Below are 144,179 nucleotides of genomic sequence, written 5' to 3'. Positions count from 1 at the left end.
GGTCACCTTTCCTTCCAAATTGCACCTTCTGTCTCCTGCCCATAGCTCCAGGTCATGCTACTACTTCCTTACTTGCTGTCAACTTTACCCTTTCCTTCCCACTCGCAAAGCACCAAGACTGTTAAAGTCACAGGCTTTCCTAAAACCTTGAAAATGTCACAGTGCGCACAACGCAAAAAGGCAAACTTTCATCTCAACTCAGTCTGTGAGCCTCATTTGGTCACCTGTCTGGCTTGTTCCCTGGCCTAGCTCCCTGGTGCTCTTCAAGCTCTTTCCTCTCAGATCGCAGCCTCCTTTCAATGTCCCCTCCTCTGTCCAGGCCCAGGGACCTCCAAACTCCCTGCATCTCGGGTGTCCACAGAGGAAGCCCCAAATCAGTGAGCACCCAGGCAAGCCAAGGCAGGCACAGTGACCCTGGGCTCTGCAGGACGGTGGGGCTCTTCCTTCAAAAATGCAGATGTCCAGGCCAGGCCCTGGCGTGAGCCCTGGAGAGGTTCTCCTCCACCTAAAGCAGCCCCTCCATCGTGCCGTCTCCAGGATGACTTCTGTGGGCCACTTGTTCCTGGAGGGCTTGCAACTTCACAGAACCTGTTAAAATGCAGAACCCCAGGCCCCATCCCAGACACTGCAGCTCAGGAGATGGAGGGCCAGGAGTCTGCATTTCGAGAAAATATCCCAAGTGATTCTGATGCTGGTAATTCTCAAATCATACTTGGAGAGACTCTGCCCTCAGCAAAGGGCAAAAATTAAGACGCTTTTTCCTTTTTGGGTACGTGGCATGAGTGATCTTAGTTCCCAGACCAGGGATCAAACCCATGACCCCTGCAGTGGAAGCATGGATTCTTAACCACTGGGCTGCCAGGGAAGTCCCAAGATGCTTTTTCATACAGTTTGTCAAGCCTTCTCTTTTTCTCTCCCTGTCTCCCTCCCTCCCTTCTTCCTTCCTTCCTTCCTTTCTCCCTCCCTCCCTTCCTTCCTTCTTTTCCTTCCTTCCTTCCTCCCTTCCTTCCTCCCTCCCTCCCTCCCTCCCTCCCTCCCTTCCTTCCTTTCTTCCTTCCTTCCTTCCTTCCTTCCTCCCTCCCTCCCTTCCTTCCTTCTTTTCCTTCCTTCCTTCCTTCCTTCCTCCTTCTCCTTTTTCCTACACTCACAGAAACGCTAACAGTCATTTCTGGGTTGTAAGAGACATTTATAAAGAAAATTATATATATTATATATTTATTTATAGTTATATATATTCATTATATATGAATATATAAGAAAACAGAAATGCTTGTATTTATATTTTTTGGCCTTTTCCCAATTTTTTGAACTTATTTGGTCACTAGGAAAAATATATAATAAAGAAAAGAAAAACTTGAATGACTCTTAGGAAGTGTGTCAACTGGGAAACTGGATTTGACCCTGGAGTCTCTCCTTGCTCAAGAACAAGTCTTCATCTCCTAATATCTAAGTAACCAGGGGGTTGTCCCTGGGACTCCAAAGAAACCTCCCAAGTGACTGTGTGTACTGCCAGGGCAGGAAGTTCCTGTGGCTTGGGCCTGCTGACCTCTAAGCCTGGAAAGGAAAAATGTGCTGGGGGTTAAATATCACCTGCCTCAGGTCTGCAGGGTACCACCCCTCTCCACCTCCCACCCTCCCGCCTCATGAGACTGTCCCCTGCAGCTCTGAGGCAGCTTGGTGAGTTTGATCCCACTCTGCCCCTCTCTTAGCTTGAAGGCAAGACTCTGATCATCAGTACTCTCTCCTGTGAAGCCAGCAAAGGGAGCAATCACCTTTTCTTTGCGAGAGGGTTGGGAGAATTAAATGCAAATGCTTGTGAAAATGCTTTGCGCATGGTGCCCAGCAGTCACTCCTGCAGCCCTCGGTGCTTTCCACAGAACCTTAGTAACTTCTGCTGTGCATCGGGATGCCCTGGACGTGGGCCTTATACACAGTGAAGGCACATTCCTGCTTTCAAGGCACTTCAGCTGCCCAGGGAGAGAAACTGACACTTAGACAAAGCCAGCATGTGAGTTTTGCTAGGACAGGAGGAATCAAGCCAATCTCAGAGCAAATTCTAACCTTCCTTAAGACCTGTGACCCGAGGCAAGTTATTTGGCCTCCCGTGGGCTGCTATCTCAGAAATTTGAAGACATCTGTTTCACAGGGTGGTTCTAAGGATTAAAATGCAATCGATCGCTGCAAGCCTCAGGAATTAGCATCTCTCCTTTAGAACAATTGCTCCATCTCCCTGCAACTTCTACATTGATTTCATTAACGTTGCCACCCACTCTTTCTTCCTAAGCATCAATATTTGTGAAATCATGGTTTTGATGTATGAGTCCTGTTTTTTCTTCTTATGAACATTAAAACAAATGCATAGCTGTAAAAATCCAAGTCCACCTAGCAAATTTTCATGTGCCTGCTGGGGCATAAATACCACACTTAGGTAGGGAAATACAGATATTCTTGGATATTCTTAATTATGTTGCTTCTCGAGAGGCTTAAATACACGCAATTTTGTTGATTTGGAGAAGCATAGAGTAGGTGAGAGGACCCGATGCCTTAGGGCTGGGGCAGGGGGAGGCAGAAGGCTCCCCAGAGGGGTGACATCTGAACACTGCAAGGAAGCTGGAGCTACCTGACATCAGACAGTTGAAAGGACTTGAGGAAGGGAGGAGGAGCTAAAGGAGGTGCTTTCTTAGAAAAGGGAGACAAAGGCTAGGAGCAGAACAGGACATTAGAACATTTTCGAGGAATTGCCTGCAGGGTAGCAGGTTGGGCTATAAGTGGAAGCGTGTGAGAGATGAGCTTGGAAGCGTAGATAAGCTGGCTCAGATAAAGATAAAGAAGGGCATGCGTGCTCTCTGAGGAATTTGGACTTGATCCTGGTGGATAGGGTGAAACCCTGAGGAGTCACATGTTTCCATTTACAGCCTAAGAAGATCTCAGAATTATTTAGAGTAGCTCAAGATGGAAGGTCCAAGAGGCTGCCTGACAAATCTGTAGAAACACCTCTCACACCTCCCGTTTCTCATCCCTTCATTCGCTAACTGGGGCTTTCACATAAATCATATGGGACTATTTATTTCAGCAGAAATGAGCACTTTGTTTCTGAGGTCAGCTTCTACTGTCCCCAAAAGCCGTGGCTGTTAGAATTGTCATGCACCCACCTAGTTGTGAAAGCCACAAACCTGGGAGCTGTCTTCAGTTCCCTCCTCTGCTTCGCCTTCCACAGCCAGGCTCAGCAGCCTGACAATTTCCCCTTTGCGATACGGATCAAATCCTGTGCCCCCTCTGCCTTCCACTGCCCCTGAAGTTCATACCTTCTTCATCTCTCACTTCAATGCTTTGTAATGGTCTCCAAACCATCTCACTGCTGGTTACATCTGGATTCCTCCATGTAGGTAGCGACAAGATCCTAAGCAAATTCCTTAATCTTATAGGTCTCTGTTTCTTCATCTGTCACATGGGGATGATGTATTCATATACCGATCTGTCTCACAGGGTTGCTGTGAGGATTATGTAAGCTACCGAGTGTCAAGCATTTCCTATACTACATGGTACCTAGAAGTTCAATAAGGATTTGGCATTATTCTTATATCCCTCTCCCATTCTGTAATCTATGGCTGCCTTAAAAACCCAAACTCTAGGGCTTCCCTGGTGGCACAGTGGTTGAGAGTCTGCCTGCCGATGCAGGGGACACGGGTTCGTGCCCCGTTCCGGGAAGATCCCACATGCCGCGGAGCGGCTGGGCCCGTGAGCCATGGCCGCTGAGCCTGCGCGTCCGGAGCCTGTGCTCCGCAGCGGGAGAGGCCACAGCAGGGAGAGGCCTGCGTACCGCAAAAAAAAAAAAAAAAAAAAAAAACCCAAACTCTATACATGAATAAATTGGCCTTCTGGTGTTAGTCACCAGCCTCCTGGACAGGGTTCATGGAGTCCCTGAGACTCATAGCTGCTCTCTGTGTGAGATGACCAAGCCCTGCAGGGATCAACTGGGACGAGGCTGGGGTGAGGCGAGAGAAGCACCTGGGGTGCAAAATTGAAGGAGGCGCTAACTCTCAGCGTCGTGCAAGTGCTCCCTTAAATTCTGTGCCCTAGTTCCAAAGGGGGGTTCACAACTTGCTTTGTTTTCCTCTAGTTGAGTGATCCTCTACAGAGAACCACACTCTCCAGCCGTGGGTACCACGCAAGCAAGCTCCAGTGCAGCCTTCCAGGTACTCTGAGACCCGACGGGGAAGAAGGAAGAGGGAGAGCCCAGGGGAGGCTTAGGGCTACAGTGACATCGGTGAGGGCAGTGCCAGGACGAGATGAGGGTCTGTGTCCCAGGCACCCAGACTGCCCAGGGATAGGGATTTGCCATCAACCCTGAGCAGCCACAGGCTGCCTAGCAGGCTGGTACGTTTCATTATTAAAGTGTGATCTGTAGTTTCTTCCACCCCCAGCTCAGCGAGGGAGCAATGCCCCTGCCTCCCTCTTGGTTGGTCCTGGCCCTAAGCAACTAAAGCGGGTGCTGATTAGCTGAGGTCAGCTTTATGTTGCCGATTATCCAGGCAACTCTGGATCCATTGGGGTGTTGGTGCGGAGGAGGAGGAGGGCGGGGCTGAGGGCAGGAACGAGACATCATCCTATGAAGAGGTGATCCGGGCAGACACATCTGTCTTGACTCCGCACACTCAGCACGAGCAGAAGCCGCCAGGTGTTGCGGTGGGCGTGGGGCAGGGGCGAGGTGGAAGTAGAGGACAGGGAGAGGTCTCAGATTTCCCATGCATCTGTCCTGCCCAATATTTTAGAACTCCTTTCAAATCAGCAAGTGAACGTAGCTAAGTGAGACCACATCACGCTGGTCCCAGTCTGGTGCTTGCAAATTAATGCATCGTGAAAGGAATCAAGGATGTTGCCAAGGCCAATTAGAAAGTCAGCGGTGCTGGGAATACCAGTCGGCAGGGTGTGCATCCCACTGCCCCTCCCCCCGCCCCACACCCCAAGAGGGTTTTCCCTTTGCCCCGTGGTTCTTTCTTCCTCTTCCTCCTTCACCCGGGTCCCCCTCCAACCGGCTTGGCTCAGAAGGAAGCTTATACATTTGGGTAAATGCCAGACTGGGTTTGAATTCTGGATCTACCACTGACCATCGGTGAGGTATTGGTCAAGTTGTTTAATCTCTTTGAGCCTCAGTTTCCCCAGCTGCTGTATACCCACCCAGAAGATGGAAGGATGAATGTGGTAGTGTCTGCAAAGTACCTGACAGTAGTTTCCACTGATGCTAGTTAACACTCAGGTTAGTTCTCTCCCACCTTTTTTTCAAATGCAGAGTTGTTGATTTTTTATAATCTTAACAGGAAGAAATTTTTGTGTTAGGACTTTTGAGGAAGCTTTCTAGTGGGTTCCTTAAGCAAGAATTATTAATAATGATGATAGAAAACATGTATGGAGTATTTCCCATGCTCACGGCTCTGTCCTCAGTACTCTACAAGGACTAACTCATTTATTCCCCCACCAGCTCTGTGAAGCAGGAACTACTGTCATCCTTATTTTATAGACCAAGAGAAATACCCTCGTCCCCTAGAGAGTGGGCTCACCTATCTACTCCTGCTGGATTGTTTGTTTGTTGAAGAATGGCTTTGGACCTCTCATGATTTTAAAAAATAATAATTTATTGAGGCAAAATTCCTATAACACAAAATTAACCATTTTAAGATGAACAAATCAGTGGCATTTAGTACATTCAGAATGTTGTGCACCCACCACCTCTGTCTAGTTCCAAAGCATTTCCATCACTCCAAAGTAAAACGCCTTATCCCTCCCCCAGTCCCTGGCTACCACCCATCTGTGTTCTGTCTCTGTAGATTTATCTATTCTGGATTATTTCATATCAATGGATCATATAATATGGGACTTCGTTGTTTCTGACTTTTTTTCACAAAGCATAATGCTTTCATAGTTCATCCTCATTGTAGCATGTATCAGTACCTTGTTATGGCTGAATAATTCTCCATTTTATATGCCACATTTTATATACCACAATTTGCTTATCCACTCATTTCTTTTTTATATATATATAAATTTATTTATTTATTTATTTATTTTTGGCTGTGTTGGGTCTTCGTTTCTGCACACGGGCTTTCTCCAGTTGCGGCGAGCGGGGGTCACTCGTCATCGCGGTGCACGGGCCTCTCACTGTCGTGGCCTCTCCCGTAGCAGAGCACAGGCTCCAGACTCGCAGGCTCAGTAGTTGTGGCTCACGGACCCAGCCGCTCCGCAGCATGTGGGATCCTCCAGGACCGGGGTACGAACCCATGTCCCCTGTATCGGCAGGCAGACTCCCATCAACTGCGCCACCAGGGAAGCCCCCTCCACTCATTTCTTGATGTACATTTGGACTGGTTCTACCTATTGATTATTGTAAGTCCTGCTGCTACGAACATGCTTGTACATTTACTCATTTGAGTCCCTGCTTTCAATTTTTCAGGATATATACTAATGGGTGGAATTGTGGGATCATACGTTGATTCTATGTTTAAATTTTGAGGAACTATGAAACTGCTCTCTACAGCAGCTGAACTATTTTACATTCCCACCAACAATGTGTGAGGGTTCCAATTCTTCCCACATCCTCATCTACATGTGTTATTTTCCATTTTTTTAAAATTCTAGTGGGTGTAAAGTGGTAATTCATTGTGGCTTCAATCTGCATTTCCCTAACGACCAAGCACATCTTTTCATGTGCTTTGTGGGCTCTTTGTATATCTTCTTTGGAAAAATGTCTGTTCAAGTCCTTTGCCCATTTTTTATTTTTATTTATTTATTTATTTTTCGCCCATTTTAAAAATTGAGCTGTTTGTCTTTTTGTTGAGTTGTAAGGGTTCTTTATATAATCTGGATACAAAATCTTATCAGATGTATGATTTGCAAATATTTTCTCCCATTCATAGCCTGTCTTTTCACTTTCCTGACGATGGCCTCGGATGCACAAAAGTTTTTAATTTTGATAAAATCCAATTTATCTGTTTTCGTTGTTTTTGCTCTTGGCCTGGCATCACATCTAAAAATCTATTGCCAAATCTAAATTTATGAAGATTTACTCCAGTTTTCTACTCAGAGTTTTACAGTTTTAGCTGTTACATTTAGGTCATGTATCCATTTTGAGTTAGATTTTCCATATAATGTGAGGTAGGAGTTGAGCTTAATTCCTTTGCGTGTGGAAATTCAGTTGTTCCAGTACCAACTGTTGAAGAGACTATTCTTTCCCCATCGAATGGTTTTCCCCTTGTGATTTTAATCTCTGTGGAACAGGCATGAAGACAGTTAAAGAAGAGCAGGCATCTCAAGCCCTGGTCTGGGAACAAGGGGAGCTATCGGGACAGGTTAGCTTAGCATGTCAAACAAAGGATTGGGAAGAACATTCCTAGAACTATAGCCCTGCCTGTAAGTGGGGGAACTTCTCGCTGTTTATGATTTCATCAAATATGAGTTGACTGACTTTTCAAATTGATTTGATTTATCCAATGCAATGGAAAGAAAAAATGATGCAAACCATTGAGGTTACATCCAAATCCCCAATTCAGAACTCAGTGCAGCTGACATACCAACACGCCAGGCTAACCTTTGTACGGGGAGGCCATGTGATTTCCATCACTTGAGTAATTTACCTCCTCCGCTCGCTTTTCTCATACTCCTGAATGTGAAGAACATTATCCTGGTAATGTTCAGGATAAAAGCTGGTAATTACAGTACAGTATTTTACAGTTTTCAAAATGTATTCATATTCTATTGCAGTGAATTATTAACTGAAATAAGATCTCACTGTAATCTGAGAGAGTCAGTGAACTTGAAATTGTAAATAAAACACTTAGGAAGGACTCCACATTTATAATACAGAAACCACAACAGACTTGCTGTTGAACTAAGAGAACGGGAAAAGAGGATTAACGTCTTCTAAGTTTTTACTATATGTTAGATACTCAGACAGATGCACAATCTTTGTTTTCTCATTTAATCCTTGCCACAGCCTGAGAAGCAGATATTCTGATTCTCATTTTACAGATGTAAAAACTGAGACACAAAGAAGTTAATTCTCTTGCCCCAGGCAGATCTCTGAGAAGCGTAAAAGCCAGGATTTTAGCTCAGATCACATGGTCTCAACGTCCACCCACTCTCTTTTAAAGACTGAAAAATCATTGGGAACAAAGTTTAGTTCAATTGTAATAAAAAAATAAAAAGCCAAAAAAGACCCAAGTAATCCAACTGAAGCTTCTCTTGTTCACTTAAGATGATCGAACTGGGATATCATGTTGGCCTCCCATACACTTGACCAGAAGTTTCTAGGAAGCCAGCACCTGTTTGAGAATCATTTGACTCCTTTATTTAAAATTGACAATTTCAAGAGGCAGTTTCATCTTTCTCTTTCCCTCAAACAGTTCCCCAAGAGATCTTCTGAGCTGGTTCTAACCTGGACTTGTCAGTTCTTCCTGAGGGTTCTAGCAATTCCAGATTTTAGTTAGTTCTGGGTTCTGAACCTCTAGAGGTCACAGGGCAAGAGAAACATGGACAGGAGTGTCTGGTTACCTAGAGTTACAGAACCGCAGGCCAGCAGGGCAAGCCAGCTGCTGAGCCCTCAAATGTAGCTTTGCTCCTGGAGGCCACAGTTGCTGAGAACCCTCCTGGAAACCCAAGCACCTTAAGCTAAATGGTCAAGCCAGCCCCAACCTGAGGTGCCGAAAACAGCCAGCCACATACAAGTCTTAAACTGTAATTCTTCTGGATCCAACAACTCCACTTCTGTTGATTTATCCCAAGGGAATTAATATGAAAACTACAGATTTGGCGACAAGGTTTTTTTTTTTCCCCCTCAGCATTTATTATAATAAGTCAAATATAATATAAATATCTTGCATGTGGAGATTGGATAAACCAAACAAATACATCCATTTAATGCAATACAGTTCAGCTATTTAAAGTCTGGCAAAGAAAAACTGATTTTTTGACATAGAAAGTTGTTAAGTGAAATCAAGAGCTAAGTCAAAAAGATTACAAAGCAGTATTGTCTGTCGATCTATTATCTCTAGCTCCAAAACCTGAAAATGTAAACCCTACTAGCAACAGGAGAACTCAGCTATAGGAATTATGGACATTTTTGTGCTTTTCCATATTCTCCAGATTTTTCTGTAATTTACTTGTTACTTTTGTAATTGGTAAAAAATATTATTTAGGCAAAAATTAAAACAGAGCCAGAATCTTGTAGCTCTGTTTGGAGAAGAACATAAAATTTCAGCACTTCAATAGAATTTGCTTCCCAGAGGATGAGATTTGCAATTTTAAACACATATTTAGTCCATCTCACTGACCAACCTGGATAGCTGAGAGCAGATTATGTCATGGTTGTGATAGTCTGGGGATTCTCTTTCCCTTTTACCTAGGACCACTGACTCCTGTGGGATCAGGCCCCTGTGATTGGCATGTCCCTGAGTAGCTACAGAGCAGGTACTAACCAGCCTAAGAAGTGTGGGAAGGACCTAGTGCCTTGCACACTATTCCTATTCGTTACGTGTTTGTTAGTTGATTGACAGAGCTCCTTGACTCCCTTCAGAGGTCCCTCCAAGAGCCAGGAGGGAGTTCTAACTATAATCTCCACACTCTTTATTAACTTCTTCAAATAATGCATTGCAATAGGTGCAGGAAAAGCATTTGACAAAATTTGACATCCATTTATGATAAAAAAAAAATCTCAACAAAGTTGGTATGGTGGGAACATACCTCAATATGATAAAGGCAATATATGACAATCCCAGAGCTAGCATTCATACTGAATGGTGAAAAGCTAAAAGCTTTTCCTCTAAGGTCAGAAACAAGACAAAGATGCCCACTCTTGCCATTTTAATTCAACATAGTATTGGAAAGCCTAGCCACAGCAGTCAGACAAGAAAAAAGAAATAAAAGGCATGCAAATTGGAAATGAAGAAGTAAAACTGTCACTATTTGCAAGTGACATGATATTATATATAGAAAACCCTAATGACTTCATCAAAAAACTCTTAGAACTAATAAACATTCCGTAAAGTTTAAGAATACAAAATCAATATACAAAAATCTGTTTCGTTTCTATACACTAATAATAAACTATTAGAAAGAACAATTAAGAAAATACCATTTACAATTGCATCAAAAAGAATAAAATACCTAGGAGTACATTTAACTGAGGAGGTGAAAGATCTGTACTCTGAAAACTATAAAACATTGGTAAAAGAAATTGAAGACAACACAAATAAGTGGAAAGATATTCCATACTCATGTTAAAATGTTTATACTACCTAAAGCAATCTACAGATTCAGTTCAGTCCCTATCACAATACCCATGCATTTCCACAGAAATAAAGTCTCTTCAATAAATGGTGCTGGAAAAACTGGACAGCCATATGTAAAAGAATGAAACCAGACCACTTTCTTATACCATATACAAAAATAAACTCAAAATAGACTAAAGACTTAAATGTAAGACCTGAAACCAAGAAATGTTTAGTAGGAAACATAGGCAGTAAGCTCTTTGACATTGGTCTCAGCAATATGTTTTTGGATCTGTCTCCTCAGGCAAATACTTTTTCTTGTGAAAACTGTAACACATTGATAAAAGAAATTGAAGATGACACAAAAATAAATGGAAAGATATTCCATGCTCAGTGATTGGAAGAATTAATATTGTTAAAATGTCTATACTACCCAAAGCAATCTACAGAGTCAATGCAATTCCTATCAAAATTCCAATGGCATTTTTCACAGAAATAGAACAAATAGTCCTAAAATGCATATGGAACTGCAGTAGACCCTGAATAGCCAAAGCAATCTTGAGAACAAAGAATAAAGAACAAAGCTGGAGACATCAAACTCCCTGATTTCAATTGATGAAGAGAAGAAATTGTGGTATATATTGATACATACAATGGAATGCTATTCGTCCATAAAAAAGAATGAAATCTGGTCACTTACAACAACATGGATCGACCTTGAGGGCATTGTGCTGAAATAAGTGAAATAAGTCAGGCAGAGAAAGACAAATACCACGCGATCTCACTCATATGTGGGACCTAAGAAACAAACAAAAACCAAGCTCATAGATAAAGAGAACAGATTGATGGTTTCCAGAATCAGGAAATGGGAGTTATGTGAAATGGGTTAAGGAGGTCAAAAAATACATCACAATTGTAAAATAAATAAGTCAAAGGGATGTAATGTGCAGCGTGGTGACGATAGTAAGATTGTACTGTATTTTTGAAAGTTGCTGAGAGAGCAGATCTTAAAAGTTCTTGTCACAAGAAAAAACATTTTGTTTAATTTAGTTTTAATTATGCATGGGGATGATTGTTAATTAGACTCATTGCGGTGATCATTTTGCAATATACACCAATATCAAATCATGAAAAGAATTTAGAAGAGAATTAAGTATAACAGCAGTTAAAAAAAATAAAGATGAGGCATTTTCTTTTTTATGCTATTTGTTTTCATACTTGGCATTCTAGGGCTGGTGGTGTTGGTTTGGGGTTACTAAGCCTCATACTCCTGAAAAGTCATGCAAGACAGTGAGTCTACTAGCTCTGGAGTATGTGAGAACAGCAACCACACAACGCGGGATTTGGAGGTGGGCAGGCACACACTCACATCACACTCCGCATCCAGCCTGCAAAGTAATCTTGGGCAAATTACTCATCTATCCAAGTCTTGGTTTTCTGCATTTTAAAAACAGGAATAATAATCCTCACTTGGCAGGATTGCTGTGAGCCCTAAGTGAGATTGAAAATACGTGACCCAATCTGTGTCACAAATCATCTGTTCTGTAAGTGTCTCCTTCCCTCCTGGCCTTTATTAGAGTTTTCAGCATAAATAAGTGTGTGGTATTTTAAGATTTTTAAAATTCATTCTCCAAAGCTAGACTGATGGGGTGTGAATCCCAGCTCTGCCGTCTACTAACTGGATGACGTTGGGCAAGTTAACTTCTCAGTGCCTCTGTTTCTTTATCTATAAAATGGGAATAGGGACTTCCCCAGCGGTCCAGTGGTTAAGACTTTGCCTTCCAATGCAGGGGCTGCAGGTTTGATCCCCGGTCAGGGAACTAAGATCCCACATGCCTCGCAGCCAAAAAACCAAAATACGAAACAGAAACAATATTGTAACAAATTCAATAAAGACTTTAAAAATAGTCCACATCAAAAAAAAAAAAACCTTAGGAAAAAAATGGGAATAAACCAACCTAATAGGGTTTTTCTGACAATCAAATGAGTTAAAATATGTAACATCCTTAGAACAGAGCTTGGCTATGTAAGTGGTAACTATAAGGTTGGCCAAAAAGTTCATTCGGATTTCTCTGTAAGATAGTACAGAAAAACTGGAACGAACTTTTTGGCCAACCCAATATTATTACATTATCATTACTGTTATTATTATTATTATCATTTATGTTCTCACTCTTTATGCAAGAGAAAAAAGGCACAGTTTACATACAATATCCACAAAACAATAATATGTCAAATAACAGATGTAACAAAAGATTTGTTAAACCTTTAGGATAAAAATGATAAAACTTCATTGAGAGCCTTAAAAGAAGATGATGATGAATACCACGTTCATGGATTGGAAGACTCAATATCATAAATACCTCAAGTCTCCAATAATTAATCTGTACGCAAACCTGACTTTAAAATTCTTTTGGAAGAGCAAAGGGACAAAAAGGAGTTAAGGCAATTTTGAAGAAAAACAAAGAGGAGTGACTTGCCTTACCAGTTAAACACCAAGATTTACTACTGAGTATAGCAATAAAGCAGTTTGGTATTAAAGCAAGTAGACGTGATTCTCTTCCATTGTCTTAAAAAACAAAATGCACTGAGATATTTATCCTGTCAGTTCTTGGGGTGGTTAGGTGAGGCCTGGGGCAGCCTTTTCCAAATACTCCAATGTGCTGTATGAAGATGATCATTTTCTTTGTGTTCATAATGTGAAAAGCTTACAAAGCACTGGAATAGACCAGTGGACTAGAAAAGAGAACTCAAAGAGATTCTCATATACATGGAAATTTTATCATGTCCAAAAGTAGTGTCATTACTAATCTCTTAGGACTGAAAGGATTATTCAAGAAATGGGGGCTTCCCTGGTGGCGCAGTGGTTGAGAGTCGCCTGCCGATGCAGGGGACGCGGTTCGTGCCCCGGTCCAGGAAGATCCCACATGCCGCGGAGCAGCTAGGCCCGTGAGCCATGGCCGCTGAGCCTGCGCATCCGGAGCCTGTGCTCCGCAACGGGAGAGGTCACAACAGTGAGAGGCCCACGTACCGCAAAAAAAAAAAAAAAAAGAAAGAAAAAGAAATGGTACAGCTAGTTATATATATATATTTCATATATATGTATATATATGAAAAAATTTTAATTGTTTTTCTACCTCACACCATAAGCAATAACCAATTTCACATGAATTGAAGATTAAAATATAAAAAAGAAAAATAGTACAAAGTTTTAAAAGAAAATTTAGGAGAATATTTTGATACCATGAGATCAGAGAAGAACTTAGCAAAAGCAGAGAAAGCACAAACTATAAAATAAAGTACTAATAAATTTGACTATAGACATGACCAAAACAACCAGGAGTATAGTCAGATGACCAATGAAGCATCTGGAAAAAAATTTACAACTTACATCACAAAGAGCTAACATCACTAATAAATTAAAAACCCTCTTGCAAATTAATAAACTATAATTTCATATGAACAGACAGATCACAGAAAAGTATACGTAAGTGGTCTTTTAAAAACCTAAAAATATTTTATTTCTGTGCCAGGAGTTCAACTTCACTAATAGTAGCAGAAATGCAAATTAAATCCACATTGAGATACTACTTTTTACCTGTTAGGATGGTAAAAGTCCAGAAGTCTAATTTATGGTAACATCCATGGTGTAGGAAACACACCCTCTTACAACACTGGGGGGTATAAATTTTTACAACCCCTGAGGAGGGAATTTGGCACTATCTATTAATTACAGTCTCATATATCCTTTGATCATGCATTTCCATATCTAGGAATTTGTCCCTTAGACATTTGCACAGATGTGTGTAATGATAAAAGAACAAGGTTACTCAGGGCAACATTGTTTGGAAGAGCAAAAGATGGGAAACAACCCAATATTAATCGGTAAGTGGTTAAATGTAAATTACAGTACATTCATACTACTGAGTATTATGGAGCTGTAGAATGAGAAAAATCTTTAGTGTAGTATTGATACGGAATAATCTCCAAGATATACAGTAAAGGAGAAAAACCCCTCAAGATGTGGAATTGTATATACAGTATGTTAATATTTGGGTTGGGGACTTCCCTGGTGGTCCAGTGGTTAAGACTCCCGGCTTCTACTGCAGGGGGCGTGGGTTTGAGCCCTGGTTGGAGAACCAAGATCCCCACTTGCCACATGGTGCAGCCAAAAAAACCCCAGAAGAACAATATTTGGGTTAAAAGGTAAGAGACAATTTATCTTTTGCTTTTTTATGTGCATAAAATAATTTTGTAAGGATATTGAAGGAAATTGGGTGACTAAGGAAGGAAGAGCCAGAGAAGAGAGACATCACTATATGTTCTTCTGTACCTCTTGGATTTTGAGCAATGTGCATGAAATGAAAGGTTTATTTACTCATTTGTTTGTTTGTTTATTTATTTACTTACTTATTTAGGCCGTACTGAACGACTTGCAAGATCTTAGTTCCCTGACCAGGGCTTGAACCCAGGCTATCGCAGTGAAAGCACTGAGTCCTAACCACTGGACCGCCAGGGAATTCCCATATTTATATTTAGCAATTAACTATTAATACATTGAAATTTAAAAATTTTATACAATTAAAGACATCATAAATATATGAAAGGATAAATCACATACTAGGAGGCTGTCTTTTCAACAGATGTTACTAACAAAAGATTAGTACCCAGAGTTCCAGTTCAATAAGAAAAAGACAAACAAGTCAATATTAAAATGGACAGAAGATAAGATGAAAACATTCACAGAAAAAGAAACATGACTGGTCAATTAACATCTTTAAAAGACATGTATTCTAACAATTAGAAAATTGTAAATTCAAATAAATTGCCATTTACTGCCATGAGGTTGGAAAATATTAAAAATTCCAACCACCCCAAATGTTGGTGAGGATACAGGATATGTAGAACTCTCAGGCCTGCTGGTGGGAGTGTAAATGGCTGTTAACACATTAGACGGCTACACAGCTCTAAAGTAGAAAATATGCATACCGTTTGACACAGTAATTGCACTTTTTCGTACGTATCGTAGAAAACTTCTAGCACTTGTTTATGAAGAGACACATGCAGAAAATAGTCATTGACATACTGTTGGTACTAAAAAAACAACAGGACAATGGCTAACTAATGGTATATTTACAAAGTGAAATATTACATACCAATATTCCAGTTCTAGTATTCCTATATATATGTATATATGTACATATTTAGATATACATACATATATATCAACATGGATAAATCTCAAACACATGAGGTGAAATGAAAAGCCAATTTTAGAAAGATACTATTTAAATAAAATTTTAAAACATTCCAAATGATTCTATATAATGTTTGTCCTTATTTACATATACAGCAAGTCTTAAAAGTACACTGGAATTAGAAATTCTAAATTCAAATAGTGGTTCCCCCTGGGCATAGGGGGAGGGCATAGGGGGAGGGAGGGGTACCTGTGGGATGGTTTCCATGTCTGTCATATTTTGGTTTTTGTTTAAAGTCTCTCATTGAAAGAAAAAAAAGAAAAAGGTAACATTTTATAAAACTGGTTGGTTGTACCTGACTATTATTTTCTGTACATTTTAATGTCTGAAATAGTTCATTAAAATAAAAAAGAACACAGAGATTTAGCATAGAGCACTAAAGAGCACAGATTTTTCTGGTTAGGGTTGATGTCCCATCTCTATCATTTGTAAGCACTGTGACCCTGGAAAGTCTCATAATCTCTTTAAATCTCATTTTCTCCAGCTGCAAAATGGGGATAATTATAACAGTTATAAGATGGGGTAAGATAAAGATTGAACAAGGTTATGAATGAATAATCCTGGTACACAGTAGGTGCTTAGTAAATATTAACCAATATTACCATTGTCTCCATTTGACTAGGGGAAGGGCATTCTTGAGTCACTTTGACTCTTCATTTCTTAACTCTAGAAAGTGAGATTTTGTGCATTAGATCCCAAGAACTTATTCCTCTTCTAACTGCCAGTTTGTACCCTTTGACCCACATCCCCCCAATTCCCATACCTGCAGCCCCTGGTAACCACACCTCTACTCTCTGTTTCTATGAGTTTGGCTTTTTTAGATTCCACATGTGAGATCATACAGTATTTGTTTTTCTCTGTCCGACTTATTTAGCATAATGCCCTCAAGTTTCATCCAATAAAAATGGTCAGGGCTTCCCTGGTGGCGCAGTGGTTGGGAGTCCGCCTGCCGATGCAGGGGACGCAGGTTCGTGCCGCGGTCCGGGAAGATCCCACATGCCGCGGAGCGGCTGGGCCCGTGAGCCATGGCCACTGGGCCTGCGCGTCCGAAGCCTGCGCTCCGCGGCAGAAGAGGCTGCAGCAGTGAGAGGCCCGCATACCGCAAAAAAAAAAAAAAGGTCAGATTTTCTTCTTTCTCATGGCTGAATAATATTCCATGATATATTTATACCATGTCTTCTTTAATTCATCCATTGATGGACACTTAGGTTGCTTCCATATCTTGGCTATTGTAAATAAAGTGACAACAAACATGAGAGTGCAGACATCTTTTCGAGATCTTGCTTTCATTTCCTTTGGATGAATACCCAGAAATGGGATTGCTGGATCACATGGTAGTTCTATTTAAAATTTTTAACAATACTGTATTATACACTTGAAAGTAACTTAAATGTTTGCACACAAAAAAGAAATGATAATTATGTGATGTGATGGAAGTGTTAGCTAACTCTGTGGTAGTAATCATATAGCAACATATAACTATCAAATCAACATGCTGTACACCTTAAACTTCACAATGTTATGTATGTCAATTATAGCTCAACTTAAAAGAAAAAAGGAAGTGAGATTTTGGTCTCCTGTCTCGATGAAACGTAACTGAAAATAAGGAGATAACCTTGGAACAATTTTTTTTTTAAGTCTGCTTTTAACAGAAGCTTAAGTTTTGACAAAAGCTGCTAATTAAGTCTACAAGGAAGATACAGTACTGATTAAATCAGCTGTACCTGCTAGTGGACGATCCTCCGAAATAAATGAAGAGCTATCAAATTCTTCCAGCACTGTGGGGCTGCAGTTAAACACTCAGCTCTTTTGGGCTCGTTCTCATGTAATCTGCCAGGATACCCATAGTGGCACTTACTGCAGACTTCTTGGTAGGAAAATAGGGAAAAAATACCTGAGCAGTCCTTCTATGATTATTCACTGTGCTCCTTCTGAGTACCATCATTGTACAGGGGCTAGGAGTGACCCTGAAGTGCCCCTGCTTTAATAACTGAATCATCCCACTGGGGAAACAAAGCAAATACCAGAGCACAAATGCCTGAACAATGTGACAAAAGTATGTGATTAATTGCTTCATTGAGTGGTAAACACAACAAGCCTGGGGAATTCACACAAGGGGGCAGTGGATGAAGGCTGCAAGAAACAGCTCCAGCTTTGGTGTCAAGACAAATGGAAGTTGAAAGCAAGCCCCCTCCCACCTCCACAGGAGGCGTGCTCTTCCTTACCTTCATGGTTACCCATATGACTTGCATTAGCTAATGGGATGTTAGCGGAGGTGATGTGAATGAAGGCTTCAAAATGCTTGCCCAGTTGGGTTTTGAGCCTCTTGTCATGAGATTGTTGGGGAGGATAAACGTCTCCTCTACGCTCTTCACTTCAGTGTATGGGGGCCTGCAGATTAAAGCAATAAAAGACAAAAAGAGAAAAGGCACACACTTTTTTATTAATATTTTACACACTTGAGAATTTACAGAAAAAGAGAAACACAAAGAAGTGGTTAGACTCAGAAGCTCATATACCATTTTAACAAAGGAAAAGGGGGTTGAGGTTTGATGTTTTGTGGGAAGTAACTAAGAAATATATGGGGAAACTAACGGAACATAAGGGTTATTTTAGAAAGATTTTTTAATGCAGACTCATCTCAGTGCTGACTCTCCATCTCCAGTGAAAAGAGTTGCTCTCCTCTTCCTGGTATGAGAGAGGAGAGGACACCTTCACAAAGGGAAATTTATGCCCTAATTTTGGGCAGAAAACAGAAGGGCAGAAAACTCTTCCTGCATCTTCTGATTCGCAATAACACTTATGTCAAAGTGGTATATTTGGGAGTTGCATATCCTGATCTCATTCAACATGCCCAGTTACCTGCTTACCCCAGATGAATAAAAGACACACGGAGCATGGTTGGACCCACCCTACAGCCTGGAACCAAGCCCAGACTAGATCAGCTGAACCACAGCCAACCTACAGGTGCCTGAACGAGAAATAAATGCTTGTGGCTATGTGCCACTGAGATTTTACAGTTACTCGTTCCTGAGTATGATTGCAACAGTAGTTTATTCATCTGTAAAATGGGAAAAATGTGTATCTTATTTGCAGTGGTATCATGAGAATTAAGTGAAATACGAACCTAATATCTCACCCTGAGGATACAAATGAGGTCATGTTAATATTGATACCCGACCTGCTCATGAGGACATTCCCTTCCTGGAAGTGGGTCCATAAGTAGACCTTATGTTTCTCAATGTTGGGGTGTGCCCCTTCACTCACCAGCCCCTGGTCCCCACAATTCTACCAGGGTACCACTCTAAGCTCAGGTTCTTCATTATTTATTGGCTCGGGCTGGTCATTTGGTGGAACTGCCGTGGACACTCACCAACAGAGGGTTTGAACTTCATGTTGCAGGATGGCTTGGTTCATGTACTTACTTAACAAACGTCTATAGAGTACCGAGCGACATATTTCAGCAGCACACTAAGCCGGATTCATGACTTAGGGTAATGGTGCTGATGAGAAGAGTGAGGATAGAAAATACTCTCTCCCTCATACCGGGATTAACATATATACACTATTGATACTATGCATAAAATAGATAACTCGGGCTTCCCTGGTGGCGCAGTTGTTGAGAGTCCGCCTGCCGATGCAGGGGACACGGGTTCGTGCCCTGGTCCGGGAAGATCCCACATGCCACGGAGCGGCTGGGCCCGTGAGCCATGGCCGCTGAGCCTGCACATCCAGAGCCTGTGCTCCGCAATGGGAGTGGCCACAACAGTGAGAGGCCCACGTACCGCAAAAAAAAAAAAAAAGATAACTCATGATAACCTACGGTATAGCTCAGGGAAGTCTACTGAATGCTCTGTGGTGACCTTAATGGGAAGGAAATCCAAAAAAGAGGGGATATATGTATATGTATAGCTGATTCATCTTGCTGTACAGTAGAAACTAACACAACATTGTAAATCAAGTATATTCCAAAAAAAATTAATTAAAAAAAAAAAAGAAAAGAAAATACTCTCTCCCTCACTTAGTATAAGTCCATTATTGACTCCACAGCCTGCTAGGGCCCCAGAGAGTCAGAACTGAAACAGCTCTTTCAAATGGGAAATATTTCCAGAATGGCAGAGTTGAGAAGAGATTATTTGTAAACCCAATCTAGTTCTCCCCAGTAGCCCTGAGGGCCTGTTGCTCAGTCTGGGTCCCTAGGGTCAATTTCCTCCCTGGCTTCTATAAGGACTTTCCAAGCCATGGCCCTCAATTCTGTTAGGCATGTCTGAGCCCCAGGCATGAACCGCAAATCAAGACATGATCCCAGAAGACATTCTAGGCTCCATGCAAATCTGAGTTTGCAAATGGTTTCTTGAGAGAGTGGGTATCCTTTGACTACTCCCAGTGGATAGATGGGATCCTACTTGGACCCCTGCTTATAGAAATAATGTCTGGAAAGTACTAGGTGAATGGTAGGTAGACAAGAAGTGTTGGTTCTCTTCTACTTCCTGGAAGAGAGGAAATGCGAGCTGGATTATGGAGCAGCTGGAATGAAAAAGAGAGGGGCCAGATCTCCAGGCCCACTGTGAGGAAAAAAGCCCAATCATTGTACATCAGACCCCGAAGATAGCTCAGAGATGACAGCTAGACCAGTAAAGTGGGCCCAATGGCCTGCTGTTTGCTCAGGGCTACATAGCAAGTAGTTCAGGCCAGGTGTCCCTGCTCTGGCCGATTGCAGACCTGTGGACCCAGAAGACATCCTTTTGGGAATGAAACTATTTTAAGGTCTCCCAGAATCCCCAAATTTCCTAAAGTCCTAATGAGTACTATTTTTCTTACATTTGTGACTCTTCTTCAAATGTTAACATTATTCATTTAAAACTATTACTGATCTCTGTTAGCTTTAAAAAAATTATTGAGACTATTTTTTTAGATCAGTTTCAGGTTCACAGCAAAATTGTAGGGAAGATACAGAGATTTCCCATAACTCCCAGCACCCCACACATGCACAGCTTTTCCTATCATCCACATCCCGCACCAGAGTGGTACATTTGTTATAATTGACGAACCTACGTTGACACATCATAATCACCCAAAGTCCGGAGTTTACATTACAGTTTAATCCTAGTGTTGTACATTTGACGAGTTTGGGCAAATGTATAATGACATGTGTCCATCATTATGGTATCATACAGAGGATTTTCACTGCCCTAAAAGCCTCTGTGCTCCCCCTAGTCATCCCTCCCCGCCCCTCTCTCATCTTTTTTACTATCTTCATAGTTTTGCCTTCTCCAGAATGCCATATAGTTGGAATCATACAATACGTAGCCTTTTCAGATTGGCTTCTTTCACTTAGTAATATGCATTTAAGTTTCTTCCACATCTGTTTATGGCTTTCAAGCTTGTTTGTTTTTAGCTCTGAATAATATTCCATTATCTGGATGGACCACAGTTTATACATTCACCTGCTGAGGGGCATCTTGGTTGTTTCCCAGTTTGGGCAGTTATGAAAAAAGTTGCTATAAATATCTGTATGCAAGTTTTTGTATGGACCAAAGTTTTCAGTTCATTTGGGTGAGTACCAAGGAGTGGCATTGCTGGATTATAGGTTAAGAGCATGTTCAATTTTGTAAGAAACCACCACACTGTCTTCCAAAGTGGTGAACCCTTTTGCATTCCCACCAGCAATGAATGAGAGTGCCTGCTTCTCCCGTAGAACCGACACCCTTTCCTGTTCTGTGACCTCTCAGCAAGGAGTTCTGCCTGGCTGAGTGGCTCGGCCACAGGAGGTGGCAAGAAGGGTGAGCCAGACCAGTTAGCACAGATTGACCCAGTACATTTTCTTCCTGGAGTGAACAGAAACTAGAAAATAAGAGCTCTCCTTACAGTGTACCAGCTAGCCTTTGTTCCGAGTCCCCTGTTTCTTTAAGATGACCTACTAGGAGAACGACCCTTGGTGTTTCTAGTGCCTTAGACATACCCTCTAAAAAATCATCTCAGTCTGTCTCAGTGACATGTCAAAGTGTTTGCTACCCTGCAGCTTCTTGGCCTATTGAGGGACCAGCTAACATTCTCTGGCTTTCTTTTTGAAAAGTCTGTAGAAGGCATGTCCAGGTCCGTTCAGAGCCTGCCTTTTCTGAGCTTACTCATTGCTGAATTCCCAGGTTGCGCTCACCAACAGGGGCACCACAGCCCAGCAGGAGCTGTCTGTTCCATGTGCCCACCCTCACTTCCAGGCCCTTGCTCACAAGGTTCTCCTCATCTGACATGTCCCCTTCTATCTGCTTGGCCCCAATTCTTCCCATCCCACAAGAGTCAACCCCACCTCTGAGACTACCTGGCATTTACTGGCTACCACTATTGCCCTTGAGCATCGAATGCCTTGAAACATCCCTTGTCTTATCTTGGTAATGGTTTACAAATTTATTACACTCATGTGTGTTGGAAATATGTTTTTTTATTTTGTCTATAATCTAGCCTTCCTTCTGAGTGTGTGTCCTCTGGGTATTGGTGGGTGGCGGGGTAGAGGAGTAGAATCAGGAAACTGTTTATTCCAATGTAATAAACTAATGTTGTGCCATCAGGTAGTTTAGTTTCTTTAGGTGAAACGCCTGCTCTCTCAGAATCCCCCTCCCCCTACACATAGACACACTATTCCTCTGTAAGATGGTATCAATGTTGGAATTTGTGGTGTCAAAAAAATAACTCAGGAGACTGCAAATAAGAAGAGTTTATTTAGGGTCTTAAGAATTACATTTCAGGAGGCACAGATTTGGGTAACCTGAAACAGTGTTTTGAGGAAGAGAAAGAAGCACTTATAAAAACAAAAAGCCACAAAGTTTTTAAAAGTTGCCTGGTAAGAATCGTGACTGACTCTGACCCTGAATCAGAAAATATTTGTCCTTAAGGAATCACAAAATTGTTTTAGGGTAGAGGTATGAAACATATATAGACTGTCACGAGTTATTTTAGGGTAAAGATTCAATAAGCATCTTGAGTTTCTGGCAGTTTTTCTGGGTCACTTCATCAGGTCAAAAGGTCAGATTCCATCCAGGCTGATATGCGTAAGTCACACTTCCTTAATGACCTCCCAGCTCCATTTTAGAGAGCTCCTTAGCAATACCGACTCCGTTTTGATTTTCCTTTCACAGTGGGATGCTTGTGGTGATGTGTACAATGTCTTCATACTGTCTAGTCATTGCGCCAGCCTCTGAAGCTAATACCTGCTTCAGGAAACTTGTGGTCGCTTCCCTCATCTTGGGCATTGCTTCCAGACATCCTCTCCAGCTTCCTCTTACTGATGGGCTCCACTTCTGGCTCTCACTGGTATTTAAAGATTCCCATAGCTGCAGTCCCTGCTAGAGTTCTGACAGCCAGCACCCTCAGCGACCTTCCACATCTTCCCTCTGGGGCACGTAAAACTTTCTGGACACTTTTTTTTTTTTAATGTTACCTTTTATTTGACAATGCTTCCTGTGTAATATAATATACCAAATATGCATCATTAAGTATCTCTCTTTGAGATGCTTCAGGACAATATCGCTTCATTTTCCCTTAATAAAATCCATTTTCTTTCTTCATAACTTTGTTTAGTAGAAACACAAATCTTAGTTTTCTTCTATACTGAAATGTTTCCCTTATTATTTCTAGTAGTTTAATTACATCCACATAATAATTTTTAACCCTTAGAAACCTTAATCTCTAGCAAAAGCCAAGAAGGAAGTAACGGTGAACTGTTTGTCATATTAGCATTTCCTGATTCGCAAGCTTATAAACATATTCCACAACCTCTACAAATGCACATTTTCTCATTGCATAATTTCTTTTCTCAATGTGGTATAAGGTGTTTGTCTGGACACCTTCTAACCACACAGAAAGCTGGCAAGACTCAGGGAAGCCAAACTCAGGCTCTTCCCCTTGGCTACAGCAAACAGAGGCACTGGTTGAGCCCCAGGTATGGTCAGGGGTCATGGCGCCTTCCAATGGAAGCAGGACAGATCTCTCTATGCTCCAGGATTCCCCTGTGTTTAAGTTTGAGGGTCAGTCCTCCTGGGGACTTGAGAGGATATAAAAAAGGAGAACTATGGCATCTGTCTTCCTCCTCTAGACTCTGTTTTTCTCTTCTTTCTTTTCCCCACCACCCTTCAGGCTGGAAGGAGTGGATCTTTCTCTTACTTCCTTTATTATATTCTTTTAACCATAGTATCTACTTGTCACAAATGGAAGGGATACTGTCTCTACACTACTGATAGAAAAATCTATGAACTAGTCCTCCAAACCTATCCCTTGATATACTAAAGATTGTAGGAAACTGATCTCTAGCAGGCTTAGTTTGCTAGTCAATTATCCTGTTCATCTGAAATCAAACATCTGCTTTCTTCTACCCTCTGGTTGTAAGCTTCAGGGCTCTCTCTGAGGGAGAAGGCTGCAAAGGAACATGAGTTATAGGGGAAATTAAATATACTGGTTCAATATTTGCAAATATTAACTCAAATTTCATCTTGTTTAACACTTGTGCTTTTATTTAACTTTTTATGTTTGTTGGTCTTGTCTCTACAAGTAAGTAAAATGCTTGTTTTATTCACCAGAGTTTCACACACTGTTATATACAAAGTAAAAGAAAATTAGAAATAAAATTTTACAGCTTCGTTGAGATATAGTTGACATATAATATACTGCACACACTTAAAGAATACAACTTGATGAGTTTTGAAATATATATACACAAGTGAAACCATCAACACAATCAAGATAAGGAATATATCTATCACTCTGAGAAGTTCAAAAAGCATCCTTCCGCCTACTTTCATTCCAATCCTTACATGCCCTAGGCAGTCAGTGATCAGCTTTCCGTCACTATAGATTAGTTGGCATTGTCTACAATTTTATTTAAATGGATAATTTTTAAATAATTTGATATGTACTCTTTTTTTTTTTTTTTTGGTCTGGCTTCTTTCACTAAGCATAATTACTATGATATTCATCCATGTTTTTCGTGTACCAATAGTTCATTCCTTTCTATTACTGGGTAGTAAGCCATTTTATGGATATACCATAATTTGTTTACCTATTCTTTTGCTCATGGACATTTGGGTTGTTTCCAGTTTAGGGCTATTACAAAGAAAGCTATTATGAATGTTTGTGTACAAGTGGACATGTATTTTCATTTTATCTTGGGTAAATAACTAGGAATGGAATGGCTGGGTTGTATGGGAAGTGGAGTTGCCAGATTTAGTAAACAAAAATACACAACACCCAAATAAAATTGAATTTTAGATAAACAACAAGTGGGCTTCCCTGGTGATGCAGTGATGATTAAGAATCCACCTGCCAGTTCAGGGGACATGGGTTTGAGCCCTGCTCCAGGAAGATCCCACAAGCCGTGGAGCAACTAAGCCCATGTGTCACAACTACTGAGCTTGCGCACCACAACTACTGGAGCCCAAGTGCGTAGAGCCCATGCTCTGCAACAAGAGAAGCCACTGCAATGAGAAGCCCACACACTGCAAAGAAGAGTAGCCCCCACTCGCCTCAACTAGAGAAAGCCTGTGCGCAGCAATAAAGACCTAATACTGTCAAAAATAAAATAAATAAGTAAAAAAAAATTTTAAAGCCATATAAGTATATACTTAAAAAAAGATGAACAACAAGTAATTTTTTTAGTATACATATGTCCCATGTGATATTTAGGACATACCTATATTAAAATTTTTTCACCGTTTACGTGAAATTCAAATTTAACTTGGTGTCTTTTATTTTATCTGGCAACACTAAATTAGGAAATGTACTACTACTTTTTAAGGAACTCCCAAACTTTGTTTCTGAAGTGATTGTATCATTTTACATTCCCATGAGCAGTAAATGAGAGTTTCATTTGCTTCATGTCCTTGACAACACTTAGGATAATCAGTCTTTTGAATTTTAGCCATTCTAGTGAATATGCAGTCATATTACAATGTGGTTTTAATTTGCCTTTCTATAATGACTAATGATGTTGAGTATATTTTCAGTGTGCTTATTTACCATCCCTATAGCCAGCTTGATGAGGAGGTTATTTTGTTCAGTTTGTTTCCCCTTTTTTTGTATTGCGTTTCTGGTCTTCTCTTATTGAGTTACAAGAGTTCATTACATATGCTATATTCAAGTCCTCTGTCATTACATTTTTTGCAGATATAGTCTCCCAGTTTGTGGCTTGCCTTTTCATTTTTGTAACAGTGTCTTTTGAAGAGCAAGAGTTTCTCATTTTGATCAAGTCCAATTTACTGATATTTTTATTTATAATTCATGTTTTTTGTGTCCTACATAAAAAAATCTTTGCCAAATTCAAGGATATTGGTATTTTCTTCTACAAGTCTTATAATTTTAGTCTGTACATTTGGATCTAGGACCCATTTTGAGCTAATTTTTATATATGGTGTGAGGGAAGGATTAGGTTAATTTTTTATTTTTTTGCTTTTGGCTATCAAGTTGTTTTATGAAAAGATCTTTTTTTCTGTAAGGCAGATACATTTTTTGGCAAATTTGTTGAAAATCAATTGACCGTATATATGTGGGAATTTCTGGAATCTCTATTCTTTCCCATTTATTTGTCTATTTTTATGGCAATACCACACTCACTGTCTTAATAACTGTAGCTTTATAATAAGCCTAAAATCAAGTAGTGTAATTCCTCCAGTTTTGTTCCTTTTTTTAAAACACTGCTTTAGCTATTCTAGGTCCTTTGCATTTCCATATAAATTTTAGAATCAGCTTGACAATTTCTACCAAAACATCCTGCTGAGATTTTGATTGTTATTGCATTAAATCTGTAAGTCAATTTGAAGAGGATCAACATTTTGAAAATATTGTCTTTTGATCCATGAACATAGTATATATCTCCATTTTATTTAGGCTTTGCTTAATTTTTCTCAGTAATGCTCTTAGTTTTCAGAATACAGATCTCATAAATTTTTTGTTAAATTCACCCCTGGGTATTTTATATTATCTGAGACTGTGTGTTGTTTTTCACTCCATCCATCCACCATATCCATTCTCCAACTGATGGACATTCAGGCTGCTCCATCTCCTTGCTCTCTCAAATAATGCTGTGAGAAATATCCTCCCTCATATTGGACCTGTGCAGTTTGTGGAGCCCATACTCAGGAGGGCTTGCTGAGTCATAGATACTTAATTTCACCATTACTGCCATATTACTCACCAGTTCGCCCTGCCAGTGGCTAGTCATGGGAGTAACTATTTCCCCATATCCTCAGGGTATTACGTGTCTTTCTCATTTTTGCAAAAATGATGGATATGAAGTTATAACTTTTGATTTTAATTCATATTTCTTTGACTTCAAGCCAGGTTGAGCAGCTCTTTATCTATTTGTAAGTCATTAAATTTTCTCCATTCATGAACTACCTGATCACAGGTTTCAAATATTTTTACTACTGGGTTTTCTGTTTGTTGTCATGGTTGATTAGCATGCATTCCTAGTACATTTTGGATATTGATCCTTTGTGGTGTTGGATGTTGCAAATGCCTTCTTCCAGTCTGTCACCAATCCACCAAATTTGACTGTGGTAGATTTTTTTGAATAAAAATCCTTCATTTTTGAAGAGGGGAAATCTATATATTGTTTTAAAAAACCTTTTCTCATTCAAAATGTGTAAAATATTCTCCTACTATTTCCCCTACCAGCCTTGCAGTTCTACTTTTCACAGTTAAATCTTTAATTTCTTTGGGATTTTAAAAATAAAGGACATGAGGTACAGTTTCAGTCTTATTTTTCTGCATATGATTGGCCAATTTCCTAATTCTACTTATTTTTTTTTAATTTACTTATTTATTTTTGGCTGCATTGGGTCTTTGTTGCTGCACACGGGCTTTCTCTAGTTGAGGAGAATGGGGGCTAGTCCCCGTTGCAGTACATGGGCTTCTCATTGTGGTGGCTTCTCTGGTTGTGGAGCGTGGGCTCTAAGTGCACGGGCTTCAGTAGTTGTGGCACGCAGGCTCAGTAGTTGTGGCTCACGGGCTCTAAAGTGCAGGCTCAGTAGTTGTGGCACATGGGCTTAGTTGCTCCGTGACATGTGGAATCTGCCAAGACCAGGGTTCGAACCCGTGTCCCCTGCATTGGCAGGCGGATTTTTAACCATTGCGCCACCAGGGAAGTCCTCTACATACTTCAAATTAAAAAATTTTCTTGGTAAAATCAAGTGAATTCATTGTTAGGTTAATTACTAGACTTTTTATAACTGTATTACTATTGTAAATGAAATAATTTAATTTACAAGATTTACTATTTTATTAAATATTTGTTTTTAACAAATATACTTCTTTAATATTTTATCTTTTAGTTACTTGTTGGTGTAGGAAAATACTATTTTTTCCCTTTTTTTTTTGGCTGTGCCACGTGGCTTGCAGGATCCTAGTTCCCTGAACAGGGATCAATCCCGCGCCCTTGGCAGTGAAAGCACAGAGTCCTAACCGCTAAACCACCAGGGAATTCCTGAAAATACTATTTTTTAATTGACATTTTATCCTGCAACATTTTTGGGCACTTTATTGGGACTTCAAATGACTCACAACTTGGCATTTTCCTCTATCAGAGAGTGGAAAGAAAGACTACCATTTCCCCAGTTCCCGGGGGCTTTGCAGTGACTAAGCAGTAGATGAATTTGGGGGTCTCTCTCAAGCTTGCCAAAATAAAGTCATTATGAATGAAGAGAAGCAAGTCCAAAGCATGGATACTAAATTCAAATACCTACGTGGGCTAAGTTTAAACAGCAGGGAATAGTGGAGACTGGGGCAAAGCAGAAAGCACAAGTTCCGTCTAAAAGGAGCCGACCTACTCAGCTTCAGCTAATTCTTACCATGCAGCAATGAAAGCCCAGTTTTTTCACATCTGTAGATTTTTCTAGGAAAAGCCTCAAATCATTGATTTTAAGATAACAACTTAATCAAATTTTTAAAAATCTTGGCTGGACCAAAGAGATCACATCTGTGTGCTAGCTCGTTTCACATCTACAGGGCTGCACCCTCTGGTCTAAGAATGTCCCAAGGGGAGGGGACAATAGGGAAGTAACTGAATATCATCTCTGGACCCCATCCTCCCATTCCTTTTTCCCTCCCCCACCCCTACCCCATTGTCTTCACTGTGCAGGGTTCTATTCCAGCTAGCTTGGACATCAGCCTTCTGGGAACTGAGTTTAGAACTTGAGGAGAGAAGATGGAGGTTGAGGCTGGGCCCACATCATACTGCCTGAGAACTCCCAAGAGAACGGGAGCCTAAGCTGGGACAGGACTCGATAGGTGACCTACCGGCTTCACCTGAAGTGGTTTGGCACTGGAACCACACAGCTCTTTCCAGCATCAGCTGGGGTGAGCTTGTTTGGGCAATTGTCTCAGATCAAAATGGCTCCCACAAGTCCACATTCTGGACCTGAACCAACCTTCCCTGGTGTTTTAGGTTGGTATTATGGGCTGAATTGTGTCCTCCCAAAATGCATATACTTAAGTCCTAACCCCCAGTACCACAGAAGGCAGAATGTGACTGTATTTGGAGGCAGGGCCTTTAAAGAGATCATTAAGGTAAAATGAGGTCACTAGGATGGGCCCTGATCCAACAGGACTGGTGTCATAAGAGGAGGAGATTAGGACCCAGACACACACACAAGGAAAGACTGTATAAAGATACTGGAAGAAGACAGCCATCTACAAGCCAAGGGAGAGGCCTCAGAAGAAACCAGCCTGCTGACACCTTGATCTTGGACTTCCATTCTCCATACTGCAGGAAATGAATTCTGTTGTTTAAGCCACCCGGTCTGTGCTATTTTGATATGGCAGCTCTAGGAGACTAATATAGTTGTGTTCTTGTAGACAGATTCTGAGGGCAGGGCTGTGTGTGAAGGTTTACAGGAGCAATGTCAGGAAATCCCGTGTGAGAACAAGGAAGGCGGAACTGGGCAGAGGGAGAAATTGAGCTATAATGAATGTGCCACCAAGGTGGTGCTCTGGAGCTGGGACGGCCCTTCAAGGACGGTTCCAAATCGAGGAAAGGGGCCTTTGTTCTCCTACATCAGTCATTGTCAAGGTGAAGGAGGGGTGGGTATTTTGCCCCCCAAAGAACATTGGGTAATGTCTGGAGACAGTTTTGGCTATCACACCAGGGGACTGGGTGTGTGCATGGACACTGGGGGAGCGGGTGCATGCACTACTGGCATCTAGTGGGTAGAGACCAGTGATGTTGCTGCCATACAGCCTAATGCCCAAGACAGCGCCCACCCCCCACCCCCGTCACCCCGCAACAAAGAGCCACCTGGCCCTAAATGTCAATAGTGCTGAGATTGAAAAAGCCTCCTGACGTCAGCAAGTGCTGAGCTGCTCTGGCCAGGAGTTAACCTTGGGCAGACCCCTGCTGCTGACGGCAGTTCCCAGTGAGGGGTGCAGCTGTGAACTTTCAGCAACCTCTGCTCCCAGCAGCTGGGGAATGGGTGTGTTTGCCATGAAGAGGATCTAGGCAGACCAAAGGGCACTTGATCTGGCCCCTCAGACTTCTCTCTCTAATAACGGTAACACCCAACCACGTTCAGGGCACTGTCCTGTGAGTTTTACCTATGTTATCCTCTTAAGCCTCACGAAAAGCCCAAGAGGTGGATCTTATGGCCCCTGTTTTGTAAAACAGTAATCCAAGACTCAGAGAGGTTAATCACTCACCCAAGATTACTGAGCTGGTAAGCTACCGAACCAGAATTTGAATCCAGGGCTGTCCGACTCCAAAGTCTGGCTCTTTCGCAAGCAGGAAGGACAACCTTTCCTAAAACAAGAGCAGTACACATAGCATACAGAGGAGAGAGAGGATGGAGAGAAAGAGACTTAACCCAGAACTGATAAAGATCCAGCCTCACAACAGCCAGAACCCTGAAACAATGGCTGATACTGTGCAAACATTTCAGGGGCCAGACCCTGAGCTCGGGCTTCTGGGAGAGAGGCCTCCTGCCACCTCTCTATCCGGAAACGTTAATGGTTACCAGAATTAATCCCTCTGATGAGGGGACATTTTTTGCCTCCTTGAAGAAAATGCATGGACCTTAGGACTTTGTGTGATGACAACAGTAACGATGCAAAACGAAACAGTAATTATGAAAAAGGAAATAAAGACACTTCCCAGGAGACAATGCTATAAAAATAATTTTTATTTGCTACTGTAACTAAAGTAGTGCAAAGAGTAGTTTGGACCCACAGTATTGCAATTTATTTACTACCTTAGCAGCATACAGCGTAGACAGTCTGCTCTTCCCCTTCCTCCCTCTCTATCCGTCCCCCCCAACCCACCCACCCACCCACCCACACACACACACACACACACACACACACACACACACACACATATACACACACACGCCCCTATGGAGACGCAGGCAGGCATAAAGGGCGGGGAATGAGACTATGAGCTAAAGGCTTGTTTCCTGCGTATTCCACTGCTGCCAGTCTATTCTAATGGGCAATTCATGGAAAAGACTAGACCTAAATACTAAGAATTTTCTAAATGTTATTTCATGGATTGCAATTGAAAGGTAAACGATATCCAACAGTGTCATTAAATGATTCGGAAGCACTACAGCCCTAGAAAAATTCAAGAAGAAAAATGTAAACCCAATTTACAAAGCCATCCCCTTCCCTGTATTTCCAGCCTTAACCCATTATTTCAAGGTGCCTTAGAATTGCTGGGTCTTGGATGTCACATGGAAATCTGTCCATGGGACTGCGAGGGGTAGGGCAGTGGCAAACACACACACCAAATATTATCTAACTGGTAGAGAAGTCACAATCTTCTGTTTTTTAATAATAGGGAATGAACAAGGGGCTAAGATTCTTAAAATCCATCTCAGTGTATAAGGATTCGAATACGCCACAAGGCACACTCTGACTCCCTCATACACACAGTCATTAGAAATGGACATCTGCAGTGACCCGCTTAACCTCCCCGACATGTCCCTGTGATCAGGATGCTCCTTGTATTTGTTTGATAACCTTTGGTATAACCACTGTCTGCTCTGGGTATTTCTTTGATTTTAAAAAAAAAAGACACCAAGTGCAAAATTCACATCCAGTTGACAAGACATTTAAGGTGTATAATGCCCCAGCCCCAGCTATCCAATACCAGCTGTTGAAAGGATTCTCTCTCATCTGGAGAGACATGGAGTGCACAGTTCACCCACGTGGCTCCGGGTTGCTGGTGACAGTGGGCTGGTCCTGAGCAGAGGCGCCTGCAGCTGGAGTCACAGCTGGACTTGCAGCAGGGGCAGTAGGGTCTCGGGGAGCCCGGGCTGGTGTCGGATGGGAACCACTGGCTGCAGAGACACATGCACAACAAGTGCTGAATATTCAAAACAGTACGTGCAGTACACACAGCCACACCTAGACCCTTGCAAGCCAGGAGAGACGCTTCTAGACTAGTGGTCCTGGCACTAACTGGATGAGCAACTTTGGACCCATTATCTAGGTTCTTTGGACTTTGGTGTCCCCTCCTGTAAAATGGTAGGTTGAAACAGATGTGCAAAGATTTCTGGGATTCTAAGTCCTGAATTTATTCTGTGACTTTACAGGGGTGTGTAAATATTAAGAAAGAGAGAGAGAAAAAGAAAGAAAGAAAGAAAGAAAGAAAGAAAGAAAGGAAGGAAGGAAGGAAGGAAGGAAGGAAGGAAGGAAGGAAGGAAGGAAGAAAGAAAAGAAAGGCGGGGAGAGGAAGGGAGGGAGGGAGGGAGGGAGGAAGGAAGGAAGGAAAGAAGGAACTCCTTGGTCTATGTTTCCTATGGTCATATCTCTTTTTTTCACTTAGTATTGATGCAATGCAAGCTCTGGATTACACCAATCAATCAGAAAGAGTGTTGGTTTTATTCACATTCTGATTCCATTTGGATGATATGCCAAATTTGATTTAAATTGAATTCTTTAAGTAAATGTGTATACATTTTGGAAAACATAATTACTAGGTTTAATTGTTTTTCAACCTACCTTCAGTAAGGAGGCTGAACCACAATAAAGGTTAGGGAAGCTTACAAAGTTTTATACTTTATGGCAATAGCTTTCAAGTGGGGGTAATTTCGACTCCCGGGGACAGTTGGCAATGTCGGTGGACATTTTTGTTGTCACAGCTGGAGGATGGGGTGCTGCTGGCATTTAGTGGGTAGAAGCCAGGGGTGTTGCTAAGCGTCCTAAAATGCCTGGGCCAGCCCCCCTCCTGAACGAAGAATGACCCAGCTCCAAATATCACTAGTGCTGAGGCCCACACACCTGCTTTATGTACTAAGGCTGTGAAGTATCCTGTCCATAAGACTGTGGGCTCTGGGACCCGGCTGCTCTGCCCTTTATCAGTTATGTGACCTTGGACAAGTTACCTACTCTCCTTCTGCCTCTAACAAATGGAGAAAATAAGAATATCTGTACCTTATTTTGCTCTTATAAGGATTAGATGAGTTAACGTATATAGGGTTTTTAGAACAGTGTCTGGCTTGCCTAGGTACTCAACAGATGTTAGCTCTTACTACTAGTGACCTGGTTTACCATGGAAATGTGCTGATTTATCAATTTCTGGGGCCTCGCTTGCAGGACTGATGAAAAAGTTGGGGTGTTTGTTTCTGGGATGCTTTATAGTCCAGTTTTAGACCCCAGTAGCCTATGAAAATAGCCAAAACTTTGAAGCCAGAAAGCCCAGAGTCACATGGTCCTTACAGTTACCAGCTGAGTGATATTGAGCAAGTTACTTAACCTCTCTGAGCTTCAGTTTCTCTATCTGCAAAGCGGCGGTACCAGCCTGCAGGGGTGTGTGACATACAGCTAGCACAGTGGCCATGGTTTGTGCGAACAATTGCCTTTAATCAGTGCTCTTAAGCTCAGCAGTCCTTGAGTCTCATACCATTTTCAGTAGGTGGGACTATTCTTAAAGGTTCCCAAATGTCCATCCTGAAATGTATCGACCTATAGAAGATGCCATCACTTGTTGACCATCTGACTTCTAGATAAGCTCTTCAAGATTTCCACCTGCAAGAGGCTATACTAGGAAATTCCGGAACGGGCTCCAAAGCCTCTGACCTTTTTGAATATGTAAAGGAATTCTCCAAGGAACCCCTTCCAATAGCTACAGAAAACCTCGTGAATCCAGAGACTGTTCTGAAAGAACAGGATAGTGGTGGCGGTGCGGAGGGGGCCCAGGTGTTGCATAATGATGTGACGCTTCTAGGTCAAAGCCATCACTCTGGCAGGTGATCTAACCGCAGCAGGGACCATGAGACCCAGTGATGCGGCACAAAGACCATTTGCTGGAGTCAGGAGACCCGTTCTGGGCAAGTCTCATTTATCTACCACTAATAGGTGACTTAGGGGTAGATACAGAATGGCAGACATTTGAGTCCTAAAATGCTTGAATCTCACAGGCTTTGGTTTCCTCATCTGTGAATTGAGGGGCTTGGATTAAATGGTGTCCAAGACTTCTTGGGTCCTAACAGTTATCTTTCTGATGATTCTCTGAGGAAGTTAATGAAGTACTAAGGCACGTATTTTTCCTTTTCAAGCTCAGGGAAATGTTTAAATCACCATGGTAACAAGATAAATCAGCAATCAGTTTTCTGATTAAAACAAAAAAAGTGCCACTGTGTAAATGTAGAAGGAATGCATAATTAGCATCTCCACCACTGAAATCTTCTTGTCAGAGCATAACAAAAATGCTCGATGTTTCGGCAGTAAGTTTGTTATTATCCACGTGAGAACTCTCCCATTTCCAGCAGCAGTTTGCAATCACTGGACAAACCCCCCAACAGCCCGTCATAATTTTCAAGTGGCCTCTTTGTCTCTGATCACCTGGAATCTGTCCTAATGTGATTACCGGATTAGAATCAAGGTAATGAGGAAAATCCGTGTGCTGCTTCAAAAATTACAGTCTATTCCTGAGTCAAAAGCGATTTTTGGATTATTTGCTGCTTGAGGGACCATTTTCTGTACATTAGTGAGAATGATAAAGAGCCGGCCCTGAGCTGGCAGACTGCAGCCCACGGGCCTCAGGTGGCTCGCTGCCTGTTTCTGTATGGCTTGCAATCTAAGCATGGTTTTTGCATTTTGAAATGGTTGAATAAAAATCAAGAGAAGAGTACTATTTTGTGACATGTGAGAAACACGTGAGATTCAAATCTTCATGTCCACGATAACGTTTTATTGGAGACCAGCCATATCATTTGTTTTCCTGTATTGTCAATGGCTGCTTTTGCACTCTAATGAAAGTTGAGTAGTTGTGACAGAGATGGCCCTCAAAGCCCCAAATGTCTATTATCTGGCCCTTTACAGAAAAAAATTGGCCAACCTCTGTTGTGGACCACTGCAGGGGAAATATCTGCTTGCCAGTTGACCAGATGGGAGCATAAAAGAAAGACGAATAGGAGAGAATATATTGGGTGAATCCAGAGATAATAGACTATTTACAAAGATGAAGCGGTGGTGGGGGGGTAAGGAGGTGAGGGAGGGAAGCTCTGGAAATCATATACTATGAATAAGATCTAATCTACTTCATTTGGGCCTCTGGATCCAGCAGGGACCAGTCCACGTATAAGATCCATGTCATTTAAACATTTCTTGTGAGTAAAGATACTGGGAGGGCAGCAAGGGTAATGAGATAGGAGAAAAGAAACATCTCACCATTAAATCACTCTGACTTTAAGGCTGCTGCTTTTTGCATGAGTATCACTTTGTGACATTTTACTGTAATTTTAGTACCTCATTAACTGGAAATGTAGAGGACAGGAAAAGAGTAGGAAAAGGTTTAATTGATCTTGTTCATATCATCTTACTCTTTTTAAAAGACCACTTGGCTAACCACTTAGGCAAAAAGGATGAGTTGGCTTAAATTATGAATGTTTTGAATAGGCTGACATTGGTTTAAAAGGTGAGCATGTCATGCCCAGAGCTGGTAGTTCTGCAGATCTTGCTCTATACTGTGTATTCTATTTAGACACAAAGTTTACAATAACACGAGGAAGGCAGGACTCTCTCTGAAGCGGTCTTTTACATTTTCTCCCTCTATTCTTCCCTTTACCTTCCGCCAGGCAGCCAGCCACGCTCCATGTCTTTTCAGTCTCAGGGGAGATATGGTTCTAGACGTACTTTACTTTGGGATTTTTTGTTTTTCCCAAAGCCTGGGTCAATTAAAGCAATTATGCTTGGCATCCTTGACAGGGAGGGGGAGAGGGAAAGTGCTTAAGAGATGAAATGAGGCAGGGAAAGGAGGTTTCTGGAGTGTGGGAAAGTGGCTAAGTCTGGCTGTGGGTGTACCCCAGCAGAGCCCTCACCTTGCCCTTCAGCGACCTGAGAAAGGAAGACCTGGCAGAAAAAAAAAGGCTAAGGTGCTCAGCTTTGGCAAAGACAATGGGACTTGTAGGTGACCCAGAAGCTGCGAAGCCGACGGACCTGGAAGGATGGCGTAGGCCCAGGGCAATGTGTATTCTGCTATCAGACTGGTGACCATCTGAGTAGTTAGTGCTACCAAAAACCCAGGGACCTTTGCACGTCCCTGGGAGGCATCAGCTTCAAGAAAGACTGAGCTGCCTGGTAGTATGCAAGCTAGGAATCAAAATCAAGTTCCCTCAAAGGAAATAAAAGAGACTTTTTTGCATACGTAATACTTTTTGTGGGCTTGTTTTGGTACGCTAGCTAGACTAGTCAGTATTTTTGTTTAGCTGTTTTTTAAAAAAGAGCTTTATGTTTTAGAAAGAGTCTAATAGCATAGAAAAGCATGCTAGTCTCTGGTAGTGGTGTCTGCTACTTACTGAGGTAAACCAAGCTCTTTAAGTGTAGGCGCTACCTGGTGTCAGCGTACTTTAATTGCAAGTAAAATGCCCTAGAGGGCATTACTCCTTAGGAGCTACTGGGCTAACATTTCTTGAGTTTTAAATACTTTACTCAGTGTTCCCTCATTGGGTTCTCTCAACTACAATACGACACAGGTGTACTACTAATTCTGCTGTTTTAGAGAACAGGAAACTAAGGCACAGAGAAGGTCCCTCCCTTGCCCAAGGTCACACAGCTAGTGACAGGCCAGCATCTTAGCGCTCTGTGCTGTTAGCTACTGTCCCACACCGCTAGCCTTCTGAACACAGGACAGTTTACTGTGGCAAGTGTGGTGACGTGTTGATTATATATCACAAAGCGTATAAACTCAGGAGGAAAATGAAGGTAGTTGGAGCTGAACGCAAAATGGATGGACAGCTCAATTTAAAGGTTTGGCCATAAATCATTAGTTTTTAGAAACAACTGACTGGAAAAAGTGCAAATCACAAAATGACAGAGATCCCTAACTTAGAGCCCACTCCTCCTACCCAGCACCTTAAGGGAGGCTCTTAACTCTCAAATCCTGTCCCTCTCTGCTCTGGCAGTCTCCGCTCTAGGCTGCATTCCTGTGCCGGCTTAACCACGGCCAGGGTTACCACCAACATCTACTACATCCGTCACCTTCCCACGGGGTGGCTCATGGACCTCGGGCACCAGCTCCTCGGAGAGACGCCCGCGATAGAAATTCTGCCCGCTGAGAGACCCCTGCAGTGCTTCTCTGCTGCTTTTCTATGCTTCCAGCCCCCTTGCCCCATTGTCCAGTCACTGATGGAGTACCCTCTTACTTCAAAGTCATTGACAAATTTGCACTTATATGGAGGACTTTAAAAATAGGAAAATAATTTACTACATATTTTAATTCAACACTAGTCCTAACAGGGCTGGTATGTACCACTGGAGGGGCACATTTTGGAAATATGTGGAGACTCCTTTTTTTTTTTTAACTTCTATGCCCTTATGACTCTAAGTGTGTGGAACAGCATCGTGAATGTAACCTGAAACCTTGTGAGAAATGCAGGATCTCAGAGGCCACCCACAGACCGACTGACTTAGAATCTGCATTTAACCAGATCCCTGTGTGATTCCTGTGCACACTGAAATTAAGAAGTGCGGGGCTAGAATTTACATATTGAAATACATATTATTTTATTATAATTACTTTCTTTTTATTTCTCCTTTATATTGCTGTTTAGGGCATTATTTTTAAAACTAAGTGTGTAGGCAGATTACTTGTCATTCATTTCAAGGTACCAAAAAAATGTGTTAAAAAATACATCTTATGTAAGGGGACAGTGGGTCAGAGGCAGATGGTAGCCACTGTTTTAGAGTATTATAAGTGTGAAAAAGTTCAGAAGTCTGCTGCCCTACATCCTTTCATGGACTCTATTTTGTGATTTTGGGCAGACCACGGCATTCCTTTAGCCCCATTTCTTCATCTGTAAGATGAAGGGCATAGAATTAAATTATTTTTAAGATCCTATCCAGACTTCTCCAATGCTCACCGAAGGGAAGAGGTATGTACAGGAAGAAGCAAGTGAAAGAGTTTGAAAAAAATGAAAAACAAATGAGTGAAAGAGCAAAGGATACACAGGAAGGGGAAAGTATATCAAAAGGCAGGAGGGACAGGGAGATGGGAATGTGGAAGGACTGATAACGAAGCTATGGAAAAAGGAAAAAACGACGACTTCTGATAAAAGCCATTCCACCAGCCCATGAATTTTCATGGCTACCAGCTGGCATAAAATGAGAAAGACAATTTTCAGCTCCTCTAACAGAATTGCATTTGTAATAATCATAACAATATTTCTACAGAGTAAAAAAGACAAAGATAATTTGAAATGGAAAACACTGACAAGATGCAAAATAAATGCGCTATACCTGGGAACAAATTTAGGGATGGGACAGAATTTGCATGAGGAAAACTTACCAGCTGGCGTGCTACAGGGCATCAAACCTGGAAGGGCTTTTTAAATCTTATTTATTTATTTTGCAGTACGCGGGCCTCTCACTGTTGTGGCCTCTCCCATTGCGGAGCACAGGCTCCGGATGCGCAGGCTCAGTGGCCATGGCTTACAGGCCCAGCCGCTCCGCGGCATGTAGGATCTTCCCGGACCGGGGCACGAACCCGTGTCCCCTGCATCGGCAGGTGGACTCTCAACCACTGCGCCACCAGGGAAGCCCTGGAAGGGCTTTTGGTGGTTCCTTGTTAACCTCCTCAGATAAATGGGGGAAAATGACTCCGTATTAGCCTCTCCGAACAGTGGCTTCTGTCTCACCATCAAATCTGTGCTGAAATGCACTTCTTTTGCTTTTCATTATCTGCTACACAAATAATGGCTGTGCCGATGCTCAAATGCCATGTCCAGCCCTAATGTATCCATTTGTAAATGTCCCTGTTGGTCTTTGTGAGTGATTCTGTCCTTCTGTAGCTTCCAAGATGGTTGGGAATTGGAATTCTCCCCTGAGAGATGTTTGCAAATTTCAGTACCTACTAAGTGTGAGATCATAAATGATGGGACCAAGGCCTTCCTCTGACTCAGCTTATGATCTCATAGGGAAGATAAACATGACAGTTAACATTATTGAGAGGGTTTTATATGCCGAATAAATACAACCGCTAACATTTTGGTGTCATGTGTATTTTTTTCACTGAACTCTCCTAACAACCCTGAGAAGTAGCTACTATTATAACTTCATTTTATTGATGAGAAATTGGGGGATCAGGAAAGTGAAATAACTGGCCATAAGTCACACAGCTAATGAAGAGCTAAGCCTGGACTCTAAACCTAGCTAGAAAGGACTGGGGTGCCTATCTCCTTAACTACTGCCCTACACTAGCTCAGAAAAGAAATAGTGACTAGTAGAATCCACACTAGACTAACTGCTGGCTCTACTGTCCCCCTCGGCCCCTCCCTCTGAATCTCAGTGGCTGGGTATTTTTACTCATCACAAGTGCTTGTTTATTATCTTACACATTTGATTCCTCGACTGGGATAAACAGGAAGACTTCGTGCTAGAGGGGGCCTCAGAACTGGGTTTTAAGACACACAAGGTATCGTTTTGATAGCAGGTGTACTTTGAATTGGAGAAGACATTTTTGTTCAATTTCTTAAGCACCTTATTTTAAAAAATCCTTGCTTACTTTGAAAAATGTAACAATAATTGGAGCCTTCCATCAGCCAGAGATTACGAGACAGCCCTAGGGGTAACCACATGTGAACGATCCTCCTAACGAAAGGAAGCAGAATGGCTAAGGAGGGAGAGTGTCATTTTTCTAGTAAGGAAAAAGAATCCCTATATATTTTTTTTAAGATTTTTTAGAATTAGTTAATTAATTTATTTAGTTTTGGCTGCATTGGGTGTTCGTTGCTGCGTGCAGGCTTTCTGTAGTTATGAAGAGCAGGGGCTACTCTTTTTTGCGGTGTGTGGGCTTCTCATTGTGGTGGCTTCTCTTGCGACAGAGCACGGGCTCTAGGCGCATGGGCTTCAGCAGTTGCAGCATGCGGGCTCAGTAGTTGTGGTGCACAGGCTTAGTTGCTCCGCAGCACGTAGGATCTTCCCGGACCAGGGCTCGAACCCGTATCCCCTGCATTGGCAGGAGGATTCTTAACCACTACGTCACCAGGGAAGTCCCTCCTACATTTTTTATATTGCCCTGGCTTTTTATAAATCTTTACCTGAGACAGACTGGCAATACTGCACGGTCCAGGCGATCAATGCAGACAGCAGGAAGGTTCCCAGAAAGTAGATCTGCAAACATCCAAAGCACATGTCAGATGACTGACCAAGGGTGGGGACCATGAGGACAGGGCTGAGGGGAGACAGTTCCTACCAGGGCAGAGTGCAGGGTGGCACCCCAGATAAGCCGGAGGTTAAGGTAAAGCCAGGCCAGGGAGCAGGGGCTGAAGGACTCCTCGCTGCTGTGGCTCCAGCACCTGCAGACAAAAAGCACAGTGTTGCCAAACGTTGGTAGCGTTACTTACGACCGATATTTGCAGATCCTCAAACCCACATCCTTCTGCTTTGGGTCAAATGAGCACATGTAAAATGAGAGAAAAAAGAAATAAAACCAGTTCTGAGGGGTGTGAGCCTGTGCTGAAATTCTAGGATCCTGGCAAACGTCTCAGAAAAAGGCCAGTCTTGTCCTTCATAAAAAGACAGGTCCAGGAGGCCCTTGTAGCACAGGAGCTGCCAAGGAACACTTTTATGTGAGTGTCTGTGTCCAAAGTCCAGACACTGGGATGCCTCCCTATCTTGCAGAAAAGCATCATCTTATTGGACACTTTATTTTTTCCACTCTCGTGGAAAAACTTAGTCAGCATTTTAACTTCAAATCAAGCACATTCTATATCTTAATCCTCAGATACTAGAAAAGGGAATTAAGTTTGGGTCCAGCTGAGTGTTCTCTAATCAGAACAAATCCTGAGCCCTTTATAACCACTGACATTAGAAAATAAGACCAAGGAGCTTCCCTGGTGGCGCAGTGGTTGAGAGTCCGCCTGCCGATGCAGGGGACACGGGCTCGTGCCCCGGTCCGGGAGGATCCCACGTGCCGCGGAGCGGCTGGGCCTGTGAGCCATGGCCGCTGAGCCTGCGCGTCCGGAGCCTGTGCTCCGCAACGGGAGAGGCCACAACAGTGAGAGGCCCGCGTATCGGGGAAAAATAAGAAGAAGAAGAAGAAAATAAGACCAAGGCTAACTTTAACCAAGAAGCAAACACCACCCACTTGTGTTCCTCCAGCTGCTACAGTATTAAAGAGGCTCTGAACTCACCTTTCGTACAGTTCTTGGAGGATGGAGATGTTATTAGAATGGATAGTCGGGTCAATTTCCAAGAAATCCAAAATATGATGTGGGATTATAGCACCTTCCTCAATTAGCAGGGCCAGGTTAAAAAATCCCTGAAAAGAAGCCACAAACCAAACTCATTCACTCCTTATAATAAAGCCTAGACGGACACTTCATCAGAATGTAAACTTTTACAACCTCTAGATTTTTTTTTTTTCAGTCCCTAGAGCCAGATGGTTTTGTCATCTTCACTGATGAATTGTTTCCCTAAATATATGCATCTGAGGAACTTATTTGCAGAAGAACCAGGAGGCTTTCAGAGGACGCTGTGTCCCATCTGCTCAGAAGCCAGCCACTGGGGGAATCTGTCCTTTCCTGTTCATTCTCTCGAAACAGAACTCGCTGGAAAACGTGCCCTTGTATCATCAACAAACCCAGAATATCGACTCAAAGGCAGTGTCCGTCACTCACAGACTATACCCTGGGTCACCATCGGTATGTCAGAATTCTAACAAATGTGGCTGTGTGTGTCCTCGGGGCTGACATTCTAAGAGGAGAGGACCTCTGATGCGCACAGTAACGTGCAAGTGTTTGTCCGATCTTTCCTAGGGCAGCGAGGAAAACCTCCTCACCTGATTCCTCTTGGTACAGACCCTCCACTCTGGTACGCTTCCCCACCTCCCTCTCATTATATATCTTGTTCTTGACCCACAGAGGTAGGACCTGCCTTACGGGGCTGTGCAGGTCCAGTAAAATAACACAGTTAAGAGCCTGATGGTTGAAGTGCTTCATAGAAGATGGACACTATTATAGGACCTGGAGGAGATGCACTGTCCATCATGAGCTGAGCACGTGGCCAGACCAAGAAATAAACAAAACATGATGTGTCACTTATTATTACGGCTTTACAAATTCCACTGAATTGTTGCCCTTCAAAGAATGCATAGTCACGCTTTAATGACTTATATCCTCCCCTTCCTTTCATTTAGTTGATTCTAAATAAAAATCACCATCCCCCAGGTTGTAAAACTGCAGGAGTCTCACAAGCAGGCTATGTGATGATCATGATAAAAATAACAGCAGCTGGCATTTTCTGAGTGATGCTATATATGAGGGTTTGTTCTGTTTTATATATATATTCACTTAATCCTCACAACAACGAATTGAGATAGATTCTGTTATCCTCTATACTATTATTACTAGGAAGCTGAGGCACAGAGAAGTTAAGGAATTTGCCCTAGGTCATACAGATGGAAAGGGGATTCAAATGTAAGCAGACGGGATTCAGAGCCTCAAATCTTAAGTTCCACCTTGCTGCTAAATAACCTCTAAATAGATACAAGTATTAGGTGTCTTAAAATTTCACACACACACAAGCAGAAAATAGACTGTTTCTCCACTTTTTGAAAGAAAGGCTCTCTTAAAACTCGAGGTATTAGAAGAAAAGAAGAAAATGACTTTATAAAATTTTAAAGTCTCTGAACAATGGAAAAATAACAAGATTAAAATAAATTGGAAAATGGACTAGGGGAATATTTGTATGCATTGTAATAGCTTAAGGTTCATTATCTACTGGGCAAATGTATAAAGAACTAATTATAATTTAAATTAAAAATATCAAAACTCCAATAGATAAGCAGACAAAGAGTAAGAATAGAGAATTCACGTAAGAAAATATAAAGGGTAAATTATCATAGATGAGTATATGTAAAAGTGTCCATCCCCAGTAGTAGTCAAATACATACAATTTGAAACAATAAGCAAGGAGCAACTTATAATCATTCAATTACCAAATTAAGTCACGAAAACATCCAGTGCTGACAAGATTTCAGTGATCCTTTTATACTAAGCACTGCTTGGTGATACATTAACTGGGAAACAGTTTCAGAAAGTAAATCGGCAATATACTATTATTATGTAACCATGAAACCATTTAGACTGTTTGACTTAGCAACGCCATCCCTCAGATTATAAAGAGATTATTCAAACGGAGGTAAAAGATGGAAACATGAGAATGTTCATGGTAGCACTTGCTATAATTGCAACACAATAGGAAATGACCTTCACGTCTTCCTTAACGGACTATAAATCCCATGAAGGCAAAAATATTGTCTATCTTTTAATCTTGCGTCCCCACCACTAAGCGATGTCTAAGACAGGGCAGGACTACATAAACATGTGTCAAATCCATCAATAAATTAGCAAACAAGACAATAGATGTCCATTAAAAGATAAAACAATAAATGACAGTCTATCCGCTCAGCAGGATATGGGGCAGCAGTTAAGAGTAATAATTACAGAGACCATGCAATAGAATGCACCCATTCCTACAATACGTGAGAAGAAGCAGATTTTTCAAGTGGCCCGTGTGCTCTAGTTACCATTAAAGAGACCCACTAGCCTGTGGCTGGGACTAGAAAGGGACATGAAGACTGAAGGAATTAAAAAAAAAGAAAGAAAATCCAAAGGAAGAAAGCCCCTGACATGGAACTGTGGGTGCATTCTTTGATTTGTTTTCTCTTTAAAAATTATTCTTGGGCTTCCCTGGTGGCGCAGTGGTTAAGAATCCGCCTGCCAATGCAGGGGACATGGGTTCGAGCCCTGGTCCGGGAGGATCCCACATGCCGCAGAGCAACTAAGCCTGTGCGTCACAACTACTGAGCCTGTGCTCTAGAGCCCGCGAGCCACAGCTACTGAGCCCGCGTGCTGCAACTATTGAAGCCTGCGTGCCTAGAGCCCGTGCTCCGCAACAAGAGAAGCCACCACAATGAGAAGCCCACACACCACAACGAAGAGTAGCCCCCGCTCGCCTCAGTTAGAGAAAGCTCGTGCACAGCAACAAAGACCCAACACAGTCAAAAATAAATAAATAAAATAAATGTTTATTTAAAAAAAACTATTCTTTAACGTTTTTATAACATCATCTTGTGAAAAAATTAAAAATCAGAACTGAAAAAAAAAAATTAGGTCCAGGCCTAATTTTGAGTAACAACATAAATCATCTAGCGGAGTTTGGCTCACCAGCAAATCCTTTTAGTACCAACTCCTATTTCATTCCAGAAGAAATAATAAAAGGATAGATCATATCCACTAAGCATACTCAGTGCTGGGCTTGGTGCTTTACGTCCAACATCTCATTTAATCCTTGTAACCTATGAGGTGGATGTTATTATTATCCCCAGTTCACACATGAGAAAACAAAGAGTCAGTGATTGAGTGGCTTGCCATATACAAATAGCTGTGAAGGCACAAAGATGTGGGGTAAAAGCAAAAGTAGTACCTCCTTTAAAAAAAAAGACTAAGATAGGGATGAGTTTCCAACTTTTGCTTTGTGATCAGATCACAAATCACACAGGAGATCTGTGGCATAAGAGGGTAACAGCTATTCCAGCTTCCATCACGAAACAGCCCTGAGATCCTCACAAGAGAAGTCCAATTAGCAAATGTAGAAGGAAGGAGAGAAACAGAAAACCATCATTGGCACACTACAGTTAGTTGTTGCAGGCAAGATTTACTGAAGGATACTGAAATCAGTGGGCAGAAGTTGGAGGAGAAATCAAATATTTGCATCATTGCAAATTATCTCCCCAAGATATCTACGAATTAGAAAGAGAAAAATATTAACTTTACATGGGAGAAACCTAGTAGAAACCACCTTCACCGAGTGATTGAGATCAGCTTCACCAATAAAAAGACATAGTGACACTATGTACACCACATATGATACGCTGAGAAGGACATATAACATCTGGGCTATCCTTGCCCCAAATGCATAATCTCAGTCTATTCACGAGAAAACAGAAGACAGGGCCAAACCGAGGGCCATTCTACAAAATATCTGACCAGTATTCTTCAAAGGTATCAACGTCATGAAAGACAAGCAAAGACAGAAACCGTCCCAGATCGAAGAGGACTCAAGAAATATGACAACTAAATGCAATGTGGGATCCTGGAACAGAAAAATAATGTTAGTGGAAAAACTAGTGAAATACAAATAAAGTCTGAAATGTAGTTGATGGTACTGAACCAACACTGATTTCTCAGTTTGATAATGATACTGTGGCTATGCAACTTTTCTATAACTCTACAAATATTCCAAAATAAGAAGTCTCCCCCACCCAAAAAAAAAAAGGTCACTGAGAGCAAAGTCCTATCACTAAACTATTGGCTCAGCTATGCAAGCAAACTACTTCCCATTTTGACCACTTCCAATTGCTTGAGTTCCTTCCTACCTGGTGAGCTAGTTTGATGGAATCTGGTAGAAAGACTCCTGGGTTTGGAGCCAGGAGACCTGGGTTTAGGCTCTGACTGCTTCACCTACTACCTGCTTGTCTGGCCTTGAGCAACTTATCACCTTGTCACAATCTTGATGTTCTTTACTATAAAATAGGTCTAATTATCCCCACTCCCACGAGGTTGCTGTGAGAATGGCAGGGGAAACATAGTAAGTGCTCAATAAAGGTTCGCCATTCTGGCTAGTGTTCTCAGAGAGGTTTTGTGAGGGGCTCGTGAACACGGATGAGAAGTGACTTTGCAACCTCACAAAGAAGCATCACCAGGGGCTCATTTCTGTTGCCGTTTACCTGTGAGTCTCCATCCAGCGCTGCTTGGGCATACATCTGCACAGACAACTCAAGGTCTTGTGATTGGTTTTGGTGACCATAGTAGTAAAGGTCTCCCATTTTCAAATACGCTGCAGGACAAAAAGGACAAGTGGTTTTATTTCAGACCGACCTTTTAAATGATTGGTCCATTTGCATGACTGCGAGTTTTTCCCACCCGAATCTGGATACAGGTACATCTTTAGGCTTCCTTGACGTGGGGAGGGAAAAAAAGATTATTGCACTGAGCACTCCCATTTCTAGACACATTTTCTTGCTTCGCTGGGTAGCTCTCCTAAATGGGTCTGTTTGTGAGAATCATAGTCTGCAACATCACAGCCCCAACAGCCAAGGTTGTTTGGGGCACCGAGATTTTGCTGCCTGGGTTTGATGACTGATGTGTATTTCTTTACTCTGTTTAAGCCATATATGTTATCTTTCCTCTGAGGAAAAAGTTTTGTTTGAGTGTATGTATCACTCAACGTCCAATCAGAATAGAATCTTCTTCAGGTAGTTCAAAAAAGGGATTTTAACACTGGGAACTGGTTACCAGGGTGTTGGAAGAGTTGAAAGGGCAAATGCGGAACAGTAGGCAACCCAGAGATTAGCAATGCAGGAAGCCACTACCTTCCTAGGCCTGGGGGCCAGCTGAGACCACAGAGGATGGACGGCCAGGCAGGAGTTGGAACCATGGAAATGCAGCCATTGCCAGAGACACAGCCCAAAGCAGAGAGAAGGGGAGAAATACTTGGGCTTCTCACCTCCTCCTACCCTGCAATCTCCTGCCAGCGCCTCCCATTGGCTGAAAATAATCAGATGTCACTGGGCAAAGGAGTCTGGGAACTGTAGTTACTGAAGGTCAGCCCTCTATCACACAGGGCAGAGCCAGGAAGACAGGGAATCCATCTGAGGGCAAAAAGGCAAAAGGCTGGCGCAGAGAATCTCTCCCGAATAGCTTTTTCTTTTGAATTCTCGCTGATTCCTTAGAAATGATGGGTCCAAGCATTCGATAGACAATGGATGAAGAGAAATGTATTGCTTGAGATTGAGAGCAGAGTTTAGGGAAGATCTTAATAGCCGAGATTTTTCACTCTGTTTCTTAATTGTTTAGAAATATTACACCACACAAAGCTGTTAGATGTTCCCTGTTACTAAAGATTAAAAGCCTCCAATGCTTCAAGTTAGCACCCATTTCTCTATACATACCAAATGAAGGAGCATCGATTTGAAAAACAGAGAAATTATAGTATCTCCAAACACAATTAACATCCAAGTACCTCTTGGCCAGGTCCTAAGGGGATGAAGGGGGAGAAAAAGTTAACTCATTAATATTTCTGCCAAGTGATTAATTTTGCCTCCATAAAACCCAATTCATTATCCTTAACCTTAGAGCTTCTAGTCTGAGGAGAATACATTTACTTACTGGCCTCTCCTCACAGATGTGAGCTAAATTTGTCTGTGACACTTCAATTCCAGTTTCTGCTGCTAAAACATAATACAGCAAAGCTTCGTGCCTAAAAATAGATGATTAATAATAAATTTCATAGAGTGGCTCTTACTAATACTCACAGAGAGCTTTATATTCACACGTAAGAGGGCACAAAATAAGCAGTTTTTTTAAAACCACAAAATCATGAGGTTTTTTTTTTTTTTTTTAAATAAATACTGTTGTTAAAAATACTGCATGCACTGATTTATTTTCTCTCTTAAAAGGCTGAACTCACAGATAAGGTTGGGGAGCTAGTTGATACAACAGCTACCTCTACTGGCCGAATGGTACGTCGCGTGCTGGCTGGGGCGCTGTCTATTAGCTTTGGGTCCTTGAAATCCTTCCATCTTCCATCCTCGCTTAGAGGAGATAAGTGGTATTAAGAAATAGCTCTGCACTTTTGGGTCCTGTTTTGTGAAGGGCTTTATGGGGCTTACGACTCTGAACAAGCTTAATTAAAGCTGAGCTTCTGTGGTACATCAGAAGTTTGGCAAAGGAGAGGCAGTTTGCAAGGGGCTTGATACCAATGGCCAAAAACACATCTGAAAAAAGTAAATATTCGACACCACTGGTAATTGAATAATTGCGAGACAATGAGACCACTTTTCATTTGTTGAGACTGGCACCTGATTCATAATACAGATGACGGCAAGAGCTTGGGGGAAAATGGACCTATTCCTACAACCACTGTTAGTGGGAAGCCAATTAATGGGATAGTTAGAGGTGAGGACTCTTACGAATGTACATACCACCTGGCCCAACAGTTCTGCCTCATGAGGGTTTATTCTAAGAAAGAATCAGAAACATGTGCAAAGATTCTGGGGCAACAGAGGTCATGGCAGAGCTGTTTCTATGAATTGGGGGAAAAAAAGAAACAAATATCTGAAAATCAGTGACTAGTTCAATTAACCCATGGCTCAGCCACTTTCAGACGAGGCCCTTAAAAATGACGTTGAAGAGTATTCAAAGATGTAGAAAAATGTCTATGCCAAAGTTTCCGCTGTGTAAAAAAAAACAAAAAAACAAAAAAACAGGATAAAACACAGTGCAATTTCATTTTTGTAAAACAAAAATAAAACTGAATCCACACATGTACACACACACGCGAATACATATATGCAGGAAAAAAAAATCTACCAAAATGCTAACGGTACTTATCTCTAGGTGGTGAGAAGGCAAGTGGTTTTTATTTTCTTTTTAATTCTCTGATTTCCTCCATTTTAACCATAAATTGTTGTTTCTAAAGCTTATTTTCATTTTCCGTAGCTAATATTAAGCGCTATTTCTTAATTTTAGCTCCATCTAGGAGACGGTTTAAGAAAGGGTGGGGGGAGGTTGGGTTGGGGGAATAAGTAAGCAGATCCAAACGTCATCTTTTCTACAAGGCTAAAGCATCTCCTGGCAGGCCATCCCGTGGGGACAGAGGGAGGTGACTGGGGGGTCAAATCAGGACAGGCAGACCTTCAATCAGACATACTGCAGGTCACGGCCATGTGGCTGCTGAGTGCGCTGTTTCCTGGCCTCCGAGATACCCAAGGCAGCCGACCAATTAGGCATGACTCATGCTAAAGAGACAAGGCTGGCTAAGCAGCTTCCCCTGCGAGGACAAGTCACATCAGAGAACCACAACTGCAACGGCAACAACACAAAAGACCCCCAGACATTTTCTTACATAGCTTGCAAGTATCGTGTTTGGTGACAAGAAACCTCGGAGCAGACCCCAAATGGGGGAACTAAATTTGAGGGAAGTTCGGCAGAAAGACTCCATCCTTCTACAATTAGGTCCCGTTCCAAAGGTCTTATAATCTCAAACACTCAGGTTTGCCCCAGTGCCTCAGTTTCCCCCACTGGATGGATGAGGGAAGGAGATGGTGTAGACTTGCCGGCCCAAGGTCAGATATCAGGTCGGCTCTCTCTGCTGCCATAACTGGATGAAATGGGGTTCCTATAACTGCAATGTAATAAAATGAGGTTTTCTTAGATAGCAGTTGGGCAGACTGTTAGAATTTTGGAGTGGAGGACACAAGGTTGACACTTCCTGTAAGAACAGTCACTAGGATAAATTTTATAAAGACAATACCTTGCCTCTAAAGTTACTTGGAAGATGGGGGAGAGAAGGGAGGAACACATTTTATAGGAAGACTTCAATTGACCAATTATTGTATAAGCCGGGAGGAAATCTCACAGAATTCTCAAGTATTTCCTTTGAGGAAGCACTGAAATCACCAAAGAGATGTCTAAAAATATTGATGTCAATAGAAACACTGAACAGAAATCCACCTCTGCCTTCCGTCTTGCAGAAGCCGTCAGCAGAGGCCGTAGACTCCAAAACCACCACCATCTGTTTTCATATATTGAAGTGTGAACTCTAGGCAAGGGTCAGAACACTGAAGAACAGACTTTCTCACCTTAAGACTTCGGAGACATGACACTTCTGCAGAAACCCTATCTGCACTTAGCCTCCTAGCACTTTGCTCTTACTTGTGTCTCAACTGAGTCTGCCTGAAAATATTAATTACAGATATTTCTATCCTTATATTCATGGAATAAACATTTGCTCAGTATGGGCTCTGTGCAGGAGGACCAAAGCCACAAAACGGTACTGTTCTTCTGAGAATTTCCTCAAGGTTTAGGAAGCTACCAGAGGTCAGCTTTATTTCCGATGCACTGAAGTGAAATAGTCCCCAGTCAGTCATTCTGATGGGGGGTGGGGGGCTGGGCAGGGATGCAGAGAGGAGGGGATTTAGAGTAAAGGATGTGTGTAGGGGCACACTTGCTACCCTCCCACTTCAGACTCGGCACATCCATTTATAGAACTTTTATAACGATACTTCTTAATAATCAATCCTTTGGCTGCTTTCTGTGAATTGTGAATTTGAGTAACTCTGAGCAGTTTCTCAAACAATTCTATTGTTTTCTCTGGGTTCTTTTCTGCCAATGTCTAAAGCAGCCCAAACTGGAAGGATAAAAAAAGAATCCTGGGGTCTCAGTGGAATTTAGGACCCTGCTCTAAGGCAAAAAGATGAATCTCTTTCAAGTGGAATCTTGCATGCCTGCTTGTCTTGCCTCAAGCTTACTAGAATCTGGCTAACCTCCTGGGTTAATTAAGTATTTGGGGTATATTTAAGACCAAGGACAGTAAAACACTTAGCTCACAGATGAAACACAAAGAGGGGTAAGACAGAGAGAAATGAAACACGACAGGCGACCTCTCCTTATCGGACTTCTCCTGGTGTCCGAGGATAGCCTCGGGCATGATAACATTATCTTCAGTATTTTGCCTAAACAGCAAAATGCCCTTTTTTTTTCATTCACGCTCCTCTTTCAAACTATCCCACATAAATTTGGGAACAACACAGAAAAACACAAGCTCATCAAACTGACACATGTAATTTGAAAATAACGTCCAGAATAAATTCACTCACAGAAAATGAAAAAAGGGGATGGACTTGGGACATTGATGGATGACTTAGTTCTATTATAACAAAATAGATGGGACCCAAAAAATTCCACGTTGCGGTGTGGGGAAGCCAACGCTCATATATTTCCAATTTAACCCCTGAGGCATCTGGAGGCCCCGAGAGAAGGAAGAGAGAAAAGCACTTTTTCTCAAATATATTTTGACAAAGATAGTCCCACTATAATGGATACTAAGTGTTTCTTCCTGTTGATAGAAAATGGTCTCAAGTCCAGATTAAGACATATCTTTAACAATACTTAGCATCAGCATCAAAATTGGCAAGGATATGAAAAAACAGATATTTATATGCGGTTGATAGGACCGTACATTGGTCAAATATTTTGGAAAACAGTTGGCATTATCTTGTAAAGTTGAACATATGGTTAGCCTGTGACCCCACTCCTAAGTTCATATTTTAGAGAAACTTTTCCTATTTGTGGCAGGATATGCATAAAAAATGTTCACGGCCACACTGTCCTTAAAAAAAGATGGGAAACAACCCAAATGCAAGTTATTATGAGAATTGGTAAATAAATTGTGGTATATGACAGCAGTGAAAAGGAATGACCTACAGGTACATGTATCAAAAGATATGAATCTCAGAAACATCAGGTGAAGTAAACAATAACAAAGAAAAGCAGTGAAGAATTATATGTAATAGGATTCTAATGATATGAAGCTCAGAAACAAGTCCAATCTATTGCTTAGATTTGCTATATCCATATATAGCAAAACTATAAAGAAAGCAAGGGGCGGAGCAACCATAAGATTCAGGACAATGGTTAGTTCTGGATATTGGCGCCACAGGTGGGTTTAATATGGGAGGAACATGCAGGGGGCTTCGACAGTTCATTTTCTTAAATAGGGTGGTAGGGCTATAGGTGTTCATTTTATTGTTCGTTTATGCTCTGGAACTTACATACATATCACCTACTATTTGGTATGTATCAATTACCGTGTGATAAAAGAAGGGAAAACAACTTACCTGGCTCAGGTCACAGCTCCAGCTCAAAAGCTCAGCTCCTTTAACCTGGATTCTGAACTAGCTCCCCCTTTCATGTTCTCCCTTCTCTTCACCATCATTCACAGAGGTTTGGTTAGGAATCTCGTAACCCAGCTCTGTCATGTCACTACCCTCTCCCAAAGCCATCAAGGGCTCCCCACTGCTCCAGAAGCTGAGTAAAAAGTATATGACCTGCTATTTAAAGTCCCATAATGCAGCACCTCTTTGGTCTTGTCATATCGCACTCCCTTTTACAAATTTTACCCTCAAGGTAAACTGGTGGCTTAAAAATTTCTAGACATACCCTGAATTTTCCTATTTCTTTGTTTTTGTTCCTGTGATTCCCTTCACTAGAAGTGTTGTTCTCTGCATGACTAAGTGGAAATTCCACCCATCCCCCAAGGCCATATCATCTGTTACCTCCGTTATAAAGGCTGACCTAAGTCCCCCAAACCAGGTAGCATCTTTCCTTCCTCCAAATCCCCGATGCTCTTTATATACTGCTCATGGCTCTGGAGTTACAGTTGTTCTGTCTATTTGCCTTAATTCATTCTCTCAGTAGTTTTTGAGTACTTTCCAGTTGCCATTAAGTGCTGGGCACTGGGATACACATCACAGGGCAATCCACAAGGAAACAGCCATCATGACCCATCCAAGGACAAAAGGGAGTAAGGAGTTAAGCAGGATTTCTGGGCAGAGGGAACAGCAAGTGCAAAGGCCCAGAGGTCAGAGAGAATATGAGGCATCTGAGAAACTGCAGGTAGTTTAGTACCAGGAAGAGATGAGGCAGCAGGCTTCCCCAGCCCTACTTGTGGCATCCCCTGCAGCTACGGCAAGGCACCCTGCCTTTAAATGTACCCACTAAAATCTGCTGAACTCAACCCAAACTCACCAACAGTGTAGACCACGTATAATCCTTAGCTCCCCCTCCCTCCAAATCAATCATGTGATGTGGCTGAATGTTCTAAGAAAGACAGCAGGCCATGAAATCTTAATTCCTCTTGACTTTCACAGCAAATTTTTAAATGCACTCCCTGAAGTGCTTTGTGATTTTAAATTCAAAAGTCGGCAAGAAGGATAAGCTATTAGCAGATACTCTCTTTGTGGGAAAGTGTCAGACATCTTGGGGTGTGTGTGTGTGTGTGTGTGTGTGTGTGTGTGTGTGTTGGGGGGTGTTTACAGATATGCTCTCCCTTTGGGAAAACCCCACATATAAACATTTTGATATCTGAATGCTTAGTTTCCCCTAAGAAGTTGTGGGGAGTAAAGGGTGGGAAATTTGGAGGATGAGAAGTAGAAATGGGCAAAAGTCAAATTTGGGAAACGTTCAAATTTCATGAACTGAAGCTTACTTGGGAAACAAATAAAACAGCCCACAAACTGTAAGGTGTATCAATTGGAAAATGATCATTTCATTAAAAAATAGAACTACCATATGACCCAGCAATCCCACTACTGGGCATATACCCTGAGAAAACCAAAATTCAAAAAGAGTCATGTACCAAAATGTTCATTGCAGCTCTATTTACAATAGCACGGAGATGGAAACAACCTAAGTGCCCATCATCGGATGAATGGATAAAGAAGATGTGGTACATATATACAATGGAATATTACTCAGCCATAAAAAGAAACGAAATTGAGCTAGTTGTAATGAGGTGGATAGACCTAGAGTCTGTCATACAGAGTGAAGTAAGTCAGAAAGAAAAAGACAAATACTGTATGCTAACACATATATATGGAATTTAAGAAGAAAAAAAAATGTCATGAAGAACCTAGGGGTAAGACAGGAATAAAGACACAGACCTACTGGAGAACGGACTTGAGGATATGGGGAGGGGGAAGGGTGAGCTGTGACAGGGCGAGAGAGAGTCATGGACGTATACACACTAACAAACGTAAGGTAGATAGCTAGTGGGAAGCAGCCGCATGGCACAGGGAGATCAGCTCGGTGCTTTGTGACCGCCTGGAGGGGTGGGATAGGGAGGGTGGGAGGGAGGGAGACGCAAGCGGGAAGAGATATGGGAATATATGTATATATATAAGTGATTCATTTTGTTGTGAAGCTGAAACTAACATACCATTGTAAAGCAATTATACTCCAATAAAGATGTTAAAAAAAAAATTTCTTTCTGATTATGCAAAGTAAGGCCACAGATGATAAACTTTTAAAAGATGATAATAATAAACATTGTTATTCAGTGCTGTTTTCCCTGGGCTCATTTTCCCTGAATTTCCTAATTTGAGATTCTCATTCACTGAGGTGCTATCTGCTAATTACGTGGGCACCCATGGACCAGAGAAGAAAATGGCACTCTCTTGGACTTATATTTTAATTATTGATTGAGGTTCGGATCCGAGTAGGATCAGTGATAGGTGTGCTCTAATGTCTTTGAAGCAGTGGACCGATGGGATATGTGCTGATTTGCATATCCTTTTTAGTTATTATGGAAATACCCAGATCATTTAGGCAATAAACGAGCCAAGAAAATATGGCCCAAGGAAAAGTAAGACAGAATTCGAGGGCTTACAGAAGAAAACAGAAAGACGGACTCAGGTAGAGCTTGGAGAAGTGTGCGCTTATTTGTAAAATCAAGTAACTGCAAATAGGGGGCATTTACAAGTCCTCATGTGCAGGGTCTCATCCCATTCAGCACAGGATGAAATTTGCTAACTCCATCAGAAGAAGCTTAGAAAGAGTGAGTCTGTTTGGCTGTGACACTGGAGGTCTGGTGAGTGACTTCCAGAAATCCTAGGGAAGATGCGATAAAATATCTACCGGAAGATGTAGCCTGAGCCCTAAACACACTGCTTTCGCTCCTTCCCACAAACAAGGTGGAAATCCTGGACTTTCTGTGGCCTGCCAGTGAGAGGCAGAGGGTCAGCTAGGATCCCCTGTGCTGTCTCCAGACTCTGAAAGCAAGAAGAGCAAGCTTGAAGGGAAGAGAAGTCAACGTACCCATGTGTCTCTCAATTTGATGAATACGGATGCTCCCTCTAGAGGACTAATTTTTGTGTATAATTAAACATGGAAATGCTGTGTTTTCTAATCAACAGCCAATCAGTCGGTGATACTCTGAATATCATTACCGGGAGGCTGTGATTTCCCTGCAAATTGCTTTTTCGGTTTCATTTTAAGACTCCATCTCATAAGACTACACTGACAGATTGAAAGGTAAGGACTGAGAAAGTTCAATCTAACTTACCACGAGCCCTCCAGGTAGGCGTTGAGGCCTTTGCGAATGACGTGGCCCAAGTAGCCATTTTTCTCGGCTACATGCTTTGTCCATCTGCAAAGGAAACAGAAGAGAACATATCCAAACTATGGCAAATTAAATAATTGCTTTTGACTTCGTATGATTTCAATAAATCCCACTTGGGGAATATTTTGCTTCTTAGAATTTTTATGGAGCAACAAACCAGAACTGAATGTTAAGAAGATAAAGAAAGATACATTTTGAGAGCCTTGCATTCAGTGCCGTTTCTAATGAATGCTTAGGAGTTGTCATTTTGGGGAAAAAAAGATGTGAAAAGTACCTAATGAAAAATGTCTACTAACATGGAAAAAGATAATCTTTATTAAGAGTTCTAGCAAGTTGATTTCAGAAGGACAGCTCTTCCTAAACAAAGACTCCAAAGAGAGACATTGCCAAAAAGATTAAATCAATAGAGTACCTGACGGGTGTAGACATACTGAGAGGAGATTTAGACGATGGAAGGAGAATGTGGAGATCGAGTACATAGAAATGATAAATACACAGAGAGAGCTAAGCAGATAAATAACAATAAAAAATAATTATTATTCCATAGAAAACAAAAAGTTATGCAAGAAAGAAAGAGTAGTCACAGTATACTACATGGCTCAGCTATGAATAGTGTTAAATTGTCATAATAATGTAAACACTGATACCAATCCAACCAAACCAGTGATATATTTATGGGGAAGATGGGAGAGGGCAGGAAGCATGAGCATGCAGGGTAGCAATAGGTGGCAGAGTGAAAAAACTATATCTCTTTATCTTTCCCAGTGAGACATCATTAGACAAGGCCTATAAAGGGTATAACAAGAAATAGTGGTTTAAGCATGTTATTTAGACATAGAGGCAAATAAAAAAGAAATAATTAAAAGATGAAAAGTGATTTATTCCAGGGAGCAGGAAATGGAGTGTGTGGAGGGGAGGCAGAGATTTCCTGTTTTTTCTTGTCAAATTATTACCTTTTTTAATTAAATTTTTGTTTTTAATTTTTGTCTTTTCAAACGACTTGGCTTTTTATGCGCATGTGTAACTGATAAAAATAAAGATGAATTTTTTAAAATGCAAGAAAGGGCTTCCCTGCTGGCGCAGTGGTTAAGAATCCGCCTGCCAATGCAGGGGACACAGGTTCGAGAGCTGGTCAAGGAAGATCCCACATGCCGTGGAGCAACTAAGCCCGTGTGCCACAACTGCTGAGCCCACGTGCCACAACTACTGAAGCTCACCCGCTCTAGGGCCTGCATGCTGCAACTACTGAGCCCGCATGCCACAACTACTGAGCCCACGTGCCACAACTACTAAAGCCCGCACACCTAGAGCCCGTGCTCTGCAACAAGAGAAGCCACCGCAATGAGAAGCCCGCGCACCGCAACGAAGAGTAGCCCCCGCTTGCCGCAAATAGAGAAAGCCCGTGCGCAGCAATGAAAACACAGCGCAGCCTAAAATAAAAAAAAAAAAATTTTTTAATGTGGAAAAAAAGAATAAAAGAAAACTCTATTTTCTCAGGCATGGTGAATATAGTATTGAATATATGGCTTTCCCTTCATACGCAATATCTGGCAGGTTCTTACACAACAGCCTTCTCGGGATCTCGAGGGAATGTCTCCAGGTTGCCTGTGATATAGTAGAGAGAACACCACAAGGTTCCTTCTATGTGTCCGCCTTGTGCAGCCTTATGGAAATATTCACCAGCTAATGTCTGTAAAGAGATGAGCAAACGTCAGTCTCGTTAGTGAGAAGTCCTCCTGGGCTGGTTTCATCAGAACTAAGGTCCTGAGGCACTTAACGCCTGATATCATCACAGGTTTATAACTTCTAACATCTTTAAGAAAACCAAGTCAAGTTCCAGGAAGACAGCCAATCACAGAAGCTGGCCTCTCTACATGATAACCTTGACTGTAGCTATTCTGTTAAGTTTACCCAATAAATAAGATAACAAGACACTACGAATATCATTATCACCTTATCAGATCCTCACATAACCCCTGCCAGCCAGACAGAAGACAGCATCAAAAGTCGCACAAGGTGAAACTTCAGGCATTTGCTTCCCTAACCTTGCTTAATACCTTTTTTCAAACTCAGACACAAAAACTTCATTTCCAGTAGGAAGGTGAGAATTAGAATATGACAATAAAAAACCCATTCTGGCAGATGTGTGGGAGGACTAAAAGACATTTGCAATGCATAAAATACACAGCTTCCTAGGAGTCAGACAGAGGCGGAGGGAGAAAAGAAAACGAACACTTAGACGGGTATACATTCCACTGATTACTATTATTATTCCCAGGCAGTTAACTGCCATTTTTAAGTATGGGCTTTGGAGTCAGACAGACCTGGGTTCAAATCCCAGCTCTGCTCCTTACTAGCTGTGTGACCTTGGGCATGTTAGTTAATCTCTCCAACTAAGAGAATAACTCAATTTCTGCAACTGAAAAATGTGGCTTCTGACAGTAGCTAGCATGAAAGTATGGTGTGAGGATTAAATGAGATAACGTGTGTTCGAGGCTTGGCATGGCGCGTCACAAAAAATAATTTTTTTCTGATGCCCGACCCCCAACTCTGATGCTGATGCTTGCCCATCCCATTAAATGCTACCTTTTCTTCCAATCTCAATAAATGCCAAACACTCAGGGGTCATCCTGACTCCTCTCCCTGCCTCACACCTCACGTCCAATCATCGTCAAGTCCTAATGCCTTGACCTTCAAAATATACCCAGAATGTAGTCACATCTCAGCGCCTCTTCTGATACTGCCCATCCTTTCTCACTTGGATTCAATGCATTAACCCCCTTGCTCTTGCTCTTGTCTCCTCCAAGCCCAGTCTCCACCAGGATCCAGGAGGAACCTGTTAAAACACAGCGTCTCCCCGCCCTGTTCAGAGCTGTCCCATCTTGCTCAGCGTAGCTGCCTCCTTGACATGATTTTCCACCTCCTCGCACCTTCCTTGCTCTCTGGTCCTGCCAGTTCAGCCTCCCTGCTATTCGTCAAGCACACCAAACCTGCTTTCTTCTCTGGGCTTTTGCCCTGGCTGTTCCCTCTTTCTGGGATGTTCTCCCAGACATTCACAAGACTCCTTTAGGAGTTTGTACACTGTCACATTATCAGAGAGACCTTCTCTGATCTCCCTTATAAAATAGCATCCCCCAATCTCTAGTCTCTCGGTCCTCCTTATCCTCCTTTATTTCTCCCTGTAACACTCACTTATCCCACCTGCCCTCATACTATATGTTTGTTTATTATCTTTCTGCTCCACTGCAATGTAAACTTCCCCAAAGCAGGGACTGTTTTGTCTGCTGCTGTATCCCCACTGCCTGGAAGAGTGCCTGGCATAGGGTGGGCATTCAATTAATTTGTTGAATGTACTGGTACTCAGATTATTATTACCATCATCAATATTATTATTAATAACAAGGGGTTTCCATTTCACATGGGGACCAGGTCTTGACGCCACTTAAGTGTATGACTCTAAGTTATGAAACCTTTCAGAGCCTCGGTTGCTAACTCTGTTAAATGGATGTAATAACAGTAACTATCCCAGAGGGTAGTTAGGATGACATGGGATGGCACACAGAAAGTGTCTGTGAGTGTCTGACCTAGAGGAAGTGTTCGGCAAACATTTAAGATTGTTACTGTTATTTACATTATTATTAAATCTGGTCTCATACCAGGCAACCCTATTTGGACCCAGCTTTCTTTGCTTCCAGTAAGATCAGTCATCAATCTCCGCACCATCTCTCTCTCATTGTCACCTTGCATCATCTCCCTCTCCTCTCCCCAGCTTAGGCTTCCTCCTCCATGAAGCCTTCCTGACTGCTTTGGCCTTCACTATTTCCCCTTTCCAGAACAGTTTGGGTCACAGCAATTAGCACACACTTGGCGTTGGGCTAATGCCAGCCTTTGCTCTTCACCATCTTGTCTTCCTAACTGGGCACTTGAGTTCCTCAAGATCACGGTCTGCGTCTTGGGTGGTGTCTGCACCACCCATGGGGCCTTGTCTGGGCTGGGCATACAGTACACCTGCTTCATGACTAAGTGACTGACCAGCTGCACAGCTGGTCTCAAGTCTTACTCACTTGATTCCTTCCAGGAACTCCTGGGAAAATGCCATCCAAGTACAGGACTCCAAGATTGTATGATGCATCTGGGTTCCCCATTTCTTCTGCTTTTAACCAGTACTTAGCCGCTTTGGCATAATTTTTCTTGAATTTGTGGTAATACCATCCCAGGCCATTGACTGCCTGATGCAATCCCTGGATTTTAGAACAACAAGAAAGGAATTCCTTTTTTTTAAAAACAAAAAACAAAAAAACCCCAAACCCAGAGAGAGTCAACTGTTATGAAAGCATTCTGCCTGAGTCTGAGAAAAACCTTTCCTGCCTCTTTTCTGGGGGCAGATGGCATTAAAGAAAAGCTAAGTGTTGGAAAACATGAGGCTGCCTCAGCGTCTTCCCAGGAGGATTTCACCCGGCTGCTGCTGGGATTTCTGCCTTCCAGCTCAGCAGTGATGCTGGCCCCCAAATCATCTCGCAGCCCCTATGGGCTCTTACGCAATGCCCTCGTCTACAGAAGGCCTCTTACTGTCCTGCAGTATCAACAACGCCCTTGAAATTCATGACCACTCAACTGTGACAGGAGGCCAGAAACCCGCCCTGGCTGGGATGATTTCTAGGTGACCTGCCTGCCTATCTTTTGATTACTCTGCCCTGAACACCAACAAACCCTCTGTGGGAAGCAGCCGCAATGGCCTACTTGTAAAGCACAGGTGCTGTGGGACTGCTTGGCATCCCAGCTCCGACAGGTAGGGTCTGGTTGGGGCTGAGGCAGAGGGGAGGGGGGTGGTCTCAGAACTGTGTCTAAATTGGGACGGTACCACAGAAGGCCTGGTTCATGTGAGTCTAGTCTTAGGCTTCCTTGTTCTTGCTGATTCATGCTCTCAGGGGCCTGCCTCTGCTCTTCCCAGATGCTCCCACCTGCTCCAGCCTGGTTGTTAAAGGCTCAGGAGCCCTGCAGGTGTGTAAGTGTGCAAACCTGGGCATTCGGTGCTCCCATTCCTCCTTTCCTACCAGATCCACAAGACCATGGACAAGCAGGGGAGAAAAGGACTGGAGAAGCAAACAGTGAGTGCCCTTGCATCTGTGAGACAGGTTAAGTTAGGGTCCAAGTGTGGAACCAAATCTCTTTTGCCTGCCCTTTCAGAAGTGAAGGACAGGTATCCCTCAGTAATGGATGCCAAGATACCAGCCTGCAGCCTTTTCAGTCTGCAACGACTCCTGAAATGCTCTACCTCCTACTTTTCACGTTGGACTCCAGGTGCCAGGAAGACCAGGAGAAAGAAACTGACAAGGCCCATTAGAACAGATGCTCCATGAGGGCAGGGATCTTTGTTTTGTATTCCAAGCACCTATGTTAGTACTTGGCGTAGAGTAAGTGCTCAATAAATACTTGACAAACGAATGAAAGCCATCCTTTGAACGCTGATGACACACGAAACAGAATCCAAATCCTACACCCTGAGGATCAAGAGTAGGGTTCAGGGCTTCCGTGGTGGCGCAGTGGTTGGGAGTCTGCCTGCTGATGCAGGGGACGCGGGTTCATGCCCCGGTCCCGGAGGATCCCACGTGCCGCGGAGCGGCTGGGCCCGTGAGCCATGGCCGCTGGGCCTGCGCGTCCGGAGCCTGTGCTCTGCAGCGGGAGAGGCCACAACAGTGAGAGGCCCCTGTACCACAAAAAAAAAAAAAAAAAAAGAGTAGGGTTCAGATTCGTAGGCCCTCAAGACAGTCAACACTTGGGATGGTGTCAGTGCCAAGGATCAGTTATAGAGGCATTCTTCTTGAGCTTTGCACAGTACCCGATGCAAGGCAGCCTCCTGAGAATTTGCAGGATGAGTGCATTTCCATGAAGTAATAGACCACGTCATGTATAGTGGCAAGAACCAGCTTTGGGATAAGCTTATGGAATACCTATCAAAATGGCTTGTGCAATGCTCACCTCCAGACACACAGGTTTATTCAAAGGTACCTGTCATCACTCAAAACATTCCCAGAATGTCCTTTAGACATTGTATTTGGACCCAGATCAGGAGTCCCACAAGAAATCTTGTTTTATTTCTTAATGCTCACACCTTATTCCGGACATTTCCAGCTGTATCCAAGTGACTTTTAGCTAATTCCAAAAATCAAACTCTGTGCTTCACAACAGTGCCTGACAAAGAGGAAGGGCTTAGTAACTCCCTGCAGAATGAATGGCTGAGAATCATGTAACACTTTTAAGAATGCGAGTACTCCAGGCTGTAAAACTGCATTTCCTCCAATATTCATCTCAGCTCTGCCAAAACTACATTCAGAATGCAGCACCTTAGACAACAATTCACCAAGAGCATGCTAAAGAGATGCAAATTTCACACCTGCCAGGAAGCCCCATTACTTCCCCATTTTAGGATGCTCTGGGACCATGCCCTCAATGACCACCATTAAGCTGCTTTTCTATTTCTGCCCTATAGTCTGTGTCAGGGTCAGGAGCTGGCGTGCGCTTCAATGGTTCCCTTCTCCTGGGTCATGTGTCCTCTAGAAACCACACAGGTGGAGAAAAAGCCTCTTGGCATTCTTAACTCCATGCTCCAACTTCCTGTTCTACAGGAAGACACTACAAAAAAGACACTCTGAGCTCCCTAAAGAAAGGGAATTGAGGAAGAAACATCGGCATGGTTACTTCAGGAGTCTTTGTTGATAGGGCAAATATTATCAGCCTCGGGGAGGGAGGCACATTCAGGAACCTGAAGGGCTATAAAGGGCCCTGTCAAGGTTGTAAAATTACAAGGTTGTAAAATTACAACGGTTTCTACCAATCCGTTTATTTGCAAATCTGTATGCAAGCACATGTGAGTGTGCACGTGTGGATGTGCATGCATTGGGGGATTGCACGCAGGGATACGTATGCATGCATGCCTGTGTGCATGCGTGTGCGTGCGTGTGTGTGTGTGTCCCCCTCACAGGTGATATCATAACCTCCACTCTGTAGTGCAATATTTAAACTAGTTGGCTTGAGGATAACTTTGAAGAGTAAATAGTGACAAAAGGAAAATAATTCCTAAACTCGGCAATAAACTTGGTAAACAGCCCCTTTGTTAAAGCACGGAGAAGCCAATGAGCATTGGACACAACAGGGTTAACCTTAGAGGATTCAGGCTTTAGGTTTTCCTAATTCAATGGCATTTATACCCATTCAATTTCAAAGAGCCCCCCTGCTGCTGCCTATTATTAGGGCAGCCCTTGATTATAATTTTAGCCTTCAAACAAAATCAGTCTGAATTCTATGACTGGAAAGTGAGTTCAGCTTTCAAATTTTGCCGTCCTCATTGTGCAGGTTTCTGTATATGTTGTAGCTCAAAAATGACTAATCACTGCAAGGTCAGCGACCCCTCCCTCCCCACTGCATTTCTACCTTCTTCAGAAGGCTGGCCATTCACTCTCCTCGACTTGTAAGAGCATGGGTGTGTGTGGCGGAAATGTTTCCCTCTGACAATAGGCACAAGTGTTACCTTGGAAGCTGCTTTCTTCATCAGCTCTAAGGCAAGCCGTCTGTTCTTTTTTACTCCTTGACCCTAAACAATGATAAACAGCAATGATCACGAAGAAAATAAACGCAGAGTTGCATGCAAAGCCATCACACCAATCTGTCAGTGTTCAATAGAAGATACTAAAGCCCAAGCCTTCTCAGTTAAAAGTCTAATCTTGAAGATTTCTATATACAGAGCTGTTACATCATCATCATCATCATTATTTTGCATATATGTGTAGAAGAGAGGCAATAAACCTCACCCTCCCAGCTTAGCATCCATAAAAATTCCCCACTGATGGTCCAGCGAATCACTTTCCCGTCAATCCGCAGGTGCTGTTGGGAGAAGCCATGAATAAGGTTAAATGAGTCTGGTCATCCTGGTTGTGTTTCTCTGGGGATTGCCTAATATGCGAGCAGACAGAGCACTTTATCTATGTCGGACAGTCAAGAGTTATTAGGCTGTCATTTGCAACCTTCCAGCGTCCTCGTGGGAGTCCCCAAGGTGAAGCACTGTGGCTTCAGAAACAGCTCGAGAGCCAGTGGTGAGGGAGACAGGACCCCTTAGAATCTGTTCCCTCAGACGCTGCCAAACTGACAAGCTTCCTCCAGCAAAATCAAGTTTTTCCAGCAGAGGTGGTTTGTGCATCACAGAGAGAGAGAGATGGGGCTTTGGAGTCCTTGTTACAAGAGCAGAACTCCGTGGGACCATGCTGGGGTGTGTCTGCAGGACCACGTGGGAAAATGGTGGGTCTGAGGGTGGAGCGGGGGCGGGGGGGGGGTCCCTGAGGGCTCTCTCAACATAGCCCTGACCATGCACATGGCAGGTGAGAGGAGCCGGATGAAAACCCTGATGCTTCCAAGCTCACTTAGAGTCTGTTATTGACCTACACAGCCCATGGAGTCCTCCTGGTCTCAGACTCAGCGCTTGACAGGGTCACATGTGATATAATGTTAGAGGGCTTTGCAATGAATACAGCTATTAACTCTATTTAAATTCTTAGCTCTACAGTAAATGAAGAGAGCGCTAGCAAATGTTCCTGTGTTAATTAACGTGGGCCAAGAACTCTCCTGCCATATCAAATCCTCCCAACCCCAGCCGGGGTACTGCTATCATTCTCACCAGAGAAACTTGCCCAGAATCACACAGTGAGCAAGGAGTAGAGGCAGGATTTGAATCCAGGCTCCAGAGTCCAAGTTTATAACTGCCATGCTGTATTTTCTCCTATATATTTTAATTCCCATGCTGAGAAAGTATAATGATCCGTAACCTCCTTACAGGATACAGAAAACATGCTGCAGAATCTGTCTTTGTAGTTTTCCAGGACCCAAAATAAAACTGTGAACCCAAATAAAGGTTAAATTACATACAATGAGTTTCTACTCGATTTTAACGTACCTATTTCATTAAACCGATGAGCTGAAGCAAAGTGGAAGATGAAAATATTTTTCAGAAGTGCACCATTACTTCGTTTAATTAGAGAGGGAGAGGAAAGACAAAAGGACATGAAGGCTGTTTGTAGTAACTGGATGGAAGCAATGAGACAAGCTTTTTGAATCTCGGGGAAAGCAACAGAACGACCAGGAAGACGAAATGTCAGAACCTGGTTGCACTCAAAGTTTTTCTCCAACTTCTTTGTTTTCAAGGAGTAAAACTGGGGCCCAGAGGGGTTGACTTACCCCAAACCTCACAGTTAGATCTGCAACCAGAACTCAGATACTCTGAGTTCTAGGCCAGGGATTTTCCAGTGTAATTATATAATGAGAAGTGGGGTGAGTTCTTGCACAAAGACTATATACTATGCACAAGTCTGAGTAGTACTGGAAGTTGTAAAGTGAGAGAAGTGTAAAGTCGTGATGCACAGCAAGTGCTCGATAACTTCATCCACTGAATGAATCCATGGAGGACAGATGCTGCAGTGAAAGCCCAAGCTCCATCCTCATGTGGATGTGAAATGGGATGTAACTGACCGTCTTGGACAAGCTATAGCTGTCATCGTGGCGCCATCTTTGAATACAATGAGCCGGATGTCCACACGAGACAACAAGCCGAGAGCACAGTGCCGTTCTTCATGTTTGGAAAGTTCATTTTTTTGTATGGGTTTTTTTACATTGAAAGTACTTAAAGACACCTTTGGCCAGAGGTAAAAATCTGCCTTGAGATGTAGATAAAGGGCTTCCTTCCTCCCACTCAGAGATAACTTAGAATGCAGGAAAACCAAAAAACCTTTAAGGTTTGGGAAATCAGACCCTGAAGAAACATCCCGTCACCTCCCGTATCATTTATTTATGTCTTTCGCTTTCCCTCTAGATTTCAAGCTCCTGATGGGCAGAAGTAATGTCTGAGTCGTGCCTTTTCTTGTCTGTACTTTGGGCAGTGGCCAGCCCCAATTATGGTGGACTGGTGCCTCTCCTCTGTGCCTGTCTCAGTCTTCTGTCTTGCCCACGAGTATCTGAGACCCCTGAGGTCAGGGATGAGGTTCATGCAACCATATGTCCCTCCATCTAGCACAGAGTCTGGTATTTTGTCAGCCCAGAGTGGGTGTTTATTATATAAATATACGAATGCACTGGCATATAGCTAAGAGTCAAACCATTTCTATGTTGATTTAACGACTACAAAGAAAAGGTCTGGGCTCTAAACTTGGAAACCGTAACAACCAATAGGTTTTAAGACTTGCAGGGCCAGAAAGGTAGCAAGAGTCATGGTTGTGAATCGGCGAGCGGCCACAGCTGTGGTTCCGGAGATGAGCCCAGCCACGTGCATCCACGTCCTTGTTTGAAGACACTCGCTCTTTGTGGGCAGCTGCCTCCTTTGGGTCTGGACATAGGGACCAAGGGTTTCCTTACTAGAGTCAACAGCTCTTCCAAGATGGGTGAATTGATGTCTCTGCATTCAGGGGTGAAGAGCATCCCAGTCCCAGGTCTGAAACACACCACTTGTTCAACCTTGGGCAAGTTACAAACCCTTTCTGAGCCTCTGTCACCACACATATAAACAGCTATCATAATACACCGTGATACCTACCTCGCAAAGTTGTCTCGAGGATTGAATGTGTTAATACATGTACATCAGGTAATAAGCACTGCATCAATCAATGTGAAATATTATTATTCCGTAAAGCATTTTACAGTTCTTGGAGCCCCTTCCTTAGGTTATTTCACTCCATCTGTGGTCATTACCAGTGTCTCATGAGATCGGATAAGTCCAAGGAGGCAGCTAATCGTTGCAGAGGAGAGATTTGAACTCCATCCTCTATCTCCTGGGCTAATGCTCTTCCCATCCGTCCCACTGCTCTCCTGTTGGCTTAAAACCAAGATCTTTGTATCGATCAACGGGACTGTTGGGATCCAGCCCAAACACGCACTTGGTCTTAGCTATAATTCAATGATAACTCTGCCTGATAGAGAACTTGCAGCACCTTTGGGGCTGCTGGCCGTGTACCAATCTGTAAAATATGGGTGCCTCCTCCAGAATGCCAGTTCTTGCAAAAGCAGTGAGAATCCAGGCGTCAAACCTAAGACAAATGATTAAAAACGAGACCAGGGAACTGCGTGTGACTTTGCCTTTTCAGCAAATACCCCTTTCCATCCAGACGGACAGAAGCATGTCCTAAGGTTCTTCAGTTACAGGCTCCCTGATTGCATGCCTACAGGAAACCACTTGGGAAGTCTATAGAAATTGTGCAATTGCAGCACAAATTGAGTGATTCTTACCTTAAATAACACGATGGCATAGTCATATATTAACGCGGGGTCCTCAGTCTCCAGGGCGCCCTTGGCGTACCACTCAACAGCCGCTTCCGGGTTCTTGGCCACGCCTTGCTGGCCCCAGAACAGCATCTGGGCCAACCGTTGCTTCAAGACAATAGCAATTTAGAATAATGACTTTCCTGTGTTATGCTTAACAAACAAGACTTTAAAAGGGGGGGAAGGCAAACCTAGTTTAAAAGGTTTTTATATTGAGAAACAAGATTTAAGTAGACACATGTTATCTTTCTCCTGGGGACAAGAGCCCTGAAGATGAACTGGTGTAAATACAAGTCATTAACACAAGTTGGAAATTGTGCGTGTGTGTGTGGACAGGGTGTGTATGTGGGGTGTGTGTGTGTGGTGTATGTGAGTGGTGTGTGTGTGTGTATGTGGGTGGGGTGGGGTGGGGTGTGTGTGTGAGTGGGGTGTGTGTATGTGTGTGGGGTGTGTGTGTGTGTATGTGGGTGGGGTGTGTGTGTGGGGGTGGCGGTGGGGGTGTGTGGGGTGTGTATGTATGTGCGTGTGGGGTGTGTGTGTTTATGTGGGTGGGATGTGTGTATTGTGTGTGTGTATATGTGTGTGGGGTGTACGTGTGTGTGTGCGTGTATATGTGGGTGGTGTGTGTGTGTGTGTGTATGTGTGTGGGGTGTGTGTGTGTGTATGTGGGTGGTGTGTGTGTGTGTGTTTGTCTGTGAAGGACTCTATTGGGCCCAGGCCAGAGCTGATGGATCAACCACACTGTTTCCTCTCGTGAAATGCCCTCTCCTTGGGAGGTACTGTGCGTCCTCTCGGCCCAGTGACCAGCATGGAGGCCCGTGCACATCCATATCAGGGCATCTCCCTACAGCACTATCCCAGCATCTGTCTACATGGCTGGCTCCACCATTAGACTCAGTCGAAGCTGGGGGTCTTTGGGGGTAGGGATCTCAAGACGTTATTTGTCTGCCCTTGTGCCCCCAGCTCCCACCCAGCAGAACTCAACAGAAACTCATAGAAGCAACGCAACAAAGATCTGCTGAATGAAGGAGGGAAGAAGCGTCTTTGTTAGGAATGTTCACGCAAACCCTGGAGCACCCATGAAATCTGGCAGCCGCATTTCCTGAACTATGCACTGGAATTCCTTCCTGGACTAGAGAGACTGCAGGCTGGGACAGAGCCCAGGACAGAGCCACAGGCAACACTGTTATCATTCTGGTCCCTTGGGGGCCTTGATTTTCTTTCCTTCTTTCTACTTCTCCTCTCATCTCCTTCTCTTCCATCCTCCACCCCCCAAAAGAAAACCTTACAACTTCCAGGAGCGCATCTTCTGAGATGCTAGGAAGACCTCTAAGGAGGGGTGGGAGACCCGTTACTACAGGGTCTCTGAAGTGTTTGTTTGTCAATGCGTTCTTTGGTTTTCTTTCTCTTTCCCATCTCTGGTCTTCTGCCTGCTTAGCAGACCCAGAGCAGAGGCTCTTCCTGACACTGTGCTCACTGGGAACACAAAGCAAAAGCTAAATCCATCCTTAGGGAAGGAGGTTTCCTTCCTCCAGTGCAATCAGCCTTAGCTGGCTCCCATAAGGACTTTTCTTCATAGTGAAATCAGGGCAAGAAGTAGATGGGGTTGGGGGGGGGGTCCTCCCAGCCCTCTGCCCTTTCTTGTACCTCTTACAGGTCTATCCAAAAGACAAAACATGTTCAAGAGACAAGGTCGATCCTTTTGGTCTTACACGCAACACAGATTTTCTATTATTCTCCCAGCTGATTTTGTGGCCTTCTTCTTGACGCCCACCGAATCTCTCCTGCACTCCAAGATGCTTCTTTTTCTTTCTATCTGATGCACTAAAATGTCTGATGGTAACTGATCATAAATATTGTGGCTCTCTCTCCTCTGGGTCTGGTTGGACTACATTTCCGGCTCACTCAGGTCAAGAGTGACCAGCTGACTTCCTTTGGCTGATGAAATGTGAGAAATGACTCGTGCCCCTTCTGAGCAGAAGCGATAAGACTCGGCCTGTGATGTGTCGCGGCGTCATCCTGAGTCAATGGCTTTGGAAGCACGTTTTGGTGAAGCCTCTGTTAGCTTGGGCTCCTAGGGGACTATAAGAGCAGAGCCCATGCCACCCCCATTGGACATGTAGTGAGAACAACAGAGAACAACAGTACACTGGTGTTGTGTTAAGCCACTAGGTTTGGGATACTTCATTATCGTGGTGTAACCTGGTCTGTCGTGGCTGAGAGACTTTCCAAAACTGTGGGACGCATTTTTACCTGAGCTGCCGCATTGCCTCGAGTAGCTTCATGCTTCAGCCACATGAAGACGTCTCCGTCTTCTTTGGTTTGTACCTTGAGAATTTCATCATCTTTTAGTCTAATTGTCTCAACGTATGCCTAAAAGGGAAGGAAGGAAGAAAAGAAGGAGGGAAGGAAGGGAGGGAGGGAGGAAAGGTGGGGAGAAGAAGGGAGAATGAAAATATCCAGATGGTATGGGCATGCAAAAGACATGACATTATTCCTAACGCAGCAACTGCTCAAGTAAAAACTATATGACTAATTGAAATATGAGGTGTGTCCACAGAGCCCTGAGATCAAATTCTTTTTTAAATGAACGGATCACACGTCCTATATCTAGATGGGTATTTTTGTTCCTATCAAAGTGTTTTCCTTGGGAGGACAAAATTGATTCCACTTCCTCTTCCGTCGCTCAAGCTAGTTCAGAAGTCCACCTCTGTGCTGCTGATTGCAGAGCCAGAGTACACGGCATCCCAAAAAGTAAATCAATATTTTCTAAGTATAACCTTATTATTTTTTTATGCGAAAGCATCATTATCCTGCATGACTCAACCCTTTTCATTTAGCAGGCTCAGCCTCCGGTATCTTTCGGCTATTTCAAAATGAAATCTACACTGAAAAGAAGAGGGTATATTAACTCCGAGGATGTGAACGAGAACGTGCCAGAGGCTCTAAAGAGGAACCCAAGGGAAAGTCCACAAAACGCTTTGAATTTGCACACAGCCTCCCAGGTATCTGCCTCCTTTGAAGAAAATAAGACTCATTTTTATGTCTAAATTGTGGCTGTTTATCCAAAAACTGGCCTTGTTGTTTGACAGTCTCCCCTTCTATATGAAGAACGCTATCTAACGGTACCAGGAGCGCCTGGGAAGGGCTTCAAGGCCACAAGCAGATGGTGAAAAAAATGGATCTGGATGTGCTGGGGAAGAAGCCTTAGAGGACAAGGAGCCAGGCCTGATTTCCCTTCTGACCCTTTCTGTTTGTCAGTGAAGAAAATGACTTAGATTCACAAGCACTAGCCTGTAGCCCATTCCTGAGAGGGTCACCCAGCTGCGGCCATGTGGAGCCAAAGGTCCCTCTCAGGGGCAATAGCGGGCAGGCTTGGGGACAGAGCTAGGAACACAGTGGTATCAATTCCTGCTGGAGGTCTAACCTTGAGACGCCTCCCAGCAAACAGCAACAATTGGAATAAGGATGCCCACCACCTTTGACTGAAACCAAGTATGTGCGGGGTGTTTAACAAATGTTTTTCTTACTTAATCCTCACAGCAGGGCTGTGGCCCAAATATCGGTGTCTTCAATTTATTCGTAAAGAAACTGAAACTCAGAAGGTGAGACCATGAACTCAAGGTCACACTGTAGAGCTAGCCCTGGACGCCAGGTTAGTCTGACTCCAAAGACAGGCTCTGATGGGCTCCCCCATGATGTCGCCCTCTAGCGGGAAGGCCCTGGAATCCTGGGCTGAAGCTCAGGCTGCCAGAACAATAGAATTCTCAGCTAGAAGTTTTTCGTTCAACCGGAGAGTTTGGGTGTTTTGATTTGGGGTTAATTTCCTTCTTTTCCTTATTTTGTTTCTTCCTCCTTAACTTTGTCATGGGACTTGAATGAAACACAGAACACATGAAGCCAGAGTTTCTATCCTGCAAGGATTTATACTCTTTGGTGTTTCTCCTACTCTCTGGCCGTGGTAATATCATAATCACCAGCAAGAACTGCGTGTGGTGACCAATTGCTTGGCCCAGAATGACTCACTGAATCTTTGCAATCTTACAAGACAGTCACCATCAATATCCCCATTTCACAGATGTGGAAACTGAGGCCCAGAAAGGTTAAGTAACTTACCTACGTTCTTCAAACTTTGGAATCAAACCCAGGCTGGCTGGCTGTGGGGCCCATAGTCCTCACCTAGCTGCACCACCCTGTGAATGACTCATGCATCTGGGAGAAGCAGATGGGGGCTGTTTCATTGTCTCCCCTTATACATAATGAACTCCATCTAACAGTGTCGTGAGAGGGGTCTTGGCAAAGGCCATGTTTGCAGGGGACCTGGGCAACCATGCATCACTCTGAAGAAGGAACTCTTTTGTCTTTTATATCATTGTCTCCTGACCTAGCCCCTTCCCGCTTCCCTGGGTAGTACCGCTGAGCTTTGCAGTAGAGCAGGGCCATTAAGAGCACAACTTTTCACATCAGACCCAGTGGACATGAATTCTAACTCACCACTAACTATCTGTGGGCCTTGGGCCACTGACTTTATTTATTTGAGCCTTAGTTTCTATATCCATAAAAATGAAGCTTAGAGTGGTATCTGCTACATCAAAAGCACTCCACCTATTAGCCATTATTTTTTATAGTGTGAAGAGTTAGTAACATCCAGGTTCAAATCTAGGCTCCACTACTCATTTGCTGTGTGACTTTGGGCAAGTTCTTTGGCTTCCCTGAGTCTCAGTTGCCCCATCTGTATAATGGGAACAATACTTGTACTGACCTCATAGAGTTGCATGAGAGTTAAATGAGATTGTTTGTGAAGATCTTAGCAGAGCATCTGGCATATGGGAAGCTCTCAGGAATGGTAACTCGTCATTTTTTAGGTCTTTAGTTCATTCTATCATGTAAAGAGCTGATAGCAGTTTAGAATGTTAGCCCTCCTATTGGTATTTGCAGTTTTGTACAGCTCAAAGCCTTACATTGGGGGGATGAAGATCTATCTAAGAGAATTCGGTGCTTTTGAAGATGGAAGGGATTTGAGGAGGGAGTTCTGGGGCTGGAAACATTTGAGAGCGTCCACATTGTGTGCTGAGGTCCACTCAACACACATCATATGATTAATTTATACATGCTATAAACTATGTGAGGTGCAGACAGTCATGGCAGTGTTTACAGGTGAAAAAGCTGTGCAGAGACAGACAAGTGAGTGGGATTATCCAAGATTTTATACCCGGTGAATGCAGACCTGGGACCTGAACCAGGCAAACTGGCCCTGGAGCCACACCACAGCTGCCTGCCACACCTGGGCCGGTGGTTGTGTCTTCACAGCTCTGGGGTCCCCTGAGTGGCATCCAGCACTGGTCAGCGCCACACGTCCCAGGCCTTCCGTGAAAGCCAACCATCTACAAAGACATCTGATGAAGGAACAACCCCTAAAAGGGAGCGGTGTTGGGTTGTTCATCATCAAACATTTTGAGACCAGGGAATGATGCCTCACATGGGAAAGTGACCAATCCCAGAAGAAGCTTTGGTGTGGAGAAGAGACGGTGGGGACCATGGTGGGGGGCAGAGCTGGGGAGAAGCTGACAGGACTCAGAGTCCCAGACTGACCAGTTCTGGAATCTTCTGTGCCTTCCCGGGGAGCTGGATTGTTTTTGTTGCTGTGTTGTAAAATCAACGTCTCTAGAATGAGCAGTTCATAGCCTATATGGTAGGGTTAAAACCGGCTGACCAGGTTAGAGGAGGTCCAATGTCCAGAGACTCTACAGTCCTCAGATGCCCCTGGACCCAGTGTCAGAGAGGGCATCACACTGTCCTACAGACACTGACTCTTCATACGCTTTACTTCCTTTCTCTCCGCTCAGCTTATAGGCTGCAAGGGCAGTGTTCACATCATATCAGCTGTCTGCAATCAATCACAGGAAAGGCAGGATGGAGTGCAGAGCAGGGAGGGAGTAGGGAGAGCGAAGGATGTGGTGGAATTTGGACCTGGAGAGAAAAGGCTGTCAGCAACCCCCCATTTTCTGGAGCGTCTGCATTCTCTGAAGTCGTGAACTATAACACTCCAGCCAGTGTTCCTGGGAACTCAGGAGCAGGGCAGTTTCAGAGCCTACACTTAAACCACTCCTTCCTTCAGGGCCTGTAGACACCACCATGAGGAACCTGCCTCTTAGGGTGTTTAAAATCAGCTATAGGGCTTCCCTGGTGGCGCAGTGGTTGAGAGTCCGCCTGCCAATGCAGGGGACATGGGTTCGTGCCCTGGTCCGGGAGGATCCCACATGCCGCGGAGCGGCTGGGCCCGTGAGCCATGGCCGCTGAGCCTGCGCGTCCGGAGCCTGTGCTCCACAACAGGAGAGGCCACAGCAGTGAGAGGCCCGTGTACCGCAAAAAAAAAAAAAAAAAAAACGTCAGCTACAATGTTTGGCTCCCAGTGCAGGGGTGTAAGTTTTCTTTGTTGAAATTTAACATTTTAGGGATTTTAAAGTAAGAATGGAGGAATATCAGGTGTAATGATGGAGAGACAGGGAAGCAAGTACCCAAGATTCCCCAAACGGGGTGCTCCTCATACAAAGGCGGTGCTGAATGCAAGAGGGGCAGAGTTGAAAGCACTGGTTGCATCAAAAAGCACCAGAGAATCAACGGGACGTGATCGCTTCGTGTTCATCACTGGATACACGGCCCTCTCGTGCTGTCCACCATCCCATCAGTAAACAGTGAGTGCCAACTACATGTCAAGCACAGGGCTGGGCACTGGGGTCACCGACGTGAACAGATAAGGTGCCTGTCTCGGGGAGCTCACGGTCTGCTGGGAGAGCTGTCTCCGAGACCTGTACACAGCACCCGTCATAGAGCAATGGTGGGGATGTGCCCGGGTGCCATGGCGGCGTAGCAAAGGGAAGATCCAAGCAGGTGGTGGTGTCTGAGCCCAGCATCCTAGTAGGAGTGGGGGGTCAGAAGGCAGGAAAAGCGGGGTGGGAGTGGAGAAAGCAAACCAGGCAGAGGAGATTGAGCAGGGCCAGGAACTGTGGACAGCACGGTGTGACCAAAAGCTTGGCATTGCCAGGGTGGGCAGGCCAAACATGGAATCGCTGAGAGCTGAGGTTGGGGAAGCAGAGAGACACCAGATCAAGGAACATCTCCTATGCCAAGTGATGAGCTGGACTCAGTGCTTCCAGGTCAGTACTTCTCAACGCTGACTGCACGTTACGCCCATCTGAGGAGCTATTTAAATATACACATGCACATAGACATATATACGCCTATTATATGCCTGGACCCTCCCTCTGTCACTTCAATAAGACTGTGGGTGGAGCCTGTGCAGAGGTATTTTCTGAGTGCCCACGTGATTCTGATGTGCAGTCAGGTTGAGAACCTCCACTGCTGACAGCCGTCTTTGGCCTCCGTGGGAAGAAAATGGGAAGGGACAAGTCTGGTAACAGAAAGGCCAGTTAGGAGGTGAATTCATTTGCCAGGACTCTGCCGTAACAAAACGCCACGGACTGCAGGGCTTAAACCATAGAAATTAATTTTCTCACACTTCTGGAGGCTGGAAGTCCAAGATCAAGACGCTGGCAGGTTTAGTTTCTTCTGAGGCCCCCCTCCTTAGCTTGTGTCCTCACGTGGCTGTCCCCCTGTTTCATCTACGTCCCAATCTCCTCTTCTTGTAAGAACACCAGTCATACTGGAGTAGGGCCACTAATGACCGCATTTAACTTAATCCTCTCTTCAAAGGTCCTAGCTCCAAATGCAGTGTCCCATTCTGAGGTACTGGGGGTGAGGGCTTCAACATATGAATGTAGGGGTCAATTCATTCCATAACTCAGAGTAGAACAGGAGGCTGTCAGAGTCACTCAGGGGAGAGATGATGGAGAGCTGCATGTAACGCTGTTGGGGATTAGAGCTGGTAGGATGATGGGCAGATCAAAGGTGATTCCTCCGTTGCTGGCATGGACAACGGTGCCATTGGTTGAGGTGTCTGTGGGGAATAGAGAGGAGGAGGTGGTGTGTTCCCTTTGTGGTATGTTACGATTGCAGATGGGGGTTTTAAGAAAGACCTCAGCCTGAGAATAAGATGTGCATGTCATCCGTATGTGGAGGGCAGTTGAAACCAGGGATGTTGATGAGACCCCCTGCCCTCTAGAAGGTGTAGACAGAGAAGGCTGAGGACCAAACCTTTCAGAAGAGCAAACTCTGAGATGCGAAGAGAATGAAAGGAATCCATTTGTGATTCAGCCACAAAAACAAAACAAAAATTTAAAAAAAAACCCCTATCATCTTCTTTCTCTTGAACCTGAAGCAGAGTCCCCCTAAATCATAAAGAAGTGACATGAAGCAAGATTATGAATAAAGAAGATAAAGTTGATGGGAACCACGAGTTACATAAAAGAGAAAATGAAACAAGAATCAAGAAAGAAGTTACTGACGGATCCTTGGTTTGTTAATTAGGGGCCTGGCTTTCCACATCTCCTCATTTGTTATGTGCTGCTGGTGAATTAATAGATCTCTCAACAAAAGGACATTTCAATCAATGTATGACACCTGCTTAAATTCTCAAGAAACCATTAATTACACATTCTTAAGAAAATGAGCTATGACACAACTCTTCTAACTGTATAATTCCTATCTATGATTCTTGATCACACGACTTTCCAGCTGCAGGATGGATCTTCTCTATTCATCTTCTCTGGTTCTGACCAATTAAACATTTTCTTTCATAATCATAACACTTCATGGGCCAAATCTTCAAAAGACAAGGAGCTTGTTAGCAACATACCATCTCCCCTTGCTAAGTTATGCTGAATTAGAATTCCTAAAAGTATAATATATACATACAGGGCTTTATGAACACATTCAGGCTTAGCAGAACAATGGCAATATTATTTTGTGGCTTGATTTTGTTTGAATGTGTTTTCAGAAGAATTCTTTAAAAAAAAAGCCTTTATCAATTAATAAATAAATTCCTGTCAAACTGAGGTCAGATTTTGCACACAGCCTATATATGCTGAGAGAATACAGATGACAATGATAAGAGTGTGTAAGTTTATTCAGAAGAAATCATTATTTTCTAAAAGAATTAGAATGTCTACACAGACAGCCTTTGGGCATTTTATAGCTTGATTCGTGTTTAATGTTCACTGACAACATGTATCTTTGAGTCATTTATTTCATACTGTACAGTGGCCACTGTAGATTTCTTTTCCAGAAACCATTCATTTCCAATGATCAAAGCACAAGTTTCCTCCACTGGGGGTTTCTGACTGCAATACAGGAGCAGCACAGGGAAGAGTGAACGGTCTGGTTCCCAGTTAGCTGCTCTGCCTAAAATTCCACAATCCTGCTATCCATCCAGACTCACCAAGCATAAGGGAGAAAATTAAGGGTTTATGGCCTAAACCAGGGCCAAATCTGACCATGCAGTAACCTCCTGTCTATGGCGGCACAAACCCAGGCACCCCATCGGTTTATATATTGTCTTCGGCAGAGTTGAGCGGTTGCAATAGTGACTGTGAAAGCAGAGCCTAAGATATTTACTGTCTGGTCTTTTGCAGAAAAACATCGCCACCTCCTGGTACCGACTACTTGCACTTAACTCAACTACCTCAACTGCTGTGACCATCAAAACATCTTAAAACCATTCCGAAGAAAGAGATACAGAAAAATACATGCCAAGAAGCCAACCACGTCATAGTCTACTCCTGCTGGATGCAAATTACATCATCTAAAGGCAGCTTTCTTTTTATTCTTACGCTGTCACCTTTATACACCCTTTTATTCATGGTCCCCCAAACAAACCATCAGTTGGTCCAATGTAACACGTTGTTTTCTGGGCAGATGTGAACCACTGATTTCTTTGCCTAGTGAGTCAATAAGACGTGGGAACCTGCAAAATTAGGGGCTGGAGTTAGTGCCCTTCTTCCAGTCCTTAATCCAGGATGGGGCAGAATCTTCAAACATCGCCTGCTGTCCATCACCTGTGAGCACTGAGGCTCATGTGATGGGCAGACGCTTCTCAAGGTGTCCGGCAGTGGGAACACAGCTAGGGATGGAGCGTCTTCGTTATGGAGACCTCGCTTGCTGGTGACGTATTGAGGAGCCCTTGGCTTACTGCCCTCGCTTAATTTGACTAACATCTCCAGACCCCACCACTTCCACGTGGTTTTGGAACAAAGACAAAATGCCTATGTTTCTGGTACACATTTTTTTCAAAATCAAAATCTATCCAGGGCCGTTATCTACCCTCCCCATACCGGTCCTCTCACTCATGAAAAGCTTTTCACGCTTTTCACGCATAGATATAGGATGGTCCTTGCATTCAGCCTGAGAACACACTGAGGAAATATGAATTGGAGAATGCAAGAAAGCTTTTCTCTCCATTGGATTATGCCTGTACTCTACAGGCCAGCGAATAAACCAGCCACAGGTGCAGACGCTTAATAAAACTGTTCAGGAAGCTCTAGTAAGCAGGGCCATAACCGTTTCCACCCACTTCTGCCTCGTACCTGATCTCCTTGTAGCGTGTGCTGGTCAAGGGGTGTCTTGGTGGCAATGTTGCTGTAGTAGGCGTAGGACAACTCCCAGTCCAGGGGGTAGTGATCAATACCCTGGTAGTGTTTGTACCCAAGGTTCATCGAAGACAGCCTCTCACTGCCCTGGCCTCCAACCAAACTATACAACATGCCCTGTTAAGAAGAAATGGACAGTGTTCACAAGATTATAGAAAAGGGTCATAAAATCCTCAACATAGAAAGGTCATCTGGCCTCACCTCTACATATGAGCCTAGCCATTCCAGAAACCAGTTAACATGCCTTTTTTTTTTTTTTTGCAGTACACGGCCCTCTCGCTGTTGTGGCCTCTCCCATTGCGGAGTACAGGCTCCGGACGCGCAGGCCCAGCGGCCATGGCTCACGGGCCCAGCCGCTCCGCGGCATGTGGGATCTTCCCGGACCGGGGCATGAACCTGTGTCCCCTGCATCGGCAGGCGGACTCTTAACCACTGTGCCACCAGGGAAGCCCCTAACTTGCCTTTTTTAAAAACGTTAGAAAAGAAGACCCAAGAGCTTTCTAATGGCTATCTGTCCTTCTCAATGTCTAACAGCTGAAAATTCCTTTGTCCTTTTCTCAGTAAAGATTGGGAGTCCTCCCCTGACTTATCTTACAGCATCTCTTTGTGTATCTGACAACTGTTCTAAGGACCTTGGTCCACCTCAGCTATGTCACCTTCGGTCAGATGATCTGAATAGTGGGCCACGTCCCAACCTCACCTCTCAGAACACTAGTGTTGGGAAGGGTCTTTAGAGATCGCCTGGTCCAACCATCTCATTTCAGAGTTGAGGCAACAGAGGCTCAGCAAGTTGAAGTCATATGTCCTTGGTCAACCAGCTATTTTGTGACAGAGATGGGGCCAGAACCTTCTACCCTCTTCCACCGCGGTGGGGACTGCCTCGGGGACTTGGGAAAGCATGCCATCAACCATGAGCTTCTACAGCCAGAGACACACACAAAGAAGGCAAGTGAAAGGAACACAGAGCCACCTGGGAAGGTCTGAACAGTCTGAGTCTCTTCAGATCCAGGATGAACAATCCCATGAGCACAAACAAAACACTAAAAGTGACCAGGGACCGTTTAGCAGCACTTCTAAAAATGCGATTGCAAATGTTAGGCAAGTTGCATAATAAATTTGGATTCAATACCACAAAACCGTCTAGTATGACATTTATTTTAATGACAGGAGGCTGGATGTGACAATACTTTGCTTAGAGGTCCAAATGATTTCACTTAGCTAAAACGTCGTACGGGATGCTGGACCCACAGCCAGGATAGTTACAAGAATTGGGTAAGAGGCACCTGTTCTTGAATGACTGGGATTCTGGTAAGCCTTGCCCAAACTATTCCTTAGACAGTATACCAATCATATCCCCTGCTGTGTCTAGAAATGGATAAAGTGCCCTTTTTCACTCACTGACGGCGGGAGATCCTGTATTTAACACAGCCTTAGGCTGTTTTTCTTGAGTGTAAAGTTTTTTTTTGTTTGTTTGTTTTTTTTGCGGTACGTGGGCCTCTCACTGTTGTGGCCTCTCCCGTTGCGGAGCACAGGCTCCGGACGTGCAGGCTCAGCGGCCATGGCTCACGGGCCCAGCCGCTCCGCGGCATGTAGGATCTTCCTGGACTGGGGCACAAACCCGTGTCCCCTGCATCAGCAGGCGGACTCTCAACAACTGCACCACCAGGGAAGCCCAGAGTGTAAAGTTTTTAAAGGACCCCAGGGAAAATGAACATGCCCAGTTCCACCCGGGGCATGAGAGCCTTACTCTGCAAATATAAGGCAGGTAACTGACATTCCTGGAGCCTGTGAAATACTCTACCTGCAGCTGATCCCGAGGTACATTTAATCCAGTTTCATAAAAGACTGCGAGGTAGTAGGATGCTTTATGGTATCCACAGCAGCTGGCATCCATCAGAAAGGGGACGACAGAGCTAATTTGGTGAAGACCATCAACAATGGAAAGTCTCTTTACAGCCTTCTCGAATATCCGCCCACCAATTTCTAATACGGATTCACTTTGGTTCCTCAGCACTGTAAATAACACAATTCACAGAACACACAATTAACTACCATGGGGTCGACAAAATAAGTGGGAACAGCCAACTAAATCACCTGAGTTATTAATCTGGTTGGTCCTGCAGTGACTTGATATATACCAGCTTCTGGGGAGGTAAATCAAACCCGTTGCGGGTGTCATTCTGTAAACAGCTTTTCCTTTGGCACTAAATGACAGCCTAGTATCCTGGAGGAAAGAATGTGCCTTCTATAGCTGAGAGAGCGCCTCAAGAGAGTAATTTACCCAGCGTAACTCACCACCAAGTCAGGACCACCGTAACTGCCAGAGAGATTTTTTTTTTTCCCCTCTAAGACTCTGAAGGAGGGTGTGTTTTATCTCAGGAATAGTTCCTAGGTGCTGCTGTAAAAAGTTGAGCACAAGAACCTTTCTTATCATCTTTTGCTTCTGGTTTTCCTGGTGGGTTTCTAAATACAATAAAAAGAATGAGTCAACTTTTACTGAGGGCCTATAAAATGCCAAATACTGGGTTGAGTGTCTTATGCAAATTATGTCATGTAATCCAAACATAGTTTAAGAGGTAAGTACTATTATTGGTGTCCTCGTTTTTCAGATGAGGAGACTGAAGCCTGGATAAGTCGACTAACTTGTCCGAAGTTACCAAAGCTGGCAAACGGCTGAGCCAAGCTTAGAATCCAGCTTGGTAGGTCACAAAAGCAAGATCCCTACTCACTCTGCTCCACCTACCTCCTGATTGACCGGCAGCCAGTTGTCTTAATAGGTACCTTGCCACCATGGGTAGAGACCTCTTTTACGCAACTGCGTTAAGCTATGATACTTCCTTTTACCTAATTCTCCCATAAATTGTTAAACTCCTAAGTCCAAATGGGCAAGTTTTATGGTCCTATAATCTGTTACAGTCTTTTAAAGTCCGTCTACATTATTCATCTCTCGTTTTATTAATTCAGCCAATGAACGTTTACAATTTTATTCTGTGCATCTAGTAGGTCTATGTTACAAACAGCTATATAGGATTGCATAGGTACAATTTCCATTTAAAAGATGTGGTCCATTTATTTAAAACTAAAATTTTCTCCTCCCTAAGAATTATACTCAACATTTTTCTTTGATTTTCTTCATTCCATCCCAAATTAAAATGTTACTAACAACTTCCAGGAGGCAACAAGAGACTCACTCTATCAGCGCTCCATCAGGGAATGAACAGAGATGAGTTTCCAATGCGGGAAAACTCTCAGTGAGAGAATTTGAGATTGAATTTAAGGGCAGTTCCTCAGCAGAGGTTGATGCCTCTTCCGAGGCATCAACGCAGAAGCCAGTGGGATCCACGGATGAAATTGTGAAACCCAGACCATTGGTTATGAGCTAATGCCTATCCCTTTGGGCACACGGGCAGGCTGGCTGCCCCTGGTAGGGGGGCACATGCCTTCACTTGCTGAGCTGTGGCAAAGGAGCCCACCTACCCCCTCGCCCAGAGCTAAGGCAGTCCCATCTCCTGGCTCCTGGAAGCCCACACCTCCGCCCTCTCCAGGCTTCTGAGAGGCAGCAGCTTGGATCTGCTGTTACTTACTCTCCATCCCAAGAGGTAGGTGCTAAAAACAACACCTTAACTAAACACATGGAGTTTGCTCCTCTGTTTTGTTTTTAAGCCCTAAAGAAATACCTGCTTGTTGTAAAAAAAAAAAAAACAAATCAAATAATATAGATTTGTATAAAACAAAAACAGAAGTCCTCTCTCTCCCAAACCTTCTTTAATAGTGAAGATAAACTGTTGAAAGCTTGGTGTATATAATTCCAGACTTTTCCTTGGCATAGACAATAATTCATTACACCTCTATCTGCCTATATACATATACATTTTCTTTCCAAAAAGCCCCTATAGGTTTGGACTCTCAACTTTGTTCCCTTATGAGTGCAATTTTTTATCAAACTATATTTTGATATATATATCAAAAAATATATATATTGATATATTTGATTTACAATATTGTGTTAGTTTCAGGTGTAGAGCAAAATGACTCATATATACATATTCTTTTTCAGATTCTTTTCCTTTATAGGTTATTACAAGATATTGAGTATAGTTCCCTATTCTAGACAGTAAATCGTTGTTGTTTGTCAACTTTCTTTTTTAAATTAACCACATACCACGAATACCTGTCCACAGCAGTCAGAAGCTCATTCTTCCTAAAGTTTCAATAGCATTGCATTCTATAGCAGTGCCGTTCTTCCAACCGGTTCTCTATTTTTAGACTTGGGTTGCTTCCACTGCTTTTGCTATAACCAGCAACACAGCAATGAACATCCTCGAGCACTTCCCTCTGCTCATCTGTTGGGATGTATCTGAATAATCACCCTCTTTTCCACCAGGAGGCCGGGGATCTCCTTTTGGATTCTCCCTTTGCATAGCTGAGAGAAAAATTCCACCTTACCCAACCATTAGACAGGATAAGAACCTTCTCCGCTAGATTTGGTGTGTACTGCAGTACTCAGACGGAGTTGCAAAGTAAATCCTACTCCTACTTATTCATATATTTACTTTTAAATACATACTCATCTCCGATACCCCTCTGTGCACACTCTGAGCAAAGCAACATTAACAGTTTGTTAACGATTCATTCCAGCCTTACCTGCTCTGCCACATTCATCTTGCTGTGCAGTAGAAGCTAACACAACATTGTAAAGCAACTACACTACAATAAAAAATAATTTTAAAAAAAGAGCCATTTCACACAAAAAATAAAATAAAATAGGCATTAAAAAAATATCTAATATGATGAGCTTTGCCTGAGTACCCACAGACATGGGCTTTGGGGGCTCAGAGGAGAAAAGAGCCTCCAAGCCAAATGGAGGTTCAAATGAAACACTTGCCCTGCTGACCTCTGGCACAGAATCCCAGCAATCATTACTGTGATCGCCCAGGTAGGAGGGCGATCCTTTACAAAGTTCAAATCCTTAGCAAACACACAAAAACACTTTGCAGACTGAAACAGAGGCAGGTTGAAAAACCTTCATTATTTCTTTTACCTATTAAAATTCTTAACTCCCCCCAGACATTACCAATCAGTATTTTCTCTGCAAGAGAATCTAGACAATTTTCTGCACTAGTGAGTATAATAATAAAATAATAATGCTTCTAAAGGAAAACCACTCATTTTGCACATTCTTTAAAGTCTGAATTCCAAATGTGGCACAACATCAAAGCTCTGATGTCACTGGTGGTATTGTAAAACTGGCGATTTAAAAATCCATTTAATGAAACTGTTAATTTCACCCAACTGGTTTAGCATATGCATTTTTTTTAGTAGATCTATAACTAAAAAACATGCCTTATTTATGGAGATTAATGGAGTAATGAAAACCAAACAAACAAAATAGAAGTAGGAGCCATTTTCCCATTTTTCTTTCTTCCTACACCAGAAGCTAAGGAAACAAAGGCACCACCACCATTAACTCTTAATCTCCCCGAGTAGCACAGTGTTGTTTATTTTGCTCTTTTCTCCTTTTTCCAGCAATACCACAAGGTCACCATTTGTGCGCTCATCATTGGTTTTTGTTTGTTTGTTTTGTTTTTTTTTAAATTTTTGGCTGCATTGGGTTTTCGTTGCTGAGAGCGGGCTTTCTCTAGTTGCGGCGAGCGGTGGCTACTCTTCGCTGTGGTGTGCGAGCTTCTCATTGTGGTGGCTTCTTTTGTTGTGGAGCACGGGCTCTAGGCGCACAGGCTTCAGTAGTTGTGGCACGCAGGCTCAGTAGTTGTGGTGCACAGGCTTAGTTGCTCTGCCGCATGTGGGATCTTCCCGGACCAGGGCTCGAACCTGTGTGCCCTGCATTGGCAGGCGGATTCTTAACCACTGCGCCACCAGGGAAGCCCACACTCATCATTAAAAGAGGCAAAAAGCAGAAAATGAGAAGGTAGTCACCTACTGAAGGAACCAGAGCTGCCTCTGATGGAGAATTTGGGAGAAGAAAGGCAGACTTATTCCTTATGAGGGGAATGAGACAACAACAGGAAAGTTATTTTTAGTTTCAAGCTTCCAAAAGGTGTAATGCATCCAGGGAAGAAGTTTGAAAAGGGAAAAAAATGTGAAAGGAGAAAATATCATTTACCCAGAAAAGGAAAGATCTTCACCAAGTTTACTGATTTAAAAAAACAGCACATCCTTCATTTGCATTCTCATTTGATGAGCTCCACTGGGTTCCCGAGACTCAAAGAAGTGGCTTATTTCTCTCTCAAAAGTAAACTACTTGTACTTTTCTGTCCTGTGCACATTGTCTGGTTTTATACATGTAACTTCCCTCCCTCCCTCCCCCTCGCCCCCTCCCTCCTTCCCTCTCCCTCTTTCTCTCTCTCTGTGGATTTTTTTTAAAAACTATAAAGATGCTTTCTTGAATTAAAAAAAAAAAGATAAAGGTCCTTTAATGAACAACAGTGAACATAGCTCTTAAAGGACACAGGATCCTGGCGTTACTAAATAACCCCATTGTGTTTCTACCATTTCCATGCTCTGCGTTTTAGTCTCCAAATAAACATGGCAATTGTTGGCAAAAATACGAAGAGTTAGAAATGTGGTATAGACACACAATGGAATATTATTCAACCTTAAAGAGGAAGGAGATTCTGACAGATGCTATAACATGGATGAACCTTGAAGACCTTACACTAAGTGAGATAAGCCAGTCGTGCAAAGACAAATACTGTATGATTGCAGTCCTATCAGGTATCTAGAAGAGTCAAGTTCATAGACACAGAAAGTAGAATGGTGGTCACTAGGGACTGGGGGTGGGGGCAGGGTGGGGAGTTGTGGTTTAATGAGTACAGAGTTTCAGTTTTGCAAGATAAGAAAGTTCTAGAATCTGTTGTGCAACAATGTGAACGTACTTAATGCTACTGAAGGGTACACCTAAAAATGGTGATGATGGAGAATTTTAAATTATATGCATTTTACCACAAATTTTTTTTAAAATTACAGTCCTTAAAGAGGGAGGGTGTAAATATCTGGGGATTCTCTTTTGCAGTAGAAAAATAGAGCTCAGTCTTTTGGGAACAACTAGAAGGTGGTGAGCACTCCTGAACTCACTGGGCAGAATGCAGAGGACACTCCTACTGGTTGTAAGCTTCCGACTCTGCACTCCCTGCACCGTTCTCATGGCTCCTTTGAAGTACGTCGTTGGCTCAGAGGGAGAGCAGATGATCCATCTAAAATCACACAGTGTCAGGGGAAAACGCTGCCGTCTGAAGCGTGCACGTGCAGCAGCCTGGCAGTAGAGTTGGCTGTACATGTGAGGAGAGGCTGCCAAGAAAGGGGTGAGTCTGTCGCAAAGAACCAGAAATTACAGGCCATTGTCTCATGCTGTCATATATATATTTTTTAATGCCAGGAAAAAATAATTCCACCAATTAATTCCCTTTGTGGGAGCTGTGGGAGCTGACGTTTTTCTTTGCATTTAACCTAAGTCACTCTCATTCAAAACATGGCCCCATCTTTGTCCTATCCTGGGCCACTTGGTCAATACTTGTCTAGTGAATGAATGAATGGAAGGTTGTGATACGAGTGACTTAAGTTACTCACACGGTTTCATTCCTTATCTCTGTTACTGCACCTACTCGGTTCCTACAGCAAGAATTCTAAGCAGCCAACATCTGATCCTTGAGTCCGTTCTTGTAGCTTATCTCAGATACAAGAAATGTAACATGATGAGGATGTTCTAGTAAAGTCTACTGGTCAACAGGACCAAACAGCTCAGGCCAGCAGCAGAAAACATGATGCAAACATAGTTCCTATTGACTAGAGTTGCCCAAAGCACTCCAAAGCCAGCTAGACACTCACAGCAGGATAAACTTGGATCAAAAGTTATGTGAGGAACCAGGAATAGATATATAGTCACACCAGTCTGACTACTCTTCTTTTTATAGGAGACCAGAGTAAAGATATGTAAATAATGTAATTTTTTTTTGTCCCTCAATTTACAAAATCAAATTTTCTGCACTTCTCTCAGGATTGTTAGAAACTGGGCACAATGTCTGACACCAATCTCTCTCCAGGGTTAACCACAGAGATTATCTAGTTAACTATGATGGCCCCAAGCAAGGGCAGTGTGCCAGGTAGAGATGAATTTTAATGGGTGTAAGCCCTACCCCTGCAGGAGGCCCCCAGTCCCTATGGATGGGACAACGTGAACTAGAAAAATAGGGGGTGAAGGTAGAATGGGAGCCTGAGGTTGGTACTGGAGATTTGCCTACCCTGCCTACCCTCCCTCCCCACCTGCTTCTGGGCCCCAGGAAATGGCAGGGAGAGGCGGAATGCAGGTGGCTGCATGCCCAGGGAGATAGGGGCCCCTCCGGGTATGCTCCCTGGCGCTGATCTAAGCTGACTTGGCACCAGAAGGACCTGACCGGCTGCTTGGGCACCAGCAGTGGGCCCTAAAGTGGCAAATCCGGCTCTGTGCCCCCTCTCCCCCCAGGCATGGGCCCCGGAAGCCTGACCAAGGGCAGCTGGACGCGTGTCTGTGCTGCAGTGTGACGACTCCCCAGCACTGCGGCCCATCAAGTGTCAAGGTTTGGGGGCTCATGATCTGGGTTAATTAGCTCCCTTTCTAGGCCTCCACAGATAATAAAATCATTCTGCCTTCTTTAAAAGAAACTTCTGAGCAGTAAAAATAACACAAAAACATTCTTTACTGAGAGTATTTGCTTGAAAAAGAATGTTTTGTGAAAATGATTCACTCCTTTTCCTAATCAGTAAAACTATATTTAAATATATCTGAAATCTCATAAAGTCAGTTTTGGGGTGATGTGGTCTTCGCCCGTTTAGCCTACACTTTCCAACATGCATCGCCTGTCTCGGGGCAGTTCCACCACCTCCCAGAAGACCCACGAAAACCCAGCAATTGTAGTAACACTGGTAGTAATAGTGTAACACTACTGCCCGGTAGTAATAGTGTAACACTTACACAGCAGTGATTCTCCACCGGGGGCGATTTGACCTCCCTGGCGACACTTGGCAATATCTGGAGACAATTTTTTTTTTTTTTTTTTTTTGAGGTACACGGGCCTCTCACTGTTGTGGCCTCTCCTGTTGCGGAGCACAGGCTCCGGACGCGCAAGGCTCAGCGGCCACGGCTCACGGGCCCAGCCACTCTGCAGCATGTGGGATCTTCCCGGACCGGGGCACAAACCCGTGTCCCCTGCATCGGCAGGCGGACTCTTAACCACTGTACCACCAGGGAAGCCCTGGAGACATTTTTAGTTGTCACCCTTGGGTGGAGGTTTATGGGAGGGGACAGAGTGCTGCTGGTATCTAGTGGGTAGAGAGCAGAAATGCAGCTAAACATCCTACAATACACAGGACAGATCCTCCACAACAACGAATTATCCAAAATGTCAGTAGTGCCAAGATTGAGAAACGCTGTTTACATAGAGTTTACTAAGTGCCCATACTCTTCTAAGTGTCAATTCCTTAACCCAACACTACAAGAGAGGGACTATTGTCATCCCCGTTTTGCAGATGAGGAAACTGAGGCTCAGTGAAATGAAGTGGCTTGCCCAAGATCACACAGCTAGTAAGTGCTAAGTTAATATCAGAATCAGGTCACTTCACTGCAGAGGCCATGCTGACACCTGACTCCACATGGCCTCCCTTTCCCAGATCCAGGCAGTGATGAAGTCCCTCAGAGTCAGCCCCTTATATCCTTTGGCTCCGTCTACATCACTCTGTCCCATTCAGGCCTCCATCCTCTCCTCCCTGGGCCATGCATTGGCCCCCCTGCTTCCAGCTCCACAGCACTCTAGTCTACCTCCCTCAGTCTCCCACTGCTGACAAGAGTGACCTCAAAAACCCAGATCTGATCACACCTCTAGCCTCTGCTTGAAACCCTTCAACAGGTCCCTGTCACCTACAAGGCAAAGCTCAAACTTGTCAGGATGGAGTCTGAGCTCTAGTAAGGAGCTCTCTCATGTTGTTGGTGGGAATGTAAATTGGTGCAGCCACTATGAGAACAGTATGGAGGGTCCTTAAAAACTAAAAGTAGAACTACCATATGGTCCTGCAACCCCACTCCTGGACATATATCTGGAGAAAACCATAATTCAAAAAGATACATGCACCCCAGTGTTCACTGCAGCACTACTTACAATAGCCAAGACATGGAAGCAACCTAAATGTCCATCGACAGATGAATGGATAAAGAAGATGTGGTATCTATACACGCTGGAATACTACTCAGCTATAAAAAAAGAACAAAATAATGCCGTTTGCAGCAACATGGATGGACCTAGAGATTATCATACTAAGTGAAGTAAGCCAGACAGAGAAAAACAAATATATGATATCACTTATATGTGGAATCTTAAAAAAAAGATACAAATGAACTTATTTACAAAACAGAAATAGACCCACAGACATAGAAAATAAACCTAGGGTTACCAAAGGGGAAAGGAAGGGGGTGGGATAAATTAGGAGTTTGGGATTAACATATACACACTACTATAAGTAAAATAGATAACCAACAAGGACCTACTATATAGCACAGGGAACTATATTCAATATCTTGTAATGAACTATAACAGAAAAGAATCTGAAAATATATATACATATATATAACTGAATCACTGTGCTGTATACCTGAAACTAACACAACATTGTAGATCAATTTTACTTCAATAAACAAATAATTTAAAAAAAAGAATAATCACTCTCCAGGCCTTCTCCAGCTTCCCAAATTCCTTGCACGTCATTAAAAATGACATGCTCTTCCCATCTCTCTGCCTCTACTCTGCCTGCAATACCTACCCCCACCTTGCTTATCTGGCAAACATCAATTGACCCTTCAAGAATCAATCCCAGTGTCACCTTCTCCAGGAAGCCTTCCTGGAGCCCCCTAGACTTCCAAGTAGAACTGACCACTCCCTTCTTTGTGCCTTTGCCAGTTACTCCCATAGCTTTTATTTTTAAAAATGCATTACCATTTTTCTTTGCTTTCAAGTCGGTCCCTCAAGGGCAGAGACCTTGTACTATTTTACTTACCTCTGAAGTCCAGCCAAGTAACTGAGCAGTCACTCAGCAAATATAAAATGAACCAAAGATGAAATATCTTGTATGGTTTGAATTCTTTCAAGATGGGGTGAGGGTGAATCACTATCTGCAAAGAGAGTCTATTCCACTGGACACTGCCATTTTTAGGAAGTTCTTATATGCAGCAGCAGTCAGTTTCTGCATTGCCTTGGTCCAAGGGTTTGGTCATATGCCCAGGAATACCGTGGGCTGCTGCTGACCGTTGAGATAGTTCTCATTACCCTCCTTCTCATTCCCTTCCCCAGGCTGAACACCTCCAGCTTCTCTTCTCTTCCTAACAGACACTGTTTCAAGATTCCTTGTAGTCTTACAGTATGTACTTAATTACTATGCAAACCTAAATCACAATGGACTTAAGCTGGACACATTTGCAAAATATACCCAGATTCCTGAGACGCTGCTTAGAATGTACTTCAAATCAAAGGTCTCAAGCTCAAGGGCCTGAGGGCCCGGGCAGGTAAGATCCATGACTGAAGTTGGCAGGAAGTGCTCAACCAGAGGCAGGAAGGGTTGTGGATGGACAGAGCCTGCCTGTCCCAACCACACACCTCTGGGATTGCTGCCACTCAGGAAAGGAGGCCCGGCGTCGCCAGATCTTTGGATCTTCTGAGAAACGCTAGAAATTTGCATTTTCATAGAAGTTTTTAGATCCCTGGAACTAATTTTTTTTAAATTGAAAACAGTGCGTATGCCAAAGTAGCCACACTTGGGGGCCAGCTCTGGCTGTCAGCTGCCTGTTTGTGGCCTCGGTTTTAAATAAAGAATTGCTCAAGTGATTCCTAAATTTAAGTTTTTGTATTTAGGGTTGAAAAGGTGCACAGATACATTGAGTGGTGGACACATTAAGGGCAGAATTTAAATTTGAAATTAAGCTAGAACACTAGGGTTAAAAATAACTTCAAGGCATAAATCACTAAAGAGGGTGAGGGAAAGCAGAAAAACAGGGACCCTCCTAACCAGCGTCCAAAGGCGAGCGAGGCACAGACTCAATTACCTGTCACCAAACCCATCTCCAGCAAGGCCTGGAACAAGCTTCGGTGCTTGGCTTTCAGCTCCTTCTCCCAGAGGAGGGCTCTGCATGTCGAGGGCCGCCCGTACCTGAGCTTCAGGTCCAGGTAGGAATTCCGGAGGTCGCCTACAGGAAAGGGAAGCACGGGATACCATTAGAGGGAAGCCTTGCCTCTCTAACTCCCTTCCACTATGGGGAACTAGAAATAAGCGGTCAGACTTAGCATTACTGGATGTTGGTTTGGGTGCATCAGGGATTTGAAACTGGCTACGATGCCTCTGCCTCGAGGCCACAGATTCAAAGCCAAGTCCAAGGGAAATGTGCCAAAGTTGCTGACGGCTGTTGAATAATTCTACAGAATGAGCAGGTGGCCTCGGACTGGTCCCCAGGAAGGCAATATCTAGGCCATTTTGTTGGCAGTGTGAGTCAACAAAGCACAGGGACCCCCCAGGGAGGAAAGGCAGTAGAAGATATTAGGAGAATCTTCCCAATGCCGCCAAACAGATCAGCATGTAAGACCGGCCTTCTGACTCTGGGTATCTCTCCTGAAATTACATCAGCTATCAAAATCAGTTTCTTTCCTGTTTGGGATATTACTATTCCTATATATCTTCCCCTCTTCTGACTGCATCATATTTTCTGGATGATTCAGCGGTGAGAGCAGCAGCTGGGAGACTAGTATAGCCTATTCTTAAATTAAATTGCAGAAGTGCTGCCTTTCTACACTTACCTATCACCATCTCTAATCACTTCCTGTGACCATTTTATGTGAACCCTATCAGAATGGGGTATGTTCAACATGTATCCATTCCTCCATGGTCTGAAATGGGAAGCTCGGCTCTGGAGATGTCGAGATTATTTAGGCAGGACTGAAATACTCAATATACTTTTGCTGATGGCAAAGGCCCCACAGGAATTTCTCTTCCAGAAAGAACATATGTGACTAACTCTAGTGCCACCATATCATGCAAGAAGATCTATAGCCAGAGAAATTTATAAGTGCTGGAACATTGGAAGACAAGACGGGATGAGTTTTATAACAGATACAAACTCCGTATGAATGAAAGGATGTCTGCAAATACGGGCAGGCACGGAAGCAGTCTATTTGAAATTCACTCCTTCTGTTGAAAAGTTACCAATGTCTCCCAGAATGAGTCAATTTCAAAGATTTAAAAAATAAAACCCAGCCCCAAACAACAAAGCCATTGTTCAACATTTCTGAAGGCTTATATTCAGATATTAATGGTCCAAGACAAAAGTGCACCGATGGGGAAACATTTCTAATGATTAATTTATTTTCCAATTCATTTTTATTTTCTTAGACTGGCCTAAGATCCCATTATGGATGGGAATAATGCAATTTGAGGCTCAAAACACTCTCATTTATATTCTTAAACTAAATTACAGCTAGTTGAAGCCACGAGGCAGGTTTGGGTTCTTGCTGGCTGTTGGTCTTGGTGGGATCTAGGTGGAAGGCACACTGTCATTTGCATCCATCTGGGGAGGTCATACTTGCCCCCATTGGTCAAGTCACATATGTTCTATTTCAACCCCCTTATGAAAGAAGCCAAGTGTGTTGCTACAAATGCCTGGAGCTAAAAATCGCTCTCCTGAAGTCAATACTTACATGCTTCTTGTCTCCTGTCCCCCTGCTGTACTGTGGATGTGTACACAGATACTATTTCTTGAACCTCTGCACACCTTTCATAATATAACTTGATATGTTCAGCAAGTTGCTTCTCAAGTAGGGGATTGAATATCTACAAGAAGGCAAGAAAACAGAATGAACAACAATTGTTATCAAACACCCATGGGTACCCATGAGGCTACGTTCAGGTGGATTTCCTTCTCCCATTGATAGCACCAGGTGGCTTGTTTGTACACAGATCATCTGCTTTGGATTCTCAAAGGAAGGGTGTTACTAGTAATTCAAGGACACGCCAGCTCTGACTGCTTCCCTCTAGCTTCTTTTCGTGGCATCTTCTCCTCTGCAGAGCTTCTTAAGTGTTAGGATTTCCCAGAGACCAGGCCTTCATCCTCTTCCCTTCCCCGCCGCTATGTGCTATCCCCAGAAAATGACATTCATCTCCCCTGAGTTCCCAAAGGACCTCAAGTCTACCAGTACTGCACCTGCTGCCTGGAAGCCTCCTCTCCTTGTCTTCTGTTTAGAAGGCTCCTACTCAACCTCCAAGAGCCAGATCTAAGGTCATCCCTTCAGGGCAGCCTCCCTAACAGCCTACCCCACCCTCATACATGTACCGATGCAGAGGACCGCACCTCGGCACTGCCAAACACAGTGCTCACACCTTTATTAAAGCATGTACCCCATTCTTTCATGACTTATCTGTTTAAGACCCAGGCAAGGAGCTCCTCAAGGTCAGAGACCTTATCTCAACTCAGTGGTTTTCAAAATACGGGTTATGACCCATTGGAGGGTTGTGAAATTAGTTCAGTGGTTTGTAACCAGCAGTGATTTTGTTTTTTATAGAGCAGAACACAAAATACCAGAGTACACTGAACATAGCAAGAATCTGTACCGTTAGTAAAATTCTTATTTCAGCTTTGTGTTTTATATATATATATATATATGTATATATATATATATATGTATATATTATGTGTGTATGTATGTATATGTGCATTATATATGCTTACGTATGTACTGCTCATGCTATTAAATAGAGTTCTTATTGTGGACCACCTTCAAAAAAAAGTTTGAAAGCCACCACCTTAATTCATCTTGGATGCCTCAGCATCTTGCACAGAGCCTGGCACATAGTAGGTAGTTAATAAGTATTGGCTGCACATAGTAGGTGCTTAATAAGTATTGGCTGCACGTATGAATAAAAGAATTTCATTTTTTTCCTCTCATACAGGTATCTCAACAGGGGCTCTAAGATGACCTACGGGTGATAAGGTGCCCCATTTTTCCGAATTGACTTTGCCTAGTGACTCCTGCTTTTCCCAGAACAAATCCCACAAGGTCACAGGAATGAAAGAACGTTCCTTTTTTAGGTATCCGGTGATCTCCTTACCAAGGCACAAAAAGCAACCAGGGTGAAGCTTCCCTCATGGGACAGCCCCCCTCTAATAGCCGCCAGCCCTGCTGGAGCTGGCCTGGAGACTCTGACAATTCCATTCCATTTGTGGGTGGGTTTTGGACTTGAGAATTCAGTGCTGACTACAGAGCCCTCTATGATCTCCACCACCGCAGCCCACCCACCCAGTGTGAGCCAAAGGCCCACGTTTCTGGAGAGGGCAGTAAGCAGAACCAAGAGTCCTATTTGCTGGACTGTCTCCTCTTTGATACTTTAAATAATAGCATATAAAAGAAGCTTTACCAAATAGCTAAGACTCTCTCCTTTCATTAGCTTAATCGCTGGATAGGCAACAGCCGGATAAAAATCGACTCTATAATTAAGCTACTAGTTATTAAAGCAGAGGAAGTAAATGGTTTCCATTTTATGAGTACTAAATGAACCAAACGTTAACAAAAATCTATTATCACGTTTGCAGGGTGGAGGGGGAAGCCTCAATATTAATGATGTTTGGTGACAGAGCCGATGCGAGGCCCGGCTTAGATAAATCTTTTGTTTACACTGGACTGGTTCCACAGCCCTGAGCCACACGCCCATTACCCATAAGCATTCGAAAACTCCTTGGTCCCCTGGGCTCACCTGTGCAGGGTGCAGAGCATGGAGGCGATAGTACTTCAGGGGTCCAAAAAACCCTTCAATGCCGGCCACATACCTGCTCCCTCCAATAATGAAGTACCCAGCAGTGTCATTATAATGGAAATCCTCTCGGAAGCTAGAGAAGAACAAAGGGTTAAAAGAGTTCTGGGTTTGAACAGATTTTTTTTTTTTTAAAGACTCTTTCTCCTTGACTTAAAACTCCAAATTTCTGCAAACCCTTCACTCTAGTTCTAGAAGATGAGACCATGGTGGGGTCAGGCAGACTTGGGCTTGGATCCCAACCCTGCTATTTACCAGCTGTGTGACTTTGGACCAGTTGCTTAACCTCTCTGAGACTGAGTCTTCTCATTAGTAAAATGATAATTCCTTTCTTACTGGATTGATAAGAGGTTTAAGTAAAGACGTACAGCACCTAGCAGCACCTGGCCCACCATAAGTACCTTTTTTTCCTTTTCATTTATTTTTTATTTGACTTTTTATTTTATATTGGAGTATAGTTGACTAACAATGTGGTGTTAGTTTCAGGTGTACAACAAAGTGATTCAGTTATACATATACATGTATCTATTCTTTTTCAAATTCTTCTCCCGGTTGTTACAGAATATTGAGCAGAGGTCCCTGTGTTATATAGTAGGTCCTTGTTGTTATCCATTTTAAAGATAGCAGTGTGTACACGTCAATCTCAAACTCCCTAGCTACCTCCCTACCCTTCCCCTCTGGTAATCCTAAATTCCACCATAAGTACTTAATATGCGCCACCTATTGATATTGGTGAAATTGTTTAGCATCATTGGAATTATTTGGAATTGCTGATTTTAATTGGAAGTATTTTGCTCTAAAAGGAAAAAAAGAAAACTTGTTGCATAGATAGAAGGTGGATGCGGAGGAAAATAAAAACATACCCTATTAGATAAGAACTGAGGTCAAATTCAGAGTTAGGAGAAGGAGGCCACAGCAAGGTCAAAGGGCTTGGCCAAAGATAAGCGGTCAGCACAGGTGATTTGTTGGAAGTCCACTTTGTCCTGAAAGACTTAAAGGATCAGGAAGGAAAATGGAGGGAAAAAATGGGTCAGCATGAATAAAATGCACAAGTTGTTCCTGGCAGCATTATTTACATCCACCAAAGACTGAAAAAGTTTAGGTGTCTGTCAGTGAGGACTGGTACCCACATCCATCCAATGGGCCCTGGACATCTATACAGCTTAAAAAAGGACAAAGGGCTCTGTGTACTGACCTGGAATAATCTCTAAAATACATTGTTCAGTGAAAAAATAAAAATGAAAGAGCAGAACAATAAATATATTTTTATCCAAGAAAGAGGAGAATGGATTTTTTTTTTTGTATTTGCATTAAAAAAAAACTCTGGAGGTATATATAAGAAACTAATAAAAGTCTTTCCACATGGCATGGGGGTTAGGGGATGGAGTGGATGGAGGCAGAGCTGGAAGCAAGACATCTAACTGTAGACCTTTTCACATTGTTTTGGTTTTTTATACGATGCATTTATTACCTATTCAGAAAGTAAAATAGGAATGCGTGGACAAGGTGCCATCAGAGCATATGTGAACAGCAAGGGCAGATCAAGATAGGCATCAAGTGAGAAGCCAGGCAAAGACAAAAAGAGCCAGGGAGGGCAGAGGGCAGCAGAAGGGAAGAACGCAGCATGTCAGGCAGGCCGCCAGGAGCCCGGCAGCCTCAAGAGCGATGGACCAGGGTGACACGGATGGGACAGAGCAGCCAGTGGTTGGGTCGGAGAAACCAGGCAACCGGGGGTCATCCCAGGAGAGAGGATGGGCTGTTAGGCAGAAACCCAACCCTGGGCAGGTGCTCCCGGCTGGAAGGAAGACAAAAAGGTGAAGAAATGGACACTCTGACAACAACAACCGATGGCGGCAAGAGGGAACACTTAGAAATCAGCTTTCTACAAAGGCAACTAACATGGAAAAGAAATGCTTTATTTCTTGCTATTTCTTTTTCTGGAATCTCAGGCTTGAAGGGCACTAAGGTGACGGTCTCTTCTCTTTTTTTTTTTTACGTGGGACCACAAAGTAATTATCTCTGAGAGCTGTGAATTGATTAAATTTTTCAAGACCTTCGAAAGATTTGAACATTCCAACTACCCTCATGAAGTATTACCCAGCACTCAGGGGACACAAAGCAATGCTTCTGCAGTAGAAGCTCTCATAATAGAACTCTGCTCAATCAACTCACCAGCTCACCTCACGGCTCATCCCTACAACACGCTGGATGCTTGCCAGCTGGAGGTTCCTCTCTGGAGGCTTCTTCTCATTTTTTTTTTTTTTATTTGAAAAAAATGTTTTTTTAATTTTTGGCTGCACCGTCTGGCTTGTGGGATCTTAGTTCCTCGACCAGGGATCGAACCCGGGCCCCTTGCAGTGGCAGCACGGAGTCTTAACCACTGGACCGACAGGGAATTCCCTGTCTTCTCATTTTTAAATGGAGATAAAAATAGTACCTATCTACAGGGTTGTTGGGAAAATTTATTTAATATTTAAACAAAGCATTTAGAACAGTGCCTGGCACATAGCAGGCACCATAGCTGTTAACTACAGTTATTACTATTAACCTAGTCCAACTTGGACTTTTGCTGCCATTTTTTAAAATTAAATTTATTTATTTATTTTTGGCTGCATTGGGTATTCGTTGTAGCATGCGGGCTTCTCATCGTGGTGGCTTCTCTTGTTGCTGAGCATGGGCTCTAGGCACGTGGGCTTCAGTAGTTGTGGCACATGGGCTTAGTTGCTGTGTGGCATGTGGACCAGGGATCGAACCTGTGTCCCCTGTATTGGCAGGCGGATTCTTAACCACTGTGCCACCAGAGAAGTCCCTGCTGCCATTTTTTGAGTTGCATGCTTACGGAGGATGTGTTTGCTCCCAAACCTGTCAATTGCCAACTGTATGGTCATTGTAACCATACAATGTAATTCAATCTTATGTGATCCAATAAAATAGGGATGGAGAAGAGATGTTCATTCTTTAAAAATTAAGTTGAATATTTTCGGTAGACTCAGTAAAGAATGGTTACTAAAAAAATTATTGTGGAATTAGGACAGCTGGAAAAAGAAACTGAAGAAATCTAGATGGATTTGGGGCTCTGATAGTTTCACCAGTGTCTTTGTTTTCTTTTCATTTGGGAGAAACAGAAATTGGGTACCGTTTATGCAAGAAAGATCACAGGGAACTCCAATCAGTAGACCCATACTCAAAGGCAAGGCTCTAGCTAGCTAGATTGGCAAATTAATGTACATTTCCATATTTTAAATTAAAATAAAATATGTACACACTTTTTTTTATAGATCTTTGCTTTAACTGAATTCTCAACTAATCAATAAATTACTTGGTCCCTATGGTACTAGATTGCAATTGTTTATCGTCATTATAATACAACTAACATCTCTCCAGCTCGGTCTCCCTCCACATCAGCGCCTCCACATTTTTCTCCTCTAAAATTCTCAGTGGCTGCACCAAGACTGCAAGGGATTCCTTGCACTGTGCGTTGTCTGATGGTCATCAATTTTGCTGACATGAGAGCTGAGCTAGACAGTTCAAAAGCCCAAGCCGGTCCCTTCCGCAAGCCTCAGACAAGCTGGCAAACTATCTTTACTCTTATCTGGATGTGGGAGAGTGCCCCGGTTTATTACTGTGGAGGACCCAGCAGCGGGGAAGGATTGCCTGCCTCTGTCTTTAACTAGGCCTCACTCAGAATTAGGGAACAGTTTTGGCTCATGGGTTCTTTTTTTTTTGGCCACACCACATGGCAGGGACATGTGGGATCTTAGTTCCCTGACCAGGAACCAAACCCGGGCCCCCTGCAGTGGAAGCACGGAGTCTTAACCCCTGGACCGCCAGGAAAGTCCCTGCTCCTGGGTTCTTCAGCAGGGGAATTTAAAGCCTCAAAACAGCGGTCCCTCCCACCCCTTAAAGTAATCTCATCTTAAGCGTCACTTCCTCAGGGCCTGGTCTAAATTCTGGTTCCTTTGGGATCCCCTCAAGCCAACCTATTTATTTCCTTCCCTGCATTCATCACAATCTGTAATTTTAAATTTATTTGTGAATGTATTTGTTTAAGATCTTTCTTCCCCCCACTAGATTTTTTAGTTCCATGAAGGCAGGGATGGACTGTATTCTTGTTTTTCATCGTTTTATTCCCAGAGTCCAGCACTGTGTCAGGCATGTGGTAAATGTGTTGGGTGAATGAATATATACTGGATGGATGGACGGATGGACAGATGAATGAATTCGACACTAGACAAGTCTGCAGTTGTTACTGCAGCCTTTCATGCGGTGCAGCACTGAACTTCTGAGCGCTTAATTACTGATCTTCGTACACCACTTTTGCGGGATAACAGCTATCATTATGTTTATTTTACAAGAACAAATAAAAAGGAAGATTAAGAGGCTTTCCTTGGAACACCTATAACCATCTACAATATTTGACGTTTAGTTTACTACCTTGGCCCATTCTGAAATCTCTCTGGTGATTGAGATTCCTAATAGCTAACCACTGGAATCCCAGGTGGGCCCAACATTAATTCTTTAGTTGTTCTATTGATGGAGGGGGTCCCAGGAAGGGCAGCTGAGACAGTGGTAAGAGGAAGTCTTGCGCCTGGGGACTGCTCGTATTACCAGGTAAGGAATCATTTCAAAGCCTTCGCCAGGTTGTTGAATTGGTATGTGCCTGAAAATCAGTCCTGAATTCTGGAATCTTAAGGATCATACTGACTCCATCTTTACTTAAAATTTTGCAATTTTGTTCATCATGGATACTTTACATTAATCTTGATTTTTAAAAATACTGTATTAAATGTTATTTATCATGACTATCGTTATGAGCTGAACTGTGTCCCCCCCCAAATTCATATGTGTAAGTCTGAACCCCCAGTACCTCAGAATGTGACCTTATTTGGATATAGGGTCATTGCTGATATAATTAGTTACGATGAGATCATACTGGAATAGGGTGGGCCCTTAATCCAATATGACTGGTATCCTTATAAAAAGGGGAAATTTGGACAAAGACAGACACTCACACAGGGAAAATGCCACGTGAAGTTTGGCATTATGCTGCCACAAGCCAACTATTAGAAGCTGGAGAGAAGCTTAGAACAGATCTTTCCCTAGAGCCTCCAGAGGGAGCATAGCTCTGCTGACACCTTGCTCTTGGACCTCTAGCCTCTAGAACTGCGAGGCAATACATTTCTGTTGTTTAAGTCACTCAGTTTGCGGTACTGTGTTCCAGCAGCCTTGGCAAACTAACAGAATGACTAAGTTGTGTTGGTGTCTCCTTACATTTTATGCGGAAGGTGCCTCCCTTGCCTCACCCATTCCCAGCCCTGGATCTTACGTGATTCACGCCGCTCATGTCAGCATCTACACTTCTGGGATCTAAGAAGAAAGGAAGCCCTTACATAGAAAATGAAAAAAAAGCTTATGAAATTCAATTGGTTGTCCAAAGTGTCTGAGGTTGCATGTGGGTGTCAGGGGAGAAAGGGCAGGTATTATTTTAGACCTCACATCCTGAAATGCAAACCCTTAATTTCTGGGGCAGAACAGCGCACTCGAAGAGATTTCTAAAGGGGCCACGCATCCGCTGTTTCTCCAAAGCAAACTCCCAGGCCTTTCCTATCCTCAAACTCCTCATAGAAGATCCCATGGCCGCTGGTTATATAACAAAACGCGTATCTGTTGAATTCTTCCTCACTGGTCTAAATCCACCTGGTGCGCTTAAGACTTCTAAGGCCTCAGCCTCTGTGCTTCAATATAGCTATCAAGTCACCCCCTGACTTTCTCTTTGCAGGCTAAGGAACAACACTGCTTTCGCCTTTCGCTATAACTCTAATCCTTTAATCCAGTCATGAAAATAAGAATTGTTCTATGTGCCCAGAGCCTAAAAGAAATTGTTTGACTTCAATGTAAACAGAAACGGTGGGGAAAAAAAAAAGTAGGGCGTATGTCCCCTACTCTGCTGTCATCACCCCTCTTTGCTTTCCTTTCTTTAATAATTGGTTTCCAAGAAAATCGGGACTGTGTGGAGACTGAGTGAACGGAGCCTGCTTGGAGAGACGGTGTTTGGCTAAGCATAGTGAAATGACTAAAGGATGAAGGAATGAACCTCCCCCCCATCCCCCAGCCAAAGTGCCCAACAGTCCTGATACAGTTTTTTTTAATACTTTTTTGTTTGGGGCCGCACCATGCAGCATGCGGGGTCTTAGTTCCCCGACCAGGAATTGATCCCGTGCCCCCCGCACTGGATGTGTGGAGTCCTAACCACTGGACTGCCAGGGAAGTCCCCTGATATATTTTTTTAAATTATACATAGGAAGCTGCTAATTTTTGTTTCTGTTCTTTACTTATTCTTAAGCATTTGAATTTGCACATAGACATAGACATTATATATATTGAGATATATATAAAATCTAGCTATGGTGAGATATCCCGAGTTCCTAAAGGAGAGCTCATGCCCCATGGTTGACACTATGTGACCCACTCTTAAACAGGGATGTAGAAGCAAATTAAAAATATAGGACAAATGAGGAAAAAGACCCAATTCTCAGTTTCTGTAACTCTTGTAGGGAATCGTTATATAAGATTGAAAAGTTATACCAGTATCAATAGTTGCATACATTTCAAATTTACGTTATACACATAAATATGAAGGCTGTCTCCTTTTATGTTTTATACTAGGCCAAACTTACCAAACCCTCTCAATAAGCAACATTAATACTTTTGTTTTTCCAAATCCTTTGTAGAAGATAATTTTCAAAGAAAACAAATTATAAAGTGTCATGAAAGGAAGAATTTACAGTGAGATCTGGAGAGAGAACTAGTTTCTCTTGCTTGGAAAAAAAAAAAAAGGGTTGTGGGGAACACATGGAGAGTTTTTGTACACTTAAAAAGGAAAAAAATAGTACAAAGATTAGCCACAGTCCATGCTTGAAAAAACTGAATCAGACAGGGTGGGAATAACTTCAGGGTTGAGGGCTAACATATGAAGGTTCCTTAACCCTCATCCAGCAAATTTTGAATCAAAAGAAAAATCACACTTACCTAATGGTCTGATTATGGTAGTCTTTCAAATCCTGTCCAGTGCTGGTGGTTACTACTATCTATGTTGGGAGAGATACACAAGGATCAGTTATGCCTCAAGACCCCACATCATAAATACAGTCCTGGATATGAGTTACTCGTAAAATAGGCTTCATAGTCTTTCACCTGATCAGTTTCTGCAAAAAATAAAAGGAGCAGTTTACTAGCCCTGTGTATATTTCGAGACTTAAGACACTTAATTTCTCCAAATGACTTTTTAAAAAATAAATTTATTTATTTATTTTGGGTTGAGTTGGGTCTTCATTGCTGAGTGGGCTTTATCTAGTTGCGGCGAACAGTGGTTTCTCTTGTTGTGGAGCATGGGCTCTAGGCGTGCGGGCTTCAGTAGTTGTGGCACGGGGGCTCAGTAGTTGTAGCACGTGGGCTCTAGAGTGCAGGCTCAGTAGTTGTGGAGCACGGGCTTAGTTGCTCCGTGGCATGTGGGATCTTCCTGGACCAGGGCTCGAACCCGTGTCCCTGGCATTGGCAGGAGGATTCTTAACCACTGCATCACAAGGGAAGTCCTGACTTTTTTTTAAAGAAGTATTTCGGTCATTTTATTTTTATTTATTTATTTAAAAGAATTTTTTTGGCCACACTGTACGGCATGCGGAATCTTAGTTCCCGACCAGGGATCGAACCCATGCCCCCTGCAGTGGAAGCTCCGAGTCTTAACCACTGGTCCACCAGGAAAGTCCCTCCAAATGACTTAATGTGATAAAAATATCTATAATGCAGTTTTCCCCAGTGGGCTGTAGACACTTCCACACTACCAGCCAAAGGTTCACTTGGTGTATTCGTGCTTGAAAGCTTGTTGCATAAAAAGACAAGGAAATGCGTAAGATACTACAAGGAGTTCTTGGAATTTGTCTCTGATTCCAGGAGAGCCTTAGGGGGAAAAACAAGACAGGAGATGAATGTTCTTCATGCACTGTGGCTTTCCAACCTCTCTCCCTCAGCACTGAGAACTGTCGCTGTCATTTCAATGGTGACAATGTTTTCGTCGCAAATGTTGTTAGCTGCCGTGTATTCTTCTCGTGTCTGGGACTACAACATAAGCCCCTGGGGTTAAGGGGCTCCCTTTATTCCCCCCAGTGCTAGCGCAGAGCAAGTGTTCAGAAAACACATTCTGACTTAATTAGATTGTCAAAGATGTGGCTCTAACACCATGTCTATGAAAGAAAAGGTAACCCATAAAATCCAACCCAATTCAGCCATATAGAGCATGTTGGTTCAGCGAAGAAAATGACTCAGACCAGTTGTTTCTGTAAACCAACCATTTACTTTAAGCCAATGTGTCCATTTAGTCAAAGCAATGAATATAGTAGTCTCACCACAGAGCTGGATTTTGTGTAGAAAAACAATAAGTACTATTCTGGAACCTATGTGATCAGAGAGACCAGATGGGATGGAAAGACGAAAGGGCAAATGGCAAAAGCTTACTAAAAAAAATCTACTTCTTTTTTCTTTCCACTGCATCTGGTCTTCCTAATTCTTCTCTCCTGTTTTACCCGATCGTGTACTCTGCCATTAAATTCATCTCTTTAATTAAAGAACTACTTTGATTTACTCTTCTGCTCCGAAAGCTTCGATGATGCTGTGCTGCCTTGCAACTAGAAATTTAAATTCCATGATATTCAAGATTCTCCACATTCTTGCCCTAAAGACATTTTTTTCTTCTATTAGCGTTCTATAGGCAGCGAATTTCTACTCCAAACTGGTTTATCTGCCAACCTCCAGTGATGTGCTAAAGTACCCCCTCCTTGCTTCTCCATTTAAACTCTGCCCATTCGTAGGAACCTTCTTTATGAAACCTCCCCTGAGCACCCCAGGGTGAAGTGCGGTCTCTCTTCCGTGAATCAATACGAACCATTTGGCAATTAAGCTCGCCTTATGACACCCCTCACCTGCTTAATACGACTTCCATAAATAGTCTGTGAGCTCCTTGAGCACAGTGCCTTGTATACAGCTGGTGCAAAATAAGATCTGTGATTTGCTCTCATGATTTGATACCTAAGTGACACGTGGTACTGAGCTGACCTTAAGAGAAAGCTATGCCACCATAATCCTCATGCAAATGAGAAGCTAAAACATGGACCACAGCGATGTCACCTAACAGCATTAAGGAAACAAACATACAAAAACTTCCAGCTAACATCTTACAGACTCTCCTCAGGAAAGCTACAAGGACTGACTTGATTTCTTTTCTCTTCAGAAAAAGGAAATGTGATAGACCTGACCGCCAAGGGAAGTCTGTGTATTATCTAATACACAAGACAAGCAAAAAGTCTTTTCCAGTTTTGTTATCGGAAGTTACACATCAATAAAAAAAGCTGATGAGAAAATAAAGTAACCAGAAGAAAGTAGCATCCTGACATCGTATATATGAAGAAATGGAATTATCTTCAATTATGGCAATGTCACTATGTCACTAATTAACAGTGATCACAGAACATGTGTCATGCCAGAGAGTTTTTCTATCATACACAATGCATTTGTGGCTGCAGGAATCTTCCTCCAAGAGTTACCGCCAGAAGCCAAGCTCTCAAACATCCACATTGCTGGTGCCATAATCCATAAAATCTGCGTTATGAAAGCTTGAAGCTATTATGTGCAGTGTCTTATAGTACAAAGTAGTTAAAGGACCTCCATCTCACCGGAATCATCACTTAGGTTTGTTGGTTCTCATTTGTCGGTTTAATGCCAAGCATAAGCAATTGTTTTAACTGCCCAAAACAGTCAAACCATTTCTTGGCTGAACTAACCAATCCATTTCCTGTAAAAAAGTTGTAGACCTGATAACACTATATAAATATGGCCAAGACTGTCTTAACATTTATCTCCCCAAAGTCTATCTCGCTAGGAGAAAAGGCTTCAATTGCTCAGATAATTGTGGTTATGTAGCTGGCTATATTCTTTACTCATTCACAATAGAGTCGAAAGAAGCACTTTAAAAGTTAATTAAATGGGATAGAATTCTTATGATTTAAATTTCCAACGATAAAAATTTGATTTAGAAAGTGTTATGGTTGTAAAAGTTTATCAGATACCACAAATTTGTTTTTGCAGGTTTCCTAGCTCCCTGACTTTACAGCAATGCTTAAAGTTAAGTGATGATGTTGATATGAATCACGGTGGAGCGAGCTTTCAGTACCTGGCCACCATTAAAAGAGATATCCAGGCGAAACCACTCCTTCAAGGGTATGGTGAATTTCGTTTTTACAGCAAGGTCTTCTCCTTTGACAAGATGCATTTGAATATGCAAGTGGCCTAAAAGGAAAATGAAAGCTTGTGAAAACGACAGAAAATACTTAGGAGTGAATGAAGTGGCTATATCTTTTCGACAACTGTCCTAAAAAGCTATAAGACTAGATCACATTCCTTCTTCCTTTAAATAAAAGCAAAGCAAAGCAAAACAAACAAAACACATATGTGCATTCATCTGTATATGTTTGTTTTAATCTTCCAGAAAACAAGTTTAACTTGAATCCCATATTTGGAAACCATCATTCTCATTGAATTGCCACGTTGACAACATTCCTTATTCTAGACAGACGTATCTGCCAGTAGACAGAGCATAAGAAAGCTACACTATCGTTCTAAAGGTTCTGTTTCATACTTACCCTCTTCAGTAAGAAATACAGAAGGCGTGCCGTACATCTCGTTAGAATCAACAAAATACAGAATCCCACAGAGATTGGCCTTGCAATAATGGAGTAAATAAAGCCACAGTGAAACAGTAAACCTATAAGAGTGAGGAGAAAAAAAATTCTGCAGACTGATATCATGCAAGAGCAGGTAATTACAGTTAACAATGACGGAGTAAATTGCTTTCTTTCCAATGAAGGGATGAATTTGCCTTCGTGTTCATCATGGGAGATCAGCTTGCAAAGCTTGATTTTTGAGACAAAGGAGGTAGTTACAGTAACTGCAAAAGACAGGAGTTAAGCGTCGTTGCGCAAAACTAGCAGACATTGTACCTTGCGCCAAAAACCCTTCCTGTGTCTTTCTGAGCTTCGCACAGGCCCACCATTTGAATCCTTGATTAAGGCTTATAAAGCCAGACACAGAATAAAAATCTGGATTTTAATAAGAGGTGACTTGATAAGAAGCTGTTCTAATTTCAATGATTTAAAAAAAAACATAATTAGGGCCTTTTGAGCAATTTTGTTTCTTTCAAAGATAAAAGCTCTAAGGCAGAAAAATGCCATAATTTGCAAATGGCATCACTATATGCTAATCAGGACACACAGATACAATTTTAATGCCCATATTAGGTTATTCAGTATCACAGTTCTGGCTGACCAATGTGGAACAACTACTCTCATTGTTCCATTTCTGGACTAGGGCTATTTTAGTTGAAAAAATATTGTCCATCTGTGATTTGTGGAGTGAGGATAAAATAACAGTGGTCAACTTAACTGGGACACATTTAGCGAAGCTATGTGATCCACCAATCATTCAGCAAATATTTGCTGTCAGAACATTTGCTAGATGCCACACGTTGTGCTAGTGACCAGCAGTTCAAAGATAAGCTGGGAGTAATGCATTTTGCATGTGAAATATGAATCAAGGTCAAAACCTGTACAGAGAATGCTCTCCATTACCCCAGTAACCAATTCACAGTTCGGGTTAAAGTGGCAGCGGCCCCAGGTTCTTTGGGGACTCATCCCAACAAGACCTTTAGAATATTCTGGGCTTTATAAATGGGCCTTCAAATCGGTGGTAAGATATACAAACAGATGGTACCACACAGCTCCCTCCTGACCCACCCAGCTGAGCAAAAGCTCATGAAGATAAGTTATTACAAGGAAGCGTAGCAAGAACATACGCTTAGTAAAGTGACTCAAGATCTTTCTACAGCCAGCAGCATGGGAAGAATTAAATCACTCTGCTGAATCCATCCAGTCTGAGGTAAACCACGAACAATTTTCAGCATCTTCAATTCAGCAGAAGGAAAAAAATATATCTGGGTTTTGCTGAAATCAGTGGAGGAGATCAGAAGTTGTGAGATTTCAAGCAGCTCATCCAATCTTCCAAGACAGAAAAGGCAACGTGAAGGCTGCAATCTGCCAGGGCTGTGGCTGGCTGCACCTGACACCTTGCAAAGCCTCAGGCTCCAACACCTGACTCACCTACTTGGGTCATTCCCAGGGCCAACGTACAAGGTCAAGCGAGGATTGATTGCCAAGTGCAAGAATAATTTCAGAATGCTTTGAGGTTCTCAGGTCCACAAATTCTACCTAAGCTATGTAGATCTCATCATTTTTCCAAAGCATATTACAAAGGTAGATCTTCCTAACTGGCTCCGCTAGCCTGCTCTGGTCCTCAGATAAAAAGAGTACTACCGCCCCACCGGCCCCCATCACCGGCCTCTTCTTACACTGGGTAATCTATCCGCTGGCGTCGGGTGGCCTCTAGCTCTCGATTCCGAAATCTCGGGAACTTCTTCACAATGCCTGTGTTTTCTCCACTGGAGGCAAAGAGAAAGCCCAGGAGGGTGACCACATCTGTAAACAGCAAGATGGCTACCTTTTAATTATTTCCAGAAAAACACTGCTTCCAACATCACATTCTTCCTGGAACCCACTGCCTAGCTCCCATCAAACATTTAAATGAAGAGTCTGAAAATATTAGCAAACATTTATTGCACACTGAATATACGCCAGCCACCTGAGAAGCACTTTACAGAGCTATCTCAATTTGTGTTCATAACAACCCTATAAAGGAGATTCTTTCTTAGTCCCATTCTACAGATGAAAAGCCCGAGGTATAGAGAGGTAAAATTACTTGCCTAAGGTAACAGAGCTAATAAGTAGTAGAGCGAAATTTCAAGTTTCCAGCTCAGGGTCTGTGTGCTTAACCATCTTACATCCTGCACTTCTAATGCTAAGAAAAGTGTTTTGAATTTATGTAATAATAACAACAGTTAACACTTCAGTAGCATTCACTATGGTCCACACTACTGTATAAAAATATATGCATATATATTTATATATAAATTCATTTAATCCTCATTATTATCCCCCGTCTATAGATGAGGAAATAGATGCACAGCTGCTAAAATACTAACGTTTATTTAACACTTAGAATATGCCAGGCAACATGCTAAGCACATTTCAGGAATAATCTTGCTTAATTTCACAGTTTATGAGATGGATTCTTTTATTGTCCCTCTTTAAACTGAGCCTTAGAGAAGGTTGAATAATAAGAGGTGGAGCTGGGATTCAAACTCGAGCAGTCTGGTTTCAGAATCTATGCACTTAAAATTGCACAGTTTTTTTTTTTTTCATCCGTGCAGACTTTCCACATAACCTCAACATGTTACCCTATGCAAATATTACTAACCATACACCTTAAAACTAGGGAGGCTTCCACTTTATTTTGCAAATGTGTGAGAATTCTGTGGTTCTAGAGAAGAGGAGCATCCGTAACAAATCTGAAAGGGAAAACTGAGTTATTTCATCTATATTTAATACCTACAACGCTAATACGGAGTTTTTAATTTCCAATACCCCACCCCCCTTCAAAGAAAAAAATTCACCAATACAACCTAGAAATAAAGATCACTTTTCTCTTTCTTAAAATGTTCCTTGGTTTAAATATCCATAATTAAATGGTGGAAATAATCTATTTTCCTGGGCTTCCTAGAGTTGACTTCTGCGCAAGTTACCGAATGCCAATATTGGAAGAAATTACAGGAGCCTCAGCCTGGGATATTGGGCACCCCAGCTCTCATTCCTCAACGGGGAAAAATGTTTTATTACATAAAGAGGTACCTCTGGTTCATTACAACTTGGAAATCATAAGAGCAATGTTTTCAAAGTCTCAGAGATGCATTTGGAAATCCAAAAGGGTGGAGTTATCAATTCCAACAAAAATACTTCAAAGCTTATTTCTTTGCAACTTGAGCTCAATTTGCGCACACCGGACTTGCTGGTTAGTTATGGGAGTGGAGAGAGGGGATTAGAAATGGAAATACTGCAAGGGTGTCTTCAGAATCCAAGGAAAAAATTCACCAAAAGGTTGATATCAGCCAACCTTGGTTGGCTTCCACCATGTTGAGTGGAACGTAAGAGACCAGACGGTCATGTTAGCCCCCTGGGAAGCCTTCTGCTAGTGATTGCTGTTGAGTTATCTAGTGTATAGTAGAAACATTTATCAAAATGAACAGGATTTGATTCTGCCCAACCTGACTCCAGTAAAAGGAGGCTTCATAATGGAGGTTTCTAAAGTGAAGGGAGTTAAAAGTGAATGTTGATGAGCCATTCCTTTAACCAGTGATCAAAGAAAAGCTGGCTGAATAGGAGAACTTGCAGCAAAAGACTATGGAGGGAAAATCTAAGACGCAAAGATCTAAAATAATTTTTATAAACACATATCTTTTGTATTCAACTAAACCAAAGTGATGGTGGTTCTCTTGTAAAATCAGTAGCTTTAATAGTTCTTTGATTTGGAGTTCTATTACAATTTTCCCTCAGTATAATATTGTCTTTCCATTTCATTAGAAATAACTAATATGAATGAAATTCTGGTGCAGGGAAGGACTTTAGAATTCATCTAGCCCGGGATAACATTTTCTAGTAACTGATTGGCTGCTTGGAGTGCTATAACTGATTAGTGATGGCTGTCATAGGCACAAGAATGGGGAGTAACAGTACCAGTGCCATGCCCCATTAAAGAATTTACAGGTAGGAACACTTAAGTCCAGAACTTGGGCCCAAACAGGTTAAATGGCTCACTTACATAGAATGTAAGCTCCAAGAGAGCATGCACTTTACTTCATTCATTATTCCATCCTCAGAGCCAGAATAGTGGCCAACACTTGATAGAGACTCCATAAATATTCAGGGAGTGAATGAATGAATGGATGAATGATCAAATGAACATAGTTGTGGCCAAGTCAGAATTTGAACCTGTCTTTCACCCAACACATTCCATAATTTTATAATGTGCCCCATGCTGCCCAAGCCAAAAATTAAGTCTCTCTTTTTTCAGGTCCTTCCCCCAGATCCATTTCTTTGGCTAATCTTGAACGAGGAAGTTAGGTACGGAAAAGGCATCATTATGACGTAAACACAGAATGCCAGGAAAACAGTTCAGGTTTGGAACCTATCCCCTTGGTCATTTTGCTTGTTTTATTTCCTCAGATTCAAAGCAAAAAGAGGCATTAGATATAACGTGGTGCAAACTCCTTCATTTGGCGACAAGAAAAGGGTTAGTGTCTTGTTGAAGGTTGTATAACTAATAAGGTTGTATGACTCAAACCTGGTCTGCCACTGCAAAACAATGAGCTTTTTATTAAACCACATCACGTCTCACAAGTCCTCACAGAGAGAGCTAGGACTGGTGTTCAGCTGGCATGCCCCTGAGAGGCTGTACTAGTTGTTAAAGTACTGAAACATGTCAGTGTATTGGTTAGATGACTGGTGTTGCCTTGAACCTCCAAAGCCCCCACCCACTACCCACCCACCCTGGCTTCTCCTTCAGAGTAGAACCTGGCTCAGCAAGGATCTCCAGCACCACCCTGTTTCAGCACCAGGGCCAGCGCCCGGGGGAGCTTGACTGGGGCCCCCAGCTCATACTGTTTGTTAAGTATTTTGAGTATCATCCTGAGTGGAGTGGCTGGGGGGCTTACACAGCCCATTCTCCAGTTCAGCATAGTGATCAGAGCCCCGACAGGACACCTGCTCTGGGGAAGGGCCCGTTTCTACATAACAAAGCCCTATTCAGGATGAGCTTCAAATACATCACAATGATGCAGCTGAGACCCTCAGTCCCTTAGTGGGGAAGTTAGAGATAGTCTTGAGGCAAGGAATAACTGTGGCTAAAAGTTTGTAAGGGGAACCTGGAGGAAAAGAAGCTAAGATATTCCCACCCAGAGAAGTAAAGTTAGAATGTCGATAACTCAATCTGCTTTCCAAATGCAGGATACTAAACAGGCAGCAGCGATCAGTTTTATTTTCCTCAAAGCCAAAGCCTGAGAGCAAAAACTCTACCTTCTAGCAAGTATGATTTAGGTCAGAACTACCACCCCAAAGGATACTAGGCAGTGAAGTGAGTGCCTAAGGAAGTCTGTAACATACTCAATACTAGGAGTCTTAAGAGTAAATAAATTCCACTCCCAGTAATTTATCCTCCAAAAATATTTATTTGTGTGTACAAAGATACATGTACAAGGATGCTTGGAGAAACCTTGTTAATGTTAAAAGACTAGAAATGACCTGCATGACCATCAGCAGGGGACAGGGTAAATCAATTATGGAGTGTCAGGCAACGCAATGCTAAGGAGCTATTGAAAAGAATGGGGTCGTGTAGCAAGTACTGACATAGAAAAATCTCTGCCGTATTGTTAATGAGCGCAGGGCCGAGTCTATAGTATCCTCCAACGTGTGTATGAAGAGAAGGGGTTATCAATCTAATGCTTATATGGGCAGAGAACATTTCTGGAAGCAGACACAGAAACTAGTGTTATTGAGTTTGCTTCTAGAAATAGGACCAAAAGAATAGGGTGGGTGGGAATTTACTCTTCCCCCAAACCCTTTTATGCTCTCTGAACTTTCCACCAGGTACCTGTATTACTTTTTTGGCTACAAGGGAAGAGAACAACATCTCTGAGCATCTCCATGCAAGCGGGGAGGAGCCAGCCTCATGCAGAGGTCTCCCCGCGCTGGGCGCTGTGGTGGTTCAATCCACTTCAAAGAGGCAAAGTCCAGTGGGTGAGGAAAACAGGGTGATCCATGTCAGTGAAAATTCGACTTATAAAAAAGTGTATTCCTTCTAATTTAGAACCTGGGTTAGGACTGTATTAGCATATTTCAGAGAGGTGGCTTAGCAAAGTTGAAAAAATAGAGAACTAGGAGTCCATTAACAAATTCCCTGAGCCTCAGTGTTCCCCTCTGTAAGGAGAGAATGAGAATACTGTCCTTCCCTGGGGCTACTAAGGGTTAAATGAGACATTCTGCATCGGAAAAGTGGTTCAGAAATCATAAAGGGCAATGCAGATGCTAGGTACTCATTAGCACTATTCCTGAAAAATCCAGTCTACAGTGATTAACTGGGGGAAAGAAAGAACTGTGTCTTTTTTTTCCAGAAGTATCAAATATGTAGTTCTTATAGTTACAGAAAGTATTATCATGTCATTAACTTGAATTGTCTCACTGAATAAGCTGATATTTTCACAGAGACACGTAAAGTCTGTCTCCAAAATGTGACTCAGTCTATGATTTTGTTGTAAAGGAATTTTGTTATAAGAAATTCCACTTCCAATCTATTGGACCTGAAAATGAGAATGAATTGTTAGTGAAAAGAGAGTGGAGAAGAAGGAAACTTCCAGGTTCCCCAGTTTCTGACTTAAGAGGGAAGGTCAGAAAAATGTTCATATAGGTAGAATTAGGACAGAATGCTTACTGCACCTGACCCCGGCATTTAAGAACCTCCAAAGTGCGGCCCCAACCTGCCTTCCCAGTCTTATATCCTGAATTGCCTATCTCACACTTGAGACTCTACCTGAACAAATAATAGCTCCAGGGCTGCTACTCCACGCTTCACCTGTGGCAGACATTGGTAATCAATCCACATGACACCCTTTCTCACTAAGCACAGGCTCGGCCTCAGAATCCCTCTCAGCACTGTGCTCTAGGTAGCCACTCCCATCGCTCTGAGCTGGCGTGCAAGATGAAACTCATTTGCCATCCCTCACACCAAGGGATGTAGGCTCGTCCCCACTCCCCCATCAGTCTGCGTTGCCTCCTCTTTTTTTCCCTTCTGCCTGGATGCCTTTCTTTCATTCCTTTTCTGACAGTGAAAACTCTACTCATCCTTCAAGTTTCTGTTCAAACGGCACTTCCTCTGTGAAGAACCCTAGCAAAGGGCCTAACACGTAGACTGCTCGGTAACTTTTTTCAATGAATAAGTGACTTAAATAAGTGAATAGCTTCATGATGTCATCTGGCAGTATAGCTTAATGGTTAAGCATGGTGTTTGGGAACCAAACGACCTGGGTTCAAGTCCTAGCTCCATTATTAGCTGTGTGACCTTAGACAAATTACTCTACCTCTCTGAGTCAGTTTCCTCCTCTGTAAATAACGACAGTAGAGCACTGGGCGGGTTAAATTAGATACTCGCACAAAGCACTTAGCCCAGTTCCTGGCACATAGCGAGTGCTCAGTAAGGGAAAGTAGCTGTTACGATTGGTAGCTGTGTTTACTTCCTGTAAAACCACCTTAAAGAGAGGGACCGTGTCTGCATCTTTGAGCCTCCAGACTTAGTAAAGAAATTGGTACGTGATAGGTGTTCAATCAATCTTTATTGAATTGAACATGATACACATCCTAAGGGGGTGATGTGTACCAACAGAGAACAAGGGGAGGCTGGAGGGTAGAAAGTTAATTTCTGATGTGGGAATCAATAGAAAAGAAAAGTGCTTTGGGGGAAGGAGGGAAAATTTGAGCTGGCTACTGAAATATGAGTATGATTTTGCCAGGAAGACATGAAAGACGGCACTGGGGGTGGGGGAGTGTTGGGGGGCAGCCAGGGAAGGCAGCTGCCTGTAAAAGAAGCTTCTTTAGCCGAGGTATAGGGGTGGGAGAGGACAGACTCAAACTAGAGGGCATGTGCAGGGTGCAGGTGAGCTCATGTGTGGTTGCAAAGGAGAATCACTGCAGCTTTTTTTTTTTTTTTTTTTTTTTCACTGCAGCTTTAACCAGCTCAGCCCAAATGGGCTCCACCGGAGAAGCCTCAGAGTGTGCTGGCCCTAGGGGAGGCTCGGGGCTGCCGCCCAGCCCCACATGCTCCCTACGGAGCCGTGTGAGGGTGCTGTCACAGTGTGATGGTCACACATCAGCTAAGAGAGAAAGGGTCCTTGCCCCTTGGCTGACAGCATTCATCACTCAATCAACAAACAGTCACCGCGAGCCTGCTGTGTGCAGGGCGTCGCACTGGAACCAGACAAAGCGGGACTTATGGAGCCTGTGTTCTAGTATGGAGACACTCAACAGGCAAATAAGCCATTACATATATTTAATTACAAGGTCCAGCGGTGCCAAGACTGTGAAGGAAATAAAAGGTGGATATCGATGGGACGGGAGTAGCAGGGGTGGGGCTGCCGCCTTAGATAAGGTGGTCAAGGAAGCTGTCCTGGATGAGATGACATTTGTGTAGAGGTAGGAATGAGATAAGAAAGCAAGCCACGTAGTGATCCGGGGGAGCAGCATCTTAGGCGGAGGGGACAGTAATGCAGATGTCCGAAAATGGGAGCGAACTTGGTACATCAAGGGAGAAGCAAGCAGGTCTGCGTGGCTGGGACAGGTGGGCAAGGGTGAGCGTGGCAGGAGATGAGGCCAGCAAGGGGACAGGGACAGATTCCACAGGCCACGCTAAGGGACATGGCTGACTTTTCCTGGTGTGATGGGAGGAGCCGCCTGCAGGGGGTGCGGTGAGCTGCTTGCACCGGCTGCCGTGTGAGGAACCAGGGCAAGTGGGGAGGCCATTTGCAGCCTACGGACGGTGTCCAGACAGGGACAATGGTGGCTTAGACTAGGATGACAGCAAACACTGGTGAGAAGCAACTGAATATGCAGTGACGGGCCGAAGATAGAGGCAGCAGGGCTAGCTGACCTGTCAAAATAGGACGTCAAGTCCAGGTGCGCCCCTAGAGCTACCGGCCTGTGTGGTTGATTTCTTTCTCTGGGTGAGTCAGGCACACGTGTGGCTGGTGAGGGGCAGCAGCTGATGGCCGGTGCCCTCCCCCAAGGGAATGGACAATAAGTGGCCTCAGGCAGGGTGGACCTAGCCGCCAATGGCCCACACGCCCAGCATGCAGCAGGAACAGGTGCATCAGAAGGGCACGTGGCCGAGCCTTGGCACACACGTGTCCTGAAAGGCTGCCGGCTTCTGATCTGAGGTAGGTTTACTCAGCGGGGCGGGACAGAAGCCGGCTGCACCTCCACCAACAATCAGCCCACCGGCCCGGCCTGGCACAGTCCCAGCCCAGGAGGTAAGCTGCAGAGTGTCTGGGCGCGCACAGCTCAGGCCCTGGGAGCCGAAGCTAAGGCTTTGATGGAGGGGCACTGCGACCACACTCACAGAACATCGGTGCGTGGGGACTGGGCTCTCTCTTTATAAAGAAAAAAAGAAAAGGCAAGCGAGTCGGGGGGTACTTAGTTCAGACGCAGACCTCCTGTATGACATCAGGCACCTGACACAGAAAACGTCTCCCTCCACCCCACACCAGGGCTGGCTGCAGACTGTGACAAGGCCAGGCCTGAAAGCTCCCCCGTGGCGCCCTGATGCCACCTTGTTATTTCCACTAGACTCTTGTTCTTCAAGAGCCGAAAAAAGAAGCCCCTGCTGGGAACAAGCCAGAGGCCTGGCCCCCTTCCATCGTGCAGACAATAACAAGAACAAAGGTCGTGGACACTTTGACAGGGCTGCTGCAGACACTCTTTTGGTTTGTCTTTTTAAGAGAGGGAGAGGAAGTGCTCGCCTTTTCTTAGCCATACAAACAGTTGGTTTTGAGGGTGGAGGAAGCTCCCCACACCTATTTCCAGTGACTTTGACTCTTAGAAAAGGTTTTCCTCTGCGTTATTAGACTGGTTCTCACCCCAAAAGTAATGGTCTGAAGGGGGCTGGGAGAAAAAAATCCCTCTGTGCTGTTCCTGAGCCCTGTGACTAGGGGAAGGAACAACAAAAGAAAAGAAAAGCCGTTTCACAGTTTAAGGGTACGTTCAGGAGCCCTAAGTACTCAACCGGTTCGTAAATGACTTCATTTGAAAACTTCCAGCTTGCGATTCCGTCATTCTTCAATGAGAAATATGCGATTTGCCAAACATGAAATGGAATCATTAAGCCCTGACAAAATCAATCGGAGGCAAAGCAAAACTGTGGCTGCGTGTGCCCCATGCTTCCTTCTCCTTAACGAATCAGATACCCCTGTGGAAGGCATTCCAGACGGATACTAGCATAGGGTTCTGCCTGGAAGAGGGAGGCACACGGATCATCAAAACGCACGCAGCTCGACGATTTCAGAGGCTTAACTGCCCACCCCACCCTACCCCCAATGTGCAGACACACACACAGAAAGGGAATTTGTCTACTTCTTCTAGATATTTCTGTATTTAAAGCACTGCACAAACATAAGCCAGACACAGAAGAGGGCTATTAAGATAAAATGTAGGATGAAATTGTCTAGAACTACGCACACACAAAAATGCACGTAAAAACCGGGGTAAGCTGAATAAGGTCTGCAGTCTAGTTAAGAGTATTAGATCAACGTCAGTTTCCTGGTTTTGACATTGTACTGTAGTTATGGAAGATGTCACAATTAGGGGAAGCTGGGGGAAGGATACAGGGGACTCTCTCCCATTTTTACAACTTCTTACAAATCTCTAATTATTTCAAAATAAAGAGGTTTTGTTCTGTTTTGTTTTGTTTTTAATGCCAAATGTGTTGGCTCTACAGCAAGTGGGCTCTGGCCCTTTCGGTTTTCATTATATGCAGGGGTGTTTGGGGGTAGCCCCAGGAAATACTCACTGCCAGTGTTCTCACTGTGTCCTGAAGTCACCTTGCTCCAAACCATTCCTCTTGGAGACTAAGAGGTGTCAGGCACGTCCCTGGGTCTGCTGTCACAGGCCTGTGGATTTCCTCCACCCACCAAGCCTGCCTGGGGGTCCAGCCTCTGCAACTCAAAGTCCCACCAGCTCTATCCCTGCTCTAGAGGTTCTCAAGCTTTAAGGTGCATCAGAGTCATGGGAATGTATTTAAAATGTGGATTCTAGGGCCCTTCGCCTCACAGATCCTGGCTTAGCAGGAAATAGATGAGGACCAGAAATCTGCATTTGCAACAAGAGCCCTGGTGATTGTGTTGCAGGCGGTCTTAGGCTCCCACTTTAGGAAACACTGCCCGACTCCAGGCAGGTGCCTGGGAGCATGGCTGCATAAGCTTCCCGTTGCAGGATATGGAGAGGAGCTGGCAGGCGCTCAGCTTCCATACAGCAAGGTGCCTGTGCAACAATGGAGAGAACTTCAGCCCCTTCTTCTAAATGCACGCAGCCAGAGAGCTCCAACCCCAGTGCTTCAGAGAGGCCGAGAAAGGGCACGGGAGCCTCCTCTATTGATCCTTCGGTGGCTGTGACCCTGTGACGTTTAGGATAAAATACAGAGTTTGCATTCTATCATCACTATGGCTACTAATTTTTACTGAGTGCTGATTACTGTGCTGAGCACATTTCATTGAATTCTCACAATACTGCCCTGAGGGAATTGTTATTTATTACCCCCATTTTACAGATGAGAAAACTGAGACTCTGCAAGTTACACTGGCAGAAAGCGGCAGAGCCAGGAGTTGAACCCGGGTAGGCTTGGCTGAAAAGCCAACGCTGCACAAAAACTGACACATGTGGGATTTGTGAGGGAGACGGGGAGGAAGATTCTCCTCATCCTCGTTTCAGTGGCACTAAAGCTCCTTTCCAACGTAAAGCAGATCCAAGCCTCTCAAGGTACCCCTTCCATGGCTCTTTGTCCCTCTCTCAACTCCCTGTTCAATCCTATTCTCTGCTCCTCTGTCTCTTCTCAACACCTTTTCACTTTTCCTCTTTTGTCCCCAAAGTCCAAAATTACAGATTCCATTTGCTTTGTCCCCCACCACTAATACAAGAATTTTCCCCTGCCCTCCTCTTATGAGCCAAGCTGTCTGGAAAAAAAATGAGAATTAGGTTCCTAGCAAGGCAAACGACCTACCATTCTCGAGAGGACACTGGGGAATCTTGTTTGCTCGAAGGTTCCAAATATAACCCATGTTCCACTCAAGGCACACCTGATGATCTTTGAAAGGGCGTTCAAAAGGTGGGATGGTCTTCAGCAGGGTATAATTCTTCGCTACAGCATGTAGCAAGTTTTCCTCCCATTTAACATTCAAGTCTCCACCGCTATATCGGTGAGTAATCCAGGCGCGTAGTATCACCACAGATACCGAAATGGAGTGTCTGATGAAATAATCATCTCTATAAACCATGATGCTTGGAAATTTCACATGTACTATTTGTGTCCTGCTGGTGTGAAGATGTTTCTCATTCTTCCACCTTTTTTTGTACACGGGAATGCTACTTCTGAACTCAGATGAAACCACTGCTTCCAAATTGACAACGCAAGGCTGAGAGCATAAATACTCCACCGAGACTTCAGAAACGTTGCGAACATTTCCTTCAAAGACAGTGAAATAAATAAAGTCTTCGTAAGCCACGCTCTGCTCAGCTCTGGGTATCACCGACGTCGTCAGGGAAGTCTGCCTACCCAAAGATGGTACAAAATTCTGAAAAGAAAAAAAAAGGTAGAGAAAGCTTAAAAATGATCATATTAACAGATACGTGAATCATTGTTTTCCTGGAAGAAAAAAATATCCATTTACATAATGCAATGAAAGTGGAAGATAAAAGATGTCGAAAGCACTACCGAATAATTGGAGAAAAACCAACATACACACAAATGAAGATTAGGCCACATTAAACTCTCTCTCCAGACTCAGTAGCATCTGCTCATCAAGATGGGACTTTCAAATCTACGTGGCAAACATTCCAGAGTTGGTTTCCAAATGATGGAGCTAGTTCACGACAAATCCAGGAGCAGTGAACGTGCCTTAAAGTGAAAAAGAGGCAATCCAGCTCCAGACATTTCCAAACTATTGTCCTGACTTCAAACGGTGGTCAAATGCACCCAAATCAAAGGAGGGGAGAAGAGTTCAAAGTGCACCGGAGAGAACACATATCAGGGATGCCAGCTGGGGCGCTTTTTCTCCATAAGTTCTGAGCTAGGACAAGCATGCATGATGAATGGGCCAGCAAGAGGTTTCTATTGCTCCAAATCACACACAGGCAGGCTTGGACCACAAACTGTGTTGTCTGATTCTTTCACCATGGATGGCGCCGCAGGTGCCAAGAGAGATTTCAGCTGCAGGTTTATTTATGTAGTTCTTCATTTTTTAATTTTTATTTTATATTGAAGTATAGTTGATTTACAATGTTGTGTTAGTTATCTAGCTCTTTAGATGATGAAGGCCTCTCAGTGTGGACTTTCCTTCCAGAAGAAATCTGGAAAGTTTGGTCCTGAAATTAAGGCAATGTTTTGATCATGAGGCACGGATGGATGGATGCTAAGAGCTGTTCTAAATGTGACTTTGAGATTTAGACATCCATAACACAATAGCAAAAAGGTTACTTTGCACCAATTTACACCCATTAGAATGGCTACTATTTTTTTAAAAAAAGAAAACCACAAGTGTTAGAGAGGATGCAGAGAAATTTGGAACCCTTGTGTATCGCTGCTGGGAATGTAAAATGGTGCAGCCACTGTGGAAGGCAGTACTGCAGTTCCTAAAAAATTAAGCACAGAATTGTCATATGACCCAGCAATTCCACTTCTGGGTCTATATCTAAGTTGAAAGCAGGGCTTGGAAGAGATATGTTCACAGACTTACACCAGGTTCACAGCAGCATTATTTATAATAGTTAAAAGGTGGAGGGCTTCCCTGGTGGCGCAGTGGTCGAGAGTCCGCCTGCCAATGCAGGGAACACGGGTTCGTGCCCCGGTCTGGGAAGATCCCACATGCCGCGGAGCGGCTAGGCCCATGAGCCATGGCTGCTGAGCCTGAGCGTCCGGAGCCTGTGCTCCGCAACGGGAGAGGCCACAACAGTGAGAGGCCCGCGTACCGCAAAAAAAAAAAAAAAAAAAAAATGGCTAAAGTGATAAATGTTATGCTATGAATATTTTAACCACAAGTTTAAAGAAAAAGGTCACTGTGGTCTTCTCCAAAGAAGGAAGAAATAGGGACCTCTTTCTTCAATTCTGGCTTAGGGCTGTAGGAGGGGCAAAGGTGAGTAACATTCGAAGTCTGGAATCAGAGAATCATATTTACAAATAGCAGACACTTGGCAGAACACGGCCTGCACTCCAGTCAAACTAAATGCAAACCCTAAGGGAACACAGCACCAAATGACAGTAATTCTGACGGGGGCTCTGGGAAAGGCTTTATGGAGGAAATGGCATTTCAATTGGGCTTCGATGGATGAAGAGAAGTTCTTTAGGTAGAGAGGCAAAGGGAGGACACTGCAAGTGGTGTGAACAGCTTAAGTAGAGACATGAAAGGAGGGACAGGCGGCTGTCCTGGGGGTCTAGCAAGCAGCCGGGTTTGGCCAGAGGACAGAAGGTTTGTAAATAAAGACACAAAAGGACATGGGAATATGAGGGTCACAAGCCCTTGGTGATAAGCCAGCCCACCCCGGTTTTCAGACAAGGACATGGCAACCCCGAGGGGATGTTCTCCGACATCCCGCAGCTGCGGGCTTAGCAGAGGCCGGCCCGGAAGACTGGCTCCTTTTCCTCATGCCCACTCCGACATTCTCCACCCCACAGCACACACCATGAAACCAAAGATTTGCCGTTCCATGGCTGCCTGGGAACTCCAGGCTGATTCTGCTTTCATATGAAGAGAGATACAGCCAGCATTTGTCCACAAGCGATGGTTTACTCATTTGGCCAGATGTGCCGAGACGTGGCCGCCTCCTCAAGATTCAAATCGAGCTATTAAGCCCATAGCAGCATTTAGCCGAAGCCAGAGACTGCTGGTGCTGATGGGAGCTGGACCAGAGTGGTGCCCATGGGTGACCTGCGCGCCTCAGTCCAAAAGCCCCCAAGGCTTCCCTTTCTCAGCTCCCTGGAAGGAGACATTTGCTTATTTAGTGGGACAATAGGGAACAGAGTCCAGGATATGCTGTGGTATATTAAATATCACATTGTGTCCCTTCTCAAAGAATGACTTAAAACCTCTTCCTTGTTCTTTTCATGTATACCTTAATACCCCACCCAGGCCCCGTTCTCCCACTTCAATTTTTTTTAATCACATTTTTATTGCTGATGCTAGGAACTCCAGTGAAAACCTCTTTCAAACAGAGCTGTCTGGTTTCCTTAAATTTCATTGGAAAGTGCAGTTAATTCATTTACATCTTATTGCTAAAAATGCCCCAGCCCACTTTTCCACGTTAATAAGCACAGCATCATGCTAAATATAGTTTCACTTTTGCTTGGTGACCCACAGATTTCCAGACCCCAGGCTCATCATTGTGGAGATGGGTGATGACAGATGAGAATGAAGAAGGTACGGGACACCTGACAGTGTAGGCTCTCCAGCACCTTCTCCTGAAATTCTGGGTTTTTTTTTGTTTTTTTTTTGCGGTACGTGGGCCTCTCACTGTTGCGGCCTCTACCGTTGCGGAGCACAGGCTCCGGACGCGCAGGCCCAGCGGCCATGGCTCACGGGCCCAGCCGCTCCGCGGCATGTGGGATCCTCCCGGACCGGGGCACGAACCTGTGTCCCCTGCATCGGCAGGCGGACTCTCAACCACTGCGCCACCAGGGAAGCCCCTGAAATTCTGTTTTTAAGGAAATCTCCATATACTCATATGAAGATCATTTTGTTTTCACTGGCTTCAGAGTCTCAACTAAAAGTAAATTCCAGGTTGACGGGTCCTAGATGTATGCTATCCGATATGGTGGCCACAAGTCATGCTAAGCACTTAACCCGAGATGTGCTGTAAGTGTAAAAGGTACAATGGATTTCAAAGACTGAACACAAAAAAGGATTAAAAAAATCTCATTAATAATTTTTATACTGATTACATGTTGAAATGATAAGATTAAGATACAGTGAGTTCAATAAAATGCATTACTAAAATTAATTTTACCCGTTTCTGTTTACTTGTTTAGGGTGGCTACTAGAAAATGTGAAATTACATATGTGGCTCGAATTCGTGGCTCACATATTTCTATCCAATGGCGCTATTCTAGATCTGAGGTCAGAGACTTTTCCTGTAAAAAAGGGCCAGATGGTAATTATTTGGGGTTTTTCAGCTGCTGATGTCCATCTAGTGTGGTATCAAGAAAGCAGACATTGACAACACATAAGCCAGTGAGCATGGCTGTGGTCCAGTGCAACCTTGTTTACAGAAAAATGTAGCTGGCCGGATTGGCCCGGGGGCCATAGTTTGCAGATCACTGTTACAGACTATCGAGCTTTTATTCTAGATAGAGTTTTTGTATCATTAGATATTAGTTATTTTGTCATTTTTATGAAAATGTGCTCTCGTCATTATTTTGAATTATAGCCATTTGGAAAGATGACGAGATCATATAATAATCAGCTGAATTAGAAGACCACTTAAAGTGCTACAGTTTTAAAGAACACGGAGTGACAAAAAATATACTTTTTAAAGGAATGATCACATAGGAGAAATAAGATGAATAACCCAATCAGGCATCATTTCCTATACATGTGGTTGATGGGGCTTGATTTGCTATTTTGCCAAGGGTCCCTCATGGGTATGTTGACACCTTGCTAATGTTTCTTTCAATAAAGATCTAAGTAGGATGAGAAGTTGGAGCTAGGCTAGGAAAAGAGGTCGAATTTCATGGTCTGACGGGTCTTCCCTGGCGGTCCAGTGGTTAAGACTCCGCGCTTCCACTGCAGGGAGCACAGATTCCATCCCTGGTGGGGGAACTAAGATCCTGCAAGCCACTTGGTGCAGCCAAAAAACAACAACAACAACAACGAGAATTTCATGGACTGAAATAGATGTTTAAAGAAGTGAGAGAAACATTAGTGATAGCTGGGGAACAAGAGAAGAGCAACTTCAGGGATAGGTCAATGTTCTTAATATGATGGGGGTATGCCAGCCCCAAAGAGGACCTCAGAGTTACTGTATGTGATTTGAGGAGCATGGTCTAAATCCCTCAGGAAGGTTTTGCAATCTTCCTTCTCGTGGGCACCTATGTAACATAGGAAGCTGGCATCTCGTGGGTTGGAGCAGACCCAGCGGGCAGCTGCTACGCCATGAGTCGTGGCTACCTCTGTTATGTACAAAACCAACACCGATTAGAGACACATCACATTCTAAATATTGATTAAGCTGAAGCTGATTTCCTGGCTCAAGTTATGTGTGTGTTATGAGCTATTTCCTGTCAGGAAAATAAAGCAATTAACTTGAAGAGTTTCAGCTATGGGCATAACACGTGTCCAACCTTCATAGGTATTTTCACATGCCAGGTTGCATTAACATAAGCTAAAAATCACCCAAACGTTCCTTTGTTTAGAAATTATAAAGTCAGAGTCCACGTCTTGTTCATTGTTACGTCCCCGGCTTGTAAGATAGAGCTCGGCACATTGTAGAGTTTGGCTAAGGGTTTTTTGCTGAAATAAGTACCAGGCGTGGGCATTTCTGCCAGGTGCCTCGGTGGCCCAACTCAGATCAATCGCCCCACAGCGCTGGGGGCACCTGCATATAAACCAAAGCACTCGATCCAATCTTGAGTCGCCACCAAACTTTCCTGACATTCACAAGTTCTTTGGGGCGGGTGGGGGGATGGGGGTTGGCACTCCTCTGTTTTTCAACCAGCCTCATTAATCTCCTTCCAAAGAACATTTTACTGGGCCCCTGGGGGTCAGAGTCGACCCGGGGGGACTGTGAGGTCAGAGAAGGTGGCACTCGCACCCACCTTGTCCCTTTAGGGTGGACTTCTCCCTTTCAGGCAACTGCCCTACATTCTAGAACTTTTCCATTTCCCCACACCAAAAAATATAAATTAAAACTTTTAAATTTCCTGCCCCTCCACCCCCTGTTGGACTCGTGCTCATCTGGCGAGTTCACCCATGTTAATGTGATAATGAAAAACACGGTGGTAATGTCACATATGTACATTTCCAGGCCAGCCTGGTGGAGATAATGCCTTAAAAACAAAGGCCAGATGTACTGCAGCTGTAAGCGAGCTAGCTGCGGTGTAAAGGGCACCTCTGTGCCCCTCCAATTATGCCATTTAGGCAACCACATAGATGTTTCACCTCGGAAGCTGCTGATCTGCTCCGCACACAATGGAGCTGGGCTCTGAAAGATGCCTGAGCCCTCAAACATCTGTTTATACCAGAATGAAGCCCTAATCAAAGTCAAATTTGACAACATCCCACACAGTCACAAAACATAGAGTCCTTTGTCTTTGTGTAATTGTGTATATTTTGTCATTTTTTAAAAAAAAGACAGAGATGGGTCATTTCATGTGTGTTCCTGATACAAGACCCCAAATTGGAACTCTAAATGCATTCCGTTCAGCCTGGGGATCAAGAAACAGATGAACTTAATGTATCTTCTGGATGGAAAAAATAATCTATCAAACCACCTGAACTTTTTTTTAGGATGAGTCCATCTCATTCCTTTAAAAATCAGTAAGAGGAAACGCTCTTCAAATAACCTTCCCTTGTTCCAAAGACGTGAGAAAACTTGGCTCTTTTCTCTATATGATCCACTTATTATTTAAGGAAACAGAGACATTAGAAAATCTTAACTCATGTCACTTGTCTCTCTACGGGAGGTCCATTTACACTTACATGTGCGTGTGGGTATGTCTGATTGCAAACAATAATTGGCTATTTTTCTCATCCTTGTCCATTCTGCCCCACAGTCACCTAAGAAAACCTTGCCTTTTGAGCACCCTCTCTCCGAACCGGATCAAACTTTCCACAGGTCAAAAGGTAATTGTCTTGGCTTAAGACGCCTACGTTTCCGATTTCTGCCAACTAGAAATAAGCAAAAATTCTGTTTATGTCAACAAAGCATGCAATTAAGCAGAATGAGCGATGACATCAATATGGACTTCGAGGTTAAGATGAGCCTTGGGAAACATTTCCCAGCCAACCCGTGTGCCTTCCCAAACCTGAGAGCTGGCTAGAGAAACGCCATTGCAATAATGATCAACACTCCCTGCTGTGTTGGATCCTCTCTCCCTTTTAATACTGTTTGATATGCTATTTCTTGCTGACACAAATTATGAGAGGGTAACCAAGTTTGGTGCCGTTTAATTTCATTGAGTACCTACTATGTGCTAGGCATGGGGACAAACGCAGTAAGTCTTCTCATTCACTTCTAACCTCATCCTCTCACAATGAATTTCATAGAACTTCTCCCCTCTAACCTCACGACAGCTCTCTGAGGGACACAGCATTCCAGTTAACGGCTGAGGAAATGAAATGGATTCAGAGAGGGTAACTTGCGCAAGATCACCCAACTACTAAAAAGCAGAACCAAAATTCAAACCCATAGCTGCTGACTCCAAAGCTGGCGATGGTGTGCCTGCTGCCTTCCAGAAACACCCAAAATGATGCCCTCAACTCATCCACTTCTACACCCGTCGCCACCTTCTGGTTACAGGTGGGGGAATCTTGGGATTTTGCTCACTCCCGTCTTGAAAGTGTGGGGTGAGGGGCTAAAATCACATCAGATCACCATGCATTACATCTGGGGAGGGTAGATGTTCTCTTACAAACACACACGCTGCACCGAACCGACTCCCCAGCTTGGTTCAGCCCTTCTTCGGGTGAGGCTGGGAGGCAAACGACAAGCCACCAAAGCAGAAGCTCCTCGGCAGTTCCTCACATGCCACACGCCCTCATGCCCCCTCGTGCCCCCTCCGTTCCTTTATTGGCTCATTGGGATGAGCCAATAAACAGGGTCACTGGATTCCCTTCAGGCTATTTATGGTCTACTCCAGTCTACCGACTTCTCCGTGAATTGCCTGGCCTCTTTACGCCTTCTCTTCTACCTGCCCTCCAGCTGCTCCGTTCAGCCAGTTGGTGGCTCCCACACTTTTGCCAACAGGCAGCTGGAAAGAAGAGAAGGCAAGAGGCAAACACCACCAGTTGGGAGATTTTAGGGACTCTGGTTGGAATGAATGTGGAAGCTATTGGCTGATGTGAAGTTAGAGGATGGGTCTCTGTATTTCAAATATCCATAATCATTCTTGCACAAACTGGATAATTGAAGGTCTCTATACCTCGTTTTGAAGTTCCTAGGTCCTGTGTTACACAAAGCAAGGAGTTAATGAACACTTCTGGAGGGATAACTGATGGTCTGTGGTCGCTTACAGAGAATTCTGTACAAGACTCTGTCACAGCCACTGCCTGCCAATGAGCCCCACATACATCTGTGCCGCTAACGCCCTCTCGTTTCTTTGTCTTCTGGTTGTCTCACAAGTGCAAATGTCCACTCGGAATATTTCAGCTCTACAGCTGACACCAATACCAGCCATTGTGAGATTTGTTTTCTCATTTTAGGAAAAAACTATACTTCGAGACCAGAGTTCCAAAGAGACAGAATTGCCTTCTCCAAGTGCCATTGTCACAAATGGGGCTGGGCAGTCTCAGGCTGTTCTAGCCAAGTCTGGTGGAAGGTAAGAGTTAATGATGGACGAGAATGGCTAGGGGGTCTCTGAGGCAAAGAAAGACCATCATGGACCCCACCAGTCAGCACCCATAACCTCAGTGGAAGCGGTTTCCGTGACCTTTTGCTTTCAAGGCGCCATCCTCTCTGAGGAGGCTCTCTGCATCTTGACCTTTGGTGACCTCAGAATTTGGGGGGCAGCTGCCGGAACCAGGGATCATCTTTTCAGAAATCTGCTTGGCATCGTTCCGTGACTTATCTTTCAGGCCTCATCACAATTATTCATGCTTTGGCAGTATCCTAGCTACAGTCACAGTACTGTTCTTGGGCTGCTACTGAAGGTTATTCTGTCCCAGCCAATGCAGAAGGAATGTGCTCATCACCTCAGGACCCTGTTCTCCATCAGGGTGGCAGGGGCTTGAAGGCATCTGTCTAGAAGGCCTCTCTCAACCTCCAGCCCTTGCGAACCAGCAAATAGGTAGGGATGACACAAAACAGGAGTCAGTCCCCAAATCACAGACAATTTGTCTTTGTAATACATTCCAAGGCACACTTGGCTATACTCTTGGACACATGTTCATAGAAACTCAAGTGCTAAACTCTGCCAGCTGCCTCTGGATTATACAAGGCCCCCATCCTTTGCCTCTCCATTGTGATGGCAAATATCTTCTGGCTTTACTTTTGTTTTTTTTTCCCCTCTTTAACATCCTGCTTCTACTCTGTGGCCTCGGCTTCCTGCTTTGTATATTTTAGGCTACTGTTAGACATGACCTCACATCCTGGTCAATTTCACAGAAGCTGCTAATTTTGAGAACTTTGCTAATGGCCCATACATCTATGCATAAGGGGAATGGGTTACAAACCGCAAAATCCAGAAGGCAATGAATGGCTAGAACTGGGGTTCTGGAAGGAGATAGACTTGGGTTTCAAACCTGGACTACCTGTGTGGCCTAGTACAACTAACTTAACCTCTCTGAGCCTCAGTTAACTCATCTGAATGGGGATCATACTAGCTCCTACCTCACAAGGTTATTGTTAAGATTAATACTGGATAATGCATATAAATAACCTAGCACAATGCAAACTATTATTACTACTACTACTATTATTATTTAGGTTTCCAAATTATGGGATAGCTTTCTTCCTCTAGTGTCTACCTATTCCTGAGGTCCTGCTTAGCTATTCTGCTCAACTTCCACCCTCCATCTGTCCACCCCCCTGCCCTGACCAAGCACTTTCTCTAGGAAGTATTCCTTGATGTACAAGACACACACTCATGCATTTTTCTCAGTAGTTTATGTTTTTCATGTGTTCATGCAGCTGTTTTACATCTTCCCCAATTTGCAGCTGAATTTCTCCAAGGTCAAGAAGGCTTACCTTTCAGCAGTTTCTCTGGTAGCACATACCTCTCAAGCAAAATCCCTACCAATGGCTAGACCTTTAGAACAAAGGGTGAAGCCCACCTTCCAAGTCACACTTTTGCTTCCCTGGGTTTTGCAAAACTTTCTCATTCAGTTGAAAAATGGTTTTCTTGTTTATTCAAGTTTTTTTTTTTTTAACAGTAGCATATCCGAAGCCCAACTGAAGGAAACACACATACTCAGGAAGCACTGACATTTCCCTCTCCATGGTAGTTCTAAAATCCATCCCTTCCTTGTCTGCCAAGACATTCATCCATGCTCTAGTTATTTTCCACATTACAGTATTTTCTATAATTTCTCTTTTTGGAGCCCTACCTCACCACTTCACTAACTCACCATAGTCTGTCCATAGCATCATTTTTCTCCTCTCTGTGATCTGTTGTCTCAAATCCCCCTTGGTCCATACAGAAATATTATAAATTTTTTTTTAAATTTTATTTAGTTTACTTTTGACTGCGTTGGGTCCTCATTGCTGCGCGCAGGCTCTCTCCAGTTGCGGTGAGCGGGAGCTACTTTTCGCTGTGGTGTGCGGGCTTCTCATTGCGGTGGCTTCTCTTGTTGCGGAGCATGGGCTCTAGGCGCGCGGGCTTCAGTAGTTGTGGCACGTGGGCTCTAGAGCGCAGGCTCAGCAGCTGTGGCTCACCGGCCCAGTTGCTCCGCGGCATGTGGGATCCTCCCGGACTAGGGCTCAAATCCGCGTTCCCTGCATTGGCAGGCGGATTTTTAACCACTGCGCCACCAGGGAAACCCCATACAGCACTTTTATACTTGCTCCATCATCTGTCTTTGCTCCTGTGGACGACTTCGGCCTTTATTGCTCTTGTTTCTCTGATTTCTTGTAACAGTCAAGAAGCAGGCTCTGCTTGCCAGGTCTTGGTATTTCCACATGGAACTTTCCTGACCACTTGTACATTGTTTCACACACTGCTCTACTACCTCATTTCTGCCTCTGTGGGTAACCAGTGCATTGTGGATGGGAATCATCTGTTTAAACTGCAACCCTGTCATCTGTTATGGCAGTTTTATTTATGAGCCTGTGTGCTGTAACCCTGTGGCATAAATGTTAAATAATAATATCTCCTGGGTGAAAAAAACCATTCATGTTAACTGACAACTTCTTATAAAAATATGAACTAAAGCCAACCACAAAATATGGTACTGGCTTATTTTACAATATGAGGAAAAGCATGGATTGCTCAACAGGTAGATGAAGAGGCAGAATTACAATTTGCATTTTTACATCCTCTTGCTTCAAGAAATGAAACATTCAACAAGTAAAGGGTATCAAAAGAAACTTGGGCTGAGCGGCAACTTTCTTTGGAATCAAATTCTAAATCCTGACAATGTCTCCTAAGCAGTTTTTTGCCTCCAAGAAGAAAGTCTCCAAATAATGGCAATGCCACATAAATGAAAAGAATTCTGGACAATGACACTACTCAATTTTTTTTCTTTTCTTTTCTTTTTCAGCATTCTGTGAATTTCCTATTACATCAGTTTCATGATTCAGCATTTTCCATTTCATTTATTTACAGTAATATATGGCGAGATAACCCAAGGTTTCTGCAGGATCCTGGAACATAAGGTAGGCTGGACAGAAATGGTGTCACCTCCTGTAAATTTACTGTTGTTTAGGAGAATTCAAAGCAGAAGAGAGCAAGCCAGCAAAGGAATTGGGGAATATTCCCCCACCTTGTTCCGAGGGTCTAAATTACTCTGGTATTTTAAATGAGTTGGTTTTGAAAAACAGATTACTGCCATTTAGTTGATGACTAAAACAAAAGCCAGGAAGTGTGCAAATTGTAAACGGACACGCATGAGCCAAACGTGTTCTCTGAAATGACAATGTTCAAGACGCAGCTAAAGTCCCCACTCTGGCGGTAAGCGAGTTACAAAGAACTAGATTTCTTGCTGGCAGCCGCAACTTGGCTGGAGTGACCATGGAGGAGTTGAAGAGCGCTGGAAATACGAGGTTCATCGCCGGGTGCGTCCGCACAAAACGGTCCGGGCCATGAGGACCGGGTGGAAACTAAGAGGAGGGGCGAGGCGGGTGGCATTCGCAGAGAGAAAGAGGCGAAGTTGGGCAAGGGAAGGAAAGGAACCTCGAGAAGATTGTGAGGGACGCCCAGGACCGGCAGGGAGGGAGCTGGAGAGCCGTGCGCAGCGGGGAGGGAGGAAACGCGGGGTGGCGAGGCTCCCAGGTGGAGTGGGGAACAGGACTGGGTGTCCAAGGGAACCTGACCCGGGTCTGGAACGGGTCTCGGAGGGAGACCCGGTCCACGCACCGCTCTCCGCGCCCCGGGTCCACACACCGCTCTCCGCGCCCCGGGTACCCGTCCCAGGTGCCGGGAGCGCCAAGGGTGCGGCGGCGAGGAAGAGACAAAACTAGCCGTGCCGCACCCGCCCGCGAGGTAGAGGTCCCCGGCCGCCCCCACCCGCGTCCCCGGGGCCCCGCGCAGAGGGGAGGACCCGGGCAGGGTCCGGCGCTCACCAGGTAGCAGAGCAGAAGCAGCGCGCAGGCAGGGCGCCCGCCGAGGCCCGGGGGGACGCCGCCACTCGGGGGGGCCATGGCTGCGGCCCGGGGGCCGGCCGCGAGCGGCAGGGGTTGTTGCTGCTGCTGCCGCCGTGGCCACTCGAGCCCCGCGCCGCGCCGCTGCATGGCGAGGCCGCCCGGATCCGGGCCGGAACAGGTCACCTGGTGCAGGGACCGGCCCCCGCCCGAGGCGCCACCTTTCCGCCCGCCCCCGGCCGGGCCGGCCGCTGCGCGCGGGGCCACCTGCCGCCGCCGCCGCCGCCGCCGCCGCCGCCGGACCCGCCGCCGCCTCCACTACCGCTCCCGCCGTCGCCGCCCCCGCAGCCCCAGCCGAGCGCCAGCTCCTCCCAGCCTCCCAGTCCCCGTCCCCTCCCTCCCCTCCGCTCCCGGCCCAGCCCGCCTCCCGGCCGCTCCCTCTGGCCCCCAGGCTTCCACCCCGGCCGGCAGCAGGCGCCCACGCAGGTGGGGACTGACCCGGGCCCCGCCCCCTGGCCACCGACCCCCCCCCCCGCTCCCGGCCAGACCCCCTTTCCCTTTCTTTCCTTTCCTTCTCCTTCCCCACCCCCCTTCCGCGCTCTTTCTCTCCGCGATCCCTCTCCCCGCCCTCCGCTTCCCTTTTTTCCTTCTCTACAATTCTCTCTCACCTCTCTTCCTAACCCCTTTTTTCTTTTTTCACTTGCTTCCTTCACTCTCAATCCGTTTCCTCTCTCCACTCCCTCCTCTTCTCATTCTATTCCTCTCTTGCGCATCCTCTCTCTCCCACCCACTCCTTTGGCGGGTCCTGCAGCCTAGTTCCCGCCCGTGCAATGGGTTTTTGTTTGGTTGCTTTTTTGGCAAGGGCGCCATTCCCGTCGGGCACAGTGCGAGTGTGCCCCCTTGGAGTCGCGCCACGCAGTGGCCCAGCTTCCAGTCTTTAAGGGTGGATTTTGACCCCTACCAACCTCCACCTGTCCACCTGCAGGCGCGGGGCCTCCTCCCTGCGGGCACCGTTTTAGCCCGAGGTGCGCCGCACCCTGCCGGCTGGTTCGCGGCACGTTCTGGATGCTTCCCGAGGGTTTTGTGCCGGGCCAGCGCCACTGCCGCCGAGCTCTTTGTTTTAATTGTCCAGAGTATCGGCGCCCAAATCGCGTTTGTATTTGATTTGCATCCCTGTGCCCCGGCTTCCACTTTGGACCGAAAAGAAAATGAATTAATTAGGCCAATTCAGTTGTGCTCAAGCCCCAAGTGAAAGGGGTGAGGCTCTTGAAGAGTACAAACAGCTTTAAAAAAAAAAAAAAACAACTCAGGCACATCCTCGGCCTTGGGGACACAGGTTGGAACTGGCTGCTCGGCGACCCAAATTCTGCTGCCAGGCCGAGGGACCCGGCTGGACAGAGGAATCCCCAGCTCGCGCCAGCCCTGGCGCTCTAGAAAGAGAGTGGCTGTGTCTAGCGACTCTGGTAATTGCTTGGGCCCGCGGCTGCTCTGAACCAGTTAACCCACCTTCGAAAGTTCTCAGAAGCTTCCCTTTGGCAATGGTGGATTTGTGCGGATTGGGACTAATAAAAGATTGGGAGTCTGAGAGGATACAGCCCTTTCCCAGTGGAGGTGTCACCATAGCAGGTCAAGTCCCGACAGGCGTCAGGAGAGGCTGGTGGTGAAGATAGGATGCCCAGGGTGGGGTTAGAACAGCTTTGGAATCGCCCGTGCCTGGATATGCCCTCAGCCATCTCAGTACAGCCCTGGCCACACTCAGCACCTCAGCTGAGTCATCCCTTACTTTTTCTAGGTCACCTAAGGACTGTGGCCCTGGGTCAGGCTCCTGGCTCCAAGTCACTTACTGCAAAGTCATGACTTATGTCAACTGTTCTCAAACTTCAGCGTGCATCCCCGTCACCAGGAGGGCGTGTTAAAACACACGTTGCTGGGCTAGAATTGCAGCTTCAGTTGGTCCTGGGTGGGGCTCGAGAAGCTGCCTTGCTAACAAGCTGGGAGGTGATGCTGCTGCCAAGCCAGAGACCCCATTTCCAGAGCCACTGGCTGATAAGAAAGGGTCACTCTGCTCCTCTCTCATCCACAGGCCACCACATTAAAGAATTTGAGGGTTTCTTTGACAATGCCTTGTCCCACTTCCACAGACCCGACGCTCTTAAAATTCTCCTGTGTGATATAGAAAACCATTCCATTTATTCTACTGAGTGTCCAAGGGGATAAAAGATCTGGTGGCTTTGTCCTAGATCGTGTCCATATTTTTTCTATCAGTATGGTAGACTATACTTTTTAACGTGTGTGAAAGGAAAACTGTTCCAGTTCAGGAGAACAGGACTTCACAGTGTTTCTGGGGTTTCCACCTGTCTTCCTGGGCCTTCTTCTGGATTTTCTCTCCTCCTTCACTGCACCCGGTTTGGGCTGGTCTTCAGAGAACTGAGTCCCTCAGGTTGTTGGTATTCAGGATTTATGGAATTGGAGTTTTCAAGCCTGTGAGCTTTAAGGGTTTGAATTTACCTAACTATAGTCAATGTGGAGGCACCACTAGGGGCCTGGGCTGTTTTTAACCTGGTATAGCCAACGTCTCACTTATTCATCTTCTACTGTGTTCCTACTGTGTGTCTGACACCACCCCAGGCCCTGGGAATCCTAAGGAGCATCGGTCATGCAGAAAACTCACCAAAACACAATTCCATCCTTTAAAAGTGACTTTCACCTTGCTCTGTGGCCCAGGGCAGGGGGTGATGGGATTGACTAATTCTGTATTGCAGAGGGGTAGAGGAAGAGAAGGTCAGAATTTCTACTCACAGTGGAGTGTGAAATTTTTATCCAGAAGACAGAATCCGTTATTGCCCTTGCCTTCTCTCTAGATGTTTGTGTCGGTAATTTGAAGGTTGTGGTCTGATTTCAGAGGACCTTTTTTATTTCAAAACAGCTCCCTTTTCCATTGTCCTGTGGAAGGGCTTAAAATTCCACTATTACAATTCATCGGTTTGAATTAAGTTTTAGTACTCCATTGAAATGTGAAGGCCCCTGGGGAGAGTGTATTAATCTGGTATTGCTCGTTACTGCTGAAGTATGTCAGTTCATCACGTGCCTTCTAAAGAGACAGTGGAAGGTAAATGACGCCACACCTGAACACGGGAAAGGACAAAGGCAACGGAGTCTGGAAGGAGGATGGCAGCCTCGCTTATCCCAGCTCCGTGGATGAGCATCCAGGACCTGGAGGGAAAGGGGCTGGGGAGAGTCTGCTTGCCTGGCTGGGCGCTGAATAACATCCAGTAGTTCTCAGACTCTGCAATGGTTAGAGATCAGAAAAATCTCGGGGACCAATGCAGTTGGCCAACTATTAACTTGCCAAGTAAAAATATTGAAGCCAAACCAACCAACGAAAAACAACCCCCCGATACACGATCTTCTATCAACATTATTTCATTAAAAAGACAGGGCATTTTTACCAGCAAAAAGTTAGGAAAGACCTAATATCATAATAAAAGACAGTCCTTTAAATTGAATATCATTTGCTTGTGAAAAACTCCTAACTTGTCTTGGTCTTATTTTGCTGTGGACAAGTAGCAACTTACCTTCAGATCAGTGTGGCCCTTTGCTGGGTGCTTGGAGACCACATTTCTAAATATTAAGGATGTGTAGGGTCAAGAGATCTGCTCTTACAGAGAGAGCTGACCTAGGGGTTACAGAGGTGGCGGAGAGGCCCTGCAGGAGGCCCTGCACAAACCTAGGGCCCCCAGCTCCAGGGAGCTCCCCTCATGACCTCAATTACAAACTTCAGTATCTTGTGATAATCTTTAATGGAAAATAATCTGAAAAAATATATATATATATATAACTGAATCACTTTGCTGTATACCTGAAACGAACACAATACTGTAAATCAACTATACTTCAATTTTAAAAAGCCACTAAATAGAATTATATACATATGAAAAAGAAAAACTCAATTGGTCGTTTCTCTCTGTCCCACCAAGCATTGCCTGTAGCCATTTAATCCTGCTTTATTTATTTTGTAGCTGGTTTGCTGGCCAGTTCTACTCCTCAGATAGACTATAAGCTCCTTGCAAACGCGTTGTTTCTTAATCAGCTCTGTGTAATGCCTTCATGCCTTGTATAGAAAGTTCCTAGACAAATTCACTAAATAAAATTGAACCCCTCATCTTCCTCTCTCAATTTTTCTTCCATCCTCCCTTTCCTGTCCCTTTTTATCTTCCTTCCTCCTTTTCCTTTCTTATTCGTTACTCTTCCCCCATCTTCTTCCAAAAGAACACAGTTTTTCCCCACAATCAGGGGTCTCTGGAACCCTGCAGCCTCTCCTCTCTTCCATCCCCAACTTCCTTCCTGCAATTTCTGATATTCAGAATATAGACTGAACTGCAACATTTGCCTTTTACATCAAAATAGAAGAGAAGAAAACAAAAATAGAAGGCAACATACTCCCATTCTGATTGGAAGACCATGGCTTTTTTTTCTGCCAAGGGTGACCTTCAAGATTCAGCTAACTCCTGCACACCGTTTTGGTTTTGTTGTTGTTGTTGTTGCTGTTTTTTAAATTTATGGCCACACCGCGAGACACGTGGGATCTTAATTCCTCGACCAGGGGTTGAACCCGCGCCCCCTGCATTGGAAGGTGGAGTCTTAACCACTGGACTGCCGGGGAAGTCCACTGCACACTGTTCTTAATGTTCAGTACTTCTGTTTTTCTCATAACACCTATTCTTTACCTTCCCTACATCCCTTTTCTATCTCTGTTCTTCCTGTTGTTGTTTTTGTGTGTGTGTGTGTGGTATGCGGGCCTCTTACTGCTGTGGCCTCTCCCGTTGCGGAGCACAGGCTCCGGACGCGCAGGCTCAGCGGCCATGGCTCATGGGCCCAGTTGCTCTGCGGCATGTGGGATCTTCCCGGACCGGGGCACGAACCCGTGTCCCCTGCATCGGCAGGCGGACTCTCAACCACTGCGCCACTAGGGAAGCCCATGTTCTTCCTGTTCTGCAATCTCCATATTGATCAATTACTTCCTACTTCTTCCTTCCTTAGAACATTCCACCAGATAGCATCCTCATGTCCCGGTCCCCAGACCTTGTCTTTCGAACCTCAGGTCTTTGACTCTGCAGACTCTCTTCCTATGGACCCCAGAGCCCTCACTCTGAGAAGCTGTAGTGAAGAGGGGATGATAGTTCGTGTGTCACCTCAGAATTTTTCTGTGGGAATTTGAAGGTGTATTTCTATGGGGATGGTGAAGGTCTTGGAATCGCTCGGTCTGTAGCTCTGAAATGAGCTCTATTTCTGGGCCTGTCAGATGAAATGCTGTTGCTCCTAGTTATTTTTGGCTCTTTGCCCTTCTGAATAGGTGCATATTCAGCTCAATATTCCCCCAACCCTGAGCTAGGAAAAACAGGCAGCTTCCCTTAGCCAAGCCTCCTCCCTCCTGGGTCGGGAACACTTATCCCCTTAAGCAGCAGCTGTCGTCTACTCTCTGGACTGCGCCCAGGATGTCTGTGCAGTGTCCAGGTGGGCAGTAGGGAAATCCACTCTCTGGCCACTGATGAAGAGCTGTGTGAGCCAAACATCCCTGGGCAGGTGCAGCCAGGTGTCCAGAGCCTCCCCCCTCATACATAGGTCTGCATCCCGCCCTGTGTGGTATGGCTGCAAATCTTCTCCAGCATGTCCCTGGGGGAACCTGGGACGGAGGGGACATTTCAGGCTCAGTGAGCACAGAAGTATTTGTACACTGGGGGTCTGAGGAAGGAAGGCGCCCTGGGATGCAGAAGGTCCATAGGTACAAGGATGTCTTCGGCTGAGTGTGTTGAGAAGAACGTGTGTGTGGAAAGCAGCAGAGTGGAGAGAAGCTGGATGTGCATGTGCAGATCTGCTTGGGATGGAGAGTGAAAGGAGAGAGCCACTGGGCACCAAAGGAGAGAATGTCAGTGTAAATAACTGCAGAGGGAAAGTGAGTGCACACTAAAGCTTGGGGAAAACAGCTTGTGTCGACAAGTCCTGACAATATTTTATAACTACATCTTGCAGCTGAAATCGTGATAGTCAGGCAATAACACTGACTTAGGGCTTTTAGTCTATCCGATAATATGCAATATCCAGCAAAGTAAAATGTCAATATCAGCTGGGGCGCTTAGTATGGTCCATATAAAATCAAGAAAAGCATAAAGAAGAGAAAACTAGACCAGAGTCCTCTTAATAGCTACTTATCTCTACAGCTTTTCACTGAGAGATTTCTTTTTAAAGTTCTTATCAAGTATGACTTTGATGCATTAATTCATTTAATCCTCATGACAACCCTGAGAGGGAATAAGCACCAGTGTCATCAACAACCTCATTTTACAGATGAAGAAGCTGAGGCATCTGAAAGATCCCAGCTCCACAGCCAGGAAGCAGCAGAGCCAGTTTGGATTCAGTTTTGCTCAAGGACTCATGCTCGCACCACTGCACTAAATTCCTGCTGGGAATGGGTGACGGAGAGGCAAGCAGGTGTTGTGCAGCGTGTTGGGGAGTCACACCTGAGTTTTAGGCTTAGGGCTCTGTCTGGGCTTCACCCAGTGCTTGAGGACATAGATTGACATCTCAGACACCACTGTCCAGCGGTGCTGTCCCACCACTTCCAGCTGTGTGATGTTGGGCAAATCACTAATCCTTTTTGAAACCATCTCCACATCTGTAAAAATAAGGATAAAGTCACTGGATCTGCCCATTTACATGGTGTCGTGAAGGCCAGGTAATATAGCACAGGTGGGTGCATTGTCAATTATCAAGCCCTAGACCAGAGTAAAGCATCATATAGATATTATTCATGCTCGCCTACTTCAAAAAAAAAAAAAAAGAAGGCTCGCAAAGAAAGATACATCCCTGATAAGACCATGAAAAATAATAAAAGGTTAATAAATAGCTGTGGTAACATGTCTCCAAAGATGACCCTACCCAGGGACCACATCTCCCGCTATAACCTTGCAGGGGAGGAATAAATCCCCCCAGTATGACCTCTGGAGGAAGCCAGTGGCCACGTGTGAACTACGACCACTGGCATGATGTGAGAAAGCCCAAGCTAGCCATCTGGAGGGAGACAGCCAGCCTCCAGCCATTCCGGCCCTCTCAGCCCAAGTGACACACCTGTGAATGAGCAAACCATCTTGCATGCTTACCCCAGTTGAGCTTTTAGATTACTCCAACTCCGGCCACCATCAGGCTGAAACTGCATAAGCATCTCCAAGCAAGAGCTGCCCAGCTGAGTCCTGTCAACTCACTGAACCAGGAAAGATAAAAATAGTTTTGAGTCACTAAGTTTGGGTGTTGTTTGTTCACAGCAATAGATAACTAAAGCAGTGCCCTAGGCTAATTCTAATGTTTTAACGGAACAGTAGAGTTGGCTTTGAGCTTCCTGGCATTCAAAGCAAAAAGGGAGCAGGGTGGATTATACGCACTTCTAATTGTCTTGAGGTACTATGATTCACTGGAATGGATAGTTCATCCGACCCATCTCCTTGCAGTCAAATCATAATGAAAATTAAACTATCTTCCTTACATGAGAATCTCTCCTACCTGTACCAAAATTACAGTTGTGCAAATTCTATGATCTGTCTTGCTAGAGCAGACAGAAGAATTGCAATTGTCATTAACGAAAAAATGTCCCTTGCATCTGGCCCCAATCTTTCCGAATGGAACTCAAGCCCATTTTCTCCTGGTTGATTCTCAGCGCATCTTCTGCCTCCTGCCTCATTCCCATCCCAAATTAAGTCACAAACGGGATCGGTGACTCCGGGGTCCTAAGTGGCTACAATTAATGATGAAAATAGAAATGCTGAAAATAGTTGAAACTGAAGAAGATTCTATGATTTATTCAAACCTTCAGGAAAAATTACTATTCAGCCCAGAATTGAAATTTAGATTTGTGGTTCCTAATCAGCTAGAATGCAGTGCTTCCCTGGTGCTAACCCTCCAAAAAGGGAAGGAAAAAAAAAGAAAGAAAAGTAAAATATATACATGTGCTTGTGCCTTGTGTCCTTTAGAACCTGTGCTCTGAATAGTGCAATGTTTAATGCCTTACTGGTGCTTATTAAAGCTTTTCTTCATTGAGTGACCTTCCAAGTCTATGATAATAAAAGACCTGAGATGAGTGTGAATCAGTGATTTCCATTCTCTCCAGTGTGGACTTGACAAATGGGACCAGCAGGCAATCAATGCCCGGAACATTCTGGGAAGTCTGGGTTAGCAGGTGGGGTATTTGAAGTGACCTCACTCACTTGGGACCTGAACTAGGCCCAGGCAGCCCTGTAAGGTAGTGAATCTTGTCTTTTGGGCCCTTGACCTCGTTTTCTATACTCTTCCCCTTCATTTGTCTTCACAGTTGGATTTCAGCGTCCTTATGTTGAAACTCTTTGTGGATAGCCTAATGGTTGGGAGAAGGGGCCAGACTCAAATACATCTGAGGTCCTTATCCTACATTTGCATATGCACTTTCTAATCATTAAGACATTTCATACATGTGTTTCAGTTCATTGCGTCAACAATCCTGTGGAGTAAGTGGTTATGGGTTGAACTGTGTCCTCTGAAAACATAGGCTGGAATCCTAATCCCTGGTACTTGCCGATATGAGTTTATTTGAAAAGAAGATCTTTGCAGATATAATCAAGTTAAGGTGAGATCATAGGATGGGCCCTAATCCAACATGACAGCTGTCTTTACAAGAAGATGGAAATTTGGACATAGCCATGCACAGAGGGATGACAACGTGAAGACACAGAGGGAAGATGGCCATGTGAAGACAGAGGCAGAGATTGGAGTTTTTCTGCCATGAGCAAAGGAAGGGCTGGGACTACCAGAAACCGGAAGAGGCAAGGAAAGACCCTTGTCTAGAGGCTTCAGAGGGAGCAGGGCTTTGCCAGTACCCCGATTTTGGACTTCTACCTTCCGGAACAGTAAGACAATGAATGTCTGTTGTTTCAAGCCACCCAGTTTGTGACATGTTCCGGCAGCCCTAGAAAACTAACATACAGGTGTTATCATTTTTCTTATTTTTTTAATCCAGTGTCATTGGGTCCCTACTGTGAACCAGGCTCTGTGCTGAGCTCTGGAACCCAGACACAAGGCTATAGGTTAATACAGAGCAAATCAGAGCCCTCGAGACGTCTGATGAATCCCCACGCACATTCCCGTGTGTCTCAGGCTCTCTCAGCCACCCCCCACCCACAGGGTGTGTGCCTGTTCCCACAGCTGGCTGAGAGGTAGACAGTGCTGGCATTGGAAGTGACTTGGGAGATCTCCTGATCCATCTTCCTGGTTTTCCAGGTGTGCCCGCTAAGGTTCAGAGGGGTCTTGCCACCGGCAGAAAGGCAGCCTTGGACTCCACCACATCTTTGCATTCCCCGACTCTGATTAATTCATGTTGTGAATAACTTCAACAAACAACTAATGTTTGTCGAATGAACACTAAATTATTAATGACTGGTAAAGAGAATGCATTATACTTCCCAGAGGTATTTGAATGTGGAACAATGCCTTCACCCAGAGAAGGTAATTTCTGAGCGTGAAATGTGGGATGGGGGCTGTGTAGGCCAAGCAGGGCGGGGAGACTTGAGGGCAAGGGCAGAGTCCAAGGACAGAGTCTTTTGCCGATCCTTTATCTTATATCCCTAAAGCAACTTCTGTGTCTGCTCAGGATAAGGCTGGCTGCCTTGGAGAGTTCTGGAAGTGGGCTGAGGAACAGCTGGGTCTCCTCCGTACTTTGAGAGGCCGTGCAGTGCTATGACCAGTGCCCTCCCGGATGCAGAAGGAAGCACCGGCCTCATTACACGCATGTACCACGACTGCTGTTTTAAACTCCAATACTGCTGAACAATTCAGAAATAGATCCATTATAGGTCTGTTTTAGCCCCAGGCCTTTAACACAGGTCACTAGAAAATCCAAGATTGCACAGTAATTCAAACTGTCGAGAGGGATAGAAAAAAACTCTCTTCAGCACTTCCTCTGCCACCACCCCGCAGCATAACAGAGAGCACCTCTTCATTTCTGTAGTGCTTTGGAATAAATAGCTCTTACATTGAACTTGAAATCTAAATTTTTCTTCATCTATTAATTGATAAGAGAGCTCATTTTACCTCTCGTGCTCTGAAGTAAGATTACACTGTAAATAAACTGGGTCAGGTTTAGCAGGATGGATGTGAACTGTTCCCTAATTCCTTTTAATCTCTGGCAAAAGAATAACTAGGATTTGGACATCAACATTCAATAAGCAATTATGTCGCCCCTTCAGACCCCATCTAAATTAGTCCATTGTTCCCTCAAAGAGAATCCAACGAACTGCCAAACTGTGCTCCTCGTTTTGTTCTAGTCCCTGAGAGGAGCAGAGGCTGTAGGAGGGATATGATTTGATTTATATTAATTTTTAGAGTATCAGGGATCTCTTGTTTTACTTGAAACGGATCAGGGAAAGGGGGTCAGTAAACAAGGTTTTCTCGAGTACTGATCGTCGCGCCGTGCACAGCACTTCAGGAGGCTGGTTTCTGATTTTCACAGTGCCTTAGAATCATTACCTAATTATTAATCTCACCCTAGAATTCTGAGGAGCTTATGACTCCCACTGAAGTTAACGAAGGCTTTTACCTATAGATCAGGCGCTAAATCATTGTGATTGACTTGAGTGCCCGCAAAATCTGGTAGGCACTGATAGAACTGGCAGAAGGGAAAAAGAATTAAACAGAAGGAAATTAAGAAGAGGAGAAAGAGAAGGTGCCGGGAAGGAGGAGGGTCAAGAAACCAAACCCAGACTGGAAATTCAAAATACCTCATTAGAAAAATGGGGCAGTTAAGGAAGAACTCACCAAGTAATCTGCTTAAACTTTAATTATTCATTTATATATATTTATGTGGCACACTTTCTCTAGGGAACCCAATGTGCTTTGCAAACACATTAAATAATTAACTCTGTCAAATCTGAGTGAAGTGGGGAGACAGCAAAATTACTCCAGGAAAGGCCAAACGGGTTGGTGAGTGATGGCCAGATGTCTCGCTTTGAAAAGGCAAATCCACGTGGTACTCAGCAGAGGCCACAGAACACAAGACTTCTTCTGGGGGCTGTTACTCTGGTGGTCTGTCCTAGCACCTTCCAGATTAAGCAGCTTTTGTTTATGTAGATAAATGATGCTAGAAGGACAGACAGACAGGCAGACACATAAATAGACATAAATTACTATAGAAATCCAGTATATTTGGGGAGAGGCTGTTATTAGAAGAAAGTCAAATGGAGAACATTAAAAAAAATACTGCTTTCAAAACGAAAATAAAAGGAAGTATTTCAAATCAAGAACATCGAATATGGCATTAAATAAAATGAAACTGCAAAGGCCAAACACCAAATGATGAGCCATAACATTTACTAGGTTGTGTTTAAACATATTTTGAGTTCCTAAAATTGCATCCTTACTGTACTGTTGACAGGACACACATTAAAAAATATACCTCTAGGGCTTCCCTGGTAGCGCATTGGTTTAGAGTCCGCCTGCCGATGCAGGGGACACGGGTTCGTGCCCTGGGCGGGGAAGATCCCACATGCCACGGAGCGGCTGGGCCCGTGAGCCATGGCCGCTGAGCCTGCGTGTGCAGAGAAGTAAAAATGTATTCGCCAAATCAGTGGAGGGCAAAAACAAACAAAAAACTTAGGAAATTAAAAAAAAACAAACAAAACTGAGAAGTGAAAGTGGCAGCTGGGTGGATGCAATGAACATGACTGCAGAGTGAATAGGGCAGACACATGCCTTCGTGGGCTAACACCTCTTGGTCAATTACAGGAACAGATTCTGTTCACGGCATCTTAAAACTGGTAAATTGGAATCCACACACATAGGAGGACAGGCATGGTCTTTGGAGAGATCATGGTGATTAAAATCACAACATGTAATCATTCACTTAACTACCGCTGGGCAACACAGTGCCTAACAGCTAATGTTGAGATTTGGCCGGCTAACCTACAGGAAGTTTCAGTGTGAAGGAGATAGATGGTGATGAACAAGACAGGTTTTTATACCTTCTTTTTTTTTTTTTTTAATTAATTTATTTATTTTTGGCTGCGTTGGGTCTTCGTTGCTGCATGTGGGCTTTCTCTAGTTGCGGCGAGCAGGGGCTACTCTTTGTTGCGGTGCGCAGGTTTCTCATTGTGGTGGTTTCTCTTGTTGCAGAGCACGGGCTCTAGGTGCGCGGGCTCAGTAGTTGTGGCGCATGGGCTTAGTTTCTCTGCAGCATGTGGGATCTTCCTGGACCAGGGCTCGAACCTGTGTCCCCTGCATTGGCAGGCGGATTCTTAACCCCTGTGCCACCAGGGAAGTCCCTTCATACCTTCTTAAAATGAAAGATGACCTTACCCCAAGCCCACTAGCAGGAATTTAAAATAAAAAACAGTAGCGTGGTGAGTTGGAAGGGAAGAAACGTTTTAAAAAACAAAGACAACCATCCTCTTGATCCCCAACTCCACCTGGAATCCTGACTGCTTTCAATTTTTATTTTATTTTACCTTTTTTTGTGTACGGCCCCGGGCGTCCCCGGGAGTCCCGACCAGCAGGACAAATCCTTGTGAGTCTGAGGAGGAACCTGTGGGGGTTGAAAAAAGGGGGAAGGGCAGGAGACGCGAAAGAATGGAGGCAAGACAGAATCCTGATCAAGCCTCAAACTTTTATTGCTGCGGTAGCTGTATTTATACACTGCAGAGAAAGGGGGGCGGGATTCAGAATGAGGGAAGTACTTGGCTAATCATCATTGGTGCTGCGTGCGCGGGCTTTCATTTTAGGCGCGAACTTCTATCTCATAAATCAGGAAGAGAAGCAGGGTGTCGGCCATCTTCTAATGGCGAAAACTTCTTGGCTCCCAACATTTTTTAAAAAGGGGATTTATTTTCCTTGGTGTGTGGGATAGAATTTGTTCTCCCCCAATTCCCAGTCAAGGACCTTTGAGCAAGTCCCTTCACCCTTCTGAACAGGCTTTATTCATTGAAAATGATGCCAGGCGCTCTCAGGATTGTTCTGAGGGGTAAATGAAATGGTGGCTGAGAAGTGCTTTGCAAACTACACAAATATGGGGTTATTTGTATCATTTTGGACAGAGATGAAGTCTACTGTTCAGGGCACACACTTCTGAGCGTCAGGAATAAAAACCTCCCAGGTCTCTCCCTCCCACCCTCTTCCTTAGACCAACATCACATGCTGCTGCCCCTGGCATGTTCCAACATCATGGTCCGGTTTCAAAGATGTTGGTCTCACTTTTTTCGTTTTTAAGAATTTTATTTTATTATTTATTTACGGCTGCGTTGGGTCTTCGTTGCTGCGCACGGGCTTTCTCTAGTTGCGACGAGCAGGGGCTACTCATTGTTGCGGTGCGCGGCCTTCTCACTGCGGTGGCTTCTCTTGTTGCGGAGCACCAGCTCTAGGCACACGGGCTTCAGTAGTTGTGGCACACGGGCTCAATAGTTGTGGCTCGCGGGCTTTAGAGCGCAGGCTCAGTAGCTGTGGAGGACGGGCTTAGTTGCTCCGCGGCATGTGGGATCTTCCCCGACCAGGGCTCGAACCCGTGTGCCCTGCATTGGCAGGCGGATTCATAACCACTGTGCCACCAGAGAAGTCCCAATGTTGGTCTCATTTTTAGGACTTGCTTTCCCCCTGGACTCACCCTAGTTTATGTGGTGAATTTCAACCTCAGGGAGCAGTCTTCAGCCTTTACATAAATGGACCAACATCTTCCTGCCTAACCCTCCTCCTTCCAGCAGCACAGACCACAGAACCAAATCAAACAAGCCCTGTCTTCGTATTCTTTCAGGGGCTGTAGATAAATTCTTCTTCCCCAAGATAAACGCGAAGCCTGCCTGGGGTGACTTTTGTCTAGGGCTTTCTGATATTCAGACCAACTAAGTTTTACTAACTCTAGTCACATTTTCCATAGATATACCTTATAACTTCTAATCTAAAGCACCAAAAGCCTTTTCAAATCATGTAAGCCATTAAGGTATAATTAAGATGTATTATTAAGGCATTATTAATATTTTAGGTAATATTTTATTATCATTTACACTAGACATCTATTCAAGGATATTTGCTATATACATAATACAGTTTGAATCTATTTTGTATATTACATATAGAAAACAAACCACTATATATTAGAGACAAATTTAAACTTCTTTCGTATATATGTTTATATAATCTATGTATTTTATAAATACATGAAATAAGTTTATATTTGTCTATATCTAATCTCAACTCACCAGATTTAAATTTCGGGTGGTTGACAGGTACTTCCATGACATTTCTAAATCCTGCAACTCCAGTTATATAAAAGAAACATCTGCCTACATAACCGATTTAAAAAAATTGGCAAAACAAGGGGAAAGCCCGGGCAGCATCAAGGTGGGAAGTAACATTCCTTAAATGATAATGCCAGATCCCCCAACTGTGATCTCATTACAGCTCACAACACTGGGATGAGGAATTCAGTCACTGCTTTTATTTTTATTCTCGGAAAAAGGACAGTGGAGATCCAAGGAGATTTAGCCAATTTTCAAGGTCACTCACGTACAGCGCGGTAAAGAGGCTGAAAGCCAAACATCTTCAGTCTTCCTGGTTGCAGCAGTCCCAGCTGGACCGTGATGTCTGTTCCAGCAAAGGACGGGGAGCGCTGCACCCCTGTCAGGGCACTTCACTCTCTTGGGAAATTTTACAAAGCTTTTCCAGTTCCTCCAGACTATGGGTAAACATCCAAATGATGGTATCACAGCTTTTAATATTCTTCCATCTCCCACCAAAACTGAGATGGGGAGAAATATTTAAAGTTTCAAGAGCACAGAAAGTGAACAACTGGTTCTTTTTTGTTGTTGTTTCTCTACAAAGGAAGAAATGGCGCAGGTGTTTTTGTACTCCCGACTTAAAATTAAAAAGTGGACTTGCAGAATCAAAAGCTCGACTTCCCTCAATGAATGGAAAGGCGTTTGCCCCTTAGCTGGGAGTTTCAAGTACAGTCATTTTCATATACGTGCTATGTGTCTAAATTGTTTGAGAAGTAAAAGGGATTTCACGTTGAAAATCTTCTGGCCACAGTCTATAGAAAAGTGTAAACATTGTTATATGAAAAAATCTTCAGATTATTGGCAATGAATATTCTTATCTCACAAAAGCCTCTATACCAGTGTATTAATTATGGGTCCTCTAGTAGAGTGGTTCAAAAGTGGGGACGGTGGGTGGACTTTACCTCCCAGGGGAACATATGGCAGTGTCTGGAGACAGCTTAGCTTATCACAACCCGGGACTGGGGGATGTTTTGCTGTTGACATCTAGTGGGTGGAGGCCAGGGATGCTAGCAAACATGTGACAGTGCACAGGACAGCCCCACAGCAAAGTGTGATCCAGCCCCAAATGTCAACGGCGCCGAGGTTGAGACACTCTACTTTTTGACAATCACATTCAACATTCAGGAAGTAGGTGCCCCTCCCCTTTCTTCCCCCGCCCAGAATTCTGCCTGAATTCTTATTGTTATTATTGTGTCTTAGCGTGCTCTGCTTTAGAATACTTTTCCAGATCTTTTGCTTCTCCAAATGTCGAATACTGGAGTCTGAAAATGCCATTTATGGTGTAAATTATGACTAGCAATTATAAATGGGGTCAAGAACGGTTATATTTTGAATTTGTCTGCATTTAATCTCAGTTGTAAATGGAAGCTTCAGCACACAAAGGCCACACATTACCTTTCAGGGGAGAGATTATATCAGTTGGTTGGGTGCCTCGTGTTCTATTCAAGTTGAAACTGGGCTTCCCTGTCAGACTGTTACAGCTCAACAGGTTCCGATCTTCCAGCAGTAAGCACAGACTTCCTGCCCAAATGGTTCCTTGTGCGTAGAGGGAGCAGATCCGGACCACTGGAGCATGGCCCTCCACCACCCCTGAGCATCCTCCCTATTACCACTCAGACCTGGGAGACCAGCCTGCCCGACAGCTAACAGCTGTCAGGGGACACCTGCAATTGAGTCAGGTTAATGCCCAGGGACTGTGTAAGGCAAGAACAAGAAGTTCAAAAACCCTCTTCCTCGCACGCCTCTGAGTCCCACAACTCACACTGTGAAATCGAATCTCTTCCTGTCCTCCGCCTATTCTTCTCCATGTGTCAACTTTGCTCTTAAGATAAGGACAAAGGGGACTTCCCTGGTGGCGCAGTGGTTAAGAATCCGCCTGCCAATGCAGGGGACATGGGTTCGAGCCCTGGTCTGGGAAGATCCCACATGCTGCGGAGCAACAAAGCCCGTGAGCCACAACTACTGAGCCTGCGCT

The 144,179-nt window shown here is 43.9% G+C and overlaps 1 protein-coding gene across 3 annotated transcripts; it reads right to left on the bottom strand.

Moving 5' to 3' along the window:
• Window positions 1–30,844: 30,844 nt before the first annotated feature.
• SEL1L3 (SEL1L family member 3) lies at window positions 30,845–115,958 on the bottom strand. Of its 3 annotated transcripts, XM_082653246.1 has the most exons (24): window positions 115,429–115,825; window positions 105,074–105,200; window positions 103,314–103,435; window positions 102,845–102,960; window positions 99,652–99,710; window positions 92,566–92,698; window positions 90,516–90,648; window positions 88,874–89,014; window positions 78,596–78,807; window positions 76,732–76,911; window positions 68,504–68,623; window positions 66,218–66,358; window positions 62,484–62,546; window positions 59,020–59,196; window positions 56,518–56,645; window positions 54,899–54,982; window positions 47,164–47,254; window positions 46,947–47,031; window positions 45,723–45,832; window positions 41,219–41,252; window positions 41,125–41,137; window positions 40,185–40,287; window positions 40,030–40,102; window positions 30,845–31,830 (listed from the first exon to the last, which is right to left on the bottom strand). In XM_082653246.1, the coding sequence occupies exons 1-24, from the start codon at window positions 115,700–115,702 to the stop codon at window positions 31,691–31,693; spliced, it is 2,859 nt and encodes a 952-aa protein (XP_082509372.1). In that variant the 5' UTR covers window positions 115,703–115,825; the 3' UTR covers window positions 30,845–31,690. The 3 variants fall into 3 exon arrangements, with proteins under 3 accessions (XP_082509372.1, XP_082509373.1, XP_082509374.1); XM_082653247.1 differs by having other exon boundaries at window positions 41,125–41,252; window positions 115,429–115,958; XM_082653248.1 differs by lacking the exons at window positions 30,845–31,830; window positions 40,030–40,102; window positions 40,185–40,287; ... (1 more) ...; window positions 41,219–41,252; window positions 45,723–45,832 and adding an exon at window positions 46,508–46,646.
• Window positions 115,959–144,179: the final 28,221 nt, after the last annotated feature.

The sequence above is a fragment of the Grampus griseus genome (genome assembly GCF_964374135.1).
Source record: "Grampus griseus genome assembly, chromosome: 4".
Classification (NCBI taxonomy): domain Eukaryota; kingdom Metazoa; phylum Chordata; class Mammalia; order Artiodactyla; family Delphinidae; genus Grampus; species Grampus griseus.
The sequence above is the reverse complement of the archived record's forward strand: the minus strand, read 5'-3'. Positions and strand labels throughout refer to the sequence as shown.

Excerpts from the sequence above, each read along its gene's own strand:
- SEL1L3 (XM_082653247.1), bottom strand. The coding sequence starts at position 115,702 with ATGGTTTATAGAGATGATTATTTCATCAGACACTCCATTTCGGTATCT. Across the intron at positions 102,961-103,313 it reads TGTATTTCTTACTGAAGAGG|GCCACTTGCATATTCAAATG; the intron begins GTAAGTATGAAA and ends TTTTCCTTTTAG. Across the intron at positions 92,699-99,651 it reads TACCATAATCAGACCATTAG|CTTCCGAGAGGATTTCCATT; the intron begins GTAAGTGTGATT and ends GTTCTTCTCTAG.